This window comes from Archocentrus centrarchus, chromosome 9 (genome assembly GCF_007364275.1).
Source record: "Archocentrus centrarchus isolate MPI-CPG fArcCen1 chromosome 9, fArcCen1, whole genome shotgun sequence".
Lineage (NCBI taxonomy): Eukaryota > Metazoa > Chordata > Actinopteri > Cichliformes > Cichlidae > Archocentrus > Archocentrus centrarchus.
In genome coordinates, this window is record NC_044354.1 from 27,562,857 (window position 1) to 27,667,796 (window position 104,940).

General features: G+C 39.8%; 2 protein-coding genes across 4 annotated transcripts; one reads left to right on the forward strand and one right to left on the reverse strand.

The window, feature by feature from the left end:
- Positions 1-15,899: 15,899 nt before the first annotated feature.
- Positions 15,900-46,036, forward strand: LOC115785939 (golgin subfamily A member 7-like). Of its 2 annotated transcripts, none has more exons than XM_030737883.1 (6): positions 15,900-15,939; positions 17,920-18,045; positions 23,804-23,956; positions 31,976-32,077; positions 33,905-33,957; positions 39,567-46,036. In XM_030737883.1, the coding sequence occupies exons 1-5, from the start codon at positions 15,931-15,933 to the stop codon at positions 33,944-33,946; spliced, it is 432 nt and encodes a 143-aa protein (XP_030593743.1). In that variant the 5' UTR covers positions 15,900-15,930; the 3' UTR covers positions 33,947-33,957; positions 39,567-46,036. The 2 variants fall into 2 exon arrangements, with proteins under 2 accessions (XP_030593743.1, XP_030593744.1); XM_030737884.1 differs by having other exon boundaries at positions 39,570-46,036.
- A 4,579-nt stretch (positions 46,037-50,615) lies between these two features.
- LOC115786310 (lysyl oxidase homolog 2B-like) lies at positions 50,616-98,432 on the reverse strand. 2 transcript variants are annotated; one of them, XM_030738414.1, is made up of 14 exons: positions 98,305-98,432; positions 96,050-96,409; positions 95,651-95,826; positions 74,242-74,453; positions 69,422-69,638; positions 66,365-66,548; positions 63,605-63,756; positions 61,571-61,738; positions 55,834-55,999; positions 55,295-55,535; positions 54,674-54,789; positions 54,009-54,145; positions 53,782-53,893; positions 53,172-53,242 (listed from the first exon to the last, which is right to left on the reverse strand). In XM_030738414.1, exons 2-14 carry the CDS (start codon positions 96,396-96,398, stop codon positions 53,172-53,174), a joined length of 2,301 nt encoding a protein of 766 aa, XP_030594274.1. In that variant the 5' UTR covers positions 96,399-96,409; positions 98,305-98,432. The 2 variants fall into 2 exon arrangements, with proteins under 2 accessions (XP_030594273.1, XP_030594274.1); XM_030738413.1 differs by lacking the exon at positions 98,305-98,432 and having other exon boundaries at positions 50,616-53,242; positions 96,050-96,398.
- Between the last annotated feature and the right edge of the window lie 6,508 nt (positions 98,433-104,940).

Consider the following 104,940-nt stretch of genomic DNA (forward strand, 5'->3'; position numbering starts at 1 on the left):
TAGAGGTAAAGGGGCGGGGGCTTCTTGAAGGGTGGTCACTTCTCACAACAGACCCTATGTGAGCATGTTCTCACAACAGCCTTTATCAGCACCTTATTGTTTGGCAATCACAGCATGAAATTATATGGAGCGTACCATTTCTCCATCGCATTCCCAGGCGAGGTAATGAAAGCCAGAGCAGAGAGAGGACGATTCAATCCCGGACCGTGTGATGTCACGCGGTTTTTGAGGGATAAACATAATCTGTCTTCCAGACAGCTTGGTTTGCACAAGTCACTCATTCTGATTGTCTATCATTCTGCTTATGAAGCTCATAATTACGACAGTGTTGGGAAGGAGATATGTACAAAGACTGCGGTTTGCTTTGATCAGTCTAATTTGCTCCCTTCGAGATGGGTGAGAATTTGTGGCATTAGTTGCAGTTGGTATGAGTAGAAACAGAGTGGCTTGAAATCCTGAACAACACAGTGCAGTTAATCCCCGGTGGTATTTCAAATTGTGCAACAGATGTGCGTTTACTATGTTGGCTAGATGTTCTCAGTCCTTCACACCTGATGACGGACAGGAATGAAGTACAAGCGGTTAAAACATTGTGGTATTGAGGACAAACTAGGGCAGGTTGTACGTCTACAAACAGCAGCTCTGGTGGCCAAAATAATCCCATTAGTTGATTAAAACCACAAAAGCAGGCTGAGGCAGCTATAGAAGAACAATAGTGCGGCATGTGTTGACGTAAAAGGTAACATGCAGAGATGACGCTGGAAGACTGGCGAGGTTTAGTCTTTGCAAAGGGACTGAAAGCTACCGTTCACCTTTCTCCCTGCACCGAGGCACACCTGAGCAGGTGAAAACAGTCTTTAGCATTTGGTTAGATTCTTCATGCTCAGGTAGAGGGGTGTCTAAGGGCACCACTGGGAAATGAGAATGTAGCCATACTCCAATGGAGTCAGTATCAAGAGCAATTTGAGGTTCAGCATCTTGCCTAAGGCCACTGAGCATGTGGAATGGAGGAACCAGCGACTGAACCATCAAATTTCTGATTAGAAGATGTCCTGTGTTACCTCCTGAGCCATAGCCACCCCCAAACAAGCAAAGAAGACACAGGTTCAACCTGTAAAGGAACGGCAGACAATCACAATGGAGGGAAATAAACAAAGGCAGGAAGTAAAATCCACCAAAACATGCTAGGAAAGTGACTCACTAAATGAAATTGGAATATACTAAGAAAATACCAGAGACACTGGGATAGGGTAGGCACTAACCACACTAAAGAAGAAAAAATAAATACAAGAACTCATCCCTATATGTTTTCATTATTGTTTCTGTCTTTTTAATGGCAGCGTCTCCAGAAGGGGGGCAGCATGGCCACAGTTCACCTATCTCCCCATGTTTGTTCTGTTTGTCTTCTTGGATGGGTGTTCTGTTAACTGTAATTTCCCCATTGTGGGATCAATAAAGTATCATCATCATCATCATCATCAAGAAAAAAGAAATCTCCCAGCACTAACCATTAACCAAATCTCAAAACCATAGAAAATCCCATTAAAACATGAAAATGATATCTGAACATGTAGTTCACCTGTACTTTGCCAAGCCTTGTTATGACATCGTATATACAAAGTAAATATACTTTACAGTTTCTTTGCAAATTCCTGAATCATCAATCTACTGCGATGACGCTTGACTTTACAACTCCATTATTCTGAAATTTGCCTCAATGACTCTTTGAGCCAATAATATGCCGCTGCTCTGTATCTCCACTGGTGTGTGGATTCAAAATCACAAACAAATTATATTCTTTGAAAACAGAGATCACCTTGTGGCACAGGGATACAGTGGCCTCTCTTAAAAGTGTCAGCATTTAGCATCATTTTCAGTTTTATGCCATTCTGTATTAGCTTCTTGGCTTGCCCAGTACAGTGGAAGTGCACCGTGGACACACATCATGAAAAACCCAGATGCAATTAGGTGGGCCAAAATCTACTGAGAATCTATATTCAGTGGGGTTTAGATTAGGTTAAACTGTTTGCTTTGTTTAACTTACTTTTTGATATACAATATAAGTGAAAACTTTGGACACACTGTCTCCAAATTTTTCACTGGTACTGTATATGATTATATATCATCTTTGTTTTGTTGCTGGCACAGGGGACTAGAGTCCAGTCTAGCAAGCTTTATTGTACATGTTTCAAAAAATGTTTCCTGTAAAATGTTCATTCTGAATATGAACGTGCTAGACTAAGAAGATCCAGCTACTGTATTTTCACAGTTGTAGCAGATTTCATTGATTGTCTAGAGGTATGATTATCACTTTAAATGTTCCATGTCTCCAGAATTCTGGACCCAGTTGTTATTCCTCAAATAGTCCAAGGCCTGAAACAATAAAACAGTCTGGGTGAAGAAAGAAAAGTGGATGTAGAACTGGGACAAAGCAAATGGTTTTATTAATAATTAAACACAAAGAGAAGGCCAAGCTATTATCACAACCTAGAATACTGAAGCCAGTCATAAATAAATAAATAAAGGGAATAGGTCAACTGCTCAAAAGTATGTGGTAAATCAGTCAGGCCTGGGGCTCGCCCCTCTTATCACTTATTTTTCTTGCTGCGTTAAAAAGAGAGTGATAGGTAGAGCAGGTATCTTGCATATGTGCTTTATTGTGTGGTTTGCATCATTTTAACTTGCCTTGACTGGTTACATCTGAATGTGAACAGTTTCAGTTTGTGGAATTCGTCCATGTTTAGTGGGGGTTTGTTCAGAATCTGCCCAGATCTTTTACACATAATTCTACATGGCTCTCTTGTAGTGGAGACTTACTTTGTTTATTTTCTTGGCTGGTTCATTTATTATTGATTTGATTTATGGACTAACCTCTTAACATCCACCAACAAACCACTTAGGGTTTTAAACACATTTTAGACATGCAGGTTCATATTCTAGAAACGCAAAACAACTCTTACATACTTCTTGGCCTTACAGACCTTTTGTTATAAGATTTCCATTTGAGTAACCCAAAAAGGTAAAACCTTCGTGTCAAGGAGTAGATATGAACCTAACACCAGCCCTACCCTGAACTCTAAACAAGTACCCGGAGACCAAAGGGACGAACTACAAATTTTATTTATTTTTTTTTTCTCTAGCTCTTTTTTGAGCCCTTGGTATTTATTAATATTGAGCTTCTCGTGTTCTTTCTTCTTGATGTTGTCTTGGTATTGCAACATCTATCACTTCAGCTTTCTTCCTGTCTTCCTCTGTTTGTTCACCACTACTATGGCTGTTTGGTTAGCCATCACAAGTTTGTCCGTATGTATTTGGAAGTCCCACAGGATCTTCGCTCTGTCATTCTCAGTCACCCTTGGGGGTATACCCCATGTTGACCTCAGTACTTTCAGGTCATACTCGGCACAGATGTATGTTGGAACACAGAGCTACGAGTTGTTTCGATGTCAGTCTGGATGTTGGGTGTCGAAGAATCCATCGGTCCCACATCCTCTTCATGTAACCTCTTTCACTGGGATTACATGTGTAGTAGCATTCCAAAAGTTCCTGATTACATTTATGCTGTATCCTTCTAGTTCCAGTAGCTTCAGTCATGTATCTCTCGCTCATTGTCCAAGGTAGGCTTGGGTAGCATGGGGGACCTAGCCTGGGGATCCCTACTAGATGCACACACTGGCCAGGATTCGAACTTAAGACTGAAAATTAAAAAACATTCAAAAAAAAAGCAGCAGAATGTGGAGAGTAACATGTAGAGGCACATGACAGACACTATGACAATACTAAGGGGACTACAAAATTGTTAGAGAATGGCCAACAGGTGGTAACAAGACCCAGATAAAAGGCAATCTAGACAATCAGGGGAAGACAGAGTTGAACAGCTGCCAAATAAAGCTTCTAGACTGTGCTGACGAGTCCTCCATCTTACTAAACATGCAAAGAAACTTGCTCTTTTATTACTGGCAGTTTGCAAAATCTGAAGTCATGTTACTTGCTGCTGGGAATTGCTGCACATTTTACATGAAAGTGAAAGAGGTGGTACAAACAAGGAATCTCTGTTTCCGATCTAACATTTAATAGTAAAACAAAGCTGAACAGAGCTGGCTTTGTTTAAAGGGATGGTGAGCACGTTGCCAAAGGCTACAACATTTCTGTGCAACATCTGTGTGTGTCTTGCCAATCTCCTCCACATGACTGTTTGGTGTCTTCATTAAGAAACACTGCCAAGGTGCCCATTTCTGCTCTCTCTCTTTCTCTCTTCTCTCTCTCTTCTCTTATTTTATTTTTCATCAATACAACTTATGCTCAAATGCTATATCTAGATTGTAATCATGCCAACTTTGCAAATCTAGTTACATTTAAGTAAAAGTCAGTTAACCAATGACTATTATCCATGCAAAACTCAACAGCTTGAATTAATGTAACATTTTAAGTCATAGAGAAACGGTATTAACTCAAGAAATGGGCATGCTGAGACTTTAACAAGAATATTGAGTCTTTAGCTGTCTTGGAACTGCAACTTAGTCTTTGGTGCAGGAGGTAAAACACACAAAAAAAACTGTACATGCTGTTTTCCTGATATACTGTATATAAAAGACTGACATCACCATCTGGTTTTCTAAAAGCAAATTTTTAATGGTATACTGGGGTAGCTGACACTGCGAATCAAAACTAATCTGAAACTGAAAAGACCAGTGAGAGGAGTTATGTTTTCAGTTGGGATTTGTGTATTGTTTGTGAGTTAGATGACCTAATCTGGAGACAGAGGTGGTTCCAGATGTTCAGAGCTCCAACTGAGAAAGCTTGGTTGCTTGGTCGAGTCAGGAATTTGGAATTACTAAAAGCTGCTCTTTGACGGACCAAACCAAACTGTGTGGGACATAAAATTGTAAAACCTCTGATAAATAGCCTAGAGCAAGCCCATGCAAGCACTTATATGTGAGCAACAGTATTTTAAAACTGCTCATATGCATAGCAGGAAGCAAGCATAACGATGGCAGGACAGGCAAAAAATGACCATGTTTTCATAAACCAGTCAAGAGTCTTGCAGAAATGACTTGAACCCACTTCACTTGTGGTATTAGTGCTTTGCTCAGTCAATATATACTGTATTGTAATAATCCAATGTGAATGTGTTTTTTTTTTTTTTGAAGCTAGCTTTAACAGCTGATTTCTGTGCTAGAACCAATTCTATTTACATTATACATGCTTCCCTTAGGCAGTATTATTAGGTGCCGTTTACACGAGACCGTTTTCATTTTGAAACTGCGTTGTTTTGATGCGTTTCGGCCTTGCGTTTACACGACAACGGTGTCGTTTTGATGCGTTTTGCCCTTCTGTTTACACGACAACAGAGTGAAAACGATGTGTTTCAGAAACGGGGTCCAGAGTGGAGCGTTTCAGAAACGCACCGGCTTGCGTTCTCGTGTAAACACTTGAAACCAGGGTGATTTGAAAACGCTTGACTCGCACATGCGCACTATGGTTGCGACGGCCACAGTTTTTCGCACACGCGCAAATTGATAAACACTACTCGCGGATTCATGAGTGCTTCTTGTGCTTTTCTTGTGTTTTTACCGTTTTGTAATTCAGCGTTGTGTGCACCAGCGATCCAACCTCATCGTCAGTCCACACAAAACTTCTCACATTGGCCGTTTTGTAAGTAATGAACAATTTGCCGCACTACCTACTGTGTCACTCCACGCATGCGCGTCTTGCATAAACGAACTTTGCAAAGAGAAAACCAACGTCAACTTGTGGCCTGGCATGGGAACTACATCGTTTTCACCTTTTCCATCGCTTCACGTCATCGTGTAAACGCGGATCGTTTCTGAAACGCCATCGTGTAAACGAAAGGCTGAAACGCATCAAAACGACACCGTTTCCAGTGAAAACGGCTTCGTGTAAACGGCACATTAGAAAGCATTGCATAAATTTTCATTGTTATGCAGATGATACTCAGCTTTACCTATCAATGAAGCCAGATGACACACATCAATTAGTTAAACTGCAGGACCGTCTTAAAGACATAAAGGCCTGGATGACCTCTAATTTCCTGCTTCTAAATTCAGATAAAACTGAAGTTCTTGTACTCGGTCCCACAAATCTTAGAAACATGGTGTCTAACCAGATACTCATTTTGGGTGGTATTACCTTGGCCTCCACCAATACTGAGGCATCTTGGAGTCATTTTTGACTAGGATATGTAATTCAATACACATATTGAACAAATATGTAAGACTGCTTTGTTGCACTTGTGCAATATCTGTAAAATTAGAAACATCCTGTCTCAGAGTGATGTTGAAAACTAGTTAATAAATTTATTATTTCTAGGTTGGACTATTGTAATTCATTACTATCAGGCTGTCCTAAAAGCTCCCTGAAAAGCCTTCAGCTGATCCAAAATGCTGCAGCTAGAGTACTGACAGGGACTAGAAAGAGGGAGCAGATTTCTCCTATATTGGCTTCTCTTCATTGGCTCCCTGTTAAATCTAGAATAGAATTTAAAATCCTTCTCCTCACCTACAAGGTCTTGAATAATCAGGCCCCATCTTATCTCAAATAACTTACAGTACCGTATCATCCCAATAGAGCACTTCGCTCTCAGACTGCTGGCTTACTTGTGGTTCCTAGGATACTTAAGAGTAGAATGGGAGGCAGAGCCTTCAGCTTTCAGGTGCCTCTTCTGTGGAACCAGCTTCCAGCTTGGATACGGGAGACAGACACCCTCTCTATTTTTAAGATTAGGCTTAAAACTTTCCTTTATGATAAAGCTTATAGTTAGGGCTGGATCAGGTGACCCTGAACCATCCCTTAGTTATGCTGTTATAGGCTTAGGCTGCTGGGGGGTTCGCATAATGCACTGTTTCCTTTCATTCACCTCTTTTTAATCTGTTTATACTTTGCATTTAATTATTTTTAATCTCTGGCTCTCTTCCACAGCATGTCCTTTGTCCTGTCTCTCTCCCCTCAGCCCAACCGGTCGCGGCAGATGACTGCCCCTCCCTGAGCCTGGTTCTGCTGGAGGTTTCTTCCTGTTTAAAGGGAGTTTTTCCTTCCCACTGTTGCCAAATGCTGCTCATAGTGGGTCAGTTTGACTGTCCGGTTTTCTCTGCATTATTGTAGGGTCTTTACCCACAATACAAAGCACCTTGAGGCAACTGTTTGTTGTGATTTGGTGCTATATAAATAAAATGGAATTGAATTGAATTGGTAATGCCTACTAGACAGGAACTGGCTACAGCTGCCTATTTCTTCACCTATCAGTCAACGTAACCACACCCCTAACTATAAGCCAGTGGACAAGTTACAATAATAATTTACCCAACAATCAGCTGTTATGATGAGGGATACTCCACAGATTACAAAACCTTTTTTTTTTTTTCTTCCAGGCTGTAAACAAGATTTTTAACACTGTTTATTTGGTCTGTTTAACTTGGGAGTGTGACTCGCTTTTGAAGCCAAGCTCAAGTGGCAGAGGAACTGCAGTTGCTGGCATTTAGATACCATTTTGTCTTCCAACATGAGATCATCTACTCTTGTGATAATACTCGCACTTATAACTCATCAAAAGAAAAGCAGACATGACTGCTGCATGAGCATGGGACTGTCCAGGGGCAAGTCCTGTAGAACTCACAAATCTGATTGCAATTTGTAAGTGCTGACCATTTGTAAAATAAGATGTTGGCAACATTTTCACCCTGAAAATAAAATAGGCCTAAGGACCTAACGTTACATTTGTAGTGAGTGGTGCAAGGTTTGAACAAATAAATGAAGTAATCCTGGTTTGAGGGGCTTATTTTGCCTGTTTGGTAAGAAACTCCTGCCAATGACATGTGATCGGGTGCAATCAGTTTATAACACTTTTGAGTTTTTAGTTTTATCCAGTAAAACCAAGCGGGGAAAAAAAAAGTATTATTATTCTTACTAATCAGCCTAAACCTTCTTACTTTGGCTCTTTTTTTTTAAGTGGAGGAACGTTTTGGTCATTGGAAGTGTGAAGGAAAGCCCAGCTGTACAGACTTCTGCTCGTTAAGTCGGACGTTTGGGTGCAGAGGTCTTAAGTGAGCAGTAATGTTATGTGTGTTCTGAGCACTCTCACACACAATGCTGTAAATCTGTCTGAATTTAATGGGATGATTAATGCCTCTCAGACTGCTGAATGAAACACGAGGTAATGTGACTCCTCGATCCCCAGTCAAAACATGCCCAACATGAGGGCAGCCCACATCCTGCTATGAAAGGGGACATTTTGCCATTTTGTGCTGAATTTTGAACCACATAATAAGAGCTGCATTTTTAACACCAGAAGCAAAGATTGTAATACACAATTTAGGTGCATATGGCATGCTGTGTGATAAGGATTCATTTAAGAGTGTATGTTTTTATCAAAAGTTAAGTGGAACAGAGTGGCTAAGGAGAAGAGGAACACTGGTACAGGAAACTGTAACTTAACCAAGGGACTTAACAGTACCAAACTGATAAAATACACCCTAAACAGGATATTAAACAGCTAATAAACATTTAGAGGCATGTATGTTTCCCTTTAAATCTTTCCCAGGCATCTTGTGGAAAGTGATTGAATTTCCACGGGCTGTTGAATGCGCGCTGTTGACCACATCTAATGCCAGTGAGTCATTTGGAGGTGAGGTAATAACATCATGTCATTACACTGGTAATTTGGGGTGGCATGAAGGACTCCAGAGTGGCACACACAAATCATGTGTGACGGACGCATTCATGCATAAAATGCGGCAAATTTCTCTGTTCTTTAATGTAAGTGTTTGAAGAAACTCCACAGCCCTTTAAACTCTGAGTGAAATATCTAAATGATAAGATCAAATGATGAATCTAGACTGCATTTGCTTGCTTTGGGCTTTGGTGGTTAACATGGTTTCTGATGAATGTCAGTGGCTGAAAAATGATGCGGGCAGGTGCTGAGACTTCTGGCTTTCATTTAGCAGCCTGGTACAAAAAGTCCACATCAGTGGAGTTTCGACAGCGTTCTCCACATACTGATGTTTTTTTTTGTTGTTGTTTTTAACATTCAGGTCCATAGCTTTTTGGACAGTTTTTGTAATTCAGGGATTACAGCCATTTCCTCATTTTCAGAGGCTCAAAAGTAATTGGACACACTGACATAATTTTACATATAAGGATTGCTTTTAATATTTGGATGAAAATCATTTTCAGTCGATATGTGCCTGAAATCTAGAACCCATGCACATCACCAAATGCTGAGTTTCCTCCTTTAAGATGCTCTGCCAGGCCTTTACTGCAGCTGTCTTCAGTTGCTGCATGTTTATGGGTCTCTCTGCCTTCAGTTTGCTCTTAAGTAAGTGAAAAGCTGCTCAGGGGCCTGATTTCAGACAAATATCCTGTTTCTTTGCCTTGAGAAACTCTTGGCTTGCTTTTGCAATATGTTTTGGGTCATTATTAATTTGCACTGTGAAGGACTGTCTGATCACTTTTGTAGCACTCTGCCAAATCTGAGCAGAGAGTACAGCCCTGTACACTTAATCCTGCTACTTCTGTCACCAGTGACTCTGCTCTCTGATAGGCTTTTTGTTGGTTTTTCAGCATAATGACAGGCTCCTTTACTTACATCAACATCTCTTTGGACTTCATTTTGAGCTTCCAAATGCATGTTGAACACTTGGAATAAACTCTTATCTCCTCAATTTGCCACTGAGTAAAGAGGGAACAGACCTCATCTGACCATAAAAGAGCTTGTCAGTCAATTTTACTATTACTGTTGGGGGACTGTGTATAAAAATGGCTGCAATTCCTAAACAGTTAATGCAAAACTTTTATTAAATTCCTTGAATTAAAGCTGAAAGTCTGCACTTCAATCACATTTTGATTGTTTGATTTCAAATCCACTGCTGTGGTGCACAGAAACAAAACTACCAAAACTGTGTGGCAACTGCAGCAGAAGATGAATATGAAGGATCAAAAAATGGCATCATCGTAACTAAAATTGGGATGGAAAAAAGCATTCAAATAATAAACAAAATTATAATTAACATTAAAAATGAAAAAGAAATATTTGATTAAAATCTTAAAACAATATTTGTACAAGTATAAGAGTAGGTCTCCGGAAGATGAAGAAAGCCTAGATAATTAATCAAAAAAATGCTTACATAGGTAAATATACATAAAAATAATTTATAAAATAGGAAAAGATGAAAGGAAATGTAGAAATACTTGCATTCATAATAACTGTATAAAGAGGAAATACAGAAACTAATATTCAAACACAAAAAATAAATATTCAGGACTTACATTTTAAAATATAATCTTTTAATTATTTATGATTATTTATGAATCAATAACATTAATGGATTAATTTTAAAAATCTGTAAGACATACAGCACTAAAATAATCCATTTGCATCAAACAGTATATACAGTAGAGGAGGATTATATGGAACAAATAATGAAGGTTTTGTTACAATAAATTTTTTAGGTCATATATTGATACAGGACTAGATGTGTTTATGCATTTTTTTTGCCAAAGGTCTTCATTTATTCTTTGAATTTAACTTCTCTCGTGTCAGTCTCAAATTGTTGCTGTTCCAATATGTTGCCAACAGAGGTCACTAAGAGTTTCTGACTTCTTGATGACAGTTTAAAAAGTGAAGGCAGTTCAAATGGGCATGCTGGCTGCTGCCAGGAAGAGCTTAGCAGTATTCTGCTGGTGCTGTTTCAGCTTGGCTCTCAGTGCACGTTCACCGGGAAGCAATTTGGAGCTTTGTGGCCAAAGAGAACATTAAATGATATGAGGATTCCAACACTGCAGCCTACAATGCAGCAGAAACTCTCAGTCAAGGACACAAATATGGCAAAGTATTTTAGTTGTAGCTCCTTATTATTAGTCAGCTGGCTGTAAATGTCAGCTTAAGAGGAACCAGCTTGTATCCAGATGGACTCCTGAATGTGCTAATCTCCAGCCAAGGCATGGAAAGGCCTCACGGTGATCTGGATTGCTTCAAAATGAGAAATGAAAGTGGGGCCAGTGCATCCCTGTGAGATTATTTAGCAGTTTAATTAAGTAAATGTTGCAATACCACTGTGCAAAAAAAAAAACAACAACAAAAACAACAAAAAAAAAAGATGAAAAGCTTTGCTGATGTTTCCATAACAACGGGCTTTATAAGCCCCGGCCACACTCGGTGTTCAGTGTTTCGGAACATGAAGATCGACGTCCACCTCACTCTGAGTGCTTTTTCATTTTTCAGTTAATTTAATGTAATTCATTTTGGTGCAGCAGTAGTACTTTTGTCTCACAGCAACAAGGTTCTTAGTGTAAATCTGCCTGCAGACCGCAGCCTTTGTATGTGGAGTTTGTATCTTTTCCCTGTGCCTGCGTGCCTTCTCTCCAGGTGCCCTAGCTTCTTCCCACAGTCCAAAACAGCCAGGTTAGGTTAAGCGGTGACTCTAAATTGTGTGGCATGGTTGTTTGTCTTTCTGTGTTAGTCCTGTGATGGACTGGGAACCTGTCCTGGGTGTATCCTGGACAGGTTCTCACCCAAAATCACCTGGGAGAGGCTCCAAAGTACTTCAGGTCAGGTAATTTCAGTTAAAATGTTCCAAAATGCAGCAACAACACAAACAAGGTTGAGATTTCCAGTTCAGTGACTCTGATTAACCGAGTCTGGCAGCTACCAATGGGCTCCGGCTGCCTCTGTCAGGACGTGCAGCCATGTAATTTTCAGTATCCAGATGGATGAGTTATAACGTCTCGCTGAACTTTCAACACATTTTCAAGTAGTTTTTTTTTTTTTTGTTCAAAGAGAGTTTTCTCAAAAACTTTATGCACGAGCGTATTTCCAAAAAATCCTGGCAGTGCCGTGAGCGGCACCGAGACGAATACACTGCTGTGCGGCCTTTAAGCATATTTTAAGTAATCTGAAGTGAAAACATATTCCTGCATCTCTTTTGGGCTCTGCTCTTTAGAAACATGAATAAGATTACTGAATAGTTTAAAAAAAAAAAACAAAGTCCATATAAGAAGTGAAATGTGGTGGTGGAGTTGGGGTTTAAAGCCCCCATGAAGCCAAAGTTCTGACTCTTTTTTAGCACATATGAAGCACCTGCGTACATCTGTGCTCCTCTAGTGATAAGACCTTAGAAATGTTTGAATTTTCAAATTCTGTCTTTTTTCTTTTTTACTGCCAATTTCTGCTTTAATTAAAGTAGTGGTACAAAAAACATTTGACTTCATTCCTTCTCTGAAAAACATTGTAGAGTTCAGGCTATGTGGGTGCATTGTTTTAAAAATGCTTCTCTTTATTTTTATCAAAGGTCAGGAAACATCTACAGTAACCCAGTTGCGGCTTCTCTGTATAAATGGCAAGTGTGAGCAGCTACAGAGACTGGAGTGCGCAGCCACTTCTGCCAGTGTGGCTCGAGCTGCAGTCATTCTATTGTCGTGGGCCGTTAAACCAGCATGTGTTGTAAATGAAGGGCCCAAATGGCGCTCATTAGTGGTCCCTCCCCACACCAGCCATGGCATGAAAGGGGTTTCCAGACCCCCCTTCCCCACCCAGTCCTTTTTTTGCAAGGAGACAAACAAGCCCGGTGCATGCCTCATGACGCATGGGGGTGGCATTCCTCACTGACGTTTCACTCAGATCTCCAAACTGAACGGCATCTCCTGACAGACCGTGAAAGTCCGTCTTAACTTTGCCAGAGCTGTTTCTTGAATACCACAGTTAGAAAGGAGGGTTTATTTTTCTGCTGCTAGCTGTCAAGCTGGGATTATTGCAGCTCACTGTGTTTTACTCAGATTTACAAATGTATCTGTTTGCACAAATGTGGCTTTTGTGGTTTGTGATGGTCTGAGGCCAGGAGCGTCTGTATCTCCTGGGTATTATGGTGTGCTGTTGTGGAAACAGAAACCCAAACTGAATGCTCTGTTCTCCTCAGAATTTGCAAACAAAAAAAACATGCGTCACATCAAAGAGTCGTGCTATTCAAGAGACAATGCCAGAGTTTGTTACTATGAATGCTGCAGCCTTTTAGAGGATGCTGCAGTGTTTTGTGTTCTTTAGTTGTATATTTTGCTGTGCAAACTGCCCCCCCCCTCCCCCAAACTTGCATCTGCTGTAATTTTGCAAGCCTTTATTGTTATGAAAGGCATATTGTTGTGTTGCACTGATGTGTGACAATTTATTTGCAAGAGCAAAGTCATTTGACAAGTTTACTTTGCATTACCGCATAATACAACTTAGGTCAGTGATGAAAGCCACAAGATCAAACACACACTGGCTTACCCCCCCCCCCCCCCCCCCCCCCCCCCTTCCTCACACACCTTACAAAATACCCTCTGTCAGAATTATATAATTATTGTTGGTTTTAAGAGGCTGCGCTGTAAGTGGAGCTGATCCTGTTTATATGAAGGTTTTAACTTAGACAGCCAGTGGCTATAGCTGTCTGGGATGTAAAAGTAAAAAGTGCAACATTTCCCTTTCAAGTAAAGAACAATCAAGTAAAGAAATCAGAGTGTTTGAGTAAAAGTATTTACTTACTTGGCACTACAGGTTACAGTCTTCTCATAGACTGTATATAAAAGATGGATATCGGCACTGTGGTTTGCGTAGCCCCATCTTGAAGCCACAGGCTGAGTGTTTTGGCTTTTTGAAACCAGACATCAGGAGCCAAGGGACACTAACAGCTTGTTAATCACGAGATCTGTCCTACAGCGTATCCCGTTTTATCGTCCCTTTCGACTCTAATGGGACTATAACTTACAAAAGGACCATCATGTTGTGTTCAAGGAGATTTAAAACTAGCAATTAAGGCTTTAAATTCACCAATAAAGTGCTTACCAAGGTCTTGGATCACAGTAGCAGTAAGGTTGATTTCCTATACACTTCGACACAGACTTCCCATTGAAAGCAAAAGATTCGCCCCCTGCTGGCCATTAGAAAGAATGGAGATTTAAGGCACTCCCTTTTAGACCCAGAAGTTACATCCAGCTTTATACACACACTATTCTATATAATAATCTCCACCAAATAAATGTTTCCATTTATATGTACATGCTTGAAGCTTCTCAGAGGAGAAAGCTTGTTCCTTATGACAGTGTTACGTTTACTGACGTGTGTGGTCAGACATAAATGGCAAGCTGACAAAGAAAGTTTATCAGGCCTTTAATTAGAGCCTCTTTGGATGATTGCATGGCTAATGAAGCAACAGAAAAAGCTCATCGAGCAAAACTAGATTAAGAGTATTAAGACTAGTAGGGAGTTGTCTAAGCCACAACCATTACTCCACTACTCATACTTCATCCACCTCTGGGGCCAAAAAGGGCTGGAACCTATCCTAGCTGTCAAAGGGTAAGAGACAGAGAACACTTAGGACAGATCACCAATCCATCTATTGCTAACATACTGGCACAGTACTGTGCTACTTTGACTCAGCCATCATTTATTTCTGTTTTGCTGGGAAAATGGGAAATAGGCACAGTGATGTCAATATGTCCACCTTTATTCTTCAACACAGCATGAACTCTCTGAGGCAGACTTCTTGTCATTTGTTTAAGTAGTCATCAGGAATAGTTCTCCAGATTTCTTGAAGGACACTCAAAGCTCTTCTTTGGATGTTGGCTTCCTTTTGTTCCATTCCCGAGCTCTGGGGAAGCCAACCCATGACTGATAGTGTTTCATTGTGTGTTTTTCTATCCAGGTATGCTTTTACTGCATTGGCAGCGTGTTTGCAGTCATTTTCATGCTAAAAATTAAAGATGTCTGACTGTACTTTTCTGTTTATAATTCCATCAGTTTTCAGAAAATCACCAACACCACTGGCTGAAATGGAGCCCCAAACCATGACAGAGCCTCCACTGTTTTTCAAATGGATGTAGACACTCATTGTTTCCTTTCCTGTTTCTTAAGAACATGACTTTCTGCTGCTGTAGATGGGTCTGACGCTTCTTCTTTCTTCTCCACTTGTCCAGCTTCCTCTGATTCTTTAAGCACACATTGTACATCATATTGAGATAATAGTGTCTGTCAAATCTTTATCATTTTTTGTAACTTTTCCTAAAGAAATGGGAATAAATTTTGTGTTTTTGTGACAGTCTGCTAGTAACAAAGTGCCTAAAGATGCTATTTAAGTTGTTTGTTGATGAACACACTGGTTCGTCCCTTGAGTTAGGTGAATGGGCAGGCGACCATGTATGCCTCGTGGCGGTGCAGATGGCGTAGGTTGGTGTCCCGACCTGTCGCCATTTACTGTGTGCCTTCCCCCATCTCTCTAGCTCCTGATTTCCTGTCTGTTTACACTGCTTACATCTGCAGGGTACATACACTCCAGAATTTAATGAAACAATAGTTGAGAGAATATTAATCAAGGTATCAAAGTAGAAGTGAGTATTCCCACTTGGCAGCTGCGTGAAATGCCTCTGGGCACTTATGTGGGCAGTTATTTTGAATTTTTACTTAATTTGAGTGGTCATTCAGGACAAATTGTAATGAAGTTTGTTGACTTTGCCCATTAAAACTATACTATACCACAATATGTGTTGCTGCTTTTTTTTTCCATAGAGTTCAGGTCAGGGTTCTTTGAGTGCCACATCTGACCCTGACAGAGATATAATCATCACTCTGCAGGTGGCTAAGGAGGTTAAGTCAGTTAAAGTGATGTGTTCAGATTCTCTAACTGAGGTCTGTGTGAATGAATACATTTGCTAAGAGGCCATTAAATAGCCTAGATTTGGGAAGAGTGTAACATCAAAGGTCTGTTAGTCACATAACAAGTAATTACAGGTACAAAGGCTTTTGTTTGAATATAAATCCTTATGAATTTTTGAACATTCAGAGCACCCTCCTTGATAATGTCCTGATTTCATACTCCGGGACAATAGGTGGCGGCATTCACCTGCATCCACCGTTAAAACCAAAGAAGGAAGAATTTAGTCTCGTTCACCATGGCAGAGGTAAGCTAACTGTGATTTTAAACCTTCATTTTCGCGTGTCTGTGGTGTGTGCACAATTTATTGTTGCGGAGTTTTCTGGGAGTGTGTTTAATGTAGAAAGAGAGGGAATGTGTAACGGTATTAGCTTGGCAGGTCACAGGCTGGTCGCTGACTGGCCAATGTTTACTTCTAGTAGCATTAGCTGCGGCGCCCCTAACAAGCTACCAGTGGAACGACGCACATATGCGGCAACTTTGCGTAACTTTAACCAGGAGCCGAGCTGCGTGTATCAGCTAAAGCTGGCTGGGTTTGATTCAGTTATAGGTGCTAAATGCTACATAGTGGCTCAGCGAAGGATGATAATATAAAGATGGTGACAGCAGTGTGTTGCCATCATCTTCCGGGAACACTATCTCGGTCCAAAGAAGGAAGACATGCCCAACAAAACAGCTCTAGCTCACATATTAGGACGAGCTTAACATGTTTGGTACAAGTAGCTTATACCAGTGAAAGCACTAGATAAAAGTTACATTACCATGTGTAATTGAGGCCATAAGTACTTAGACAGTTACTTTATTCTTCAGGCTCTGAGCTTTAGTACAGCAGATACCTTGGCGTCATGTATCTGCTGATACCGAGAACCGATCTGACACCGATGTCAAAGTAAAAGGCTGATATCTTCATTTTCAGGAAGACACTGACTGGGAGCAGTTCTTTTCTGTGAAAGCCAGGATTACACTGTGTTGCAGACAGCTGCAGATGTCAGTCAGCCCTGTTACACATTTCAGATCTGCTTGAAGTACCTCAAGGATGCGTAGCAGGATTGAGATTAATTCAATAAAAAAAATTGTAAAGATCTGTTTACATTATTTACTTAGTCAGTGTATGAGTAGTTACTGCTCATACGATGGTCTTTCCAAGTTCTAAGTCTCATAGTGCGTGAACTTCCGCGCGCACACACACACACACACCCACACACACACACACACACAGACACAGACACACTATGCCATGGGTAGAGTGGAGCTGAGTTAATAACAACACACTGAGACCATGTTGCTCTGTAAGGAAAATAAAAGCTTCCCAACAAGTGTTATATTGAATTTAACGAGCGAGAAAAAAGCTGATGAGGACAACATTGTCGCTGTAGGACACCAAGCATCTTATCTCCCATTTTACTCTATATACCAGTAAGAGACACACGGTAACATGCGGTAATTAATATATAATTAATTCTGTTAGCTAACCCAATGGCTGTTTCTGTGTAAGAAATAGAAACCAGCAGTACCGAGGCCCAGCAGGCCACCAGGCTTGTGAAACCCCTGCACATGTTCCAACTTTGCACAATTTTTTAGGTGGAGCTCCAGCTTTGCATTCTGCACACCTTGGACAACAGACATTAGCTGGTACTTTATTTTTCCACAATCAGATATTGAATGTTACAGTCAAATGTAACTTTTTAAAACTTAAGGTATATAATCAGAATAGCTGTTCACAGTCCTAGCAGGGGTAATCACAGAAAATGTTATAGAATAGGATTCAATTCTATAGTTTTTTCAGTATCAAGGCAAAATACAAATGTAAGAAATAAAAAACTGCAGTATTATATGAATAGTTATCTGTTTAAATTCAAATGCAGGCATGCTCAACTCAAAATGGCTTAAAAACTGCTCAAAAAAAAAAAATACAAATGTGTTTAGGCTCCAGCCCCACCGTGAACAGGATAAGCGGAACAGAATGGATGGATGGATGGATGGATGGATGGATGGATGGATGGATGTATGTATGTTTTTTTAAGTTGTTGAGAAATCCACATTTGGGCCTAAAAATATTCAGAATACTTCACAGACACAAATAAACCCCAAAAGATTGGTGGAAGAAGATGATGGATACCATTTATACAATTTATGAATTTATGCTGTTATGAACTGAACATGGTTGGTGTGAATTAAGTTCATTGTGGTTTGGCCATGTGTCAACTGTTACCTCGTCTTTCCACAGACTCACAGCTTGCAGGACATGAGGCAGCAGGCTGCCATCACTGCCAAAGTCTTCATTCAGAGAGATTACACTAATGGCACCATGTGCCAGTTCCAAACCAAGTTCCCCTCTGAGCTGGAGACCAGGGTAGGTCCCACTTCTCCACAGTGTTTCTAAGCATGACTTCAGCTGCTTAAATGGATGCCTTATGTTTCCATGACCTGTGTCATGTTTTGTGGATGAGTAGACACTCCCATTATAATTTTTATATTATTTTGAAATATTGCTAACAAAACACTGCTTAAACTGTGCATTTATTATAGCACATTATTATAGCTTAGCATTATAGCATCTATACCAGAGCGTGCAGAACCACTATTTTTGTCACTAGTAGCAAAAGAACACAGCTGGGAGGGGTATGAACATGGAACAGCAGCATTGTCAACAGCATCCTGCTGGATTTTGTCCTCATGTGAACCACAGTGGAGGTGGGCTAAGAGGAGGAGCAGGTTGCTGAGACTGAACAGGAACAGGCTGCACGCCACATTAAAGCCGGTGCCAGCACCAACAGTTCAGAGTTCGCAGGACAGAGAGCTGCACTTTTAAAAATGGTCATACCACATGAAGAGAGCAGCTTCACATCACTTAAACCGCTCACTGGTGGTTTATTGGCACTTCCCTCTGGACTGGGTGGTCTACCATGTTTTTCCTGTTCTCTCACACACACACACACACACACACACACACACACACACACACACACACACACACACACACACACACACACACACACACACACACACACACACACACACACACACACACATAGACACACGCAGACACTGAACAGCTGGACAAAGTAAAGACTGGATTTCCTCTGGGAAGTAAAAGCTTAAGTCTCCGTCATAAAAAAGATTTTCCCGCATATAGTTTTAATGATCTGCTGTAATTCTAGTTTATGAAATATGGAATATAAAACCAAACCATTTAGTGGCAATAATTTTTGGACAGTAATTTATGTTGTTCTTTGAAGAAGTTTGCTTTAAAAAAAAAAAGCCTCATGTTCTTTGAGCCAAAATTACTGCTTCAGTGTCTGATTTCATGTAGTTTTGCAGAAGTTTGCATGCTGTAACTTTTTCCTTCCTGCAAGCAGTTGTTATAGACTGTAGGATTTAATATTTACAGTAAGTAATGAAGAAATATTTTATTTGTATAGCATGTTTTTAATACCTACATTACAAAAACAGACATTATCAGTGGAAACAGTATACCACATTACTCAAGCACAGAAATGCTTTGTTTAAAAAAATATATAAATAAAAACAGTGAGTTTGCTGACCTGACATCCAGGGGGAGATGTTTTTGCTGCCTTTGACCCTCATTTTCTCTTTGTTGTGCAAGAGACCACTAGCAGGCTTTGTTCAGAGGAATTGAGGCATCTAGGAGGAACAAAAGGTTTACACAGTTTTGCTCCTCGAGGCGACTGTTTGTTGTGATTTGGCACTATATAAATAAAATTGAATTGAAATGAATTGAATTGATATAGTTGGGAGCAGGAACATTTAAAGCCTTCATGGTCACAGCATTGGTTGTTAAACACTCCAACTGTGACATCAGCACAGCCCCATAACCACTTGTACTGATGCTTGAGGTGTGATGGATTTGCTGCAGTCTTCTTGTGAATGATAGGTGTTCCCTCTCACAAGTAGAAGAATTCCAAACAGGAAGCAGTGCGATCGCAGTTTTTTTTTTGTTTGCAAGTCTTTTCCTGAATGTTACTTTTCAAGCTGTTGCTGCATCTGTAACCTGGGAATTTATGACCCCTGCATTATTTAACATCAAATTAGTTGGGATCTAGTGTAATGATAGAAGCAGTGTCATGTGAAAGAGAGATGAGGTCCTATTGACGTGTCCAAAGAAAGCCATTCTGTCCTTGTGCATCACTTTGTAGCTGACTGGTGGTCACTAATGGACATTTGAGGCTCTGGCTTTGTATTACCACCCTGTTGTACTGTATGTCAGTCAATCATTCACTCCCATTGGTAGCAGCTTTGTTGGTCTGCCTCAGAAGTGATTATAAAGTGGGTGTCTGATTTAACTCCGGAGACCCACCCACTGTCAGAAAAACATAATGCGGCACCATTAATTACTGGCTTACTGATCTTTGTTAAGCAGTACCACATAATGCTCATACATGTGTCTTTGCTGTGCTTACCTGCACTGGATACTTCCTACCATGAAATGTTATAGACTTGGATTGGAAGGTCTGCTTTGTTCTTTTGTAGACTGAGCAGCTGGCATACTATTATTTACAAGCCTGTTCTTGGTCTTCTCCCAACTTTCCAATCGACCTGCATCCTTCATAAAACCATGGCGAGTTACTGTCCTCATTCCCTAGACTTTTTTCCTTCAGTTTACCTCGAAAGCCTGTACTGAATTGGGTCAAACTGGAACTGTTAAATGCTTCCACTGCTTGGGATCGGCTGCAAAGTCAACTGAGTCTCAGGGTGTTGGTTGCACTAAATGAATCTGAGGCATTTTTAAACAACATTTAGGAAGTCACATCTGGCTAGTCATCGCACAATTGACCTCCAGTGACTGTGATGAATAAATATTCAGATGTTTCCTTTCTCCTTAGTTTTTAAGTTTATTATTCTGATGTTTCTGATGTTTTATTTATATGCATATACTCCTGTGTTTATCACTGTTTGTATTGTTATGTAACCTCTACTGATTGAGCTGCTGCCTGTCATGCCAGAATAGTCTTGCAAAAGAAATTTTCAATCTCAAGAGTCCTGTTTTTCTGTTTAAATAAATACAATTTTAAGAAAAAACAGGACACATGGAAAGCCCAGTGTGAGAAAGTTTGCCAGTTCAATCAATGTGAGGGTTGGGAAAGAGTAGAATTAGTGATGCTGGGTTCAGGACACATGGTAGATTTACGTGTTACATAGTCAGTATACCAGTTTAGGGCACTATAGACTCATAAAATCGTGTCTTTTCATGTCTGAGAAGTCTGATAGGCTTCATGTTGCTACCTAATCAATCCTGCATCCATGCCAGTCACCCAGCTTCATTTCACAATTGCACATAGCTGCACAGCAACATCACTCCACTTCTGTTTTGTATACAGCTGAACAGTTGGAAAAAAAAACCTGAACGGCTGGCAGAACACTGTGCTCATTTTGGTCAACCTCAGAGAACTCAAGGAAATGCCATGCAAGACCCCCCCAAAATTCTAGCATGCTAGTCTTTCTTTGGGGATCTGGTGAGTCTTCCCAAATGATGTACTGTACAAAATGCATGATCATCCCTCATTTCTTTATATTTTGCTTCCAAAGAGCCAGACATTCTTATAATTTTTTTAAAATGATCTTGAGCAATAGTTCCCGAGGCTTTCCAAAGATCTTTCAAAGTTCAAAGTTTGGACATCAGCTCGTACAAGGACTGGACTGAAAATGAGTGAAATATCTAATTTTCAGTCCAATCCTTGTACTGGACCACTTTCAGAGGAATGTTTTGTTTTTTTAAAGCCTTTTAACACTGATCTATGAATCACTCAATCATAAAAATGGCACCTAACTCAAGGGATGAAACAGTGTTTTGTCTACAAATAACAGACAACTTGGTAAAGAACCAATTTTAAATGCTGTTGTTAGGCATCTTTGTTACTGGCCTCCTGTTGCAAAATACATCCCATGTTCCCATGATATCTGAAAAATGCCAAAAATAAAATATTTTTTCAGCTATTAGGTGATTCCCTAAGAGCCATGAGCTGAAAACTGGCATATCTCAGCATGGTGTGCAGGAAAATAGGAAAAAAATCCAGCAAAGACCTGAGTGATGCTTCTGGCCCGTGAGTCGATCCATCTGCTGTTCGCTGAAGCCTCATCAGAATTGGTCTCAGTGGAAGGGTGGCTGTCAAGAAGCCATTCTTTAGGAAAAGAAATGGGGTGAAGTACTGAAGAAAAGACAAGAAAGCTTATGTAATAGAGTTCAGTCTGTATTGAAGGATAAAGGTGGTCATGCTAAATACTATTTTTTTCCAAGCTTGTAACAATTGTAAATATATAAAAAAAAAATGAAAGGTTGGCTTTGGTTGAAAGGCTTTTGCACAGTACTGTAGGTTTTCATCCGTTATGAAACGCTAAATGTAAATGATTAACTGTTGTACATGGTTCCCTACAACAGGCCATATTCAGGCTCATATAAGGCATGATGTTGAATATCATTAGTCAAACATTAGGATTGTGTTTGTTTGTGGATATGAGATTTTTGAAGTAAGCAGGTTGTGCATTCTTTCTGTTTAAGCAAAACCATCAGGTCTTTGATCAGAGCGCAGTGGACACGCAGTCTTGTGGTTTTTCCAGCTCTGCTTGTCTTCATTCTCTTTTCAGATCTCTTTCCTGTGCAGATGCTTATGGAAAATAGTGCCAAAGAACTGGGAAACTACTCAGACTTCTAAATGTATCTGGCAGCTCGCTTGCCAAACCATTCAAGAGCTTTTTCATTAATTGACTGTTACATTTAGCGACAGTTATAATTTAGCAACTGGATTTGTAAACCCTGTTCAGCTTGTGCTCTCATCTAACATCTCAAGAACAGTGATATGGAAAGATTGATGTTCTGAGAAGTGGGGTTTCAACCGCAGCCTCTGAATTGGTGAATTTCAAAAGGAACAAAAGGCTCTCATGGTTTTTCCTACATAGAGAAATTTTTTTGGCACCCCAAAACAACATGCAAAGTTATTCTTGTAGTTGCTCCAAAATAAAATTCTGAGCCTGTAAACAACCAGTTTGCCAAATGCCAGATTTCCTGGTGAGAAAATTGTAAATGTGGTCGTTGGAAGGCAGGATTGAAACTTAACTTTATAATTTGTAAATTAAATTGTAAAACTATTTTTTCCCTGTAACTCATGTTTAATTCTAACAGTGATGCTTTAAAAAAAAAAATCTGCCAAAGATGGAACACAGCTCATACAGTGAGCGGTGTTAGCATGTAGGACATGTGTTTAATATCTTTCCTAATGGACACAAATAACAGGGAAATGCATAGGTTTCAGAGTCATTGCAGGCAGGCTGACAGCAATTACTGTGGTGTGTAGTGACCACCAAAGGTCCATTCTGAGCCAGGAAAAACTCTGGCTCTGGTTGGTGAGTAACAAACATGCCTAAGACCGTTGATGTCTTGGAGCCTTTTGTTGGATACTTCAGAGGGCAGGAAAACATTGGAGGGTTTTCAGATCCTTCGGTGGATTTCAGATTTTCTTGTCTGGTCTGGTTTGATGCACCATCATTTCCCCATAGTATCACAGAACCCATTTGGATACCAACGTGTTACTAGTGTCAACGCCCCAGTGAAAAAGGCCTCTGAATCCAACCATTCACCACACTGTTGTCAGCCTTCCCTGTGGCAAGCCTACATTCAATGGATTCTCAAGATTCTTATATCTCAAAAAGCTGAGTGCAGGATACAGAAAAGCTGAGGTGCTATCTTATTCAGTTTGTTTGTGCCACTGGAGAAGAAGAAAAACCAAGACTCCTTACTGAATTGCCACTGTGTGTGTCCTGTTTTCACTGTCACTTACTAACTGGAAACATTCATGGAGCCACATGGCCAAGGTATCCTAATCATTTCAGAAGGTGTTTCCAAATGCAGGAAGGAAGCCCAGTATTCCCTTGATGTATGACCAGTCCAAGAAAATTCAGCTCCTCATTTATCTAGAAATGGAAAGAATGGGAGAAAACGATCTGGTGCTAAGAAGATTGTGTTTCCACTCAGATATCCTGAACACACTCGCACTACTAATCAAAGTTAGGCCTAAAAGTTTTTTGTTGTTGTTTTTTTTATTACCGGTAATTAATTTTTAAAAACCCTTTCACCTTTGTGTTTTCTTGTATTTCAGATTGACAAACAGCAGTTTGAGGAAACGGTGAGGGCGCTGAACAACTTGTACACTGAGGCGGAGAAGCTGGGAAGCCAGTCGTATATTGAAGGCTGTTTGGCCTGCCTCACAGCGTACACCGTCTTCCTGTGTATGGAGACGCACTATGAGAAGGTAAGACTTGTTATACCTGTGCAGACTGATAGTGAATACAGCTGGGTTTTGAAGCACCGTACAAAATAGGGTTGTGAAGTTTTAAGGCGCTTTTAGATTTGATGTTCTTTGGGGTTCTGACAATAAAAGGCTTCAGGTAGACATCTGTTACATGGTTACAGGCTGCAGGACTGCTGCAACACAGCCAACACACACACACACACACACACACACACACACACACACACACACACACACACACACACACACACACACACACACACACACACACAAAAATCTTCATACTTTTGTTTTATTCAAACATGCTTATGAATTGTGACAGTGTGAATGTGATTGGGTAGCATTGTTACACCTCAGACAGCGGAGAGCAAAGAGGCTACAAGCTCCTGCATCTGCTGCTGAACTAGAGCAGGAAGTGTTGTAATGAAACGTTGTGCCATAATAAAATAAAACTCTTTATTTTTTAAGATTCACAGTACAGTTTAGTCCAACAACAAAGAAGAATGTGTAAGGACTAGGGATGGCACGATACCACTTTTTTATGTCCGATACCGATACTGATATTTTACATTTGGATATAGGCCGATACCGATATAAATCCGATATTTAAAATTGATCCAGGCATTTAAAAATATTTAAAAAAAAAAAAAAAAAAAAGAAGTCAACAGTCTCTCACACAACAAAATCAAAGTCTTTTAGTTGTCCCACATACAAGACTAAGGACCAGGGCGGGCAGAGCTTTTTAGGCAGTGGCACCAAAGCTCTGGAACTGTTTACCACTCCAGCTCCATTTAGCTGACTCTGTGGCATCATTTAAAAAATAGTTGAAAACTTTTCTGTTTAACCAGGCTTTCTGGTTTCTGACTTTATTTTTATTCTTTTTCTTTTAATATGGTAATGTTATTATGTTTTTAACATAGTGTTTTCTGGGGGTGGGGAGGTGATATTTTGTTTTAATTATTGTACAGCGCTTTTCTGTCTGTGAAAAACACTATATAAATAAACTTTACTTACAACAATAACTATCACCTGAATCCTGTTGCTTCTGTGTGAGAAGGTGATGCTTATGGCATGTTGCAAATTTCATTAGGGCTGCAACTATTTTTTTAGCAATTGTGTATTCTATTTATATTGATTACCCAAGTAACTGGATAAGAAATACTTTTTTTCATATTAACAGTTCATCTGCATATTTTAACTTCTGTACTGCAGTTTTTTCCTGTGTGAAACAAACAGGGTGGATGGAGCAGCTACAAAGTTCTCTTTTCTTCACCTCCAGCTGTTTCCCAGTAAAGGTTTAATGGAGGTTACAGGGACGAAAAGGTTTCTTTTGGACACTAGAAAAACATTTCCTTCTGCTCCATCTGAGCGTGCCGGCTCCGCCTCTTTCCGCTTGTGCAGACAGACTGCACGTAAATCAGCTGACTGCTGCTGTTGCGTCATCAGTGTTCACGTGAAAAACTAGGGGCTGCGTAAGCGCAATCTTGTAATGCTTTATATTTACAAGCATTCTCCTAAATACGTTTCTACTGCAGGTCTATATTTAGTCACAAATCAGGGATTAAAGTATCAAAAATATTTTGACGGGGAAGGGGTTCTGGACGGTCACTAGTTATAATAGCTGCGCTCGCTAGCAGTATGTCCGGGAGCTGAAGTAGAGAAAAAAATAACAGCTGATTCTCAGCACAGCGAGCACAACACACAAACAAGGCAGAGAGCGGTGGAGGCGGAAAAACATGTCAGCGATGATCGTTCAGTGTCAAAGGGAATCCGTCGAAGCGACGGAGGATCTGAGGGGGTTGTTTTCTAACTCCTGATCCCCCACTCCATTCCAGTAGGTGGCGGTAATGCAGCTCTAAGCTGGTTTGGTCAACCGCAAACCCACAAGAAGAAGACGACTGAGCCCTGTAATGCAGCTAATGTGAGCGAAACGTTATTTAATGTATCGGATTACATTTTTTTATTTCTTTCCGATATCCGATCCAGTAATTTAGGCCAGTATCGGACCGATACCGATACTGACTATCGGATCGGCGCATCCCTAGTAAGGACATTATTATAGTTATTATATCCATGCTCTATAAGGCTGTGTGCAGTGCTGTGAGATGTAAAAATATATTCAGAAATAAATAATTGAAAAAGACAAAAAAATAATTACAGTACAATATTAAATATTAAGTAAAATAAACTGTATGCAAAGTATCTTCTCAGGGAAAGCTGCAGAAATGTCTGCATGTATCACAGAGCCATGGCTCAATGGCTGAAGGTCCTACACACATGAATGCGAGCTTGAAGCCATTTATAATTGTTAACCTGTTTGATGTGTAAGTGCTCACCAAAAATGATTTTTGAGGGATCAGAAATCGATTGCTCCTAAAAATTAAGGGAGCATTCTTTGTGTCCATATGGATGAGCCTCTTCTAATAACACTCATTTGCCTCAGTGTTTAGCTTCTCTCTGAATTGTATTGTGCTGCTGATCTTGTCACAGATCTTTTTTTTTTTTTTTTCCTTGTTACCTATAGGCTTTGTTTTGGTTTGGTGTGAACAACATGGTGGCAACTACCCAGAGTGCATTGCGATTCCTGAGCTCTGTATCAGTCAAAATCACAGACTGAGCTTTAGTCAAAACCAGTCAACCCTACAAACTAACCTACTCTTGGTCCCTTTTCTAACTCCACTCACATTTTCCAAAATTCACAAAAACAGCAACACAGGAAAATCACAGCAGTGATGGTGCAACATAACAAAAGATGGCATCTCTTTCCACTTATTTCCCAAGAATCAATTATACAAAAGTTCTCAGTTGTGTGAGGTAAATTTGTTCAAGTGTAGTCAGTTCAGGTTTGGCCGGTTGACTGAGTAAAGTTGACAAGATGCTGTCAGGAATTGTCAGGCTGGCGACAGACACTTGGACCGGGTAGCCAATTCGTGGTGTGTGGATCACTTTTGTGAGCTTTTGAAGCTTGTCATTCGTTAATTTGGTGTGGGTGTGTGTGTGGCATAGATCACCATAAACACTAACAAGTTTAACTGTCCTTCAGCTGGCCATGCACAAAGGCCAAAGGACAAACAGAAATCTACAGCTGAACATACAGTATACCGTTACTATTGCTGTGGCAGATTCCTATTATTTTAGCCAAGCAGATTCCAACAGTTTCAGCAAGAGAAAGTGGCAACCTAACAAATGATAGCCTTTCAAAGAGGACGGACAGTTTCAGGAGGATTAGGTCATAATTCATTCTACTGTTATTTCTCAGCACAGCAGAAAATAGTCAGACAGGTGCTATGGGAGAATTCCACAAGAGCAAAGACGGTGACTCACATTAAAAGTAATTTAGAAAGTGCTTCAGAGTGTCTGCACTTGGTCTCTGCCTAGTGTTTAAATGGGTGCCAAGAGGCAAGATTTGTAGAAAGACTAAAGAATTTCACATCGCAAAACCCTACAGCCCCTTTCCCAACATTAAATCCTTTAAATCTAATAATCAGAAACAGTTTGATTACTTGATATATCCTTAGCAAACAAACAGTGTAGATATATTCCTCTCCACCATCACAAAGGGCTTGCCTGAGCTTGCTTGCCAAAGTGCTTGTTGGGTTTTGATAATTTCTTTGAGATAACTTATGGCTTACGTTAATAAAAATGTAATTTGAACTCTCTACACTGTTTATAATCACACAGAAGCAACAGAGCTATATAATATTTAAACACAGCACAAATCAGCCATAAATGAATAGTCTCTTGTTGCTTGTTACTTGAGAGAAAGCAATCCTTCTGTTTCCCAGGTCTAATGTGTTGGTGTGGAAAAAGTGATCCAATCACTGGAAGGTGGTAATCTGGAAGGACTACTCTATCAACATGAAGCTTTTTGGATTTTATCATTAAACACCATGTCTTCAGCTAACTTAAATGGGGAATTTGACCTGCCTCTTTTCCAGTAAAAACTTGTGGAAGATTTACACCTGTGCTGGGAGCATCTTAATTGGTCTGTGTCTGCAGGCTCTTTTTTTTTGGAGTTAAACTGTTTGGAAAACTAAGATGAATTAAACAGCACTCAAACATCAAGACAGTTCCACTAAGAAATACACTTCTACTTCCTATAAATCCTATTCTATAGAAATTAGTTACTGAGGGTGCATTAGAGAGGGTTCTCAATGAATGGGAGGGAGTCCTGCTGAATATTTATAGAAAGATATTTTTCTGTAATCATAACCTGTTAAAGGGAAGCACAGTGGTTAGCCTCACAGCAAGAAGGTCCTGGGTTCTAATCCATCTGGCCAGGACCTTTCTGTGTGGAGTTTGCATGTTCTCCACGTGTCTGTGTGGGTTTTTTCCGGGTACTCCACCTTCCTTCCATAGTCCAAACACATGCAGTTAGTGTGGTTAGGTTAACTGGTGATTTTAGATTGCCCATAGGTGTGAATGTGAGTGTGAATGGTTGTCTGTCCCCATGACAGGCTGGTGACCTGTCCAGGGTGTACCCTGCCTCTTGCCCTGTGGCAGCTGGGATAGGAAAAATATTAACCCCAAAACATTTTTGAGCTACAGATCCACAGGGCACTATTCTTTCTGGACTTACAGTACCAGTCAAAAGTTTGGACACACTCAGCCATTCATATGAATGATTAATTGTGTCCAAACTTTTGATTGGTACTGCAGTCCAGAAAGCACCCCTTGTGAAACCAGGAGGCAAGAGAGCAGGAATTTCTTTGCAACAGTGGTAAAAACTGCTACATACTCTCTATTGGCCAGTAAGAGTCCACGTATCCACTCGGATGTTTCTGCAAAGCCATGCTGTATCTGTCATTACTGTGAATGCTGCAAAGCATTCACAGTATTGTTCTTGTACTCCAGAAACTTTCGGTCGCTAAAAACTCAAGCAGTGTTTGGGCTACAGACACCGTTCTGGTATCAAAACGTTCAGCCTGTTCTGTAGATTTACTTTTCTTTTTTGTAACCTTTATACTTTTTAAGATATTGAACTTTTTATAATCTTCATTTTTTGCCATTCAAAATGAATGGGGAAGTTGAAAATCCTTTTCAAATCCTTTCATGCTTTAAAAGCTAATAACTTCAGTATACTTTCAGCTAGAAAAACCTTTTAAGCTTTAAAATGAAGCCAAGCCTTTCAGCTATTCAGCTATTACTTGGTGTTTCAAAATCTTTTACGGTTTAAGCACAGTGAGCGTTTAAGTTTAAGGTGTTTTTTCAGCCGTTTCAGAGTTTATAATGGTTGTGTATTGCGTTTGCTAGAGTGGGACCCTGATTAGTAGAGTGGGAGACTTCAAAACTTTCAGGTGGAAAATGTATTTTTAAACTGCCACTGTGTCCACACTCTTTGCGCTACAGCCATCATTTTATGCTCAAAATGTAGAGCTGCTTCTCTACTTTCAAACAATGTGTCTCTAAACCCTGTCAAATGTACACTTTTTAAACTGTAAGCATTCAAACAGAGGGAGTACCTTCCAACTCCTTCATTAACCTCCATAGTAATTTCAGAGAGGTGATTTTCTCCAAAGCAGAAATGAGCACCTTTTTTAAACTGCTCCCACGGCCACACTTTTGAGCCCAGGAAAATAAAAATTACACCACTGTTTAGAGCAGGTCCTTGTGACACTCACAGTTCAAAAATGATTTTGATAGGAGCTACGGTTTTTGACTTAGAAGCAGTTATTTGACAGGTGCGCCGAGGCAAATTTGACAGAGTGCATGCATCTCAGCAGGTAAGCAGTGCACCTGGCAGGCGTTTTCAATTGGCGCATTTACAAGCATTCAGCTTGGCAGAGCTCTCCAATATGTATGCTTGCAAACCTTGTGTGACGCTACTGTTGGCTCAGTAGTAGAAAGGGGGACCATCAATGCACAAGAAGCAGACAGAGCAGGTTCAAGTCGCACTTTACTCCAAACTTTAAAAATTTTCCATTGAGCATTTATTCACCAGCTTAAACTCTTTCAGCCAGATTTAAGCTCTTTGGAACATTTCCTGGCATTTCAGCTAGAGACACCATTTAGGCTTTAAAATAAAGCCAAGCCTTTCAGCTATTCAGCTGTTCAGCTGTTCAGCACTTCAGCTGTTCAGCACTTCAGCTGTTCAGCAGTTCAGCTGTTCAACAGTTCAGCTGTGCTTTGAAATAGAATAACTTCAGCATACATTCAGCTAGAGACACCATTTAAGCTTTAAAATAAAGCCAAGCCTTTCAGCTATCCAGCTGTTCAGCAATTCAGCAGTTCAGCTGTTGAAGCTCATTCAGCAAATAAAGTTTCAGCTCTTTGAAGCATTTCTTAGCATTTCAGCTGCAATCTTTCAGCTTGCAGCATTTGCAATTCGCAAAGTGTGCAATAATTATTTAAACAAAATTAGGCAGGTGCATAAGTTTGGGCACCCGTGTCGGTTTATTGATTTGAATACCTTTAGCACTAATTATTGAAACACAAAATTTGTTTTGTAAGCTCGGTGACCTTTGACCTACATACACAGGTGAATCCAATTATGAGAAAGGGTTAAGGTGGCCAATGGCAAGTTTCTAATCTTTGCATCTTCTCTGAACAGTGGCAACATGGGAGCCTCAAAACAACTCTCAAATGAGCTGAAAACAAAGATTGTTCAACATCATGGTTTTAGGGGAAGGCTCCAAAAAGCTGTCTCAGAGATTTCAGCTGTCAGTTTCCACTGTGAGGAACATAGTGAGGAAATGGAAGACCACAGGAACAGTTGTAGTTAAGGCCCAAAGTGGCAGGCCAAGAAAAATCTCACATAGGCAGAGGCGAAGGATGGTGAGAACAGTCACAGTCAACCCACAGAGCAGCTCCAAAGACCTACAACATCATCTTGCTGCAGATGGTGTCACTGTGCATCGTTCAACTATTCAGCGCACTTTGCACAAGGAGAGGCTGTATGGGAGAGTAATGCAGAAGAAGCCTTTTCTGCGCACACGCCACAAACAGAGTCGCTTGAGGTATGCTAAAGCACATTTGGAAAGCCAACTTCATTTTGGAATAAGGTGCTGTGGACTGATGAAACTAAAATTGAGTTATTTGAACATAACAAGGGGCGGTATGCATGGTGGAAGAAGAACACTGCATTCCAAGACAAACACTTGCTACCCACAGTAAAATTTGGTGGTGGTTCCATCATGCTGTGGGGCTCTGTGGCCAGTGCAAGTACTGGGAATCTTGTTAAAGTTGAGGGTCGCATGGATTCCAGTCAATATCAGCAGATTCTTGAGAACAATGTTCAAGTGACAAAGTTGAAGTTGCGCAGGGGCTGGATACTTCAACAAGACAACGAACCCAAACACTGCTCAAAATCTACTAAGGCATTCATGCAGAGGAACAAGTACAACGTTCTGGAACGGCCATCTCAGTCCCCAGACCTGAATATTATTGAAAATCTGTGGTGTGATTTAAAGCGGGCTGTCCATCAAACCTGACTGAACTGGAGATGTTTTGGAAAGAAGAATGGTCCAAAATATCTTCAACCAGAATCCAGACTCTCATTGGAAGCTATAGGAAGCATTTAGAGGCTGTTATTTTTGCAAAAGGAGGATCTACTAAATATTGATGTAATTTTCCTGTTGGGGTGCCCAAACTTATACATCTGCCTAATTCTGTTTAAATAATTATTGCACACTTTCTGTAAATCCTATAAACTTCATTTCACTTCTCAAATATCACTGTGTTCATCTGCTATATGATATATTTAACTGAAATTGCTGATCCAAACAACCGATGATTTATAAAGGAAAATCATGAAAAGAGTGAATAAAGAAGAGAGGACATGTATTCATGTATTCAATCCCAACTTAAAGTGCACACTCGTTAATGTGTATTATGGCCTGTAGGCATGTTTTGGTCCAAAAAACCAGGTTGGACATCCAGCTAAGGCCTTAATGCAGTAAGATTAACAGCCCACAAGTCATATTTTGAGACTTTCTGGATCTCTTGTCTGGCCGCTGATATTCAGTATATGTGTGTTTTGTTTCACTAGGCATTAAAAATCTTTCTTTTTTTCTTTTTTAGGTTTTGAAGAAAATTGCAAAGTACATTCAGGAGCAGAATGACAAGATCTATGCACCACGAGGCTTACTGCTTACTGACCCCATCGAGAGAGGCCTGCGGGTCGTATCCAATAATTCTGTGTCGATGCAAACAGTACATATCAAACATTTGCCCATTTGTTTCTTATTTTATTATTAGAGCATACAGTAGATGGAAAAGAGGAACCTTATACTCAGATTCCAACAAACAAAGGAAAACACAGTTAAGGGTACAAGAAAAGCAGTCTTGTGCAAGAATGAGGATGTACGGGAAAGGGGAATGGTGTAGTGAATATTATGGTCAACTTTAACTTGTTAAACATACCCTGAGATCATGAAATGTGAATGTAATAGGACCACATCTTAAGTAGAACAAGGAGCTTTCACAATGACCTAATAGATGTAGTGATTTACAGGCTTTCCACCCCCACTAACTGCTGGATGAAAATGGAAAGCAGCAGTCTCAGGCAACTTACAGGAAATCCAGCGCTGTGTAGGGATAACCTGTAAAAACACCAGATAAAAGTTAATATGTAATCTATAGCATCTGTGCACCAACATCCTGCCTGTCTCAGCGTATGCATGTGTGGGGTGACTCAACATCCCAATTAATTGCAACTGGGCAGCAATAGGAGATTAGGGATAACAAAATACGACCAAAATTGTTACCAGCTGAGCTTTGTTCCCACTCTTGCCTATGATTTTATAGTTTTGACAGTGATCTGGATTATATCACCAGCACTGTCAAGAGCTGTGCTGACTTTGGCACAGGAGAACTGGGAGATTGACAGAAAAGTCTCACCTGAACCATGGTTTTAACATTTGAGTCATGGAAACCTGATCGTATTTGTAACTGTCTGGTGCGTCTGCCTTATTTTACCATCTGGACTCTGAAAATGCAGCTTTTCCTCCAGCAGTGAGAGGTTTAGAGTTGCTGTGACTGTTGACAGCAGTTTGCTGTCACAACAACTGCATCCTTGAAAAATCAAAAGCTAATGCTGGCCAGACCCCCTGCTTTTTATAACAGAGGAACTGTGAGAACTGCTGGTGTTTAAAATAACATGAAGTGTCATCTGATGGGAATTGGTGTCGGGCTTCTATGTGCTACTGGAATAGCTGGAATTACCCTTGGCATTGATACCACAAGTCTCTTGAATTCTACCATTCTTGCAGTTTATCTGTATTGGCCTATCATTTATGTGCTTCAGCCACAACATTAAAACAGTTAAAGTAAATAACATTTGTCCTGCAATACAATGTTGTGCTTGCAAACCTTGGGTCACAGCATTTATGTGGGCATTACTTTGACAGATACCACCCACTTCAACATTGTTGCAGACAAAGCAAATGCCTTAATGACAGCAGCCTTCCTCAGCAGGACAGTGCTGCAGTCTGCCTCACAAAAACTATTCAGGAATAGCTGGAAGAACCCTACATCCCAATCTGATGAAGCATCACGGAGATGTGCCTTACCAAGTGTGATGATGCACAGAGGTCACACAAGTTATAATGGACAATTACACAAAAAAATTGGCAAACCTTTTGAGATTTTCCATGTTTCTGCATAAGAAAAGAAAAAAACCATGAGATTTTCCTAAAGGTAGGAAAAGGTAACTTCATTTAAAAAATGAAGTGACTATGCTCTTGAAACTTCTCTGTGGTATTCCTCTTTTCCTCTTTCCTGGCACAATTAATGTTTTCAACTCCACAGCTCTTGGCCCCAGCATCACATTATTAAACATTCCAATACCTGCTTGGTAAGAAGATGGAAAATCTCAGTGTATCAGAAGTAGCTACAACCAACATGGAAAGGCAAAAAAATAAGAGTGTTGAATGGAATTTACCTTTTAATTCAATGTGAAATGAACCCAGACTTGCTTCAGCTGCATTTCCTTGACGGATTCCCATCAAGATTGAAATCACCATCTTTGAAGACAGAAGCCTGACTAGATAAAAGCTAACATGGTAAGTCTCATAATTTGTGCTGCACTAGGACTTTGGTCCTAGTACAGATTTAATGCTGCCATAGTTTTAAAAATTGCTGCCACATTTTTCCAGTTATGAAAACCAAAGGGTTGGAGTCAAAGGGTAGAAATTAAAGTGAATTCTCTCCCCACATGTGCCACTGTTCTCATGCTGAATACTTCTGCTTCATTCAAAGAAAAATCCCACATCAAAGTGTAATGTGAGTAATATCGGCTATCTGCACCGTGAGGGTAGTTTCATAAAACTTCTAATGGAGAATTCTGCTTACTTTATGACTTCAGGATTTGTCATATATTCACTGAGGGGTTTATGTGCTCATTGTCCAGAGCACACACATGAGCCAAACCCATTAGCTGAACCAGAAAAGAGTTGAAGTGCCCTTTCAGCACAAAAGCACTCCCTGCACTTACATCTCTTTAAGTCACTGTAATCAAACAATTATCACATTTTACTTAAATTGGCCCATTTCCTTGTTTACTTTTCTGGCCAATGGGCTCCTGCCACATTCATGTCATGTTGGAGAAAGTGGGAGAGAGAGTGACTTTAAATGCTTCAGCTTGAGAATAGATTTTTGTCCTACTGAAAATAAACTAAAACAAATTACAAAGTACAACTTACAGTTGTAATATGATGGAAACAAAAACAGACTTATATGGAATTGTGTGTTATATTATTGCCACAATTTGCATATTGAATAACAGTCTGGCCTTTCTGTTTTTTACTGTAAAAAAAAATTACATTTGATGTTATCTACGCCAAATAAACCCCTCCTAATTTTTTTTTTTTTTAACCAGTTCACACTTTTAATGTGAAGAAGTAGAGCAGTTCAAACAAGGAGGTTAACATATATGACATAAAAGTATCAGTTTTAAACAGTTTCTCGTAAAGCTGCTGAAGACAGAAACAAAGGTTTCAGAGGGCTGACATACATGATTGGAAACAATTGGAAGTTCTGATCTTTTCACAAACAAAATAAATACAAGAGAATTTTAACAAATGTAAAACAGTTTTACAAAGAATACCTAACACCAGAGAAAATATCATTATTCATGTGTATTGCATATTATGCATGTTTCTGTATATAATATACAGTCATAATAATTATTAAAAAAGCACACCCTCTTTCAGTTATAAGGATTTTATGTATCAGGACATTATGAAAAAGTATTCTGGTCTTTAGCAGGACTTAAAAATTAGGAAAATACAACCTCAGATAAACATAACAAATTACAGTGTCAACATTTATTTATCAAAAATTAAGCCGAAATGCAGAAGCAGTGTGAAAAACTAAGTACACCCTTCCTGATTCCATTGGAGTTAAGAGGGTCAGTAGCAGACAGGTGCTGCTAATCAAACTGATTAATTTATCATTTGCATCAGTGAACACTTCTATGAAAGCAGAAGTTTTGGGATTTTGCTGGTCTACAGCTGTGTGTTAACACAATGCCACAAGGAATGATATCAGCAATAATCTTAGAGAAACAAATGTTGCTGCCCATCAATCTGGTAAGTGCTATAAGGCAATTTCCAAATAATTTGAAGTGGAAAACATTCAAGATTGTTGCCAGTCTTCCCGTGAATGGACGTCCCAGCAAATTGGTCAGACTGTGCAGAGCTCAAAGAAACTGCAAAACCATAAGCACTACATATTGCAAAGCTGTGATAGCAGCTTGATTCTCACCTGTTGGTGAAGTAAATGAAACACATTTGTTGAAAATCATGTTCCTTAGTGAACATTATTTACCCATAGTGAAACTAATATCTTTTCATGGTTATGATTGTGAAAGCACAAAAGAATTAAGATAAGTATTAATAAACAAGATGTACTTCATTTACTCCAAAGGTTGGGAAATTACTGTGTTACAGCAGCCAAAATCTGAAAATCAGCCTAGCTCAATGAACACAAAACAAATGGCTCAGGAAGGTAAAAAAGAGAGAGAGAGATACAGAAACGTTGGAGCTCAATTAAATAGAAAAAATGAAGAGCTCAATAAATCAAAATCTAATGCAATAAGAAGTTTAGTAAACAAATAAATGCAGGCATTGTTGACTTACTATTACCGTAAATTTCAAGCAGTAGATAAAGACAAAGAGATTCTTTCACTGACTCTGTGTATTTTGACCAACAGGACCACATTAATGTGGTTTTTACCATGAAAATGTAATGCAAGCTGTAAAATGTTAAAAACAGACTTGGACAGTAAGACACACTTAATAACTAGAGTTCCTACAAGGATTGTCTAGCGTGCCATTGATTGTATTTATATGTAGTTATTATTAATTCTTTTTATTTATGAGTACCTCAGATAAGTGGGTGTGGATCATCATCAACAGACTCTGTTGCATGTTGCCAACAATCAAATGGTTTAGTGCCTAGCTTACTCATACAAGACAGAATATCCTGCATCACATCTTCAAGCTTGTCTTTTCATTTTATTACACTGGAAATGAAAGCTAATGAGAACCAAGTGTTCGAGGAAGCTACTAATAATCCACTGCTTAAAATATGATGATGTGTCAGTGATTTGAAAGAAGAGGTTTTCAAGGAAATCTGTTCCAGCAAACAGCATTTTCTCTTCATTTATCCGGTTGTAAAATTGGTTTCATTATCAGCAGCAGTTATTCCACTGCACTGATTTTTCTATCCCACATCTCACCTTGTATTCTTAGAATGCTAAGCCCTTAGAGACAGTATGATCGTCAAACACAGATGGCTTTTGTATATCTGCTGGTCTTCCCTGCTGGCAGATGCCCTAAGACCACTTCTCATCCCATAAATTGTTTCTTTCTGCCTTACAGTAAATCCCTTTTTTTCCCCCCTCATGTCTGGAAAGATGAATAAGACAGGGAAGCTCATTGAGGATGTGCTGGGCTCAAATCATACTGAAAAGTACTTTGTATAGAGGTTGGACTGGACCCAGTCCTGCACTGATGCATAGACATTACCATCAGAAAGAGTATGACGTACCCAGTAAATGCTTTACCAGGGAAATGTTGCATTTGGCAACATTTGAGATACCGTAGACCCCTCTGGATGAATAAACTATTGCACTAATACAATACTGATGCATAGAGAGATTAATCTTCACATTTGAAATTCCAGCTGAATGCGTCCATACATTTACATGTCTTGTTGCGGAATGCAAACCTAGAATCTTTGTGAGTAGCTGTTGATAGAAAAGGGCATTGGAGCTTTGCCACAGTCAAAGACGGGGTGAACCACAGGCAGCGAGCACACTGAAGGATGTACTGTATGTGTTCTTTTAACCCTCTTCATTTTGCAAAGTTTCCTTCTTCTGTGTCCTCCAGGCTTATAGTAATATATTAGAAGTCAGGACATCAATCTTTTATTTAGTTATTTTGGCCACTGAACCTGTTACAGTAAATGCCCTTATTTGCCAGTTGTTCATCTTCATCTATTGTATGAAACTTCCTCGTCTTTACTATGTGAATCCATCCTATCTATCCATAGTCTATGAATATGTTTCAGACTCTTAGTATGCAGTGTGCTTTTCTTAAAAAAAAAAATAGTCACAGTCTTTTGATCCATTGCATGGAACCATGTACAAGTGGTCACTTGTGATAACGCCCAACAAAGAATTATCACCTGACTCTGCAGTAGTCTCAAACAGCTGATTATTTCCAATGTAAAGGGCCACTTTCAGACTATGGCAAATGAAAAACATCTGAATACTATCTGGCTAGATTTCCATAACTGAAGTTACTTTCATTTTAATGTGAAGCAGGTAGTGTACACTTGGTTAATGCAGTGACACAATATTAAAATCCAATGTTGTTACATTATCAAAAGTACTGATGAAAGCAGATTTATTTGCTGAAGTGTGCTAGGAATGAAACTTGTGATTAAACAAATAGAATTAAACAATTACAGTTTTTCAATCTTATTATTCAAAACCTAAAAATGAAAAACTTTGTTACTGTTGGTCTGGCTGATCAAGAACACACAAGCCTTCCTTTCCCACCCCTTTTCTATCCTCATTGTGGCCAATCAGACTAATAGCAGGATTTTTGGCTGCTGAGAGCGTCCCAGTGAAGGTCTGAGGAGCATGATGGATCGGCCTCTAGTGGGATGACTCCACTGTAAAAAAACAGACTTTATCCCCAGTATCCATTCAGCCTACACGGTGCCAAGACGGTGTCCTGGCATCTCATCCAAAAAACATTTTGCTCCCAATAAAGTGTTATTTGTTTTCATGTACAAACAGCACAGCACGTCAGCAGACCTGTAGATTAGTCTGCACATATGATAATGTTTAATGTCAGTGTAGAGCACTGGGCAAGATTAAAGTAAGAATGGGATTCATCATTAGATCTTCTTATTGTCTGAAATTTGAGGGGGTTTTTTGTCTCCTGCCAGGAAATTTATTTACAGGCTAAAGGAAGATATAATTTTGACTAGTGTGATGCTTTTTGTTGCTGCAGCACATGTAAATCATCCTGAAAACATTCCCAGAGCAGGAGCATTATACATCATGTTCCTCCTTTGTAGATCAATGCTCAAACTGCACCTATGCCTGATTCCAATACTCTTACATAACCAAAGACATTTTTTTTCTTCCCATTGTTGGCCACAGCGGCTTTCATCCACAGTAGAGAGACGGGGGGGCAACACCGAAGCCCACACCGCAACGCGGTAAATGTGGTCACCGGCTTCACCACTAAGCCACCCGGGCGCCCCCAAAGACATTTTTTTTTTTAATGAAATGTAGTGCTGCTATTTATTTGTGATAGAGATGGCTTACCTTCATATTAACCACAGCAGCAGTGTTCTGCTTTTTAACCATATAAAAGTGACCTGAAAGATTTTCTACAACTACAAAAGTAAAAAAAAAACAAAGAACCAAGCAAATTAAACTTCACACCATTTACCCTCAGTTTTTCCGTTAACATTCGTCTACTTATGTTCCCTAAATTAAGTGAGGCTATGTGATTCACTGCTCACTTCTTGCAGCTGCAGCAGTGAATCTACCCTGCAGCAATGCCACACAGCTGTTGCAACTTTGATTGCAACAAGGGTTGATATTGATTTGTTATTTGGGTGTTATAGTTTCCACGTCTGCAAGTAGACTTGGGTCCAGGTGACTAAAATTTTCTCATCAAATTTAATTCAGTTCAGTTGAGCAGTATTTGTATAGCACTAAGTCATAACACAACTTGAGTCCCTTCAAGCTGCTTTGTACTGTAAGGTATATTACAATATTACAGAGAAAACCCCAACAATCAGACAACCCCCTATAAGCAAGCACTAGGCAACAGTGGGAAGGAAGAACTCCCTTTTAACAGAAGGAAACCTCCAGCAGAACGAGGCCCGGAGCAGCCATCTGCCTCGACCAGTTGGGGGTTAGAGGAAAGACAAGACACAATTTAATGACATGCAGCAAGTGAAAAGTAATGTGCAGACATGAAAGCAGCAGTCTCAGCCTATAGCAGCTTAACTGAGGGATGCTGCAGGGCCACCTAATCCAGCCATAGATAAATACATTTAAATTTTTTCTTTTTTATTTGCTAAGAAGATTTTACATAATGCCCAATGCTCATGTAATTAACTAATGTCACTGTTTCTGCAGCAGCTGTTTGGCTGAGCAGAGTTGCAGGGTCTGCAACAGCCATCATCAGAGCCCGCCTCCCTGAGGACTACCCAGACCTGCAACCTTAATACTGCGTCTCTACAATCTATCATCCCTATCATATGCATGTTCCATTCAGAGCGTCCTTCAAGACTAAGTTTGAGAATTTGTTCCTGGCACTTTTTAGCATTCTTTCTTGCTTTTCTGTCCCTATTGATAAACTGAATATTGAAGTCTGTTAAATGCTTGTATTCACCTGGCAACCATGTCCCCTTAAAAGAAAATTACTTCTCATTCAACTAAAATGCATTCTTAATCTGGTTTCACGGGATGTTTTTTCTCTCAAGATATATTATAATTTCAAAGAGTGACAAACTCTTGTGAGGCAGGTGGTTTGCTGGAGGTATTGTAGAAAAGAGTCCTTGTGTGGGATTTTTATTTGTTTATTTCTTCTTTTTTTAAACTTTTCTTTTCTGGTTAGGTTTAGGCACTAAAACTGCTACTTTGTAGAAGTAGACATAGCTCAGGGTCTGAAAAATGAAGTCAATTCAGAAGTGCCTTAAGCCTGCATTCTTTTAAATGGCCTGCAGGGGGCGACTCCTCTGGTTGCACAGAGAAGTCCAATTGAATGGAATTCAAAGGAGAAATGAGCCTGCTGATCACTTGATTTAAACACTTTCCTTATGAGTTTATGGTCTCAATCACAATTAATATGATGTGGTGTTCATTTAGTAATTTTGGTCCCATTTTGGGTCAAATAAAATATTAAGCATTCTTAATGGTTTTATTATTTATTGTGCAGCTACATTTTGTTTGGCTAGTTGCTGCCATAAGAGCAAGTAGCACGCTCAGTTTCTTGGCTATAACTCGAGAGTCCTCAAACAGGCTGTTGGCAGCGTGGTGGCTACTTCTTTTGCTACTTCGTTTTGCCCCCTCATATATTTGATTTGTCATCTGACATGGAAAGCAAGACGAGTACCCATATATATGTGAAATGTCACAAATGTTAGCCCAGTGAATTGTTGTTTGCTTTGAGACATAGTAGAATGCAGTTTAGTTGTATGGAAAGATCATTTTTAGGGGACTAGGCTTTTAGCTGGACTAAAATGCTAAAAGTCTTCGAGAGATTCCGAATTTATTGACATTCTTTAAGCAGTTATATTTTGGACTATAAATATGTTTTGTGAGGACTATGAGCTTTTATATATGCCTGTCCTTTTCAGAAGGTCCTTTTTAAATAATAAAGCTGACAAACAGGGTAACTAATTTTTATGACACTATGGAACACCCATGCTTTAAGGAACTGTTCGAGAAGGAACTGAGAGCACTGGTTATCAGTGCTGCATGCCTTAGCTCCCAATTTGTTTGCTTTATTTTTACTGATGTATTTTTTAGGTGCTTGGTATTTTAATCAGCATGTTTCCCTGCCAGGTGTGAGGTTATAATTTACAGCTCTCGACATTCCAGTCAGTCACAGATTAGAAGTTTAATGTATATCACTGATTGATTTATATGGAAGCTTGTTTCCACCACTGGAAAAAAAAATGCCATCAATAACTCGAAATTTGGAGTTTGGTATCTAAACATTTCGAGTTAGTAAGTCAAAATTTTAAGAAAATAACTAAAAATTTCTTAAGAGCTTGAAAAAAGGCAGCTGGGCTTCTTTAAGTTTCTGAAGATGTTTCACCTCTCATGCATCTGCTTTAGTTCTAAAACCGAAAGGTGGAGAGTCCCAAGTATTTGAACCCTAGTGGGGTTTGTCCCCTTTGGAGGTTGTTGTTGACCCGCTATTGATCATGTGCATAATCACATGAGCCAAGGCCTAAAAAAAAGGGCATAGGTACCACCCGGGGTTTTGGGCAAAACCACTGTGAGACCTTGCCCCACCCTATCGTGAGCTATTGAGGTCACCCGAAGAAAGGTATGAGTGGGAGTAGAGGTGCCTAGGAAGGCATTTCAAGACTGCATTATATGTGGCTGGCCGCTAGTGTCATAAGGCACCACCTTTGTTCAGTGATGGTCATTCACAGTGGACATTGATGGCTTCTTTTACTCCACATTTTGGAGTACGAAGACAGATGGTTTGAAAGGGAATACTGGAATCCTCAAAAGAGTGTCCTTTATTCTTTAGATGCAGATTTACAGCTGAGGCTTATCCTGTTAAGGTGGCTTTCCTATGTTGCGCTATGCATTTATGGAGTGGCTGTTTGGTTTCACCAGTGTCGATGTCTGAGGACTCCTCAGTGCACTGCACAACACACACTATGCTGCCTAGCTTGTGTTTGGCAGGTTTGTCCTTTCGATGAACCAGTTTTTGTCTTTGAGTGTTGCTGGATATGAAGAACACTGGGATGTCATGCCTGGAGAAAATTCCCCTGACTTTCTCTGACAAACCTGCTACATAAGGGAAGATAATGCTGGTCCATTTGTCATTCTCTTTCTCCCTAGCTGGTGTCTGACCTTGTTTCCTGTGCATCTTTGCTGATTTAATGAAGTCCCAGATGGTATAATCACATGGTTTAAGAGCTTTCTTAATACAGTCATGGCCGAAAATGTTGGCACCCCTGAAATTTTTACAGAAAATGAAGTATTTCTCCCAGAAATTTTGCAGTTACACATCTTTTGTTATGCACATGTTTATTTCCTTTGTGTGTATTGGAACAATACAAAAAACAGGAGAAAAAAAAAGCCAAAATTCATAATTCTGTGCAAAACTCCAAAAATGGGCCACACAAAATTAACTTAACCCTATGACGCCAGCGATTGCCGCTGAAGCACCTGTTGCGTGCCCTTACCTGCCATGAACAGCTGTTTAAGGGACTTTGAATTACCATAATTCCGTGACTGTTTGTCCTATTGGAAAAATTCCAACAGTCTGAAAGCTGAGATATTGCACTTCACATACAATATAGGGTCATTACGGTAATTGTTGCCAGAAGTCCGCAAACGGCAGCCCTTTTGAAATTTGACATGTGTTGCGTTTGACATGTTTGGAGGTATAAGGTTAATATTTGGTTGCACACCCTTTGGAAAAAAATAACTGAAGTCAGTCACTTCCTATAACCATCAACAAGCTTCTTACACCTCTCAACTGGAATTTTGGACCACTCTTCTTTTGCAAACTGCTCCAGGTCTCTTATATTTGAAGGGTACTTTCTCCCAACAGCAATTTTAAGATCTCTCCACAGGTGTTCAATGGGATTTAGATCCGGACTCGTTGCTGGCCGCTTTAGAACTCTCCAGCGCTTTGTTTTCATCCATTTCTTTGTGCTTTTTGAAGTATGTTTGGGGTCATTGTCCTGCTGGAAGACCCATGACCTTGAACGCAAACCCAGCTTTCTGACACTGGGCCCTATATTGTGACCCAAAATCCTTTAGTAATCTTCAGATTTCAAGATGCCTTGTACTCAGTCAAGGAAACCAGTGCCAGAGGCAGCAAAAAAATCCCAAAACATCTTTGAACCTCCATCATATTTGACTGTAGTTACTATGTTCTTTTCTTTGTAGGCCCCGTTCTGTTTTCAGTAAACAGTAGAATGATGTGCTTTACGAAAAAGCTCTATCTTGGTCTCATCTGTCCACAAGACATTGTGGACAGATGAGATTTTGTCTTACTCACGTACATTTTGGCAAACTGCAGTCTAGCTTTTTTATGTCTCCCTGCCATAGCGTTTCCTTTCATTCAAATGTTGACATATAGTTCGCGCTGACACTGATGCACCCTGAGCCTGCAGGACAGCTTGAATTTCTTTAGAACTTGATTGAGGCTGCTTATCCACCATCCAGACTGTCCTGTGTTGCAACCTTTCATCAGTTTTTCTCTTCTGTCCACGTCCAGGGAGATTAGCTACAGTGCCGTTGGCTGTAAACTTCTTGATTATGTTGCACACCGTGGACAAAGGAACATAGAGATCTCTGGAGATGGACTTGTAACCTTGAGATTGTTGATATTTTTCCATAATTTTGTTTCTCAAGTCCTCAGACAGTTCTCTTCTCCTCTTTCTGTTCTCCATGTTTAGTGTGGCACACACAGACATACAATGCAAAGACTGAGTCAACTTCTCTCCTTTTTATCTGGTTTCAGGTGTGATTTTTTTATATTGCCCGCACCTGTTACTTGCCACAGGTGAGTTTAAATGAGCATCAAATGCTTGAACCAAAGTTTTTTACCTGCATTTTGAAAAGGTGCCAACAATTCTGTCTGGCCCATTTTTGGAGTTTCCCCTCTTTTTTTAGTGTTTTTCCAATACACACAAAGGAAATTAATATGTGCATAACAAATTGTGTGATTGCAATCATTTTCTGGGACAAATACTTCATTTTCTGGAAAATTTTCAGGGGTGCCAACATTTTTGGCCATGGCTGTATATGTGTGTTCCTTTTTGTTTCCTTCCACCGCTTGGTGTTGCAGGATCCTGATCACCCCAAATTTGTATTCCAGTGGTTGGTAGGAGTCAAAAAGTAGGTACTGGTCTCTGTGTGTGTGGTCTTCTGGTAAAATTCAGTATTGAGACTTCAGTCTTCCTCACTGAGTACAGCACAGTCAAGGAATGGTTGCTATCTCCCCTAGTGAACTGTTTTTATCCTCTGAGTTGAGGTGCTCAGTGAAGTCTTCTACTTCTTGGGCTTTGATTTTAACTCAGGCGTCATCCACATATCTGTACTAGTGGCTGTTGTGGAAGGAGCTGTCTTGCTGTAGTCATTTTCTGACCACCTCCACTGCCTCAGTTGTATGTATACAAGTGAAAAGTGAAACCTCATCAAAGGACACTATGGTTTCATCTGGATTCAGCACAAGTTTGCAGGCCTAGTTGGTGAAGTCAGTGAAGTTTTTAATGTGACAGAATGTGTTACCCACATGCGGAGCTAAGATGGTGGCAAGGTGCTTGGAAGTGTTGTAGGTGGGTACGTTTTTATTGATAACGATGGGTCTGAGTGGGACTCTTTTGTGGAGCTTCGGAAGGCCACATAGTGTAGCACCTGTAGTAACATCTAGGGCAGTCAATGGCTTTTTCCTTTCAAGTTGTTGTAGGCAACAGATGACTTTCTTCTTGTTGTTGGTTGTGGGGTAGGAATATGATCAATAGTGGTTCAACAACCACCTCCAAAGGGGACAAACTCCTCTAGGGACCTGGCACTTGCCACATTTTGATTTTTAGGACTGAATAGGTCTCTCGAGAAACCTAAAGACGTCCAGTTGCCTTTTTTCAAGTTCTTAGGACTACCATGACCTGGATGACTGAGAACCTACATAGAAGCTCAAAATTTCGAGTTAATAAGTTGAAATTTCAACTTGCCTCTGCCAGTCAAGAAGTTCCGTGAAGATACATTGTTTCCTCGTTTACCCAGAAGTAGAAGTCGGAAGGCATCAGCTGTCCAACAGTTCAACATGAACACAATGATTCCATACTTTTTATGCAGTTATCATTCACTGGAAGACATTTCAAGATGAAGAACCTGATACCAATTTGTTCATATTTGCAATACACTGGTAGCTCACTGATGCTGTAGCTACTCGATTTTGAGTGCACATGCATCTGCACAATGTGCTTCCTTCCAGATAACAAATGATGTTTTTCATGGAGCTTTCTGATTGGCTGCGATAATTCAAATTTTTTTGAGTTATTGACTTGGAAATTAGAGATACTTAACTCGAAATTTTGATTTTTTTTCCTCCAAATTTCAACTTATTAACTCAGAATTTTGAGTTATGGATTACCCTTTTTTGCAGTGGTGGAAATAAGCTTCCATAGATTTAAGAGATTCTTCTCTGTATTGAGAAACCCAAACTTGTGCCTGCTCTGTATTTAGCATGTCGTACTGTAAATGCAGTTCCTTGAGTCATGGTTGTTTTCTTTGAAAACTGCTATGCATAGGGTTTGGTGATTACTGTTTTCTTTTTTTTTTTTTTTTTTTGGACTCATGTTCAATAAGCATATACTGTATTCATATATTGTGAGCTTGCCTTTGAAGTATTAAAAGTGCTCTTGTTAGTTGACAGTGGTATGAGGCTTTGAATGTTGTTTGTAAGTAACACCAGGTTTTAAACAGTAACTGTGCATCTCAGTCCTGACTAATCTGTACATTTCTGAAGTTCTTCAGACCCACAGCCTCAGTGGGAAGAGCAAATCATTTGTTTTGTTCATGCTAACATGCTGATATCCAACACTACAATTCTTGTTCTGTGGAGAACCTCAGCTCAGTTTTTGTTAAGTATTTCCAAAGGTTAAACCGCATGTACAGCCGATTGTGTTTCTCTTGTGAATGTGGTCTGACGGAAGCATCTTGTAAAAAGTCTATATGTTGAAGTAATGACCTTTTGAATGCCATAATTAAAGGATCATCAATAACAAAGATTTGTAATTTTTTAATAAATGTTTCTTTATTTTTTTTAATTTACTGATGTCATTTATTTATATTATATTTGAACTCAGCTGATTGTTTTTTTTTTGTTTTTTTTGCTTTTTTTTTCCCAGTTGAAATCAAAATGTTAAATTAATCTTAAAATTGTACGCTAATAAAAAAAGTCATAAATATTTTACACTGTGCTGCCTTCTGGGGTTATTTGGGTAGTTTCTGCATTTAAACTTACAAAGGGCGTATTTAGGTCATGTAAGAGATTTTTTTATACAAGCAACAAAGAGTTGAAAAATAAAGCATAGATAAAGCAAATACCGATGTGCCAACAACTGCAGTGTCCAACTTAACAGCATTAAAAATCATTTATAACCTGGTGCAGTTTTTATAGCGGTGAATTGTTTAAATTCTACCTTTTTGGGGCTAACCCTAAACCTAACCCCCCTAACCCTAACTCCTAACCCCTCTGGTTAGGGTTAGAGTTAAAGTTCCAGGTATGGCCACTTCTATTATCAGGTGTGCTGACACAGACAGCTGTAGCCACTAGTTGTCTGCTAGGCCTCTATACTCCACTGAACTGGAGTCATTAAATTAGACCTTTTGACTGTTTATGCAGTTGGTACGTTTTGGACCATTTTAATGGAATTATTTGACAAATAAAATGGCCTGATGTCAAACACAGACCACCATAGAAATTTGCATTCCAGTTAAGTAGAGTGAAATTATAGTATTTTATGTTCTGTTATATAGTTTTATAGTATATGTTCATACTAATTGGTATCTGTGGTTGTGCATAGCACCTGTACACCTTATAGTGCAGTGATTAAGTATTTGCCTCCTTCCTGATTCCTTCCTTATTTTTTTTACATATTTGTTACACTTTGAAGTTTCAGATTATCTAACAAGTTTAAATATTAGACAAATATAACCCCAGTAAATACAAATGCAGTTTTTAAATTATGAATTCATTTCTTAAGGGAAAAAACTATCCAGACCTACCAAGCCATATGTGAAAAGGTGATTTCTCCCATTCCTGGTAAATCGTGAATTAATTATGCTTAACCACATTTTTTTTGGAAAGCTGAGTTCAGTTTCATTAGCCCACAACCAGACCTGAGTACTGCCAGAGCTTCTGGCCTCTTCAGGACCAAGAAATCACTTAAATAGAACCTGTCTGACAAAGTGAAGTAGGCTAAAAGATCTCAAAAAACAACACATACCACGATCTGAAGGAACTCGGGAACAGATGAGAAACAAATTCATTGATATATATCAGTCTTTAAAGGGTTGCAAAGCCATTTTTAAGGCTCTGGGACTCCAGCGAACCACGGGAAGAGCAATTATCCAAAAATGGAGAAAATTCGGTTGAGTGGTGAATCTTCACAGAAGTGACCAGCCTACCAAAATTACTCCAAAACTGCATCGACGAGTCACCCAAGAAGTCAGAAAAGAACCCAGAATGACATCCAAAGAACTGCAGGCCTCACTTGCTTCAGTTAAGGTCAGAGTTCATGATTCAACCGTAAGAAAGAGACTGGGCAAAAATCGTATCCATGGGAGAGTTCCAAGGAGAAAACCACTGTTGACCAAAGAGAAGACAAAAGCTCGTCTCACATGATGAGCTGAAACGTGTAAATGTGACAGTGGCTCCAAAACTCAAAACACCAACATTGATCTTGGAGAGCTATTCGGCCTCCTGTGAATCCCATTGTACTGAAGCTGGCGGTAATTCAAACTTGCATGTGTGTGTAAGAAGCACCTGCCTGTGGTGATGGAAGGTGACTGCTGCTGCTCACTTCATGCTAGAAATCCATAAAGTGGCTCATGGTGCTGGAACGTCCCTAACACTTACAGAAAATATATTATTATAATCAAAATATGAAAAATAGCCAAACACTTAATTTTATGTGATGTTTTTGCCCTTTCTATCTAAAACAAGAAGTAATACCATAAGAAAAAATTTAAGTGGCTGAGGCTTCACCACTGACTGATGTAATGGGGGCTATATCCACCTTTTACATATAGTCTTTGGTTTTATAGCAGGAAAGCCTTGTACTCTTTTTCATGATGGAGATGGTCCTAGTGAAGACAATGCCCTGTAATTGTGTGAATCTTGCTATGGCAGATCTGTGGCACTGCAATAACAAAAAGGCTTGAAAACCACTGTTTTGGCTGTGTAACTGGCGACTGTGCTTATTTCTGCAGAGTTTAAAGTGTCGCTGCCCATCCCACCCAAACATCTCTGTGCAGATGGGAGAATTTCTCATTGCAGCTTTCTCATTGCCGTGTAAACCACAAATATATACTTGTTCATACGTGGCATGTCACTTTGCTGCCTTTACTCTGCATCTCAGTGTTTAAGAGGCATGCGTGTGTGTACCAGGAGAGAAAAACCTGATGGGCTTCACATCTCCAGGAAGCTGGGTGGTGTTTGGTCCTACTGTGTGACTGAGCTCACTTTAAACTGCAGCACAATAGATTGCCCAGAGAAATGTCTGGCTTCACGCCAGGATCCACAGCCAGTGTCCTCCTACAGAGAAAGCAGCCCTAATTTAAAAACCGCATAAAGATTTTGGGCAGCTTATACCGCCTCGCTTCTAAATGACTGTACCTATCACAGCTGTAATTCATCGGCTTTATGGTTTATTGGTTGTGTTCTGGCAGAAATGCCATAATTGGGCTTTACTGTAAACATCCCTCCCTTCTGCCAGTGGGCGATGGGTTAAGATCTGTCTGTGGCAGACAGGGAAACAGGATTGTTTGGTATGTTGATGTACCATCCTGGACTGATTTAGTGAAATAAACTGTGGCTCACAGTGTCATTGTGGATACTTCTTCCCACAGCGCAGAAACATTTAAAAAAAGTGTTGGTTAGCAGAAGTAGAAACAAAATATGACCTGCAGGTATATCATATGGGCAGGGCTTGTCAGTCTGATCCAGGCTACCTGCCAGTGCTGTTTCACCAGAGAAAAACACTAGATGGACACACCCTGATTGTAAATCATTTCTACCGCAGCTTCTTCTACAGACAAATGTTGTAATGTGAGCTCCAGGCCACATGAGGTCAGTGCTGTACCACTGCAAAGACTTGTTGAACAGCACTGTAGTATTTTAATTGACCCCTACAGCGATGGGATGTTACAGGGGCCATTTTGCTTGCATGGTTTGTATCAGCATTTCAGTACAAACTTGTTCTGACTGATCGCCTGAAACGTTTCCATCCTGATGGCAGTCTTTTAAAGAATTACACCGCCCCTATCCATAGGACGCATGAGCTTACTGAATACTTTGATGACTGTGAATTGACGTGAATCATATGCTATGACCTTCTTAGTCACCATATCTCAACCCAGCCTCATACAAACCTCTTTTACACACAGTAATGATGGTGCATCAAGGGCAACGTGGCTTTAAGTAGCTTGCCAACAAACATTTTGACTCCAGTTGAGCCACCTGCCTTCCAACTGGTGGACAGCACTACTTCTCCCATGGGTGCTCTTAAATGAACACTTACGGGAGATTTTGGACCGACATCTACTCTTTATTGGGTACACCTTACTAGTGCTGGGCTGAATCCCCTTTTGCCTTCAGAATTCTTTGTGGCACAGGTTCAACAAGGTGCTGCAGATGTTTCTCAGAGACCTTGGACCATATTGACATGATAGCATCACACAGTTGCTGCAGATTTGTCCGCTGCACTTCCATGATGAGAATCTCCCATTCCTCCATATCTCAAAGGTGCTCTACAGTAAACTCATTGTCATGTTCAAGAAACCATTTTGAGATAATTTGAGGTTTTTGACATGGTGCGTTATCCTGCTGGAAGCAGCCATTAGAAGAGGGCTACACTGTGGTCATAAATGGTCAGGAACTATTCTCAGGTAGTCAGGTGTTTAAATGATATTCATGTGGAGCTCCAAAGTGTGCCCAGAAAATATCCTCCACACATTATACTACCACCAGCAGCTTGAAGCAACTGATAAACAGCAGGATGGAGCCGGGCTGTTTACACCAAATTCTAACCCTACCATCAGAATGTCACAGCAGAAATCGAGGCTCGTCAGACCAGGCAACATTTTTTCAATCTGCTGTTGTCCAATTTTGGTGAGCCTGTGTGAATTGTTGCCTTCTGTTCTGAGCTGAGAGGAGCGGCACCAACAATGATGCCGCATTCAAAGACACTTAAATCATCTTTCTGCCCCATTCTGATGCTCAGTTTGAACTTCAGCAGGCTGTCTTGACCATGTCTATATGCCTAAATTGCTGCCATTTTAAGGGCTGATTATTTATTGGCGTTGACACACAGTTGTACCTAACACTCACAGTGCCATGAGTTTTTCAGTGCCACCTCTTTTCCCTCTGTTTATACCCCACTCCACATTTAATCATTAGTTATTATTAATCTCTGGCTCTCTTCCACAGTGTGTCTTTTGTCCTGTCTCTCTCCCCTCAGCCCCCAGCTAACTTACAGCTTATAAAAATGGCAACATCTAAGCAAAAAATATACAGTCTGTTCACAAATTGTACACACACTTTGACATTTTTTGCATTTTATTGTTTTGTAGATTTCATTTTATCTACACCCAATAAGTCATAATAAAAAAGCAAAAAAATATAAAGTTATCGCAAATGTACTAAAGATCAAAGCTTAAATGTGATCTGTGTCTGAGAGGGGGGGGGGGGGGGGGGGGGTGCGTCTGGCGCAGGCTGAATGCTGCCAAAGAGAGCTGATGTTAGCACACCGTCCAGTCTGTGTTTCAAAGTAACAAACTTTCCTGATGCAAGGCTTCGGAACTGAGCAGCAAGACAGCACTAAATATATGTCAAAACTCAACATCCCACTGTGACAGGAAGAATATTCCACAATCAAACACTGGCCTAAAAATATTAGCTATCAGCAGCTTAAAAACCAAGAGGACTACATGAGAAGAGGTGCATCAAGATCAGTAATGAGAAAAGACACAAACACAATGTTTTGTACACTCAGTTCAAGTATACTATTAGTATACATATATTCATGTAGCTGTTCAACATGTACTATATCCTCAGAAAACAGAGGACCAGTTTGATAGCACCATTAAAATAAAACAGGATTCACACATCATTGTACAAAAGAACAAAAGAGAAAAACAACATATATGGAACTGACAAACAGGGAAGAATACGCTCTCTCTCTCTGTTGTTAGAGGATGGTATCTGTGCCGCCACAGGATGGACATCAGCTCTTCTGTTGTCTCGTGAAGACGGCATATGAAGCAGTGAGAGGAAATTTGACAGCACGTTACTATAGAGCAGGCCTATGATCCTCAAGTAAGAAGTGCCACTGGCACTGGAAGACTAAAGCCACACTGGAGTAAAATATAAAATTAAAAATCTTTAATCACTTAAAAACACTTTCCTGGTCACATTTGAATTCGTAGCCGATAAGCAGAAGAGGATGGATGGATGAATGGATGGATGGATGGATGGTTGGAGGGATTAAAGGGAAAACAGAATGTAAGGTACCTGCAGCTTACGAGCTAATGACAGGAAACAATTTGGTTGCACGAGCTTACAACAGAACACTGAAAATGTGTTTCTACTATGTTTTGCATTTTTTATGAGACACATTTATACACCAGGATTCCTGTCTCTTAACAATGTGCAAACCAACCTGTGGTGCAGTACTGCAACAAAGACGTACATATTAAAATCACGGTTCAGTACAGCTTATTAGCTAAACTAATTAAGAGCTTCCTGTATTTTAGCGACCAAAGCAATAACAAGTAGGTTTTTTAATTGCAGCACCTTGTGTGCAACCAGTTTCACCCAGTGACGGCCACCAGCCTCCAGCAACCACTCACCAACTGGTCAGAGAACACATATTTCCCTAGAGACTGGGGGTTGCCAGGGGGGTGATGATTGGTCTTTAGGCCTGTGTGACTGAGACCTAAGGAAGAAGAACTCTCCTAGAGTTGAGAAATAGTAACAATAATAATAATGATTAAAGGCCTTACATTTAAAGAGTTATTTAATTTGTTTTACTTTAGCACATATATTTTTTGACAACAATTCTTAGGGTGTGCTCATAGTGATGTAGATGTGTACTGACTTCAGTACATGTCTGGAAAGTTGTGAACCACTAGAGGGCAGCATAAACAAGCTGATCAGAGGATGTTAAGCTACTCTTGGCAAGTTTATTAAATATAAAGCCCATATTAGAAGCAGTTATTGCCGCATGTTATAAATAGGAAAGATAATATTTCCAGATTTCTTTCAACATGCTTAAAATAACATCTTCAGGTTCTTCACAGACTTTTAGTGCAACTCTTCTTCTGTGGCTACAATCTTGTCAATGCAGTCTGCAGAGCTAAAATGGCTTTGGGCACTTTAAGGCACTTTAATATGCCACGTTTCAGCCATGGTAGATTAGTCTTCCAGGCGAATCAGGTAATTAGCGCTTGTAATTGGTGATGAACGGGCTGTTTTTGCTGTGCAGAAATTGCTTCTGCCACAGCTTAATTTGAGAAAAAAAAACAAACAACAAAAAAAAAAAGAAAAACTCAGTAAAAAGCTTAAATAACATCTTCAGTAGGAACCTTAGTTTATCTGAACTTCAGTGTGTAAAAGCTACTTTTTTGGAAACTGCTAAAAAAGTGGAGAAAATAGCCTATATATATATTTCCCCACACAGGCTGCTGTGCTTGCTGTTGATGATTCCTCTCAATCTCCAGGCGACCTGGCACCGACAAACCAAACTCTTCAGGGAGAGCTTTGGAAGAAATAAAAAACACAAAAAATCCACAAAAAAAGAAAAACAGTGCAGCAGGGTTGTTTTAAAAAGCTGCATTTCAAAGTAGACAGACTTGTAATGGCATTCCCTGATACTGCACCTTGTGTAATACGCTTGCCACTAAGCTGCAAGTGTTTTAATCACTCATTAAAAAGAAAAAAGTTCTCTCTGTCACAGGGCTTCACCATTCTCTTGATCTTAACCAGAAAGGTTGGAAGTGTTGTGAAAGCCTTAGCTGCCGCTGCACGGACAGCAGGGGGAATCAGATATTCTGTCTGCTGGAGGGAAACGGGTGGGTAGAGGGTCAAAGAAAGCGACTGCCTCATGGATGAAGGGAGCATTAAAACAGATAGTTTGACCAGGGCAGGGCTGATCGGAGGAATCCACATAGATGAGGCATGTAGTGGTCGGTGGGCTTCAGACGGTCTTTCTGCTGAAAGGACAGGCCAGTCGACTCAACTCCTGGGCTCTGTCTTTACCTGTGGGTCACCTGGTTATTGAGGAGGCCTGGGAATGTCTGCTCTGTTTCCGTGCTTAATGAGCCACCTAGAAGAGCAGCAGCAGAGAGTTACCATCTTTCAAAAACAGACGGACATCTTGTCAGGCAGCAGGGTATTTTAGTAAAGTCAGAGAACAAGTGTGTGACGTTTGATGGGTCTAGATTGAATAGTATGCATCTATGGTGTGACTTTGAACATCCCAGGTCACATCATTCTCGAGTTATGACTAATGTTAAAGTTTTTGTGGAACAGAAGCCGGCACCGCCAAGGCTATGACTATAACTCCACTTTCTCTTCGAAACAGCTGAGCTAAAAATAAATAAATAAATAAATTACAAGTTGTAGTGGGTAAACTAATTTAGTTACTTAGGTCAAACATAAACACTTGCCAAACGAGCAAAGTAAAGCCAGCTGTAACAGTTAGCTAAAAGTAAAGGATACTATGGTTAGCTAAAAGTAAAACCGAGCTAAAGGTCATTCATAAATAATTTTGGCATCAAAAAAGTTCAGTAAGAATTATTAAAAGTGTTTTTTGTTTGTAAGAAGTATTTGAGCAAATGAGTAATTTTAATTGTACCATCTTACCATTATGGCAGCTGTACATCCACACACGGTGACCATCATATCTACATCTGCATTTCACGATGTTATTGGTGTAGTCTGACTCTGGTACTTCATAGTTTGGATTAATTACAATCTGAAAGAGGGAGGGGCATGAATGAGCCTTACACTGGAGCTGCAGTTTGAAGACACTGTATTAACAGTTGACTGTTGATTTAGCAAAAAAAGCTGAAGGCTGTGGGAAACATCACCTGTAAAATGTAATCTCCAGGTTTCATATCAGTAATGTCGATCCACTGGCAGTCGATATCATGCCTGTAGGTATCCCAGCAGCCCACAGTGATACCCTGGTCCCCAAAGTTGGCACATTCATACCTCTTTTCAATACCTGTAATAATAAAATATGACATATTACTTAAAATCCTTCTAAGATCTGTATTGGGTGCTTGCTCATAGGGGATTGTGTGATTGTGTGGGTTTCTTTCTAATATTATGGGGTCTTTACAATATGAAACACCTTGAGGTGACTGACACTGTGAATTGGCCCTATATAAATAAAATTTAACTGAACTGAATTGAATTGGGCCGCCTCAAATATATGGGTCCAATTTTAAGATTCCTTTTGGATCTGTTTTGGTCTCCACCAGCTTGTGAGAAAACTAACTGGCTGTTTCGCTGCTAAATGCTCCTCTTTGTTCATCAGCTGGCTGCTAACTGCTAAATTGGTGAATTTCATGGTAGGTGTTTGCTGAATCCTGTGGCTGCAAACAAAGTTGATCAGAGTACTTACAGTATAGCCACTATTGAATACTGAATACACTTTAAAGTCCAAGCAAAAAGCTGAAAGACACTGCAAAGCTCCTTATGTCTTGTGGAACTCCCATAATTAAAGCAGCCACCCTTTTGCAGATCTTACCTTCATCACACTCTGAGTCCTCCAGGCAGAAACTTGCTTTGTGTCCTTCAGCCACTTTTGTTCCGTTGAGGCTGAACAGGTCATAGATGGTGAATACCTCCATGCTGTGATAATGCCTACGCAGACAGACAGGAATGTACTTTAGCCTTTGAAAGAATGACACTTCTTGTCTTTTTAGCTCTAGTCTCAAGGGAGCCAGTGTTCTTTAAATACATTTTTCAAAAAAATAAATGGTACCTGTAAAACAGGTTGCCTTTTAGATAGGGTCACTTGTTTTCAGTAGTCCTGTTGGTCCTGATATACTGAAAGCCAGCAGCTATGCGAGGCTGCCAACAGTCCACTGTCTTTTTGCTCATAATTTTTAATGAAGCTGTAATTTAGGTTTCTAGAAGGGATTCTATAGGTTTATAAATCCAACTCCTGCACAGGTTTGGCTCTCATCATCATTAACCCTCTGAGGTCCAAGTCATTGTAGGTGGTAACTTCTAACCCTAACCCAATATCCAAAATTGTCTTTTTTTTTCTTACAAGTCTTGGAAGGACATCTATCCACGTTGGGGTGGCCCCCAGTATATGATCACTCATATGGCCATGCAAAACAGTGCTTTCACTCTCACTGACCTGTGACAGTCGTGCCACACCCATGCGTGCTTGTCAGCTTTGGGTCGGAAGTCAGACTGGCCGTTGTTGTGGATCTGTGAGGAGAAGCGCAGCAGGCGGCGGTAGGAGTTGGCAGGCACCTGGCTGGATGTGGAGGACAGGCAGTTCTCCTCGTATGCACACTGCAGCATGAACATGGGCCGGTCCTCCATGTAGGTGGTCTGCTCCACCACCTGAGGGTTCAGCACCAGGTCTGGAGCCGCTATGGACAGAAGGAAAAACACATGGTGATGAAACATTGTTAGAGAGATGGAGAAATGGCTCTAGTGACTCAGAGGGGATAGTGTAATGTGCAGAGTAAAAGAATAAAAGCTTTTCAATGTAAATGTAAGAACTAATAAACTTAATAAAAAAGACTCCAGTCAATGTATAATTAAAAATGAAAATGTCAATTACTACTTCTCTTTATTTATTCAATCATGCCCAGGCGGTGTTCAGGCAAACTTTACACAAGTAGCATTACATGACCTTTCAGTGCACTGCTCATTTCATTGTCTTACTCTCAGAACAGGAGACCCCGGCAGCATGACGACCGCCTCCTTTGGGGCAGCTGAGGTGGGCTCCATGGTGTAGGCAGTGGGACAGAGACATCTCAGTTCCAGAGCAGCGGACGCCACTCATCACCACAGCATCAGCGCTCACCTCACCCGGCCAGTACCATGTCTCCTGTGGAGAAAGCACGGTTTACCATAAGGGTTTTAACCACAACTTATCCATATGTGGTGTGATGCAGTGCATCGTGCAGATATCATATTGTCAAAAAAAAAAAACACTCCTAATCTGGTGGCCTGTCCCTCACTACAACAGCAGCAACAACAGCTCAACCACCACAGCATCAACTTGTGTGCTCCAGGAGGAACAATTACTCATCCCTATTCAATTTCTATTTGTGGTCAGAAGTTTACATACACTCATCATGGGCATGAATGTCATGGTAATTTTATTTTTAGGGTAGAATGATTGTACAGCATACATCTTTAATGACATTAAAAAAACTAAAGAACTGTTGTAATGCAAGTAATGACGTAATTGTAATTAATGTAATTACTGAATTTAGTACAGTAACAGTAGCATTACATTATTGCATTACTGAAAAATGTCATATGATTACAGTAATGTTACTTGGGAACTCAAGTTGCACCTTAACCAGAGGCTTTTGGTAGTTGTGTCCAAGTTTCAATTGTCCAGCTGTTGATTTGAGGTGAAGTTGAAGCATTTGGAGGTAAATGGACTGGTTTACCATTTACTTCACTTCAAATCAACTGCTGGACACTCTACTCTATATGGGTACTCAAAATGCTTTAGACAGCATGCCTCATGCACCCATTGATACACATTCATGTAAACATTTTCTACATCTACTGTAAGTACTAACGTTCACACACATCTGGAGCAACATAGGACTCAGTATATGGCATGCAGACTGGAGCAGACATGGATTGAACCACCAGCCTTCAGATTGGTAGATAACCTGCTCTACCACCTGAACCACAGCCACCCACAAGGTAGTCCTCTTTCTTCTTCATTATTCCATCCACAATGTGCAATGTACCAGTACCACTGGCAGCAAAACAGCTCCAGAGCATGATACTACCACCACCATGCTTGACATGCTGATACAGTGTTCTTAGATTTGAAAACCTCACCTTTACTCCCCCTCTTGTCATTGCGGCTAAATAGCTCAATCTTCATCCCGTCTGAGCATAAAGCTTTTTTCCACAAGACATTTACCTTGTCCATGTGGGAAGCTGCAAATTTCAGTTGAGCTTGAAGGTGCTGATTTTAGAGCAGAGGCTTCACTGTGTACAGGGACGCTGGCATTCCAGTAGTTTTCAGTTCATAGCAGGCTTGAGCCTTGGTGGTTGTTCAGGTTGTTCCTGAACATCCTCAGCAATTTCCTCTCATCAGAGGTTAACCGTTTGAGTCTTCTTCTAGACTTTGGCAAAATGGTAACACATCAGAATAACTTGCAATTATGTACAATTGTTTGAACTGATGATCACTGAATTGGCAGTTGTGTAGAAATAGCTCCAAGAGACCTTACCAACTGTAATCTAATTTTTCTTAGATATTCACTGAGTTCCTTGGACTTTCCCATTGTTCTAAGTATTGGTCAATCCAATGAGTGCTGTCAAACAAATCCTGTTCATTCTGCCAAAGAGAAACTACCAGCTGTAGCCAATCATGATCACTAATAAGAAGTTAATAGGGCTTGGCCTTATTACGTTAATGCACATTGAACCTTCAGCACCACTTAAATTTAATTGATTTTATGTATATATCTGATCCACACAGTCTTTTGACCCAATGTGGATCACAAAAAAGCTAAATAAAACTTGTGCACCCAATTCTTGTTTTCTAAAGTCATTAAAGATGTATGCTGTACAATCATTCCACCATTAAAAAAGAACAGTTCAAAGAAATTATTAAAAGCCAAAACTTACCATGACATTCATGTCCATGAAGAGTGGATGTAAATTCCTGACCACAACTGTATATTACATTTGATGAGCCTAGTGGCCAGACTTTAACTCAGTTAGGTCTAAGTTGTCACTGGTGATAATCCCCAACCCTATATTTTGACTAAAACCAAAAAGGACTTTTGAAATGACTGATGAATTACAGCAGCAGAAAACAGTTAATCCTGTGAGGTCTGAGTACCCAACTTAATCCTAATCCTAGCACCAATGTTTTGGTGACTTTGTTGGAAGAAAATTTAAAAATTAAATTTTTGATTGGGGATTAGGCGCATTATCGTTGAGGATTACTTAGACTTCACAGGGTTAATATCTAACAATAAACACTCCCAAAGGGCTTAACTGCATATTATATTTTATTATTTAAGCTTATTTCACTGACATCACTTTTACTGATAAACTGCTTTAAATACTAAATGTGGGATTTTTTTGTGATTACATCATATCACTGTTATTTTTTCCAACAGCCAAACTGCTTAAATTACTGTTATTACTATAAAATATATTAATGTTTATTGAAGTTATTGTTATGATTTTGTTTATAAAGCAGCATATGAGCTATTATCTGCATCCAATGTCAAAATTGAACTTCTGGGTTTTTTCATGTGCCTGGGTCTTTGACCCACTGCTTTATATTTCTGGAGTTTCATATTTTGGTTTGATTATTGATTATTTACATTTTACATTTTATTTATCTTATCAACATTTATGCCCTTTATTCTCTTTCAGAAGCAGTAGATGTGGGTCTTTCAGAACAATAAAGCAGACCGACATACCTGAAAAAATATTTTTTGATATTTTTAAAATAATTTCTTAAAACATTCTTTAAGTCAAAGGTTTTTTTGTTTGTTTTTAGTGATCGATGATGCTGTAACTCAAAGAACTGCTGTAAAGGAAGGTGATTCTCTTCTCTGGGAACTAGAGGGTGCACCCAATCCTTGGACAGAATCATGCAGGGAACATTAAATTATATTCGTGATGGTGTAGCAAACAGATAATTAAATTGTGACTACTTTCCATATTGTAAAGTGTTATTGCCTGCAATATATTTATTTCCAAAAAGCTCAACTTAAAATGCCAAATTAAAGCTCTGCCAATTTTATGCCCATATCGCTAATGTATCATGGCACAGACAGATGATGGAAAATGTTGCATAATATGTAATATAGTACTGCATTTCTGTTACAGCTGAGAGTCCTTCTCAATCCTGCCGGAAGGTAAATACCTTATAATCATACAGCTCTTCATTTCATGGCGGCGCAAACACTTTCAAAAAGCCGTTAGCACAAAGTCCCCTCACCCTCCTTATCTGCTATTACTATTACCCTGTTGCACTGTAAACAGTGTTTTGGGCCGCCTAGTTCACGCCCAGGGCTCTTATTCTAAACATATTACAGGTGTATGTGGTTTACAGAAAAACCAAAAGCTACATATACACACAGATCCAGAGGACAGTGGCATGTATGGAAGTATGTAGCTGCCAATGTTTAATAGATATGATTTTGTCAACTTGAAACTAAATTTTAATTACATATTTTGTGTAGACATGATAAATAAAAATAAAAAATTTTAAATGCATAAATACTGCCAAGATGAAAATTTTTTAAAAATTATTGCAAATCTCAACCTGGTCATGATCAATCAATCATCATTATAACCACCAAATTTGAGGTTAAAAGGATTTTCCATTTCAAATTAGTAGAAATTATGCAGCCTAAAATTGACCTGCGACCCTGAATTGGTTAAGCGTAAGAAAATAGATGGATGGCTGGAACAATAAACAAGTAAAACAAACTATTTCAAAATCAGCAATTGTTTGCATAAATACTGTATTTTTATAATGGAAGCTTTTGCAAGACCTCTCATGAAACAAGTTTACAGTTATGAAAGTTTGAGCATTTAATATTGACGATCCAAAAGGTCATCCCCATCCATTATTATTGTGCATTAATCAGCACAAATGAAAATTCAGATGCAAACTTCCAGCTTGAAGTTTGGATTACACATTATGTGGTATGAAAAGAATGTCATAGTTTTCGTTAATCTTATTTTGGTCTTCTGCTTGGGAGGGAAAATGATTTGTAATTGCAGTAATTTGGATTTTTTTCACTATGAAAATAAAAATGATGTTAAAATCAAAATTTAATTATATATCCTATACACCTAGCCATACAGGAAGAAATTACATTTTCTGTGATTAAGTTATTTCATTTTGGCAGCTGTAGCCTCCCACAGGACAGATGTGTTAGTAAAGACAGGAATACAGTTAACTCGAACATCTGCACAGACACCATCAAGGCTGATTTGTCACATATGTATTTAAGCCTTTTGTGCCAAAACCTTTTTTCAGCTGCTAAGATTGAAATGATCTGATGTGAATGTACTAAACTGTGAATGTACAGGCTTTTTAATATTATATAAGTAGAAGAAATGTCCATTCATTACTAAACACTAGGTGACCAAAAATCATTGGGATTTTATGTCAAAATTCGGTTGAGTTTTGATGGGATACCGACTGCAAACACCATCCTTTGTCCACAACAAAAGCAAGTCAGTTAGCTTGAAGCTGGTGAGTCACCAGCCAACTTGCTAACTCTGACCATAACATACACAAAAGAAAGCTACTGACAACCAACTGACCCAAATGGTGATTTAACCCCATACAAAACAGATGAAGATGGGTTAGATGGGGTTTTTGATTGGCAGCAGGAAGACAGCCATGACCCTCTGGGTGCGGATTCAGGACAGAAAACAGCTCTTCCATGAACAGTTCCTTTTCTCTACTGAACCTTTCAGTCCATCCACAATAAATGCTGAATTTTTACGATTTCTTCTCTGTGTTTTTGCAGTAGATGGAAAAAAAAAAAATGTCCAAACATCCATGATTTGGAGGTATGCTTGTTCGTTCTTGTTCGTTCTGCTGCTGTCTGGAGAGTAAAATGCTTTTTATTTGTGTCCAAAAAAAGAAAGAAAGAAAAAAGACTCTCTAAGCAAGGGAAATGTTTCTACTTCTTGTCACAATGGTACATTTTGAATTCCATTTTCCACTGGCGGCACAAGCTATTTGCTGTAAGCTGCTTTCAGTGCTGTGTCGGTAGATTATTGCTGAGTTAGTTGTATTCAGTAGATGTGGGTCTATATACACTTGGGTAACATTTTATTTTACAAGCCCTATACATACAGCAGTTTCCTATAATTTCCTCAGAAGAAAGTAGTGAATCTGTGAATTCTTAGGAAGTGAGGTGCGATTTGGTGTTAATTAACAGAAAAGCAGAGACTGTGTTAAATTTGTACTCGTCCAATTTACTCATTCCAATTATCTGCTAGAATAACCAAGAGAGGCTTTGAGTCGCTGCACAGCAGGTCAGCTGAACATGCTTAAAAAAGAAAACGTCTGAAAGAGAATAACAGTGGACTTTCAATAATGAATTACAAATGCAATTCTATTCATCAGTTTAAATGAAGCAGCTCTTTCAAAGAAGTCATCCACTTCTGAGGAAGTCAACCCAACAAACTGTACTCACATAACTTTGTCTCTTTTAACTCGAGCTTTTGCAGAAAATTTCTAATGGGTCATTTTCTAGAAACTAGAAATTAAAGATGTCGTTTACAGAGAACTGTGAAGAGACTTTGCTCAGATTCAAACCGTCTGGCTACAAGAATGCTGCATTTGTTGGTTTTGTTGTAAACATTTTAGCCGTTAAAGATATTAACCCACTCCAGCAGGCTGAATCCACCCCCTGGCTGCTGTGACTCATACCTGGAAAGCATTGCTGGCAAAGCCCAGGCCCAGCTGTCTACAGACTACCATGGCCTCCATGGTTCCCCAGCCCTCGCTGCACACCGTCCCCCACACCAGAGAGCCGTTTCTCTCCACCAGCACCTCCACACGGCCTTCATAGGGGTTACGACCTCCATTCAGACGCAGCTGTGGGTGTGGAAAACACAGCACAGGATTCATCTGTACTGTTACATGATCATCACTGGTGTTTGATGTGACACATTTACAGTGCATGTGGCTGTTAAATGCAAAATCAAGGCAAAAAAAAAAAGCCCTGGAATTAGTGGGTGTGCCCAAACTTTTCACTGGTTCACTTCAATGTAGTACTTTCATTTCAGAAGTCTTATAAATCTAATGTTTGGTGATAATCCCACCTTAGCGCCAAATGTAAATAGTTTTTGAAGCGTGTCAGAATGGTCACTTTCTTTGCTCTCTGATTGCTAAGAGTTTGGACAGCAAACTTAAGAAACTCCCACTCTGGACTTCCACAGTTTCATCCTTGCCCATTATGAAAACAATACACAGCTTTCCTGTTAGAAAACCACAGACTGCATATAAAATATGGGTGTAGCCGGTGTGTCATTGGGTTCTGGACTTGCATTTTAGAGCCTCCACCAGAGAACATCTGACTACTCAAGAATTCTCTGAACTTCTGGTTTCATAGGGGATGTTTGTGAGATATTGCAGAATAAATGGGACTAGGCTGAAAAAAAAAAAATAATAGTCATGGGGTAAACATTTTTCTTTCGGCAGTTTCCATTATGTTTTTGATAAAAAAAAGGGGGGGGGGCAAGACAATAGATATAGCACTTTTTAAAAATTTTATTACAGGTTTTGATTCTAGTGAATTCACTTCAGTTCAATTCAATTATATATATATATATATATATATATATATATATATATATATATATATATATATATATATATATATATATTAGGGGTGGGACTCGATTAAAAAAATTAATCGAATTAATTACAAGCTTTGTAATTAATTAATCGAAATTAATCGCATTTTAATCGCATTTCAATATTTAACATGATAAATATTAATTTAAGTTTAGTTGATGAATGAATCAATATACATAAGCTTAAACTTCAAAATCTTGTTCATTTTCCCACCAGTCTACTACACAGACCAATGAAGGGTGGAAGTGCTCCTGTGATAAGCAAACTCCTGAAATTAAAGTTAAGCATCATAACTGGATAGTTTTATTCAACATTAATGTCTCACTTGTTATAGTTGGAAATTAATCATTCGCTCAGCTGTATTCCTTGATGTTGAAATGTGTTATGCTTGTTTTAACAGCTTATTTTGAATTAAAGATTTAAAATTAAACCACAAAAAGGAGAAAAAGTTCGTTCTCCGTTTAACCAGCTGCTTTTACACAGCTGTGCTTCGCACTCACGGTTGCTAGGCGACATGAGCTACGCAGAGGTGACGGCAGGTGACGCTAGCCGCTCACTTCCGGCCTTTGTGGGCTGCGAAAGACGTGGGCCGGGTCCTTCGCAGGATGCGGCCCCTAATTTGGACGTTGTGCGTCGATATAATCTGTATGCCGGGAACTCGTGCACTGAGAAACGTTCCACGGTGCAAAGTGCGATTAAAATGTGTTAAAATTTTTAACGCGTTAATTTCCCCATAATTAATTAATCGAAATTAACGCGTTAAAGTCCCACCCCTAATATATATATATATATATATATATATATATATATATATATATATATATATATATATATATGTATGTGATTCTTGTGCTGTGAAGTGATTAGATGTGTTGTGGCTAAACAACACCACAACAGGTTAGCACAAACGAAAGAAAACATTTGAACATCTATTATTTTTTTTAAACTGTTCAGCGGCACATTTTTCATGTTATTGTGTCACAACGCAGAAGGAAGTGCAGTTCTTGTCTACTGGACAAACTGCTAAGTGTTGCGTTGTGATCACGTTTCCCAGAGAGCAGCCATGTTAAAGCAGCATTTGACTGTAATGAGATGGAAACCCACCCTCTCCTGAAAGCCCATTTCAGGGACGTTACAACTGACGGCTGCATCCTCCTCATGGCTGCAACCCAGGGCCTCCTTATTGAAGTAACACTCAGTTATGGACTTCTCAAATCCTGAACACTCCACCTCATTCATATGCACTGGGCCCATGCCTGAAAAATACATACAAAGAAGCAGAATCAGTCTCAATCCCACTGAAGGTGACAAAGTAACACAAATCTCTGTGTCATATCTTTCATATCATTTAAAAATATAAACCAAACAGGAAACTGAGTCCAAAGTTTAGGAATCAGATTAAACAGCACCTAAACACTGTGAAATGTATAGAGTTGGTGCAGAATGTATTCAGCCTATTGCAATTCATGTTTGTGTAGTAAATTGAATATTAAATGTATTAATTTACATTTTTCCCATTAATTTATGCTTAATATCCCATCATGACCAAGTGAAATTTTTGCAAATAAACGAAGCACCATTTTTCATTCATGAAAGTATTCATAACCTTTGTGCTTCCTGTTTGCTTTTAACAATCTTTGAGATGTGCCCAGAACTTGATTCCACAGGTGTTTCATGTCCACCTGTTGTAAACCGAATGGACTGAAAATATACTGCTCAGAAATATTAAAGGAAAACATTGAAATCAGTGTTTTCTATGTATTATTGTAGGGTCTTTACCTTAAAATATAAAGCCCCTTGAGCTTGTGATTTAGCACTTTATAAATAAAATTGAACTGAACTGAACTGAATTGAATTCTCAGCAGTTCAGACTGGCCAGAACTAAAGGAAGGATGAATTCAGTCAAATATACAGCGGTCCTTGCACAGACCTGGCCTGCTGTTCTTAAAGAAATCTGGAAATCAGTGCTTTTTTGTTTCAAACTTACTTCTGTCAGTGTGTTTCATAGAGTGTAGACTGATGGTGAACACTTTGAATAAGCACACTCAAAGAAGAAGAAAAAACAAACATATATGCTGAGGACTCTCTTAGAAATTGACACAAAGAAACAGACCACAGAGCTTATACTGCATTCAGTTGAGCTGGATAGGAAAGACTAAGTCAACTAAGCATGGAAACAGAGGGTCATACTTCATACAAAAAGTTGATCAATAAATTAAACAGCACAACAGCTGCAATAATTCCACAACAGCAACTTCACATCACATTCTTGATGATTTCTAAAGCACAAGCATAAAGCTACTTAACCTGCAGATCAGGTCAAACCACTCGACAGACACAAAGTATTTATTCTTCACCTCCGCCTCACGTGTTATGATCTTTATGACATGTTTTCCCTTTTTTCTCCTCTGCTCTGGTGAACAATTACTATCTGGGCTGATCTTTGTTGTATTATTTCCATGTGACTTCTGTTTTCCATGAAACACAACAGAGAGCCGGTGATGAGAAATCATGATGGAAACAGCAACATTCTCTTCGTTTCAAAAGTTTCCATGTCTAACTTGCCTGGAATGTGCAGCAAAGTGCAGCATGGCCTTCCTTTTCAGAGGAAAACACCTTCCTTTTTTTTTTCCAGTCAGATATTCACACACTACTGGAGAAAAACACGATTTTTCTATATTATACCCTGAAAAACAGGTAAGCTGCGTGTTTAATACGCTGTGTAAGATATCTGCTGTGTGTGCAAGTTAGAAGTGGGTTGGCCTCACATTTAGGTGTGTACTGCTGACTTCCAAACCTGCCAGTGACATAATCGTGCAGGCTATGGAGACCGTGAAGTGACACTGCTCACACTGAAGGCCTCCACTGATAATTAGCACTCAATGGAGGGGGGGGGGAGGAATCTCAAGCTTTGCCTTGTACATTTCACGCTGTTACTCCAAAAAGTAACAGCGTGAAAAAAGTCAGGTGTACATTACGAAATGGCACAGTGCATTTATGTTAATCTAATATCTGTATGCAGGGTTATCGCCACAAACGTTTTTAACCCTTTGGCCACTGTTTTACCAAGGAAAGTGGGGTTCAATGTTCCACTCAAGTAATGTTGCACAATCAATCCGCTATGATATGACACAACAGCGAGCAGCTGGGGCCAAATTTAACGGCTAAAACAGCACAAATGCTTCATAGTGTCGCTGGAAACCATAAACATGAGCAATGAACCTACATTTCAGTGGATCTGTTTAAAAGATGAAGGCCTAGCATAAATATATATGGTTGTAATTTCAGTACATACTTGCATTTTTCAGTGTTGTGGTTAGTTTCATGCACTGCCGCCAAGCGGCTGACAAAATGCCGCCGTAATGTTACAACACGCAAGCTTAAGGAGCGATCACTTTCATAACCGTGTCTATGAGTTCATGTTCCTCTGGTTGCAAAAGGGTGATATAAGCAGGAACATTTAAAGGCTAGAATTACCTCTCTGAAATGTTTGGCATATGTGGTTTTGCTCCACAGTCAAACCCTTCCATTCTGTGCCATGTAGGAAACATACACAGACATTTGTTCCAAAAGTCATTTTGAGCTCAGTGTCACGGGACATTTTCGGGTCTACTTTGTAATCAGCCTGAGCTTTTTTGCATTTTTTGTTTTCTCTGTACACGCAGCTCACATTTCATGGCTTTATGCTTCCTCACTGGTTGCATTACACAGCTATGGACAGAGCAGCACTCATTTCCTTTTCTCTGAGCTATCACTACTGGGAAGTCCCTACTTTGGAATTTACATCAAGGAGCAAGTGGGAAAAAATGTGTCAGTATTTGTTCGCTATAAAGGAAAGAAGGAAATGATACCAAACCAGTATACCTTGTCCCAGCCGACCTCCAGACAGAGCCTCCTTTGCTGTACCGAAGCCCAGCTCTCGACACACCACCGTGGCAGACAGCAGGTTCCAGTTGTCATCACATATGGTGCCCCACTCTCCATTTTTCAACACCTCCACTCGGCCCTCGCCTACGATGGCCCCACCACGCAGACGAACCAATGGTTGCTAAAGAGAACAAACACAGACACTGTAAAGAGAAGCCACTGTAAAACCTAAAATGTCCCAAGAAGAAAACCGCATATTTTACTTATTCTGGTACTTTCAAAACCCTGTCGACTCAGCTGAACTTTTCCTTCTCTGTGATAAGAGAGCTGAGGCAGCAGACTGGGTGGCTTCATATTTATAGAACAAGCTTTTAATACGGTTCTCCCATGAACTGTTTGGATAAACTGGAAGTGTTTCATTTTACAAGTAAAGCACGGTTTAATCTGGTTTACGGAGATTTGCATTCACAAAGGAAAACCCAGACATCTTAATGTGTGGGCTCTGGAATAACTCTTCGCTCAGTGTGGATTTCATCAGCATCAATATTAACATTAAAATCCTACAAAATTCATTATTCCACAAATGTGACATCATGGTCAGTTAGGTCCAACATTGCAGAGGGTAGGTGAGCGACTGGCCTAACTAACTGCCATGGCATGTGTCCTGAATGTAGGAGAAGGCAGGTGTAAAAAGCTTAGACACACTGACTCCTGATCACCAAGTGTCAGCTGTACAAGGAGATGCACCATGACTATGATGGTGGCACTAGTCAAAATCGAATGAAGGGCTTTGGTGGCATAGGACAGTACATTTCAAATCATCTCTGAGCTATATTTTTTTTTCTTCTCATTCTTTTCTTGAGAAACTTTTTTAAGGATCTACTGATAATATTTTGGTGATACATGCTGCAGGATACCTTTAAAGTCCAGCTCTTACAGGGGTCACTGGGGATTATAGTGGTCTTAAGGTGTTTTTGAGTACAGCATATCAGGCCACTGGCCATCATGATAAACATTCAAAACTAAGGCCCTTCTTCTTTGTTTAAGAGTTACAGCTAATCATCTGTCCAATAGTCTCACAGGTACTGGTTTTGCTCTGTCATACATCAACGCCCAGGACAAGGATTTATGTTCAAATAAAAAACTGAGTTGCCTTTACAGCCTGGAAAAAAAAACCAAACTGCTTCTGCTATACATGACTGAGTAGCGACGCCCAGATACACCCAGAAGGCAATTATGGGATTATGTCAGTGTGCTGATGACCAGCAGAATGTTGGTTATCAGCCCAATTATCTCCAACCCTGAAGGCAAGGACTCTTTGCCCTGTGTTATCACAGCAGCAGTCCTGTAACCTGCTTGGTGGAGTCATTCTGGATCAGAACATTCCCAATGCGCTGCTGCTGGTTCACAGTTTGTGTTTTATTGGACACATGCCTGCAGGTACCCACCCTGGATGATCAGCAACTCACACAAGCCGTGCAGTTTCACAGAAGCCATGTGGTTTTTTTTTTTTTGTTTGTTTGTTTTGTTTTTGTGGAGTTTAGGATATCATCATTTTGAGTCAGAGCTGCTGAGTTTGATGGCATGATGTCAGGGACACCACTCCCAGCCTGGCACTCAGCTGTGGAACGTGACAGGGTGCATGCAAGCTCCAACCTCACATTAGACCATGAAGAAGCCACACAGACATAAACATAAATTCTTCTTAGCTTCGTGTCACATTCAGTGAGCTTCATGACCCCTGAAATCTTAAGAGTGGGTGAGAAAAATTTGCTTCTTTACCTACTAGTGAGGTCAGAAGTCAGAATCAGGACAAGAATTATCCCTGCAGAGTTGGCAGGGATTTGTGTTCAAATGTAGCACTTTTATACAAATAAAAAACTATTGCAGAGTATGAACAGACGGAAACACACAGATTTGGTCTGTCTCTCTGAGACGAATGGATTTTTTCATATTTTAAATGCACTGACTTTCCACACATGGCCAAAAGTGTAAACTCTCAAGCTGTACACCCTGACCTGACGACTGAATATTTAAAGCAGCTTCTGCTCTTCTCGGTTCAGGTTTATCGAACCTGCAGGATGTTTCTCCTGCTTAGTTTGTCTCCTGTAAGTTCAGTATGTTGCTCCCGTTCATCAAAAAGCAGGCTGCAGTGACTGCAGAGGTACTTTACAGCTGTAAATGAAAACACTGCAAACAGTGATGCATGCTGGAAGGAAATTCTTCACTGTGACAACACCACCACCTTTCATAAGTTAAAAGTATCTGTATCAGTATCAGCAATACTGGCCCTGTAATTACTTGGTATTGGATCAATACCAAAATTTGCAGTATTGCACACCACTGCTGCTCAGCTGCAGGACAAAAGATCTGTAACAAAAGAGATTAGGTTTTCCATCCTAGATTCTCACATCTGAGCAGAGAATGAGTCATGCCTTCAGGAAACAATAATCAGCCTTTGTGAATTGTTTTTACAATTCATGAAGTCAGCCTGAGCACTCGGTTATGCTCCTGCACAGTGCTCTTTTTTAGAGGGCTTGTTTAAGTCACATCCTGATTTCCCTGAATTTCTTAGCGAATAAAATACAAAAATGTTTACAAACTGCCTCAAAGACAAGGCTTTAGTAATTCTGGATCCTATACTTATAAACATTTGAAAGAATAATAGCTGACACTCGTGCTGCTTTTCTTTCGCTGCCCTGAGAGTTTGGGAACTGTGCTATTTTTGAAACTCTGAGATGACAGGAACTAATTTTGACAAAGACATTTACAAAGCAGCGACAGCTGCAGTTCAACAAGTGACCCAACAGCACTGTTTACTTTACAGCTGTTCCTTCTTGCACAAAGGAGCAGATGCCGCTTATGCTGATGTGTTAAGGAGTTTCTACGGCCCTGTCCAGCTCTCCTAGAGTAACTGACCTGAGCTGAACTCATGTTGTTATTTCCTATGTCCTCTGTGTTTACCATTTCAGTTTGTTCACACCATTCATCCAGTACCCACATACTGTTACAGCACTTGTACTGAGACAATGAGTTTTTTGGGGTTTTTTTTACCTCTTGTCGGAAGGCCTTCCTAAATCCTATCATGGGTGTCGGGGCAAAGGCTCTACCAGGCACACAGCTCACCACCACAGGCAATCCTCCGGGGCAGGTCCCATTGGACTTCTGCAGTAAAGACTGGCCCAGTTTACAGCTGGACAAATGAGCTTCATTGCCAGTGCAGTTGACAGAGAAGTCCCAGTATGTGGGCTTTCTCCTGCGAGCAAACATCCTGTACAGAAAGAGGAGATGGACAGGAAGTTAAAAAAATACTGAAGCGGATAAAAGGTAATCATTTTCAACTAGTTATAACAAAATTTTACTGCTTCTGTCTGACTTGAAAGCATTAAAGCTGCACTACTCAACATTTTTATATGAACAATAGGTCTCATAACCATTTGTGATATGCAAGATGTTGCTGGCAGTGATGAAGTTACAGTTCCATGGTACATATTAGTGTCATTATCTGCTTATGAAAACATATCAACACACTACTGCCAGGTTCAAGGCATCATTTCAGCATGCTGTGTCCCCTGTTCAAACCATACATATACGTATCATATGAAAATGAGAAAGATAAATACTTTATATTTGTGAAATTCTTTTGTTACAGCAGTTGGAAATAAAAAAAAAATCATTTGGCAGACGCCTTGCTGCCAGGCAGATATATTGTGCTATCAGTCTGTTGGAATCAGTCTGTTAGAGAAGCTGCTCCACTGCCTATCCAGTGTCCAGTAAGTGGTTCAGAAGATGATTGGGATTATCCATGATGGATAACAGTTTGTTCAGTGACCTCCTCTCCACCACCAATCACAGAGCCAGCCTTCGTAATCAGTTTATTCAGTCTGTTGGGGTCACTAGCTCTGATGCTGCTTCCCCAGCAGACCACAGAAAAGTGCAGTGTCTGCTCTCTCTGATGACGGGTTTTCCAGTTCAGTCTGTTGCCAGTGTGGACACCCAGGTACTTCACCATATTCTCAGGACAGACACAGGTCATGTGACTGTCCTCTTCCTTCTGAAGTCAATCACCATCTCTCTGGTGTTACTCACATTCAGAAGCAGATGACCATTCCACCAAATCATCCCCTAGAGCTCTGTACTCACCCTCCTGCCCATTACTTATACATCAGAACACTGCAGAATCACCAGAGTAGTTCTGTGGGTGGTATGGCTGGAGTTGGACTGGAAGTCTGAGGTGTACAGTTCAGTAGGTGGTCAGTAATCTGTGAGATGGTGGATGTATTTACTGTAGCTTCTCTCTCAGCAGCAGCAGCAGCAGCAGAATCATGTTTAATTATAGCCTATGTGAAAAACCAGATTCCAACAGGACAGAGAGGGAAAGTCCGAAGGAGCAGCCTGAGGACGGGCTCTGCCTCTGATGCAGTTTGAACACATTTGTGATGAATATCAGTGCTGCCTGAAAACACCAGTGATTTAATGAAGTAGGGGTCTTAAGGCTGGGAAAGTTTGCTTTCATAAAATCTCGTTAAAAAGGGTCATTGTCAAGTCACAGTTTTCAATACTTTTAATTAACTTTAAGGTTACTGTTACCCTTCATTACAACTTTCCACCACAAATTAATTATTATATTTGCAGTGAATTAATATATATTTTTTTATGTTTCATGATTTAATTACCATGATTAATTAACTCAGCCTGTGCAAATAGCTGTGTTCTCAGTTGTCTTCGCTCTTGCAAAGTGGACACCGTGGTTGCAGTCTGGGACTATACTGTTTTAAACAGAAAATACATAAGAAGCATAAAAGGTTTGAAGCCATGACCCAAACTAGGAATAGTGCAGTAAGTCAGACTGTTAATCATTTTCATCCATGTCCTTGATATTTTAGCTTAGCGTCTGTTGCATCTTCTTATCTACCTTGCTAATATTCACCCTATGAAGCCTAAGTCGTCATTGGCGACAACCCCGACCCTTGCCCCACCCTAAAACTAGCCCAAAAATAGAAGCTGAAAGAGGTGTGACTGTAGATGATTAATGTCCCTTTTGACAGAATTGGTCTGCATAATTTAAATGTTCCTTAACACTTAATGAAACTTTTGCTGGTGATTGTGTATCCGTGTTTCCACCAAACGTCTTTCAAGGTTTTCGTTGTAAGAACTAACGTCTAGGGACTTTTCAAGAGACTAAACAGTCCTTGCAGCCCTCTCCATTTCCATTTTGATTTTCTTTTGATGGTTAGGCACATTAGCTAGCTTAGAGATCTAATAGCTGCTTAACTGCATCACTTTTGTGTGCAACAACACATAAAAACAGCCTCAAATCAATTTTAGCTGCTGTGTCAAGTTCTAAGTAGGGGTATTCTCCTTATATTTTCTTAAGAAGGTCAGTATTTTGCCATCCTTCCATGATTTATAGAATTTGCTGTTCAGCTGAGGCACTACAGCCAGAAACCAATGAGTCTGGCTCCTCTGGTGGAACAAAGCCTGTTATCACCCTGGAACCTCATTTATGCTGCAGTCTGCTTCCTCTGGTGCAACTACAAGGTTTTAGGAACGGGGTTTGTTGTAAAGTTCTTGGTGCCCTGGGAAAAGTTTCTTTGATGGAAATACATTAGTGTCAGTATCACTAAAAAGGCATTCCAACACAGTATATATCAAAACCTCAATATCTAAAACTTCAGTCAACAACAATATGATTGTCTTTAATGTTATATTATTCAATGATATTAATATCATTGAATAATATGTCCAATTTTCTAACTTCACTTTTTACATTTCATAAAGATATACCGAACATCACAAGCCAAACTAGAAGATATAAAAGATTCACAGAGTGAAATTCAGGCTTATGAAACTGTCACATCTATTTGACAATGTGAGCCCGTGAAAGTACGCTACACACTCCATGTGGTTGAAGCAGGAGCAGGCTGACACGTAGACGGAAAGTTAGGGAGCTGCCGCACTCTGCTTTGGTTACCTAAAGCAGAGGGGAGACTTCCAGCCCAGGCAGACAGTTAATTTAAGGTTAACTTGAGTGCCTCAAGTCTTATGGTACACCATGATTAACTTGTGACCATTTGGCCTAATGTAAGCAAGATTTTGATTTCTCAGCATTTTCTTGCACATTACTAAACCTTTGTGGAATGCACCCATGCTGAAAATACAGGAGTCAGACCTGTAATGTAAAAGGCCTGTAATGTCAAGCATGTAATCCACACACTGGATGAATGAGAGGGTCTAAAATGCTGAATGTGAACTGAGGAGCTGGATAAATGGCTAGTCAAAGAAAAAAAAATATATATTTTTTTTAAACTTTAGGTCATGCAAATGAGAACCTCAGAAAAGAATATATGTGCTTTTCTCTAGGGCCTGAAGTATCTAGGAATTTAAAATTATTAGTCTGACCAAAATTGCTAAAAAATAAGGGCCAGATTATCAGTACGTGCCATGGCTGATAATCTATAAACCAGCTGATTCAATCGTTGCGTCTCTGCTTTCTGCATTTGGAGCATATACAGCGGAAACAGTCCTGAATGAACTGCAAATCATTTCTTGAGTTTTCTTTGGGTTTTTGCTCTCTTTCCTAATAATTACTGGAGAACTTTTGGTGTTGTGATATAGATATACAATGAAGCTGCAAGGAACAGATGTAGTGAAGGTAGATGAGTTTAAATGCATGGGGACAACCATACTAAACAATGGACAGTGCACAAGAGAGAAGAAGAAGAGAGTGCAGGCAGGGTGGAGTGGGTGTAGACCAGGGTCAAAGGTGATTTGAAACAGAAGAATAGCAGCAAGAGTAAAAGGAAAGGTTTCCAAAATGATAGTGAGACATGCTATGATGTATGGTTTGGAGATGATTGCACTAACAAAAAAACAGGAGGCAGAGCTGGAGGTGGCAGAGGTGAAGACGCTAAAGTTTTGAGAGTGAGCATGATGGACAGGATTAGAAATCAGTATATTAGAGGGACAGCTCAGGTCAAGGGGTTTGGAGACAAAGTTGGAGGCAAGGCTGAGATGGTTTAGACATGTACAGAGGAGGGATAGTGAGTATACTGGACAAAGGGTGTTGAATATGGAGCTGCCAGGCAGGAGCAAAAGAGGAAGACCACAGAGAAGATTCGTGGATGTAGTCAAGGAGGAGATGCAGAGGGTTGGTGTGGCAGAGGTGAAGATGCTAAAGATAGGGTGAGATGGAGGCAGATGATCTCTTAAAAGCAGCAGCTGAAAGAAGAAGAATATGATAGCTACACAATGCACAGAGCGTTGGAGAATCAGTAAGGGCCTGACATTTCTCAGGACTCCACAGCTTTTTCATTGTACTGAGCTGCCAGACTAATGAAGTGTTTGAGGTTTGCCAGTCATGTTGGATTTGGCCTAAAACTGAATGGTAAGAAACCTCTGCGATGATGAATAATCTAATGCACATGGATGTACTCACTTTAATCTTTTCAGCCTCACTTCCAGGTTGCTGTACAGTGCAGTTCATAATTTACATACATAGTTGCAAGTGCCAAGAAATCTACCAAATCTAGATACATGTATTTTATATATAAATGTATTTTTTATCTATTTTTTTCATTCATGTGAGGCACCAAGGGGAGTTTGTTAAGCATGTAATTACCAATTCGTGGTAAAGAAAAAGAAGGTAAAAGAAAAAAAAAAAAAATCAGCATCTGCCACCGGTCATCCAATCCCCTGCGGATGCATATTGTGTCATCACCCAACAAAACATCAACGGAGTCATAGCATTTAAATGGTGACTGTGATGTTCTGAAATACCTCATAATAATAAATGTCTGTTTAAGTGCCCGCTAGTGATTTCAAGCCTAAATTCTGCTCTGCTCTTTAAACCACCCAGGACCACACATACTCACTTGTAGACTCTGGCATTGTACTTCCTCTCCCCGGGGAAGCCAAACATGCCACAGATGACTCTGCTGTTAAAGCGGGTCCACTCTGTGTTACAGATCTGCTTCCATTTGCCGCCGTCTTTGACCTCCACGTAGCCTTCTGTCACAGGGATCCGCTTACGGTACGATGACAGAATGGCTCGAATGTGCACATCCTCTACTTGAATATCAAGATTCTGTAGATGACATATTGAGAAATAATATGTAAAAAACAAACAAACAAACAAATTTGGTTTCTTCACATAAAAACAAAAAGAATCTTTTTTAAAAGCAACAGCGTGTCCTGGTCCTTTATCTTGTAATTTGCCACATATATTTCTCTGTCACTTGTTTAGAAGCATGCAGCTGTATGCTAAAGTTTGGGCCTCACAGGCACGTGACATATGTTGTTGATTTTTGAAGTGAAAAGATGGAAACACAACCGCTACACAGTGAACACACATTTAAAAACCATAACTTCAATGATGTAGCAGCTTATCTGGCTCACAATCCATCACAATTCACATTTTTTTTTCTTTTTGCCTGTAAAATGCATTTGAAATGTGACGACCTTGAACATAGTATGGATGAAGATCCATTAGGAGATCACTGTGTGCAGGTTTGGTTAAATTCTGACCAATACTGTAAGGGGACAAGCATTTCTTGTGAATTGTGGATGGACAGATGACTGATGCCTCATCATGGCATAAACTCAACAGTCCTTCGGCCAGAGCTATAAACCTTTTTTTCAAATGTGTTGTTACTTTTCTTTCATGAAATTGTTGGCAAGCTAAAATTATTGGCTAAACCTCTCTGCTAAGATCCACAGAGCCATTTCAATATCTGCAAAGAGTGTCCAGAAAAAGAGACACCATGCATACCTTCCAGATCTCAGGAACACATAGCGCAAGCCTGTAAACTGACTTATTTAATTCAGCTTCCTTGTAGGATGGAAGGTGTCTAGAAAGGACCACAGAGCAGTGGGAGGAGCAGCAAACATTTAGGCTAACCTCACATGAAAGCATTTGAGGCTACAACGCTCACCTCTAACTGAATAGAATTTGTTAGCCAATCAAATCACATTGTGAAAATGTCCTGTGAGAATGGTATGTTATGCATCAATCACACAGAGTAGCTCCCACAAGTTGGAGGTGGAGGGGCCTTATTTGCAGGAAGGGTCTTTGGTGTTATGCTTGTCAAATTGAGTTAGTCTACCTTTGAGATTTTAATAGAGGGCCAGAAGGTGGATTCAAATTTATGATTGGAAGAATTTAGTTTAGTTTTTGTTTGTTTGTTTTTTAACAGTCTTTTTTGGTTTGAACTTATTCTCTTATTTTATTAGAATAATAAATAATAATAATTGTTCAGAAAGCAGTCAATTATTTTCAGCTATATTGTTCCCATGTTAATCTATTAGTGAGTGAGGCTTAATTAACTGTGGATACAAATATCTATCTTCTGTGGTCACTCGTAAAGTTTTTCTGTACTTGCTTGTTATATTCAATGAGAGTGCAGTCTCTTTTTGAGAATAAAAATGAAGATGTTGCAGTGAGTATTCACCCTGCTGAATATGAACTAATGCTAACTGCTTATTAAAGCCTAAACATGGCCAGCTGAATACTTGCATCTCCTGCTTAAATCTTTACAGTTTTGGCCCAACAATGTAAATCTGTCTGTTTCACCATCACAGCCGATATGTTTTATATTAGCACAGAATATTCAGAAACCCAAAGAAGATCAGAAGAAGACCTTTTCTAGATATCAGGAAGAGGCCTGCATTTGCAACACATTACCAGGATACTCCAAACACTACATCATAAACAGTACTTTGTGTTATATACTTAGGTGTTGCCAAGCAAACTTCAGATAATAGGTTCTGGTCTTGATTTCTGCAGTTCCTTAAATGCTTGTTCTTAATGATTTCAGGCAATGGCACTTACACTACGACCCCAAGGTTCAACACTGGGAGGAGACCACAGCCTCAAGGGTTACAAGCTAGTGTACTCCTAGTGCTGGTTCCAAGTCTGAAAAAAAATGGTGGGCTCCATCAGAAAGGGCATCTAATATAAAAATCTGTGCTAAATCAATATGTGGATCCATCTGCTGTGGCAACCCTACAGGAAACAAGGGAGAAGCCAAAAGTGTCATATAGAGAACCCAAAGGTTGAGCGCTGCCACAAGGTTTGAATAGTCAAAAAATCCAGTACTTTGAAATTTCTCATCTGTTACCTGATTTTCTCCATTACAAAGCCTCACAAGCCAGTTTAGGCCTAAAAAGTAGCTTATTTTCTGATTTTTTCATGATTTTTTTTTGATCTATTGATAATTAAATATGTTAACTAGATTAGTGTAACAGACCAATAGTTAAAAAAAAAAAAACTTACATTTTTATTTTTTGCCAATATGGACCTCTGTAGTCTAAACCAATATTAACAAGCTATACATCACATCTATCTAGAAATAGCTATTCCTGTGTTACATAATGCATAATCAAAGACCCATACCCCCTGCACAGTAAACACAGCTGCTCAGCAGTGCTCTGTCTAGTTGTAAATCTTCCCCAGACTTCTCAAACATTTTTACAGTGAATTATCTTATTAAGGCTAAGCACCGTGACTGGCTGCCTTCTAACTGGCTTTCAAGGGTTTCCATAGCAAAATGTGCAACATGTTTTAGTCTGTCCCTAGTTAAATGCACAAACACTGTACTGTACACATGCAGTAGGAAGTAATTAACCAACTGCTACCTTTTTCCAGATGCTTCATGTCTACATGATCATCAGACACAGACGTGAGCAGTACAGTACAGGACTGAGACAGTACTATACTACGCTTCATAGCCTAAAGTATTTCCTCATCTGCCTTCACGTGCATATAAACTCATGTGACATCCCATTCTTAATCCATAGTGTTTATTATGATGTGGGCCCACCCTTTGCAGCTATAACAGCTTCAACTCTTCTGGGAAGACTTTCCACAAAGTTTAAGAGTATGTTTGTGGGAATTTTTGACCATTCTTCCAGAAGCACGTTTGTGAGGTCAGACACTGATGTTGGACGAGAAGGCCTGGCTCACAGTCTCCACTCTAATTCATCCCAAAGGTGTTTTATCAGGTTGAGGTCAGGACCTGAGGTCAGGTCAGGTCAGACCAGTCAAGTTCTTCCACACCAAACTCTCATCATGTCTTTGTGGACCTTGCTTTGGAAGGGGCCATCCCCAAACTGTTTCCACAAAGTTGGGAGCATGAAATTGTCCAAATGTCTTGGTATGCTGAAGCATTAAGAGTTCTTTTCACTGAAGCTAAGGGGCTGAGCCCAACTTCTAAAAAAAAAAAAAAACACCCTCCCACCATAACCCCCCTCCACCAAACTTTACACTTGGCACAATGCAGCCAGAAAAGTGCCGTTCTCCTGGCAACCACCAAACCCAAACTCATCCATCAGATTGCTACATGCTACGTGATTCAGCACTCCACAGAATATGTCTTCACTGCTCTAGAGTCCAGTGGTGGCGTGCTTTACACCACTGCATCTGGCACTTTGCATTGAGTTTGACGATGTAGGCCATGGATGCAGCTGCTCAGCCATTTTTTTTTTACCATTTGCCATTTTTACGTATTTCATAATCAGACCATGGAGCAGAAGCTGCACCATGTTAAAGCCTGCAAGGATCTCTGTCAACAGGCCAACGACCCAACCCTCATGCTGAGGTTCACTGATGTTGGTAAGAGGTGGTTTTAAGGGCTGTGACCCATAAACCAAGAGCAGTGCTTGCTTTGGGGGAGCCTAGTTTCCAAGATTGAAGAAGGCGGGTCTGCTCAGATGCATGCTCCTTCTTTTCATTTTGTGCAGAGTACTTGAGTTATGGAGAGATGGCAAATGGGTGCCTCATGACAAATTCAAGTTGAATGTGTGCTTTACTTTTGGGTTTGTTTGCACGATTACTTGCATGGATGTTTCTATGCAAGTAATCGTGCATAGAAACATCCATGCAAGTAATCATGCATGCATGGATGTTTCTATGACCATATGAAAGAACGTATGCCCGAAAGTGTGCGTGTATGTTGGGGTATATGTACATATCTTTAATGAATGGCTATATGGTTGTTATCCAAATTGTGAATCCTTTTTTGACTCTGTGTGTTTAAAAAGTATTATACAAATAAAATTATCATTAAAAATTATTTTAGTGAGGGTGACTTGCATTGACAAAGCAACAGAGAATTATCACCAAGCTGCACCTACCGGGCTTTTCAGCAACTTTCAGTTTTCACTTTACAGCCTACCAATTTACTCTCACCTATACTGTCATTATTCCTGTTCCCTACAGGGAAAGGTTGTTGTTTCCATTAACAAAAAGCCCTTGTTACTGCACACACTACTTGCTCTGCACCAAACATCCGACAAGCAGGGTTAGCAATTAGCTGGCAAACAGTGTTTCTAGTTGGTAAGGAGATACATTTATCAGGAAAACAGTGTGAGTAATCGTGCCTCAAACTCTAAAATCAGAGGTGTATATTCAGAGTATACTCTGTGTTTAGACAGTCACACCTCTGTCCAGTAGTCAGAGGTGTCCCTTAAGTTGTGTACCAGTTATGGAGAATGAGGATGTGATCAGTGACTGTTAGATCAGCTGACTGTTAGATCAGCTGACTGATTTTCTTTTTTCTTTTTCATGGACATAAAGTCCCCACTCTCTCATGGGCTTGTGGCACAAAATCTCAAAAATTCAGTTTTATTTATATAGTGCCAAATCACAATAACAGTCACCTTAAGATGCTTTATATTGTAAGGCAAAGACCCTACAACCATACAGAGAAACCCCAATAATCAGACAACCCCCTATGAGCAAACACTTGGTGACAGTGAGAAGGAAAAACTCCCTTTTAACCGGAAGAAACCTCAGGCAGAACCAGGCTCAGGGAGGGGCAGCCATCTGCTGCGACTGGTGGGGGGATCTCTAGGGTCAATGTTAATGTTCCTAAACACAGATATGCACATAGAGCTCCTTTTAAATCATACTTCAAACATTCTACGCTGTGGTATTTGTTTATGAGACATTTCTTTGTATCTTATCTCAGACTATTTTTTTTCTCCATACATAAGAAACTATTTGCCCTTAATCTCCTGAGTATAACAAAATATTCTATTCTGTACAATAAATTCCTCAATTAAAATGATGATTTCAACTCGATAGTTCAGGGATGACCAGATAAAATGAGTCTCTGAACAGACATCTTCACAATTCTATTTCAACACGAAAACATTTATGTCTGATATTTTTCCCCATTCCACATCTCCACCAATGGCCAAAATTGAAGTAAATTTATCTATCATGTCAGAGACACAGAGTTCCCTGAATTTATTCATTTTTAAGACAGCACTTCCTCCCAGGCAACAGCTGTGCCTTGGTAAAACAGCTCCAAGTCTAGAGAGTTGAGGTGACTTAAGGATAAACACAAAATAATACAAGTAATACTAATACAAGTATAAAATAATAATGAAGTAGACTGTTAGTGTAAGGCTGGATAACCACATTACACTAATATGCATGTGTTGGTCCCTGCTGAGGTATACTGTATCACAGCATTTGCATGAGATTCCATCTGTGCCAAAATCATGCTTACATGCACACTGACTAAGCATGGGATAAAATTTAGTGGTGACAAAACTCTGACAAACAGCTCCAGTCTGTCTGAGATGCATTTTTTTGGCTGCAACTGCTGTTTAAAATTGATGGATAGAAGTCATTGCAACATTTCCGCTGTTTAAACGACAGTGTTGGTTTTTGCTCCTCTTGTGTGTTAACAAGCAAATAAGTAACTTATGAATGAGCAAATGAGTACAACCTAAATGTTTTTAGCTTTTTAAAACAGAAAAACTATTCTAAGCACCGAAGCTTCTACTGAAAGTCTGCACAAGTAAGTACTGCTACCATAATGATTTAGGAAGGGTCAAGCTGGCACCACTGGTTCTGCATGGTGACCCATTGTTTTTCTGACTGCTGGTCTGCACAACATCCTTTTGTGACATTTCCAGCTGTGAATGTGTCTTACATCACTGACATTGTGATAGCAGATATTTTATGGTTTAAAATGATCTGAAAGCACCATATTTTCACTAATTCTTTCATTAACAGAATATGGTGCTCATTTAACTCTCTGCTGATGGACTATGTTATAGACAACCTAACACCACCAAAGTCCAGCTGTAAAGTTTCAGCAGAGCAAACTATATTTATGTCACTGGCTGTTTATCACCAATAATTTTCCATAAATAAAATGAATGTCATTGTGATCTGAGGATTTGTCATTATCAGTCTATGGAAGCATGTCAGAATTGAACACAGTGAGTAACCTTTAAGATTTAAATAGATTATATTTACGTAAATGACATAAATACATAGATACGTAACTGTACTGTGCAGCTGTCACTTTAGAAATAAACAGCACTGAGCAGCAAAAGAAATATATTACCTTGAGTTAATACATTTGTTTTGCCAGAGCCATAAGCTGAAAGCCTGAGTTAACAGAGAAAGTCAATACACATCATCTCTGGCTGGGCTGATGCAAAGAAAGTCTGGCTCTGTTGAACTTGCTTCATAGTCCTTCTGGACAACATGTAGAACAAAGCCGACAAGAGCGCGGCAGTAAAGTTTCAGTGACGCAAACAAGCAACATATATGTGCTGTAGACGTGGAAATTATTTTGATGCAAATGGAACACCATACTGATTATACAGTATGCAACTTCAAAAGTTTCCATGACCACTTCAATAGCTTTCCCTTACAGTTTGTAACTTTGACAGACCAGTGAATAATGATAGATTTGCATGCATTCAAGGGTCCCTTGATCATCTAAGCAGAATGCAGACAGTGCCCTGATTCCCTGCAGCCAGTGCAAGACTGTCAAAAAATAACTTCTCCTTTTTCTTTAGAGATTAAATAAACAGCTTACTCTCCCATAAACCAAACCAACGTGCTTGTGCTACGTGACAGTTCAGGCTAAGGGGAGGGAGTGCAGGCTGGCTAGAAGGCGATCACGTTGCTTAACTCAACAGACTCCTCTTATACATAGCCAAGAATAACCTAGACATCAAATAATGAGAAAGGAGGGTTTCCTCAATTAGTATTTGCCTCCAAGGAAGGGCAGATGCTGCCAGAGTGAAAGCTACAAATCACTGGTCTTCCTATAGTCTATTTTCTTCTAAAGATAACCACATTAATCACTCTGGTCTGAGGCACTGATGTCTGAGCTGCAGAGGACATAAAACTGTATAAAGGCTGAAATCATGGAACAAGATAATGACTGGAAATAAAGTGATGGTGACCTTCTCTGTATGTCATGGATATACAGTACATGACTGGTTTGCAGATATGCAAAAAAACAATCTGTGAATCATATGAGCAAGTAAATGCAGCCTGACTAAACATTTAGACTCAGAAGACACAGACACACTGACAAAGATCACTGTGAACACAAGAGGAGATTTTTAACATGTGTGTCTTGTTTTGGTCCTCTCAGGGGGAAAAGACCTTTCATGAGTTTTTGCTTGTGCAAGAGAAAAGGCGCACACATGGTACTGTCATTACTGGGATAGGCTGCACAGGAAATGTGAGCTTTGATTCACAGAGGTTACTTGGGGGTTGTGCTATGCATTCTTATTTTTCTTTATTTATTTATTAACTACAAAATCAGGGATCACCAGTGATTAAAATAGTTTTGCAGAGGAAAGGATAATGTAGATATTTAGACTGCAAGTAAGTGCATTAGTTTGCAACCAATCACAGGCTGGTTGATTGCTACATGTTGGGAATCTGTCTGTATATATAAATTAGATGGCAATAATTTGCAAACGTTCACCTGTCAAAGAGTGATTAACAGTCAGTCCAAGTAGGACCGCAATTGTTTGCAGACAGGAGGGCTGCTGCAATCACATTCCAAATCAAAGTGGTTCAATGCAATTCAGTTCAATAGCTCAACAACATGTCTGTAATCCAGGGGTAGTAGATCATGATGTCCGCTAGCATAACTTTTCATCTGTTTTTTTTTTATATTTGTTTACCTCAAAAATTAAAGAAATGCTGTGCATCTATGTTTTTTAGAAATACATCAAGTAGAACATGACATATAATTTTTCAGTATTAACTAAGCTAACTGGCTCCTAACTCCCAATTCCATTCAACCTTGTAAATCCCACTTTAACAGATTCCTGGATACTACCCCCGAATGTAACACCTGGGAGAACGGCTTAATTGACTGCTTCATTGGAGTTTAAAGAACTCTCAAAGGCACCCTGGTCCTTGTTTGCTTTTGGGAACTGGAGGGTTTGTATCAGGAAACAAGCAAATTCCACATTTTCCTTGGAAACATATGGTAGGTCACAGGTCAATGCATTAGGTCACAAATAAATCTTATGTGCATTAGCCTAATCCATGAGCACAGCTAAGACTGGTAAAACGGTGTGGGCCAATATGTTTGTGCCTCAGAAGATTATGGGAACCAGATGAAAATATTTTGAACTGATGAAATTGCACATAAATGAGTCTCAGCATTCAGACCAAAACAAGCTGCCATAAATTATGGATACAATAAGGGTGTACTGAAGCGGGTCATTGCCAGTCTGCCTAAGGACCACAGCTGGTGAAAAAGACATTAATCGAATCAGATGAGCCTCAACAACTTCTCAAGAGTGTTACAGGTCTGAGTAAAACAAATGAACCAATCGAAGAAACCTTTTATCATGCTCCAGATCACCCGTGACCCATTTAGGGATAGGATTAGGTTTACTTCCACCCCTTTAAGGGAAATCTTCACCTGTGGCATTCCCAAATGAAACTCTTAGCAGGAGAACTGTAAGCCTAAAATGGATGTGACACTTGATTTAAAAGTTAAGCCTTTTCTACTTTTGGAAACTATGCTTGTTAGTATGTGTCAAGAATGCAGACTAACCCTAACCCTACCTCTAGGTGGTTGCCAGTGAACCACCTTGAGGTAAGATGTAGGGTTTTAGGGTTGTTTCAAGACTACTGGATAAGTGTTAGCCTATAACTCTTACTCATGACATCCGAAAGGTCAGGGGAAATCATCTGTCAGTTGTCAAACTAACATAGAATATCAAACTGAACACATCCTTTTGAAGCAATCTGCTTTCTCTCAGTTGCAATAACATTTTAAATCAGGAAATCTGTGAGCCTGTTCTTAATCTAATGTTTTTCTGCAACCTGCTTCCAAAATGGCAATCTTGGAGTGCAGGTTCCATCTAACTACACTTTCTGGTTTATTCTTTTATACGGGGGTGAAGGGGTGGGTAGTCAAACACCTCATATGTTCCACCAAATCAAGATCTACTATACATGCTGGGTAAGGAACGGTCAGTTCTTGTGACTAACATGTTGGTTTTGGGAGAAACTGGGAGGTATAAAGACTTGAGCAGCTTTAACGAGGACCAACCTGAACCGGCCAGATGACAGGACTTTAGCATCTCCAACAGGGTGTGGCTTTGTGAGAGGTTTCTGGCCAGCAGTGGTGAGCACAGAGGAGGTGAAAACTAGCAAAAGTGTGCTTGTGGATGTGCTACTAATGTCATAGAGCCGCATACCACACCTAATGTGCTGCTGGCCAAAAGCCCAAGCTCAGGCAGGGTTTTGTTGTGGTTTGGCTCATCAGAGATATTTAACCTTCTTTTATTTCTGAACCATTTATTTGGTTACAATATCTTACCCAGAGTCATGTGCGAGTACAGAATACACCACAGTTTTAGTTACTACAGAGGCTCACTTCAACCCACAGTGAAGTAAAGACTGCATTTGAAAGCAATAATAAAGTGCACAGAGAGTAGAAACATATGGTTCCAATAAAGGTCTTCAGCAACACTGCTTTCAGAAATCACTTCACATCCACCACAAAACACCACGATCCTGGGTTCATTTGCAGGGTAGGATTTAGCTGTGACGTCTCTTTCTGAGAGCTGTGGAGAATAAATTTTCATTTTAGGCATGCCTTTGTTTTCAACATCTTTACAAATCACTATCTAGGTGATGAAATGAAAACATGTTTAATAGCCAGCTTTTGTTCAAAAATCCATATTCCACCAGCTGGAATGTAAATTAAGGAACATTAGATGCTGGTGTTTTACAGAATCCAGAGAATGCTGCAGTGTGCAATTCCTCTATTAAAAGAGAACCTTTGTAGCCAAACTGGAAACAGATGTCATGACAACTGAGCTACACTGGGGTGTAAATTACAAAGACACTGATTGAATTGAAATGAAGCTCTTTTATATGGCTTGAAAGTAAAGTGACATTAAAACATGGAAAATGAAGGCATGCTTGGGAATGATTGCTGGGTACAAGGAGTTGGCTCGGAGGGACTGATTGTCTCATCTTGTGTAAAAGTTCTCAGCATTGGTTTCTGCTCATAGCAAAGTAGACCAGAAAATGTTTGAGCCTGACAAACCTAATGGAAACAGCCATTTCACCACCACATCTTTGGCCATGAATCTGTACTCCTGTTTTGAATTTTGTGCTTATCTTTTTTTTAAATAAGTTCCTGGTTTGTGCAGGTGCAGCCATTAGAAAAGCTTTCTTTCCCAGCCCAAAAACAAAGCTTTCATTTACACACACATCTACCCTGAGGTAAACAGGGCACCATTTCCTAAAAATAATGCAGCCACTGTGGAACTTAAAAAGCAAGCGTATAGTAGTAGTTGTCCATTTAGTTAAATATTTCTCTATAACTATAAATACTGTGGGGAAAATAAGTATTTGATACACTGCTGATTTTGCAAGTTTTCTCACCTACAAAGAATGGAGAGGTCTGTAATTTTTATCATAGGTAAACTTCAACTGTGACAGAATCTAAAATAAAAATCCAGAAAATCACATTGTATGATTTTTTTAAAAAATAATTTGCATTTTATTGCATGAAATAAGTATTGAAATGCTTCTTATGGAGCCACTCCTTAGTTGCCCTGGCTGTGTGTTTCAGGTCATTATGCTGGAAGACCTAGCCACGACCCATCTTCACTGCTCTTACTGAGGGAAGGAGGTTGTTGGCCAAAATCTTGCGATACATGACACCATCCATTCTCCCTTCAATATGGTGCAGTGGTCCTGTCCCCTTTGCAGAAAAGCACCCCCAAAGTATGATGTTCCCACCCCCATGCTTCACAGTTGGGACAGTGTTCTTGGGGATGTACTCATCCTTCTTCTTCCTCCAAACGCGACAAGTGGAGTTGATACCAAAAAGCGCTATTTTGGTCTCATCTGACCACATGACCTTCTCCCATGCCTCCTCTGGATCATCAAGATGGTCACTGGTGAACTTCAAACATGCCTAGACATTTGCCGGTGTGAGCAGGGGGAACTTGCATGCCCTGCAGGATTTTAATCCATGATGGCGTAGTGTGTTACTAATGGTCATCTCTGAGACTGTTGTCCCAGCTCTCTTCAAGTCATTGACCAGGTCTGGGCTGATTCCTGACCTTTCTCAGAATCATCCTCACCCCACGAGATGAGATCTTGCAGACCGAGGAAGACTGACAGTCATCTTGTGTTTCTTCCATTTTCTAATAATTGCACCAACAGTTGTTGCCTGGTGTCCTTAGACAGCCCTTTGGTCTTGGGCATGGTGGAGAGGTTGGTGTGTGATTGACAGAGTGTGTGGACAGGTGTCTTTTATACAGGTAATGAGTTCAAACAGGTGCAATTAATATGGGTAATTATTGCAGAATGAGGGCTTCTTAAAGAAAAACTAACAGGTCTGTGAGAGCCAGAATTCTTGCTGGTTGGTAGGTGATCAAATACTTATTTCATGCAATAAAATGCAAATTAATTATTTAAAAATCATAAAATGTGATTTTCTGGATTTTTTCTAGATTCTGTCTCTCACAGTTGAAGCGTACCTACAATAAAAATTAAAGACCTTTCCATTCTTTGTAGGTGGGAAAACTTGCAAAATTGGCAGTGTATCAAATACTTATTTTCCCACTGCATTTCTCCCTTAAAGCCATGCGTTCAACTAGAATAAATTGTGCTGTTTTACTGTCTTCTGTTGACATTCAACATTACAGCTCTGTCATGCATTTAAGAGTATTTCTGATAAATGCTATGACAAGTAGCCTTTGCAGACCAGATTTACATACACATTTTTAACTATATCTACCAATGCTAAGAGCTCTAGAAAGCCACATGGCTGACATGCTCACTACAGGCTGAATATGAAAGAAAGATCACCATGATTTCAGCCAGTGGTGTGTGGAATCAGCTTTTCACCATCTATTTTTTTTTTAGAGTCAGTGATGACAGGACAGCGTGATGATATCAACCAATGTTAGCAAACCTAGCTTCATCCATACACCTGTATTTGTGCATCATAGATAAAGGACTTTTGTCTTATCTTCCCCACACTTTATATTTTGTCCTTGTCTCTCTATACTTTCCTTTTTTCTCTCTCTTCTCTTTCTTCTCACCCCTGTCCCTCCCTGAGCCTGACCTCTTCCTGTTAAAGGAGAGTTCTTCTTTCCCATTGCTACAAAGCGCTTACTCATAGAGGATCATCTGATTTTGGGGGTTTTCTCTCTAATATTTTAGGGTCTTTCCCTCACAGTATAACATGCCATGAGGCAACTATTGTTGTGAAGTGTCGCTTTATGTGAGACTCAGGATGACAAGTCACAGGAATAGTATTGAGGCTTTTATAAACTAGCTTGCAGCTGCTTCGTTCTTCATAATGAGACAATTATGTTAATATGTAAAATTTTGCATCATAATTTCACATTTCCGTGATAGATTTTGGAAAACAGCCCAAACTTTGAGACAATACATCAACTGTAGAAGGTCAGTTCACAAGCCTTCATCGATTTCTAGACAAGAACAGAATTCTTGACACAAACCTAAAAAAATAACTATGTTTAAACTCATCCAGCTTTATTACCCAAAGATAAAAATAGAGGCAGAGAATCACCAACATCTCTGGGTGTCATTTTGTTGAACTGCTATGAACAAGGCTGACACAACAAAGCCACTGCAAAGCTCAAGTGACACAGCTGGAAACTCATAAGATTATGCGTACATCTGAAAATGTAACAAAGTCTGCTTTCAAGTCTGACAGCAAATCCATTTTTCTTATGTGACACATTTCGCATATTGTGAGAGGGATGAAGAAAAAGAGTTGTGTGAAAAGAAGCAGACTAAATCTGCAGCATATTAACTTTGACAAATGTGTTCTGCATATGACGAGAAAAACTTTAAAACAGACAGAGCAATCAAACGATTGCCTCCCTTTGACATAAATAAATGCTTGATAAATTGGCTTTGTACCATCCGATGTCCTCAAACATGAAATCGCTTGTTTTCTTCGTGAAAGCAAACTCTGCAGCAAGCGAGAGCCTGTATTTACACTGATCTCAGAGACAGCGATTAATTTTCAACTCTACAGAGGCTAAACATCCTCCTGAGATGCTCTGTGAGAATGTGATGCCTCAGGGCGAAAACCTTTACGTCACTGCAGAAACATCTACCAGCTGTGTGAGCAAAATATTGAAACAGTTCAAATCATTTTGAGGCTGTGACACAAAGGGCAGCCTCAAATTAATCCATAGTACAAACATGCCGAAGGGGTAACAAGGAAGCAATTTATGGCGCCGAACCACGACATGGATGGAGGTTTACGGGGAGGAAAGTGGGAGATTTGACCTCAAGGCCTCAGAGGGGGAAAAAATGACTAAACAGAGGAAAATGGAAGCTGTGAGCTCTGCTTGTGGTGATTTCATGGCTGCTTGTAATCTTCTTAGTAGAAGGAGAGCAGCAGAGAAAGAGAGTGAGAGGGCTAAAACTGGAGTAAAGAAAGAAAAGAAATGAAGATAAAAATGCAAATACAGAAAAAGGCTTGGGCTGTATTAATCTCCAAATTCTGATTTCATCCCTGCTTGTTCTAGCATGATGCCCGGAGAAGATATGTCAGAACAAGAGAGATGAACTGAGGAAGGCAGCGTTTGCCGTAGGCATCTTATCAACAAGATCTGTTTCCATCCCAGTTTTCACAGAGAGCTCCACTATATGTTGTGCTGCACTGCACTCAGAGTTCTTCATTAATAACAGATTTGTTGTGCACTAGTGAAAAAAAAAATCTAAATTATGGACAAATTCTGCTTTTTTCATTTATATCTCTAGTCACAAACAGCAGATCAGAAAAAAAGCTAAGTTACCTATAGTAATGATAGTACGCTCCCATTGCTTGTGGTGATTCCTACAAGAACAATTTCACCAAACGTAGCCCAATTTATGTCACTCAGACTAGGGTTTAATCCCGGGATCCGGGATTCCCGGGAAATGCGATCAGAACCATTTCCCGTTTCCCGGGAAACGTTAGACGGGAAACCGGGAAAAAAGTCGCGCGCGTTGATTTGACTTTCAGAAAGAAAAGAAAGCTTCAGAATGTTAAATTTAAGGAAATATTGAGAGAAGGGTTTGTTTAATGCGAAAAGCATTACTCTTCATTTCAGGCACGTTCAGCCTCCGTTTAAGGCTTCAGCCTTCATCTCAAGCGTTTTAATAGAGGTATTACACAGTTGTGCTTTTTTCCTCTTTAATTTGTTGAAATCGTAGGCAATGTGTTTAGCCTAAGGTATTTTGTATTATATAATTTTATATTATTATATATTGTTATATTGCATTATATAGCCTATAAAATATGCCTGCCCTGAACAATAAAGAAATATCTGTTTAACTTCGAGTGTTTCTTTTCCTCGTTTGCAGCCGCTTACTAACAATCATGAATTAGGATACGGGCCTAATGTGTGAAGAAATTATCATGAAATAGATTGCTTTAACATATTTCGATTTTAAAATGGAGTTGAGTAAAATGTATATTTTTTAGGCTATAAGGATCGGCCAGTTTTTCAAAAGACGATTCACAGCGAACCTACTTTAACCCTCAGACACGGTGTTATAAATTTGCTGTTGCCAGAATGGCAATGACCAAGTCGTAGTGCATTATTCAAGGCCCTGTGTTATGTTATATTATAGTGCAGTACCGTAGTTAACTTTTCAATGACTATTACCGCGTTCCACTGGTGGAGATATAGCGCAACAGATGTCGCCACGACAGCGTGGCTGAGCCTTTATCAATGCTGTGGAGATGAACCGTATTGTTTTGCACCAGCAGTTGTAAAATAGCTTGTTATAATTCCATGTACAATGGAGGAATATTCTAATTATATTTGTTAAGGGAGTGTTGAGGAACGATACAACACCGCATAGCTCGAGCACTCGAATGTCCAGATGTAGGTTTTATTGCGTTAATCAAGCCAACGTTGCCCCCTACTGGGCATAACAGGACATAGCTGGAAAGCTACCTCTACAATATCACAATAGGTTAAGGCCGACACAGGCTACAGAAGGCCTAATTAAAATAAATAAATAAATAAACTTTTTTCCCGGGATTCCCGGGAAATGACGAGCCATTTCCCGGGATTTGATTCATGTCATTTTCGGGAAAAATATTAAACCCTAACTCAGACCCAAGCAGATCCTAGCAGATTCGTGGAAAATGCTATTTAATCAGAGTATAAGCGTCAAGTCAATTACACTTCTGGGATATAGATCTGGTCAGTTAAATAGCAGAGGGGGTTGTTAATCGGTTTTAGTGTTAATGAGATTAACAACAGGAACATTAAAGGGGCAACAATGAGACAATTCCCAAAACAGGATTGGTTTTACAGATGGAGGCCACTATTTATTTCCCTCCTCATTTCTTCTGATTATTTTTCACTAGTTTTGCATTTGGCTAGGGTCAGTGTCACTACAGAGGTTGCACAGGCAGTCAAACTCCTCCAGGATGGCACATCAATACATGCCAGTGCCAGAAGGTTTGCTCTGTCTCCCAGCACAGTCTCAAGAGCATGGAGTAGATTCCAGGAGAAAGGAGTTATGACAGCCGGACAGGAGGGTTGAAGGTCCCTCAGCAGGACCAGTATCTGTGCCTTTATGCAGAGCCCTACAAAATGACCTCCAGCAGGCCACTAGGGTGAACGTCTCTGAACGTCAATCATCTTCAGATGATCATCTTCAGAGATGATCATCTTCAGAGTTCATGAGGGTCGCCTGAGGGCCCGATGCCCTCTAGTGGGCCCTGTGCTCACCGCTTGGCACTGTGGAGCCCGATTGGCATTTGCCATAGAATACCAGAATCGGCAGGTCGACTACTGGTTCTCTGTGTTTTTCACAGATAAGAGCAGGTTCACTCTGAGCATACATGACAGATGTGAAAGAGTGCCATGGAGGGACACATAGACCTCTCCAGGCTAGGCAATAGCACCCTGACTACCATTAGGTGTCAGGATGAAATTCTTGGACTCACTGTCAGTCAATAAAATGCCTTTATTGTACATCCTCTATAATGACAATAAAGGCATTTTTTCTATTACCCAGTCAATATCAGTATGGATATCCAAAGGTACAAAATCCAAATGAGGGAGAAATTTAGACTATAGCCTGAGTGGCAATTGCAGCACCTTGATCCTTTGCTTTTTCAACCATTCTGCTGTAGATTTGCTGCTGTTCTTGGGATCATTGTCCTATTGTATGACACAATTTTGGCCAGATTTAGCTGTTGGACAGATGGCTTCATATTTGAGTCTAGAATCCTTTGGTATACAGAGGAGTTCATGATTCATGCCAGCTAGTCAGAAGCTGTAGCTGTAAAACAAGCCACCACTGTGCTTGACAGTTGGTATGAAGTGTTTGTGCTGATATGATATTTATTTTGCTGTGCATTATGGCCAAACATCTACACTTTCCTCTCGTCTGTCCAAAGGACAGTTAACACATACCTGAATGCTCCAGACCAGCACACTGATAAAACTGCTTCTTTTATAAAGGTGCTCACAGTTACTGCTCACAGTTAATCAAACATAGTTGATTATCAGCATCTGGTTGCTACTTACCCTCTCAATTCTTATGGAAGAAATAAGGGGGCACTTAGTTTTTCACAGGACTGTTGAGAGTCCTATGAAAACTTTTTCCACACGTCTGCAGGGTGAAACAAAACTGCATCAAGCACCAGCTGCAGCTTACAAATATTGATATGACAGTGAAATAGATGAAGATATTAACATTTTAATGAGGAGCAGTGCTCATCTGTGTGTTCTATCATCAAGCTAACTTCAAAATCAACATTACAACCTGTTTTCACTCCTCTTTCAAAAGCTTGCAATGATTTATAATTTGCACCAGAAATAACTAAAATTACAGTACTCTGTCCTAATTCCATTTCTGAGTGCCTACTACTCCTTTGTGCAGCCAGTTTTCACATCACAGCAGTCAGCGCCATTCCTTCCATAAAATCAAACAACTTAGAAAATTCCCATTTCTTTGGCTGCTCCTCAGTTTTTCTTTTTTTTTTTTTTTTTTACCTGCTGTTTTTCGTCCCTCTCTGGGTGTTGACATGAATAAACGAGGCTGAGAAATCTGACTGCATCACTGTTCTTCCAATTTGAATAAATGAGGCAGCCTTCAGCAGTCAGCGCCAAGAATCACATTTCACAAACCCTGGAACTCCTTAATGTTGAAATTGGTTTGAAATGGAATGAAATGCATGTGCAGGTCAGGCCTCAAAAAGCCTCTGCAGCCACATCTGCATAAACTGAAGTGCAGCAGGCTTCCTCTAAGCCAGACAGGAATACACGTAAACAAACACTACAGCGATGCCGTGGTAAATATTTCCAGAGATGCAGACTGAACACTGGCTGTCCGTCTGTGTTGTTTACTGTCCAGCTGACTGGAACACAATACTAAATACTTGCTGTAATCCATGCAAACCTTGGAGAGAATAAATTTGTGGAATGAGATGATGAAAGCAACACTTTTTTTTGTGAGAAGACAAAAAGCACACACAAATCTGAGCAGGGGTTCAAGTTTCACCTCCACCTTAGCTCAGTGGCATGCAGTGACCCTTACAGAAAGGCAAGCTGAGAATATACCCCTCCCATCCCTTCCAAAAAATAAAATAAAATAAAATAAAATAAAATAAAATAAAATAAAGCTTCAATTAGTCTTTATCAAGACAAATTGGACCAGATTAAAATATACCGCTCTGACAACCTCTTGCTGCACTCCATCCTGGCTGAAGAATTGTAAAATGTTATTACTACTATAGTTATCTAATGATTTTCTATTAATCCCGACCTGTCGCCATTTCCCGAGTGCCTTCCCCCATATCTCTCCTCCCAATTTCCTGTCACTCTCCACTCTTAATAAAAGCCACTGTGGCCAAAAAATTAAAAAGAAATACAAAATTTGTAAACACGCACCCATTCATATGAATGAGTAAGTATGTCCAAACTTTTGACTGGTTGTGCATAAACAACTTGCGGCAAGCTGCTGAGCTTGACAAGCTCCAACTATTGTTAACAGGACACGGACACACCCGTGAGAATGCCTACCCCATGCAGAGTTCAGTGGCTCGGTTGTCAAGCTGCGTTAATTCTGCTTCCAGAGACAATAACCAACTGCCATCACAAGATGGCAGTGACGTAAAGGACAGATGTAAGCAAGCACGAGAGAAGCTTTATGACAGAATGCCGTGCTTTACTCGGCTATGATTTAATTGATGTCTACTTTTAGATTTCACTGGGTAAGCACTGCTTGCCTTGCTTGCCCTGACAGAACACCACTGCCTAAGCTCACTCTGTTGGTATTTTCTTTGTGGCTGCTTGGTAGAGCCATTGTAACTTACCATCATGTGAAAAGGCAGCTGTGCTTCTTTTTCCTACTAATCATCCAACACCACAAAAATCCCCAGTGACATGTCGTCATACCTGCCATTCCACACCAGAATGTCGCTGCATGGGTGAGTCACCAGATGATAAGGCCGGGGTCTGGCTGTGTGGCAGAGTGGGGCTCCCAGCTGGCTGTGTTTTACATGCTGAAACCCATGTGTTTCCTTTTAGTGAGTGGAAAAGCTGAGTCTAATTTTTTTTTTTTTTTAACCTGAGTCCAGACATCTAAAGCTTTGCAGCTGGGCTCTCTGAACAATCACAATCTGGACATTTAATCTTTGTAAACTTAAGGCAGTCATTTAGATGTATCCGCTCCAATAATGCAGTTTGACACGTCAAAGTGTGTTTCCAGATCCTGGGGAGCCCGACCACATATCAGCCCCTATGAATGCGATGTTACGTTCTCCGTTTCCATTTCTTTCATGTGTCACTTTCAACGTACATCACCCGTAGGTAACTCACCAAAATTTGTATCCGCAACAGAATTTTGTTTGTGTCACCACTAAATACGGAATGAAGAATTTGAAAAAGCGCCACAGGCCTGACAAAAGCTGGTCATAGGCTGGGTTTTTTGGCTTGTCAAAAATAATTGTATAATTGTTCTTTTTGTGTGCTTTTGTGGAATTATGGTAACAGACTCACCAAGTCCATTCCGGCATTTGTGTTTAATTACACTCACCTGACTTTTTATTATTAGGTACACCTTGCTAGTACTGGATCAGACCCCTTTTTGTCTTCAGAACTGCGTTAATTCTTTGTGGCATTGTTGTGATATTGTTGCATATTGACATGTTAGCATTGCGCAGTTACTGTAGATAATGTGACTCTCAAGAACTACCAAATCCCAATGTATACATTCACCCCACAAAAAAAAAAAAAAAAAAAAATGGGAAAGAGCAAAAAAATAAAAATCTATGTATAAATATGATTGCCATAACCATATACAGTACCAGTTAAGGGTTTGGACACTGGTACTGTATACTAAGTCATCTTACTAGAAAAATATTCATCAGTTATCAATTTCATATCATTCCAAAAGCATGTTTCGAAAATATTTTTTGAACTGAGTAATTCTTAAACATTGCTGCAGGCCCACTGGAAACCTGTTCCACAATTTGCCTCCACAAATGGAAATACAAAAAGGTTTTAACTGTTGTTCGTGCCTTAAGAGTCTTAAAGTTTAACTTCCCCGATAGATTATAGTCCCCTTCTCTATCAAAAAACATTCTCTGTACAAAATTTATAAGATAATGTCAATGAAACCTTGTTGAAGGGGCCCCCTGTAAATTTTTGCACATGGCCACAACAGACTCTAGAATCACCACTGGTTAAAGAGTATTCTTTCAAAGTTGCACGCTGATCCACCCAATTAATTTAAGCCCTCTTTTGCCTTGTTTTTGGTCTGTAGCAGTCACTCACAATCCTGTCTGCTGTTTGATGACCTATTTGCTAACAGTTTCCTGCTACAAACAGGACTAATTATTATTGGACAGCTAATGACTTAGCTAACTCATGCATGGGTTCACCACGATGAGAGAACCCTTATTATTTTATGTTTGATACAACAGCAGTCATAGTCACTTTAACAAAATCTGCAGTCAGAAGGAGCATATATGAAAAGTTCATACTTTTTAAAATAAATAACCCTAAATCCTTCCATTTGCTTATGGAAAGAAAGAAGAAAAACTCTACTGAGCAGCTCAGTAAGACAGAAGCAGAGCGCTAGCTCTGGTCTGGAGTTTGCTCATAACATTGGAATGCAGGTTCTTGAGGCCTGCACAGTGAGCAGAAAGATAACATCCTGCTTGTGGCAATTAACTCTGAGCCTATTAGCAGGCCAAAAAGCGATGCTCAGCTTAGCCTTTAAAGGTTCCAGTCAAACAGCTATGACAGTTTTAAGTTCGACACCTAACAAATACCAGTGTAACTTCCTGACTTTCCCTGACACACTTTCACTGCAGGCTATTTTAAAAGGACTATTATTAGGACAGATAGCGACGGTGAGTTGTTGGCTTTTAGTGCACTGAGCATTTCCATCCAAAACCTAGAAATATTTGTCATTTAGAGGTGAATTTGAAGTACTAAAGCTGTATATGTTATACTCCTGATGCTATTCTATTCTGGAGGAGCTTAATCAAGCCTGAAAGAAAGCTTGAGGTTGGCCTCTTCAATTTTTTAAAGGATAGAGAACTTATACTGTGTTTTGACATTTACCATACACCAAAAAAAAAAAAAAAAAGTTTAGATGCTGCAGTTTGATGACTGTTGGATCCAGTGTTTTTGTACCTTAACATGCCAGCTAAAGTCCCCATCTCAGCCTCCTTTCTTCACTTGTTAAAGATTCACCAGTCTCTCAGCTTATAAGTGATATGGAATTTTTTTTTTTGGTCATTTGTCGTTATCTCTACATCTCATTACTACTCAAAGTCGCCTACCTGTGAGTTAAACAGATATCAGCATGTTACTTGACAAGACTTCTCAGGCTTAAGTTGTGTTTGTGCATCATAACGACAAACACAGCAGATCACAACAGAACAAACAGCTTTTGAGAAGCCACTGAGAATAGATGCAATGAAAAACAAAGTTGGACAGAGCTTTTGGGCCTTGTAAGTTTACCTCCACGTGGTTGGGCAGTGCGTTGAAAAATTTAAATCCAGGAATCCTCTTGTCGCTGCACAACACGCCTACGTCTTCACTGTGTTTGCAGTCTGACACGCCGATCCCATTGGACGGACACTGTGCTAAAGTCTTCTCTTTGCCAGTGCAGTGGAGATTGTCAAACCAGATGGGTCCTGATGGGACAAAATAGATATTAATCAATACTTCCATGGGAATTTTTTTCCCCCTTCTATTGCAGCTCTTTTTTTTTTTAACTTGATACATAATGCCCAGGGGTTATATCAATAACATGTTCAGCAATAACATGTTCAGCACTCACCCATTCATGTGAATGGGTGAGTGTGTAAAAATATGTATTAAATATGTGTCCAGGGTGATGAGAAGAAAAATCAATACCTTCTCCTTTCCCATATTTCGAAGATGGCGACCATGAGACAGCTTCCACGTAGCCCAGCTCCCTGCACACCACCTGGGCAGCATGGATGTTGAAGTCATCATCGCAGACGGTGCCCCACTCGTTGTTGTAGAAAACCTCCACACGGCCCTCGTTGTGTTTCCTCTTTTGCCCTGCCAGTCGGAGCTGAATCCTGGGCGTGTCTGGAGTCAGCTGTGGGGCTGTGTACTCTTCCTGTTCTGGATATGGGTAACCCGGTGGGTAGCCGAGATGCTCATACTGTGCAACTGACAGCTTTAATAGCATTAACAGGATGACAGTGCAAGCGTATAGGTCCTGGATGACCCACATCTTGGTTGGAACTAATGGAAAACCAAAAAGAGAGGACTGACCATTAAAATTTCTTTGTGGTTGTACCAGACAATTCTTTACAGTGATATTTGTAGTTATTAAAGTCTGAGAAACTCTAAGGATGTCCACAGAGTAGCCTCAAACTGTGCATGGTAGAACAGTTTTGTGAAGCATCTCTGCATTGCATCATAGAAATTCTAGGATTTAGAGATAGACCCTTATTAGGGACTAAAATTCAGCCCATCACAGCTTCTTTTTGGATAGAGTCTCAGAGATCCCATCAGGCAGATAAGCAACTAGCAGATGGAGCCTTTACCTTGTAAGTAAAATACTAACTTCATGTGGGGGTGGACACCAAAAACAAAGCTAAAAGTTTTGTGAATAATGGACTTATCTCAAAATACAAGCTAATCTTGGTTCATGTCTGTTAATAGTGTAAAAAATGGAGGGGAAAAAAGTGCACTTGTGCACTTTATGACTTCAGGAAACGTCAATATTTTGATCTTTCACAGCCCCAATGTGGCCAAAAAACACATTTAATGCAGCTTTAAAGTAAACATTTGCATTTTTTGTGTTATCTTCGCTGTATGATGCATCAAGCATGAAACATGTAGCACAGCTGAATTACAGACCTGTTTGACATAGTGCTGTTTATGCCCAAATATTTTAAAGTTTTGTTTGTTTGTTGGTTTCTGGCAACAGAGGCTTTTTAACAGATTCCCTTAAAGTTTTTTAAAACAGCAGATGGAAACATTAAGACTGGCTGCTGTCTAAATCATAATGATATCAGCATTAAAATGTTACAAAAATTAATTTAAAAAAAGATAAAAAATTGATTTAAGTAAAATGTTTCTTTTGATCACACATTAGAAGAAAATCTTGCACTTTTGTGGGAAAACATCTGTTAGGAAACATATGATCTATCAGCTGTGCAGACCTTATACTCTCCTCACTGTAACGTGGCAGCAGTTACACAAGCTGGAATCAACACACATTACAAATGAACAAATGGAAGGGAGCCCACAAACTTGGCGTCCGCTTACAATGTGTGAGTCTAAACATCTATGCTGTCATCAGAATAACGTGGTCAGCATGTTACGGACACGGTAAAGTGGCACTTAGCATCTTCTAATCAAAGGGAGCAATAGATCAGGGTGTTTCTGACTCTCCTTTACTGAAACAAAAGGTCAACTTGACTGAAGTGGACACCCTGCTACCTGAAACCTCTGCTGCCTTTTGCTTCAGAGACACTGACATTTCTGGAGCAATGAAATCAAGTCATGCTTACACATAATAATTTTTTTTTGTTTGTTTTTTAATATTCTTCTGCTGGTAGGTGAATGAGTAGAGGGGATCTGTGCATTGGCTGTAAAGGTCAAAATGTCAGTTTATAAGAATGTCAGCCAGTCTTCTCATGCTCTTTGCGAGACCTCTGAGGAGCGCACCCCTGCAAGTAGACACTGAAACCCCGCAGTTATTTTTTGTTTAACCCTGTATTTTTCTTCAAAGTAAAATGTTACACATATTTGTTCAACGCAATTTTGGATACATGTTCATAATAACTTAATCTGATTGGTATTTAACAATTGTTTTGCAAATAAAATACCGTTAAACGATTTTAAAAAGTTTCTAGAGGCTGTGGTGACAACTTTAATCACTGAAAGCGCTAATGTGATGCACGCAGTGACACATCACATTAGACGTGTCACTTTGTGACCTCAGAATTCTTAAATCAGTCAGTTTTCAGTTTTCAAGCCAAGATTGTTTTAAAAGTTAAAGCAGTAAAACTGACCCGGTGAAGCACCAGCAGCTAACCCCCCCCCCATTGCCGCGCACCACATTTTATGTCTCCATAATAATGGCTGGTAAGATTCTTGAAGGGACTACAAACTGTGGCTAAACTTACTTTTCTTCCCTCCGCTGAAAATAGTCCCTTCTGAAGCTGCAGCCACCCAGCAGCTCCGTGCGTAAAATCCCAGCCTGAAGTCAGCTGTTTCTCTCCTTCTGCCGCTGCAGCTCCAGCTCTAAACTTTCACTCCCTCTAATGCAAAAAAAAAAAAAAAAAAAAAAGAGAGAGACGGGCTCCAATAGCGGTACCGCCCACTGACGCCCACCTTTTACCATCAGATCAGCAAAGATGGACGTGAAAAACTGCACATCCAACCTGAACTCGCAGAGAGCTCACTGTGATGCGGACAACTGCTTTCAATTATAATGTCGGGGGGGGGGGGGGGGGGGGGGGGGGGGGGGGGGTTTAAAGTAGTACTTTTTGTTGCACAGTAGGAATTTTTGCTCAGTGTACAGTGTAGGGAAATATGATCCCAACAAATGTAGGGGGGAAAGTACGCCTGTGTGGGACAACACATTAACTGAAATTTGGATATTTTCACAAAAATGCTGACATGCTGCCCAATCCACTGCAGGTGGTGGGCCCACCTGGAGGGCTTGAGGGCTCAGTGTGTAAATGAACATACTTTTCAGAAGTTTGAAATTTTTATATTGTAAATCCTTTTTGATTATTCTAACTATATCAGGTTTATCTGTAGCCAGTGTATCAAAGAAGATCACATTTCTATTGGCCCAAATATATCAACAAAGGTAACAAATCTGTTTTTTTATGCACTTACTCACATGACTATACTTTTTCACATTAAATAGTTTAAGTATAGAACATACAAAATAAGTTAATAAGTTATGAGTTTGCAAGTAAGCTGACAGCCAACCAACTCCTCCGATCACACTGCATGTGCTCCTCTCCCAGCGCGTTCTCCCTCTCTGACTCTGGCAGTTTGTTCTGGTTTTCTGAGCGCAGCATAAGTAGACCTGGAAGTGTTAGTCTTAGAAGAGCTAGATCACTTTGTCTTTTCAGGACTTTTTCCATACAACATAGACCAGAGTGCTCATTAGTGACTCTGCAGTCCTGGTTTGACAGCAAACAGGGTAGAAAACAAAGTGTGAGATGTCCTGAAGTCACTTCACTCATAAGACTTTTTGTCAGCTTGAAGACGACGGACTCTTTGCGTCGCCTTGCTTGTATGACACTTCTGGCACTTGCCGTATCTTTGATAGTGCAGGTTTCTTGCTATTTGCTGCTTTCAGCGTGAGATGTGTCATTTGATGATCGTGTGTTCCACTGCTTTCACTCTCAGCCACCGATGCATCAGTGTGGACTGTCACAGTCACTATCATTTTCTAAGAAAAAGATGGCACATCAAGCAGCAGCTCATCGTGATCAGTGTGACATGAACTTACTTCAGTTTCCCTTCTTTCGTTTTTGTGTGAGGGAGTTGTCAGCTCATGATAATCTTTGATTGTCACACTTTTAGTCAAGGTGAGCACAATATGACACTTTTATCAGATAAGATAAGATAGTGTTTATTTGTCACATGCACAGTTATACACAGTACAATGCACAGTGAAATGTATTTTGTACCTGCAACCATATATACACACACATATAAATAAGAAGAATAAAAATAAAAAAAAGTAATTCACACTATACACTATACTCTATATACTATACACTATACACACTTTTTTAAATTATAATATTTACATTGTGCAATAATGGTCCAGTTAGGGCTCAGAGTTGAGCAGACGGATGGCTTGTGGGTAAAAACTCTTCTTCAACCTTTCAGTCTTAGTCCTCAGGCAGCGGTAACGCCGGCCTGATGGGAGCAGGGAGAAGAGAGAGTGTCCGGGGTGGCTGGGCTGTTTTAGGATCTTCATGGCCCTCAGCCTGCACTGCTTGGTGTAAATGTCCTGCAGGTTGGGGAGGGTGGTTCTGATGGTCCGTTCAGCTGAACGAACCACCCTTTTTAGGGCCATGAAGTCCTGCTTGGTGCAGTTTCCCATCCAGGTGGTGATGCTCCCACGCATGATGCTCTCAATGGTGCATATAACCAGAAATAACAGCAACTTAATGGCGAGGAGCTGGGCTTGATCCCTTTACATCAGCTAGATAACGCAACACATCTCAACCTGTCACATACAATGCCAGGCCAGGACTCACAGCATCACAGTTTTAGCCTTTTAGCAGTAAAAGTCTCTCAGTGTCTAAAATTTCACTATGAGACGGTAGGTAAACATGCTGGTCTCTGTGGCCGGATGCAAAGCCAAGTAACTAACAAATGGTGGAGACTGTAGCAAAAGGAAGAAGTTTGCCTTGTAATGTGACATTGTGGAAGGGTGTATTTCCTAAAGCTAACCAAAAGGATAGGAGTCAAACTCTTCTCTTCTGGTCGGTAATCTTGTGATCATGCCACCTCACCTACATCCTTCTATTATATTTTGTCATTTTTTATTCTTCCTCCTCCAACAAAATGGTATTTTGGAGCAGAAGCTTGCATGCTTAAAAATTATAATAAAGGGTTACCCAGTGTGGCAAAGTGAAGCAAGAAGTGCTCATGTCTAGAGGAATACGTGGCAAGCTAAGCGCAGGAATGTTGGAAAAAGGGCATCCTTCACTCCCTGTGGCCTCAAGTAAACCCAATCCCACGTTACCTTTAATGAGAATATAGGAAAAAGAACAAAACATGTTCATTTTCTTGTTTTAGTCTGTAGCTATAAAGCTACAGCCAGGAACTGATTGAACTCTACAAACAGCTATTTGCATATGAATATGAGAAATCTCTCAGCAAGTCACAGGATTTTTTGGGGAAAAGAAGCTTTCTGGTTTTCTGCACATCTGCCACAATTGAGCAGATGTGTCTGCATGCAGGTAAATAGCACACACGAGGAGCAAAAGAGAGAATACAATCACAGAAATGAGCGCTTGACCCCATTGGCTATTGTCTTCTGGTAATTTTTATCAGCCTTTTAAAATGTTTGTGCATTTGTAAACAATGAAGCATGCACAGAACAGAACGTCTTGACTCAGAGGTCCTCTGGCTACATTAAGTGCTCTAAAATATTGACCATTGTCCCCAGAGGCTAATGGCTACATAAAGACACAAATTAATGCAAATTTGTTTGGAGCTAAACACAATATAAGCCAACAGCTGTGAGTTTCCAGACTGGGAGACAGTTTAGAATAAAGACAGCTAGCCTAAAGACAGCCTAGCACTATCCAAACCTACAAAACTCAAACTAAAGCTATTTATGGAACATGTCTTACTTATTTAATTCTTAGAAAACCAAGCAAGTTGAAGTGTTATGGATGGGTCATTGCCTGATATTTACCTGGAGCTGGTTATCAGCTTTTCTTTCTTTTTTTTTTTCTTTTGTGTGTGTATGTGTGTGCATGCGTGTTTGTGTGTGTGTGTCTGTGTTTAGTGCTAATTAGGCAATGTATAACCTGGTGAACGTGCTAGACTAAACATTGTCGGATTTAATGGTTTTCTACTTTTTTATAGCAGCATATCAAATTCTAGGAAAGTGTTTTATATCATCAGCGTGAATGTGGTGCTAAAACATAATGAACGACTTGCAAAAAAAAAGAAAAAAATTGTTTGCTAGCTATTATATTCTGAATTGTAATGCATGTTTGTAGTTAGAGTAAACAGCACATGAAGACTGACAGCTGCCATGTCAGTTGCAAATACTCCTTATCATAGCAGCTTGCTGACAAAAGCATTTAATGCCACTGTAAGGGCAGCTAAACAGCATGTACAGATTAACCAGACTAGACAGAGCACAATTCAATTCAGTTCAATTTTATTTATGTAGCACCAAATCACAACAACAATCATCTTACAATAACACAGAGAAAACCCAACAATCAAACGACCCCCTGTGAGCAAGCACTTGGTGAAAGTGGAAATGAAAAACTCCCTTTTAACAGGAAGAAACCTCCAGCAGGCTCAGGGAGGAGCAGTTATCTGCCACAACTAGTTGGGGATGAGGGGAGGGAGACAGGACAAAAGACTCAATGTGGAAGAGAGCAAGAGATTAATAATAGCTAATGATTAAATGTAGAGTGGTGTATAAACACACAGAGAAAGAAAAGAGATGAGTTAAGAAGGAACACTCAGTGCGGCAGGCTAGGCCTGTTGCAGTGTAACTAAGGCCCCGTTTACACCAACCACAGAATGCCTTTATTGTCATTATACAGGATGTACAATGAGATTGGAGCTGGGCAAGTGCGAGTGCCCCCATTTCCAAAAAGCATTGTTTTCGTCCTTTTACATGGAAACCGAGGCTGGAACATTTCAAAAACACTTCACTCTGGAGCTCGTTTCCAAAAAGTATCGTTTTCACTCCATTCTCGTGTATATGAGAAGCCAAAACGTGTGGTGTCGTGTAAACTAGGCCTAAGGGAGGATTCGGGGTCAACTGATCCAGCTCTAACTGAGCTTGATCAAAAAGAAAAGTTTTAAGCCTAATCTTAAAAATAGAGAGGGTGTCTGTCTCCTGAACCCAAGCTGGGAGCTGGTTCCACAGAAACAGTAAGCCAGCAGTCTGAGAGCAAAGTACTCTTTTGGGGTGATATGGTACTGTGATCTTTTGGTCTTTGAGATAAGATAGGGCCTGATTATTCAAGACCTTGTATATGAGATGAAGTATTTTAAATTTGATTTTGGATTTAACAGGGAGCCAATGAAGACAAGCCAGTATCTCTCTTTCTAGTCCCTGTCAGTGCTCTCACTGCAGCATTTTTGGATCAGCTGAAGGCTTTTCAGGGAGCCTTTAGGGTAGCCTGATAATAATGAATTACAATAGTCCGGACTAGAAGCAACAACTGCATGAACTATTTTTTTCAGCATCACTCTGTGACAAGATTTTTCTAATTTTAGAAATATTGTGCAAATGCAAGAAAGCATCCTTACATATTTGTTTAATATGTGCATTGAAGGACATATCCTGGTCAAAAATGACTCCAAGGTTCTTCACAGTGTTAGTGTCACAGATTTTTAAGGATGAGTATGATACCTGCAGTTTTACCTGAATTTAAAGCAGGAAGTTAGAGGTCATCCAGATCTTTATGGCTTTAAGACATTCTAAGACACATGATGATGATGTGTGTCATATGGCTTCAAGGATAGATAAAGCTGGGTATCATCTGCATAACAATGAAAATGAATGCTGTGTCTTCTAATAATGCTGCCTAAAGGCAGCATGTATAGCGTAAATGGTATGGTAGGATGTTAATGGTAGGGCCTCTCTGAGAAGTCTTGTAGGAATGGGTCTAATAGACACTTTTGTAAGAAGTAGCTACTGAAGTTAACTTAGAAAGATCAATCAGACAGAAAGAGTCGAAATAAATATCAGTAGTATTGAAAGTAGCTGTACATAGTGATAAATCTGTGAAATGGTTTTGAATATTTTTTTTCTCTTTTCTAATGGTTAAAATTGTATTTGTGAACAAATTCATGAAGTTATCACTAGTTAAGGTTAAAGGAATACACGGCTCAACAGAGCTCTGACTCTGCCAGCTTTTTTTTTATAGAACAAGCAGCTGTTTTCCAGGCTAAATGAAGATCTTCTAAATTACTGAGATGCCATTTTACAGGTTATCTGGTTTAAGGTGCATGTTTGTGAGTTATATCAGGGAGTCAAGCACTTCTGATTTGAGGCTTTCTTCAGGGTCATATACAGCGAGGATGTAACAAATGAGATAATCGACCTCTGTGGGAGTACAGTTTTTGTAGCTGCTCTGCATTGTGTTGGCACATGGCACTGAAGAAGATAGCACTGGAGGAATTACATGCTACAGTGTTAAACAGTTAGCTTTATAAGTGCCAATTCCTTTTTGCCTTTTGGCTCTAGCTGGACAAACATCACAGTGGTAAGAAAAAAAAACTACCATTCTTGAATTTGGCTCCAAAAGTGAGTCCATCCTTATGTTGAAATGCCAACCTTCACAGCAGAACTAAACATATTTTCAGCTTAACATAATAATGCTGCTCAAATAAGGCTTAAAGTTATGCATGATAGGGTGTAGCCTTAGCTATGCTGTCAAAATTGGACCTTACAAGAATAGATCTGATCTATCTGGAACCTCTGCAAAGACAAATGATGTATTTTATTAGTTTAACTCCACAGCTACACTATGTTAAGTGCACAGTCACAGCAACTTCCTCTGGGTTTTTCGCTGCTTCTGTATTTTACACTTCTGATGAACAAAGAACCAGGAAAGTAAACTCTGGCCCTGATTTGTGTTTTTTTACTTGGTCAAGTTGTATTTTGGCTTTGGACCAGATTACATTATACTGTATAATTCACGGAAACAATAGGATATAAAGAGTCTTAAAAAAGATGTTAGCTGTATGGTTTTATTGTCAGTATAAGTTAGCATGGGAGTAACCACACACATGATAAAGCTCAGGCAACCTTAGAGTTAAAAAAAAAAAGTGAACTAAAACAAAAATAGTTTCTGTTGAAGCCACAGGGTAAGACAGACAGACTGTTTACTTCCATTATAGTTTTGGGGAAGACTGAAGCAGTTTCCATGGTTTCTACTGAAATCCATTAAGCAGATGGCTCCAAATCTTGAGGGAGGCATTTTGTCAGATCCATTCATGTGGACTTTAAATCATTCAAATATTTTTCTGCAGCTGTTTGTTCTATGTATGTAAAATACAACCACAAGGGATGAAAGTAT

Bases quoted from the DNA above. Each gene is read 5' to 3' on its own strand.
- LOC115785939 (XM_030737883.1), top strand. The intron at 23,957-31,975 runs GTAAGACTTGTT...TTTCTTTTTTAG, and splicing joins TGGAGACGCACTATGAGAAG to GTTTTGAAGAAAATTGCAAA. The intron at 32,078-33,904 runs GTATCCAATAAT...ATTCCCATCAAG, and splicing joins TCGAGAGAGGCCTGCGGGTC to ATTGAAATCACCATCTTTGA.
- LOC115786310 (XM_030738413.1), bottom strand. From the start codon at position 96,398: ATGTGGGTCATCCAGGACCTATACGCTTGCACTGTCATCCTGTTAATG. The intron at 69,639-74,241 runs GTGAGTATGTGT...CTTTCTGTACAG, and splicing joins TACAATGCCAGAGTCTACAA to GATGTTTGCTCGCAGGAGAA. The intron at 54,146-54,673 runs GTAAGATCTGCA...TTATTATTACAG, and splicing joins GGACTCAGAGTGTGATGAAG to GTATTGAAAAGAGGTATGAA.